The 121,896-nt window shown below is 40.5% G+C and overlaps 8 protein-coding genes across 22 annotated transcripts; 7 read left to right on the forward strand and 1 right to left on the reverse strand.

The window, feature by feature from the left end:
- The first annotated feature begins 45,548 nt into the window (after positions 1-45,548).
- frg1 (FSHD region gene 1) lies at positions 45,549-55,804 on the forward strand. Its single transcript, XM_046370556.1, has 9 exons — positions 45,549-45,750; positions 46,913-46,980; positions 47,491-47,613; positions 50,153-50,210; positions 50,515-50,629; positions 52,098-52,202; positions 52,387-52,478; positions 54,528-54,638; positions 55,629-55,804. Exons 1-9 carry the CDS (start codon positions 45,692-45,694, stop codon positions 55,663-55,665), a joined length of 768 nt encoding a protein of 255 aa, XP_046226512.1. The 5' UTR covers positions 45,549-45,691; the 3' UTR covers positions 55,666-55,804.
- Positions 55,805-56,915: 1,111 nt separating this feature from the next.
- On the forward strand, positions 56,916-61,415 carry asah1b (N-acylsphingosine amidohydrolase (acid ceramidase) 1b). Its single transcript, XM_046370536.1, has 14 exons — positions 56,916-57,073; positions 57,176-57,222; positions 57,997-58,087; positions 58,171-58,257; positions 58,345-58,423; positions 58,532-58,606; positions 58,695-58,740; positions 58,832-58,976; positions 59,115-59,169; positions 59,274-59,355; positions 59,761-59,892; positions 60,241-60,364; positions 60,706-60,762; positions 60,843-61,415. The coding sequence occupies exons 1-14, from the start codon at positions 57,005-57,007 to the stop codon at positions 60,930-60,932; spliced, it is 1,179 nt and encodes a 392-aa protein (XP_046226492.1). The 5' UTR covers positions 56,916-57,004; the 3' UTR covers positions 60,933-61,415.
- On the reverse strand, positions 61,122-80,660 carry pcm1 (pericentriolar material 1). Of its 9 annotated transcripts, none has more exons than XM_046418539.1 (40): positions 80,500-80,660; positions 79,071-79,185; positions 78,535-78,783; positions 77,334-77,660; positions 76,519-76,689; positions 76,002-76,121; positions 75,693-75,879; positions 75,330-75,439; positions 74,778-75,051; positions 74,525-74,675; positions 73,959-74,174; positions 73,323-73,489; positions 72,920-73,146; positions 72,441-72,583; positions 72,166-72,295; positions 71,760-71,927; positions 71,448-71,626; positions 70,998-71,204; positions 70,647-70,911; positions 70,240-70,385; positions 69,937-70,145; positions 69,205-69,385; positions 68,806-69,116; positions 68,522-68,683; positions 68,222-68,278; positions 67,840-68,027; positions 67,008-67,139; positions 66,158-66,287; positions 65,529-65,696; positions 65,293-65,390; positions 64,901-65,035; positions 64,601-64,804; positions 64,412-64,471; positions 64,159-64,309; positions 63,669-63,829; positions 63,524-63,584; positions 63,182-63,387; positions 62,902-62,994; positions 62,659-62,782; positions 61,122-62,488 (listed from the first exon to the last, which is right to left on the reverse strand). In XM_046418539.1, exons 2-40 carry the CDS (start codon positions 79,164-79,166, stop codon positions 62,463-62,465), a joined length of 6,390 nt encoding a protein of 2,129 aa, XP_046274495.1. In that variant the 5' UTR covers positions 79,167-79,185; positions 80,500-80,660; the 3' UTR covers positions 61,122-62,462. The 9 variants fall into 9 exon arrangements, with proteins under 9 accessions (XP_046274495.1, XP_046274463.1, XP_046274523.1 ...); XM_046418507.1 differs by having other exon boundaries at positions 71,448-71,629; XM_046418567.1 differs by having other exon boundaries at positions 67,840-68,012; positions 80,500-80,659.
- Positions 80,661-80,730: 70 nt separating this feature from the next.
- Positions 80,731-83,597, forward strand: sart1 (spliceosome associated factor 1, recruiter of U4/U6.U5 tri-snRNP). The gene has a single exon (XM_046418665.1). The coding sequence runs from the start codon at positions 81,095-81,097 to the stop codon at positions 83,423-83,425; it is 2,331 nt and encodes a 776-aa protein (XP_046274621.1). The 5' UTR covers positions 80,731-81,094; the 3' UTR covers positions 83,426-83,597.
- Positions 83,598-83,903: 306 nt separating this feature from the next.
- LOC124075197 (oxysterol-binding protein 1-like) lies at positions 83,904-95,311 on the forward strand. Of its 7 annotated transcripts, none has more exons than XM_046418703.1 (17): positions 83,904-84,497; positions 85,432-85,602; positions 85,934-86,142; positions 86,267-86,429; positions 86,597-86,708; positions 86,802-87,000; positions 87,241-87,355; positions 87,448-87,505; positions 87,625-87,792; positions 87,888-88,133; positions 88,486-88,606; positions 88,916-89,019; positions 89,156-89,251; positions 89,868-90,052; positions 90,610-90,839; positions 91,947-91,979; positions 92,421-95,311. In XM_046418703.1, exons 2-17 carry the CDS (start codon positions 85,469-85,471, stop codon positions 92,561-92,563), a joined length of 2,316 nt encoding a protein of 771 aa, XP_046274659.1. In that variant the 5' UTR covers positions 83,904-84,497; positions 85,432-85,468; the 3' UTR covers positions 92,564-95,311. The 7 variants fall into 7 exon arrangements, with proteins under 7 accessions (XP_046274659.1, XP_046274683.1, XP_046274630.1 ...); XM_046418727.1 differs by lacking the exons at positions 91,947-91,979; positions 92,421-95,311 and adding exons at positions 90,986-91,024; positions 91,202-91,940; XM_046418674.1 differs by having other exon boundaries at positions 83,905-84,497; positions 87,448-87,511.
- Positions 95,312-95,730: 419 nt separating this feature from the next.
- casp3a (caspase 3, apoptosis-related cysteine peptidase a) lies at positions 95,731-101,490 on the forward strand. Its single transcript, XM_046370549.1, has 6 exons — positions 95,731-96,101; positions 96,437-96,576; positions 99,255-99,383; positions 99,509-99,684; positions 99,782-99,890; positions 99,990-101,490. Exons 1-6 carry the CDS (start codon positions 96,037-96,039, stop codon positions 100,217-100,219), a joined length of 849 nt encoding a protein of 282 aa, XP_046226505.1. The 5' UTR covers positions 95,731-96,036; the 3' UTR covers positions 100,220-101,490.
- A 1,310-nt stretch (positions 101,491-102,800) lies between these two features.
- LOC124049224 (storkhead-box protein 1-like) lies at positions 102,801-106,501 on the forward strand. Its single transcript, XM_046370571.1, has 2 exons — positions 102,801-103,470; positions 104,299-106,501. The coding sequence occupies exons 1-2, from the start codon at positions 103,131-103,133 to the stop codon at positions 104,391-104,393; spliced, it is 435 nt and encodes a 144-aa protein (XP_046226527.1). The 5' UTR covers positions 102,801-103,130; the 3' UTR covers positions 104,394-106,501.
- Positions 106,502-110,360: 3,859 nt separating this feature from the next.
- On the forward strand, positions 110,361-121,685 carry stox2a (storkhead box 2a). Its single transcript, XM_046418657.1, has 4 exons — positions 110,361-112,259; positions 113,955-114,107; positions 116,238-118,779; positions 120,834-121,685. Exons 1-4 carry the CDS (start codon positions 112,082-112,084, stop codon positions 121,033-121,035), a joined length of 3,075 nt encoding a protein of 1,024 aa, XP_046274613.1. The 5' UTR covers positions 110,361-112,081; the 3' UTR covers positions 121,036-121,685.
- The last annotated feature ends 211 nt before the right edge of the window (positions 121,686-121,896 follow it).

Below are 121,896 nucleotides of genomic sequence, written 5' to 3' on the forward strand. Positions count from 1 at the left end.
GATTTGAAGGTGGGAAAGAACAGACATTTTGTGAGATGAAAATCATGTTGGATTTAGAAATCTCCCAACTCTTTAGTTGTTCTTTGGTGTAAACTTGACATGTCAGCTGGCAGACAAGAAACAAGCTGATGAAAGAAGAGGTGAAACTGGTGAGTACAGAAATTTGTTCATCCTGCTGTGCTGTGATGTGCTTATTTCGTTTTTAATGTAATTTATTCACTAATAAAGTTCTACAAACTTCAGCTGTGTAGTACAGCATAAAAAATGTCCTCTGTTACCCTAAAATCTCAAGTGATTTGTCAGTGTGTGATTTTGAACCCAGTTACCCTGATATAATACACTCTGCTGTATTATATTGCCGGGCAATGTCGGCTTTATTGTTGGCCTCTTTCCTGTGTAACACTATATTTGTGTCATTTAATTGACTGGTTTATTTTAAAAACGTAATGTTTGTTTTTAATTGCTTATCTAGATTATGCGCTGTTGAAGTCACAAAAGATAGCTGAACCCATCCGAGATGCATTTGCAACACGGATATTAGAAATTAGATTGATATTAGGGCCCCATATCAGACACTGAACCCTGGACAGACTTTACATTATAAACTTGCAGAAGCAAACGCAAGCAGTCCATGCTGACCAATCAGTTCTTGTGGTGGACAAGTGGTACTGTATCTCTTTGGCTACGACGGTTTAGACTTTTGAAGACATACAGTCAGGATGTAATCTCAAGTAATCCATCTTTTCTCTTGTTTTATTTACCTGGCAAGTAGCATTTATGACCATAACCAACCAACATGTTGGTTATAACTTTGTTATACACTCTTTGCTCTAGCAGCAGCAATTTCATTTATTCAGGTTATGAATTAATTGGATTTGCATTGTAAATCACAGAGTTGGTCTTCACTAACAAGAGAAATGTTGGTTTCTGGTTCCCATCTCTTCGTTCACCCTCTCAGTCATTAGTGACACAATGACCCTTAAGCTACCAGCCCCTCTAACCATTAAAAGCTCTGCGGTTTCACTCCAGCTTCTCTGTGGATTACTGCACACGACAGTGAATTATGCAGGAGCATGAAGCTCCTGTGTTTGGCTAAGAGGAGAGCTCGCCCGCCTCTCTGTGAAGTATTCCAGATAGCTATGGAAATGAATGCAAGGACATGAGCTACACTGTGAGCCTAGTCGTCAGAGAAGCCATTCTAGCAAACACAGTTTGAAGCCCGGACGAGTAAAGCTTTAATAATCTCAGCATTCATTCCTCTCCACTAGAATGACACCATTTCCTCTCCCTCAGTCTGTACTTTAATTTGCATTTTTCTCTTTGAAGACTTTTGTCGAGGATCATTCTGGCTCCAAATGGAGTTCTGTGATGAAGACTGAGGACTCAGCTCACCTGTTAACACACTTGTTGTTACTTTTGTTGTTCAGAGAAGTAGCCAGTATAACTGAAATTAAAAATGACCATTTGTGCTCCTGCCAGTGCTGCACAAGATTGCAAAATGTGATTTCATTTGCGTGATACGAGGACAAGGCCGACGGGTTATTAAAGACAGATGCTGAATAGATAAACCTGCTTGGAAGTCTTTATTTTCATATCCACATAAAAGAGATGAGAGTAAAAAATGAGTAAAGAAAAAGAAAAGGACTTTGTGTTTCTGAGAGGGCTGGGAATACATCAGATGTCTTCTCCCCAGCGTGCATCAGCCTCTGGAACCGGAGCAAAACGCCCATTACGTGTCTACACGCTGAACGAATCACATTACTGAAATCTCAGCAGCAAACGCCATCATAAGGCTGGACATGAATGAATGCACTGATTTAGGTGCATCCCACTTAACCTCCTCCAAAGATCAGAAACAGTGGCAACACATCTGGCAACTTCAAGCTCCATTTTGAATTCAACCGAAAAATCTGTTGCAGGAAAAACTGCTTCAGTCTGAATGTATAAACATTTTAAGTATGTTTGAGTGCCCTAACTGTCAAAATGTTGATCATTTGTGCTGTTGGATGATGGAGAGCATAGCATTGAGATGTCAGTCATTGTCAGCAGCAACATTAGCCAAAGTGATGAGATTCCTGGAACTTATATTTTTATGTTTTCATATGGATTATTAATTACCAGTCATCAGAGCTGGACGTTGAACTTTTGAGATTATTTATGAGATTATTTCTCTCACTTTAACATCAAAAAAATAAATGTGTAACTATGAAATAATACCACTCCAAGAATAACGCTACTCCAAAAAAAAAAAAAAAAAAACATAAATCAACAAGTAAATGACAGCAATGCAAAAAATGAGACAAAGAAAAATGTCTTCACCCTGAGGTTGGCCTGGCTTTGTTCAGGGACCTGCTCCCTCTCAGCGCCTCCAGCTGCTTTACGCTCCGATGTGTCCAATAAAGACTGATGTTAGCGGACCGAGTGATCTCCCTGCAGGCAGAGCGGCGCAGATGTAGCCATGTTTGTCCGGAGCAGCTCCTCCTCTGATGTCTGCTTAATATCTGACCCGGAGGCAGGGCATCCCCGGGGGGTGGGGAGGGTGGACTACTGGAAGGAGGCTGAGGGTTGAGCAGGACATTATAGGAAGGAGATCAGAGGACACCTGAGTGCGATAACGTCTTTGCTCTTCTCTCACAAGAAATGTGTCACGTTAAAATTTGACCGGTCCATATGCTGCCCAGCGTAAAGACTGTTTAGTAAAATACAGGGCGTATTCTTTGCAGCTGCAGGGTCAACTCTGCCCTGAATTCTATGAGAAATATGCTACAAATATGCTCCCTTCCTCTTTCAGGTGAGCCAGTCACTGCAGTCCACCAAGTCTAACCTAAAAGACAGGCAGGTTGCAGCAACATTTAGCAATATGACAGCATTATTAATAGCAAGGTGGTCCAGGCTATAATCTCGTAAACATTTTTTTATTGACCCAGACTTGGTGATCAAACTTTGAAGCTGCTCCAGGACATTTTTTTTTAATTGATATGTTCGATCAAACAGTGTATAATTCAGCCAATTTTAGCTCCTTTATTGTTCTCTCTTCGGGCTAAATCAGCCTCAGTGGGAAAAAAAAGCTAAAGATTGAAATGATGTGTACAAAAGAAATGAATGGAGACAAGCTCAGTCGTACACTCAAACATCAGCTATCAACAGTAAATTCACAAGTCAAATCTTCAGAACTTAAAGCATATTCATGATTCTTCACGTGCAAATTTTTATATTTTCTGGAGGCACACGAGGAGGGGCGGGGACAACTCCACACGGGACCTGCTGTCTGAAGCAGTGCTTCAAACTATGCCAGGAGGAATTTAAAGCCAAGTCTGTGTTTATCATGAATACAACCAGTCATCACCATGTCTGCTGCAGTGTAAACCTGCTTAAACAGCAGAAACTACACAAAGAAAGCAAGCGGAGAATCTTTGCCAGGGCAAAGTCCCAACAGGGTGCAGCAGAAAGAGAAATCCTGCTGCCAAACATTAGAAGTGTCTGTAATCACTTGGACTAACTCCTCACAGAATGCTGTCCTCCTTTATTTTTTATTCAAAGCAGCCGCTGCAATTCAGGATGCAGAATTATTAACCTGTAATTATGCTGCTAATCTCAGGCAGGCTGAACTCGCCAAGACACATTCAAAGACACAGAGAGGATGACTGTGGGGTTTTAAGCCTTTTCAGTATATATTAGCGCTGTCAACATCATCATCCTTGTCATCAGTTGTGACAAAAATGACTTTTGATTCGCTCTTGGCCATTCAAGATGAAGGTTAAAATAAAAACAAATCAATAGGCAGCAATTCAATTTGAAAATTATTCAACCAATATTTTGATGATTGACAAATTAAGTCATATATGAATCAAAATTGTTGGGAAAAAAATGCAACTTTTGTTCTTTTTTTTTTTAGTATTTACATTAAAGGAATAGATCATCTCTTTGGGCAAGTGGATTTTTTTTCAGAGACCGACATGAAGGAAAATGTTGAGGTACTGCCAGCAGCCACCTTAGCTTAGCTTAGCATTAAGATTTGAAAGAGGAGGACACAGCTAGACTAACGTCTAGGACTAGGGTGGTACTGCCCATCTCAAGCTTTTCATTTACATAGCCTTAGGTTTTTGACTGCAAACAAGCAATTTGTAGAAGCTATAATGGGCTCTGTGTGACCGTGACATTTCACAGACTACACTATGAATGAAATAATGACTGACGGATTAATAAGAACTCTTGTCTTGTCACACTAAACCACAACTAGAGCATTTTCATCTGCACTGTTTCTGTTTGAGAGGAGAGAGAAATCTAAGAAAAGCTCCCCTAATGCTCCAAGGGCGAAAATACTAGTGAGTAAGCCATTTAGCAGTCATGGTCCGGCACACAAACACACACACACACAGGGCAAAATGTGGGCACAGATTAGGGTCTCGGCAGGGCACGACCTTTGTCTTGTTAATTTGTCTAAGGGTGCTGACACAGCATACTCCAATAAGTTCAGTGAGACTGATCTGGACACTGTGACCTTGTTTACAGACTAACTTATCAACTTTCATGCAGAGAGGGCAATAAAATACTGAGTATTTTTCAAGTCAATGGACTAAATTTAGTATGCTAGAGCTGGTTGTAGCATGTCAACAATGTGCATTTGGAATCATATATTTTATATGTACCTCAGTCGATGGATTTCGTTTAAGATTTGTATTCGTATGCTGTGAAAACCGTATACTACAGGGAAACAAAGCCCGGCCTTTGTCCCACTGTACTGTTCTCTAACTGAGGATTACTTATAAAAAGCACTTTGTGAAAACCCCCTTAGAGCTGAAAGTCAACACTTTAACCTCACTGTTATGGTTTCAAATCCAATGTACTGTAGTAGAACAACCACAACAACAGAAAATGTGCCATTGTCCAAACAATCCCAGACTCTACAATGGCAATAATAATGTATAAAGGGTAATTTGCGTTTTGTTTTGTTTCGTTCTTTCTCGATTTCTCACAATGGCTGTAACATCTCGTCCCACCACCTGAGACACCTTCCCGATCCTTTTTTCTTGCGCTGTGTGGAACAACTGTGTTGAATTCAACCAATTTTCTCTCAAGAAACAGCATAAGACAGATGGAGTGCTTTCATCCAGTCTGCAAATCATGTTGGGTAAGATTGATGTTCTCTCGCTCACTTTCTTACACCCTCACACATTGGGTTTGTTTGTGTGTGTGTGTGTGTGTGTGCTCATGTGGTCACCAGCAGACTCACTAAATTGGCAATCCTGTGAGAACTCCGCCACTCCAGCTCAGAGCCTTCCTGTAACCATCACATTGTTACAAGACAAAAAACAAAGATTGACCAAATAAATAAAATACACTGGATGAAGGAAACCATCATTGCCCTGCATATTGTAATTGTGAATTATGCTGATGCTACTAAGGACCATTTCATGAACTGAATGAAAATGCATGAGGATACTGATTGCTGGAAAGGTGAATTAAAGCAGTGCCTGACTTAAAATACATCAGCTCTGATTTTGCAGTCAAAATAAGGACACTTCTGCATCACTTAAGCACTGTCCTGCCCTTTGTCTAAATATTAGTACAGCTGTCTGTGGATTTCAGAACAGATTCACAAGGATCCTGCTTTATCCATCCAGTTCAGTGATATAGCAGGTGCTCTAAGTAATTGGTGTAAAATCCTTCTTGTTCCATTGTTTTTTGGTGACAGCTTGTCGATGATCCCCGAGGCCGCCTCCTTTAGCTGCAGGCGTTTATGATCGGCGCTAGTCTTCCACATTGTGAGTTTGGCAGTGAATTCTGATGAGGTCAAAAATCTTCCGCCGTTAGTGGTGCGCTGGCCGTATTTTTTCTGGAAATGTAAGACTTAACAGTCCACGAAAAGTTTTAGACACAACACAGGAAGAGCGGCGGAAAAAGGCTGCTGGAGAAAAAAAGAGCTTTCAGCGTTTTCAGTGAGACAAGCGTCTACATGAAACACAGCTGCCACTTCTTCTTTATATCCAAACATGGATTATTAAACACACACTGCTCTGTGAAAAGAGAAGCCATAAAAACTGTGGTATTGTATTGTCTCCCACAGCTCAATCCAAACAATTAAACCAGCTATTTTCTGACCAACTGTGTCACGCAATAAAGATTATACTGCAGGGTCACCAGATGGCAGAGGACTGGTCTTAATAGGGTATGAAGTCGTGGTTTAAAGGAAATGTTGGAAAATATTTGTAGCTGTATCATTAATACCAATATGGATTTATTAGTAAAGCACATTTCAAATTCAAAGAGAGATCAACCCCCACGTGTAAATGATTTGGACTTATTGTGAACACTGTTGGTGACCCTTGCAGCTCACTCAAACTGCATCCACCTATTTGTTACTTTGCAAGATATCACTAGGATGTCACTCGCTTACATATACAGACACACAGGGAAAGAATTCAACAATTTAGAAAAAAAAAGGTAAGAGCCGAGTCTTTCCCTGAGGGAAACAATTAGCAGAAGCACAATCCTCTGTTTCATCTCCGAAGAATCTCCTCTTAATCTCTGCAGCATTTCCTACTTGCTCCTCTGCTGTGGCTTAATTCACATTCTGAGCAGTGCTGATCTATCGCCAGCTGGCTTTCTTGTGAAAACTTCAATATGGATCTGGAGTTTTGACTGACTTTGTACTTCAGAGGGTCACTAACAGGCTGAGGCCAGCAGTGTTTAGAAAAGAAAACCTCAGTTACCCTCCATTCATCATTACTCTGAGTTATTCTCAAGTAAAATCCCTGTGGCAGCTTTAACATGAGGATGTTTATTCTTTTAAGTTGACAGTCAGAACACAAAAGTACCATGAGACTAAACATTGGTGCTGCAAAGTTTCGACCTGGAACGGTGTGGCCAGTGGTGGAAAGTGGTACATTTACTCAAGTGCTCTACTAATTTTGAGTAGAGTCTTTAATTTCTGTTACTCTATAATTCCAGTCCATGTGCAACCAATAATTTAACTCTCTGAAAGGAGCTGTTTTACATTTTGAGTACTTTTACTTTAAATACCTTTGGTAAATTTTCCTGGTAACACATATACTCGAGTAACATAAGTCGAGTATTTTTAGACTGTACAGGATCTGAGTACTTCTTCCAGCACTGCTGAGGGCATCAGGTGCACAGAGATAAGAACTACACCCCTAGATTTGGTTCAAAGACCCCAATAGCTCCCCAAATCCCCAAACTTTCTCCCAGTTTACTGCTTATATTTTTGAACTCTGAACTGTGTCAAATTTCAGAACTTCATTTTGTCTTTTGGGGCCACTGCAACAAAACCAGAGAGTGGTATTTGTAAACAAGTGGATTATGAGGTCAGCCTCGATACTGACCTCCCATAATCCAATGCAGCATCACTCACCACTAACACTTGTATCTGACGGTCTTCTATAAATTTAGACGACCCACAGAGGCTTTGCAAAAAAAATTGGGTCTTGATTTAGGCTAATCTTTGGGCAAAGGAGCCAATATCTCTTTGATCTAAATCTCTGAGGGGAGAGATTGCCAATAGTCAGTGCCGATGCTTGCCAACACAGCATTAACCCTCAAGTTTTGAAAAATAAAGCACAGTGAAACAGCACAAATGATACTGGTGTCACGATGGGAAAAGCACCAGTGCTCAATTCCCCCAAGCTAAGGAGAAACAGATAAAGCCAGTGAAAAGGCTTTGTGTCAAGCTCTATTAATCCACGGCTGCGCTTAAGAGCTGGCTGCTAAATCATCTGTGAGGGTGCAGTAAGGTAGCTTAGTGCTGATGTTGCACCTCATTCCACAAATGGGAAAACACTGAACCACCACAAGTGAGGTTTCATTTCCCAGACTGAGCTTCGGAAACACAGACTCTGCAGCTTTTATTGCTTCAGTTTCGGCAACAAAATCGCAAACACAATTCCCTCCAGTTGCCTCAGCAACAAACAGATTTGTTTGATTTACTGGAGCCGGTAACACCTCACTGAGGTTTGAAAGTTCAATGTTATGTTCAATTAGTGTGCCATTAAAGTGTAAATAGGGCTGACGAAATAGCTGCAGCCTTCCGTGCTTTGGCTTTGATGTTGATGTTTGATTGACGCAAACAGTTTGTTGTACAGGAGAGTTACGTGCAAATAGATTCAACACAATAGAAACAGGAAAAGACAGGATTTATGTCTTTGTGGCCGTAGTCTTACGAGGCTTCTTCCTCTGTGCCATGTGTCTCCATTGGTGTCCAGAAAGTATTAAAATCTTGTCAATGAGCCGCACTGCTGCCCTGGGTGATACATTTCCTCATCCTGATGAACATATAGTTTAGTATTAGGGGCATTTCCACAGGAGTTTTTTCTTAACAAAAACCAAATATTTCTTGCCTTATTCCACATACATGTATTAACTGATTCTCATCCTTTAATTAAGGGTGGAATTTAAATTTAAATGCATGATTTATCTGTCAGAGAATAGGAGGATTAAACCTGCGGGCTGAATATCCTGTCAGGATTTGGTCCCCACTGCCGTTCTAGATGTCAGAAGTGAATTTCTTGTCTGAGGAGCCTTCAAGACAGATAAAGTACTCCAGACTTGTACCGCTTTATGGCTATTGCACAAGTGTGGTTGTTAAGAGAGAGGAGTGCCTCCAGGTTCTACACGCTTTATACAAATATGACGAGGGCAGAATTAGAATTTATAACCACCTGTCCATCATCTGTGAATTCACTTTCCACTCATTTGAAACAAAATTAATGTGTTTAAAAATCAATGCAAAATTCTCTCAGAGGTGCTTATTCTGCCCTCAGAATCTATGAATGTGTAATTTGGAGGAAACTGGCTTCCAGATGAAAAGATAAATTAGTTATATTGCAATGCGTTTGTGTGGTTTGAGAGAAGGATCTGTCCATGTTTGTCTGTCAAAAAAAAAACAATTCATGTCTCTATTTAAAACAAGATGAGCTGATATAAATAATTCATGGATTCAACAATAAAATATTGGCCCAGGTGACAATATGGTGATTATCACGCTCCATCTCAGAGGTATTTATGGTTGGCATGGCTAAGTAATTGAAAATTCTGCTACATATAATACATAAATTAATTTAACAGAAGCTGTGTGTCACACATATCAAAGTAATGTCAATGCAGCAGTCAAATGCACATATAAAGTACATGCAATGGAAAATATACACTAATAATTTACAGAGCATGTTCAGCTTTATATCTTACATCTTCTTTCTTACATCATAAAGGTGCCATGATTTTATTTTATTTCATTTTTTTTCAGTGAGGGCTTGTGTTAGTGCGAGTCACACTTTCCTCAACTCAGCAGTGAACTTTTAAGTTCAGGGCAGGCTGACCAAGCTGCTTTGAATCATCCAAATTCACAGGTTCACAGAAAAAACACCTCCAGCTCCCATGAGGGCACATAAGTGAATGCAGGAAAATGACCATCGCCTGCTGGTGCTAAATGTGGGCAGTGCAGGATGTGACACACACGTAAATCAGTTGGCTGGTTGGTGGTTAGTTTGTCAGTTTGTTGTCCATTGGAGATGTCACCCACACACATCTTTGCTGTCGTTTGAGCCTTCGGCAATATGGTGCAAAGAGGAAAAGCTTCCCATTTTTTCTGACGCTGATGTGCTATCATATTTTTTTTCCAAGATGGATACCCTCCCATTGCTTGTCTTGTAGTCCTAAAAAAAATTGAAATCAAGCCTCCTAAATGGTCTATTGTTCATGTGTTTTATTATCATTTGCTCTTTTCAAAGCTTTGGGCACATTGAGAATGGCACAGCACGCCAGACACTAAAAATAACAAAAAGATTGCACCATGTCAGTCTGTATGGTGATTTATAGTAGGCTGCATGACAGATGTGTTCATGCTATCATGCTAAACTCAGAAGACTCTAATAAAAATGACTGAACATTGAAGATACTGCATTTGATTTGAGAAATCCATAAATCTAAAAATAAATCTAAAAGGACTTTGAACTGACTACTTTTACATTGTGCAATTGCCAGTTTTGCTTCAGCAAGTGATCTGAACAGCCTTTTCCATTGCTGAAACCCTCCTGGAAGCTGAGACAGTGTAACCTTCACCAGCCAGTAATGCAAGGGTGATTTAGAGCTGGAAAAGGGTTGAAATGAGCAGGGGCTGTGTGTGCTGATGCAGCAAGAGACCAAATTAAAGCAACATTATGTAATTATTTCACCTTAAAACAATTTCAAAGTCATTTTGATAGTACTTTGACTTGCAATAGGGAGAATGGTGCCTCTGTCATTTCCACTTTTCCACCTTGAACGCCTCTTTTTGCATGTTTTCTAGGTAAGCGTGTTCAATCTCCTGTGTGTGTTTTAAGTGTGAAACACATTATGGCACCATATCACACATCAACAACTGAGTTGAAACCGGATCATATTTCATGGAGAAAATGGTTTTCCTAGTTGGTTGGTGGTTGATGATTTTCTAGTTTTCCCTCTGATGCCCTCTGGCTGCCCTGGCTCAACTCTCAGTCATTTTCTGTTTGAGTTTTCCGATGGAAAGAGAGCTTCATTTGTTGTTCGAGTAATTCCTTCCTGCTGATAGCTGTAGCTAGTTATTAGCTGTTATGTAATTAGCTCAGTTAGCCGTGCAGCTAGCTGACTCTGACAAGGCCGAAATTCATCAACATTTAATAAGTAATGACTCTTCCATTCACTTGGTTAGCTTCTAAGCAATCATAGTCAAAAGAGATTTTGATGGTCACTGGATATTCTGTGTGTGAAAAACTGATAATACATCTAAAAAACGTAAATAAAGTTTAAAGCCATTGCAACTAACAGACCATGAATGTCTGTACAAAAATTCAGGACCGTCCAATAGATATTTCAGTCTGGAGCGAAGTGGAGTTTCAAACAAGTCAAGTTAATTTTATTTATACCCTGTACTCTTAGTTCCTTGATTCAGATGGAAAAAAACTAAAAAAAAACAAACCCAGAAATGTTCCTTAATGCGGGGAAAAAAAATGGAAGAAACCTCAAATAACAAAGGGGCGATTGCTCTTCCAGGATGATCATGACTTAAGTCAGTGTCATGTGTGCATAGCCAGCTAAATGACTTGGAACAAATAGATATTGCACCACACTCTAAATTCAATTACGGACAGCTTTGCACACAAACAGAAATATCACCACACACACACACACACACAGAACACTTCAAGTGTTTTTTTTTGGGTTTTTTTTTTTTTCTTTTTTGGAGGCGAAGTGGTGTAATTACTGAACTGGTAAACTGTTCTTAAGTAGTTCTGTTCTGTTTCACTGTGCCTCAATGGCATACTGTTGATTCAAACACATCTTTAGTAAAATTATACCCTCTCAGAGATAGATGTTTGAACTCATGCATGAAGAACTATGTTCTGCTATAAGTGTGCACTCCAATATGTAGAGTAAAGGGGGTATAACAGTAAATATTTGAGATGGGAGTTTGATTTGACGTTGTTTCTTTGGAACAAAAGATGTTGGGGTTTTTTTCATTTTATTGAATAATTCATGACATACTGTACTTTGCGCAGACTGAGAGCACTTTACTCATACAAAGATAGAGGACACAGAAGACATACAAAGATCCGACAAGACCCGAGACGTTGACATGACAATGGAGAATATATTTAGTGAACTGGATTCACACAAGGAAATTGTCAATGTAGAGGCTGCAAGTGTTGTTAGTCACCAAGGGCTAATCACTATCATAATATTCTATCCCCTTTCTAAGCACGTCACAAATGTTCTCTGTCTATATGAGTTCAAGACAGTGACACACTGTAACCCGTTGTGGCTAATATCCAGCCACAGCGAGTGTCTGACTCCATCAACTCAGATCCGGACTGCCTGCTGTTAGCATCCTGCTCACAGTCCTCTGGGAGAGTCTCAGCAGCTAAGGCTATCACCTCTGCACTGACTGAGTACGTATTAAATATTCACAAGAGGAAGGATACATAATGAAACTAACATGTTTTGCTTGCCATCAGTCAAAGCGTCTGTAGTTGGAAACTGCTCGAAGACCGTCTCTAATGGTACATGAAAGTGCGTTGTTCTTTTCATAAACGGCCTACAGGTGACCGCAGGGCAAACACATGTGAAGCACAGCATCTTCATTCATACTCATTCATACTTTCTTTTCAGCTGTGTGGAAACAACCTGGCTCCCGGTACATGTGTCATTCATTCGTTATTCTGACTGATAAGCTTAAAGTTGTTTTTCATTTCCTATTATTCATTTCTTCTTCAGACTATAGACAGACTCCACAGATGTCTGTCTATAGTCTGAGGAGAAGCTGATATGGAAGCCAAGTCTTACAAAAAAGAATGATTGTCAGACAAGGTCAGATTTTATTTAATATACAAGCTGCATCTACTGAGCACACACTAAGAATAAGAAAAAAAACAAAGGGGAAAAAACTCTGCAGACACGCAAACTTTGGCAGCTTCATTTACAATGCATCAACTTTACAAACTTTAACAATTTCACAATACATTCAGGAAGACTGAAAACTCAATTGTGAAATTCAGAAGAATGGGGTGTCAATCAGCTTGGCGAGGAAACTTGTCCAAAACTATGGCCGTTGATGCTACAGTCTGAAGCTCCAGTGAACACAGTCAAAGCATCATGACTGACAGTTTCTCCAAGACTGACTTCATTTCAATGTCAAAACTCAATTAGAGTTTGGAGTTGTCACAATGATGATTCAAAAATTGCTAATTGCTAATAGGAGGGGTATTAGGAACAATTATTACCAACAAACTGAACGTTTATCAGAGATTTAAAATACATTATATAGACAAAAGTATTGGGACACCTGACCAATACGCCGATGGGAACTTACATCACATTCTAAGTGCATTGATGTTGGTTTTGAGTTGGTCCCTCTTTTGCAGCTATAACAGCTTCCACTCTTCTAGGAATGCTTTCTGTTGGATTTTGGTCTGTTTTTGGTTTTTGTCCATTGTCACACACACTGGGGTGGTACTGAGTTTAGGCACCGGTGTTGGACAGGGGAGCCTGGCTCACAGTCTCTGTTCCAGTTTGTCCTGGGATATCAATGGGGTTGAGGTCAGGGCTCTGTGCAGGCCAGGTGGGTTCTTCCACACCAGACTCATCCGACCATGTCTTTATGTAGCTTTGTGCGCTGGGGCACAGCCACACTGCATTTTCCAAAATGTCTTGGTATGCTGAAGCATTAGGATTTCCCCTCACTGGAAGCCCCTGAATTCAATAATAAAGAGGTGTGTCCCACTACGTTTGTCTCTATAGTGTAGGTGTTGAGCCAATTTTAAGTTCAGTTTTCTTTCAGGTTATCAAGGGACCTTGATTTTCTAAAGTCCTGGCTGTGGCCTTCATTATCTTCCTGTGCCAAAGCCAGGAATATAATAACAGGAAACTGTCAGAAAAACAGTGACAAGCATGGAAGAGATTGATGCAACTGCACAGGTTTTCTTTTTTAAACAGCATGAACAACATAAAAACTAAAGGCTCCTGGTTCCCGTGGATACATCACTCATTACAACACCTCACAAACAGGAAACGGCTGATATCATTTCAGTTAATCCATTAATTTATTTGTCAGTCAACAGAAAGGGAGATACCTACTACTGCTACTACTACTACTACTACTACTACCTAAACTACTTTGGTAATAAATTAAATGTTTAAATTAATCAGTCATTGTGAATGGGATTTCTTGAGATTTTAGACTGTTGGTCTGACAAACAATGAATCAATTATTAGGAAAAAATTATCAATAGTTTAATAAATTGTGCAAATTATTGTAACTTGACATGAGCATAATGTAAGACTGATGATTAAGTGAAATAAAATGGCTCTTTGCTCTGTTCATTAGACTACCAGTGTTTCAAAGGTATGAATCATGATCAAATTAAACGGTGACATAGCTACTATGAAGACTGTATCTGAGATTTAGACTTCAATAGCATCAAAGTTTTGCCACATAAAGTAACACACAAGTGTGTTTAAAAGCATTAAATTAAAAGAAAATAATAAATACCACATGACAAATCTTGAAACCAAGAACAAAGGCAAGCTGACAAAATGTATCACTCAATCAGAAGAGCATGTCATTATAATTACACACAAGAAAGACGCTACTGTCATGGCCTAAAGGGGATGATTATTTTCTCTTCATGCACAGTTGAGAGAAAAACACTTAATATTAATGTCACACTGGATGGCATAGCAACACCTACTTGTGATAAAATCTGAAAAAAAAACAAGATTTTATGTTGGAGGAATGATTCACAATTGAGTCTGGACAAGTGAATTGCTGTTAGTGTCATTTCAGAAGTTTGGGATTCTTGCACTTTCTGATTGAAAATGTCATGTGGACAGCATAAAGCAGCTCTGTTCATCTCTTCCCCTGAAATCCCAAGTCACATTCTCCTTTCAGTCTTCCCTGTGATAGCTCAGATTACTGTGGATATGGGCAGAGTCATGTGGGTCAAACTGCAACAGAATGAATAAGCAGAAGAGTACAATAGTTGACATCCAAAGTTTGTATTGTGAGTGATGTGTTTCTCAGGTGTCCGCCGAGACACGGTGGACTGCTGCAGTACTTTCTCTACAGAGCAGAACAGCAATAACAACCAGGAGATGAACCTCTATGATTAAGGAGGAGGAAGCAGCAGGCAGTCCCTACACCGATAATTCAAGTTTAATCTGAGCTCTGCAGGCCAATACGCACACAAAGAGGGAGCCATGCACTACCACAGATTTACTCCCAGTAGTCTAATGTTATCAACCCATAGCAAACAACTACACACACACACACACACACACACACAGAGCTCTGAGGGAACTCCGGATATAACCTGTATTACACTCATTGCCAAAGAAGTTATTCCTTGATAAGGAAGGAATTGCATCAAAATTGTGTTGACATGCTGGGAGCAGATACAAGAGACTATCTCAGTGCAACAGAGAGCATGATATGAATCACATTCAGCTACCAGCATGTTTGAAAGAAGTCCCAAAACATTCAACATTCACACAAAAAACGATACAAACACACAACTTAACTACTTCACTTTTTTGAAAGTGATTTGCTTTTTGCTAATTAGTGAGCAGATATGGTAAGTGTGTTGCTTGGACTAACTGGTGTAATGACATCCTGGTTGTTGATTACTTAATCATCGTCCTTGTGTATCTCCTCCAGACTCACAAACTCCCCCTTTGGCATCTGAGGCCAACGCACAAAGCTTTAACGCATGCTTAATATGAAACACCACTTTGTTTAAGCATAGGTGCAAAAGCTACTTGGTTAAGGTTAGGAAAATGGCGTGCGTTTCCTTTCACACAGGATGTGAAGCCCAACCTCCACTTCTCTTGGGACTTTCTCGCTTTGTACACTATGTTGCACTGCTGTTGCACTGACTGTCTGCTACTGACGTGGATGTGTTTGCATTGAAGGTACATTAAAGCCCAGGGTGTCTCATCCAGATGTACATGGGTACCTGCATCTGGAAGAGACGCCAAAGCATGTGCCAAAAAGGCGGCATTTGATGCCCTGAGAGTGAGGCTCGGTTCTGCTATCAGGGAGACTATGTTCACACTTACGTTATTTATTTATGTCCTCTCTCTCTCTCTCTCTCTCTCTCTCTACAAGCGTTGAACCAATCAGATTGTGCCACAACCTCTGTGAGCCAATTATCTCATTACTATCAAAGTTTAAAACTGTCAGCTGTCATGTTGATGTGTCAGTCTGATAAATGCCAAATGTGTGTAGATTCTGTGGCACTGACAGCAGATATTCTGAAGGACAAGTTTTTGTAAATGTAAATGTAAAGTGTCAACATATCAAACATAAAGGTTCAACATAATCCTCATCATCCTGGCGATGGGATTGGAAATTAAGACGTGTTTGCAACAATCTTTAAATGTCACCCCTACTGTCAGAAGGCACTAAACTACACTGTGTGCTAGACTGCTTTCAGCTATCAGGTCTTAATTGGTGGCTGTTACAACTCTAAGAGCTAATGTTAGTCTATTTGCCCTTGGGTAATGTCAAGTCTTTTGTCAACAGCGCTTGATGTACCTTGAGTTATGCCCTGTTGTGCTGATGTGTCACATTTGGCAAGATGAACGATCACAGCAATATATTCATCCTCACTGTAGCAATCCATCAGATATCAGCATTGTCAAAAGAGCAAAGCCTGCTGCATGAGTTGCAGCTTGCCCCTTCCAGTCCTAAAAACGGCACACGGATCAGGCATCGACAGGAATGAGCTGAGTTTCTCAAATACAACATAGATGAGACATTAAGAACGAGCGATAAATGTGATTGATGTTTGAAAAAAAAACTCAATTTTAGCTGCTGATCCTCAGTAGTTAAGTTGCACGTGTTGAATTTCCGTGTTGTGACGGATTATCACTCTCACCAAAACTGTGAGTAGCTATATTATGTGAAAACTCTTATAAAGCCTGTCCACTCTCTGCTGGTGCTACTCTGGAGCATTTTGCTTTTATTTATTCCTGAAAATTGGCTGGAGGCAGTGTAAAGTGTTGAAGAGAGTGGTGAAACAAACAGTGAAGGCCGTGTTTTCTCTGTTGAAAGAAAAGAGTGGGAGGCAGTGCGGTGTTTTTACAGGAATCAAGCACAACGGTCAAGAACCACAGCAGATGCACAATTCACAGGCTTTGATACGAAGTTGGAGGCTGAGGCATGTAACTGGAAGGAAACTCGTGCAAAAAGAAAACAAGAGAACAATGTGGTGTAATATATTAGGCAAATGGGGAGTGTTTGCCTTTAAAAATAATAATATTGTGTTAACAGCGGCCAATAAATGAGTCACTCTGAACCTCCCTTGTATTCACCAAAATACTGAAGTGGACTGAGATAATAGTGGATTATTAGGAGTCACTGACACTTCACTGAACAATTCAAGTATGGTGTGAAGAGTTGTGATAATGAGCTCTTTCACACAGTCACTCTGGAAAAATCTGTCTTTGTTTGTTTGCAGCATTCATTTATTTAATAAAGTGGGAGTGCAGATGTTAAAAAGGGCAAATTGTTCATTTCACTCAAATGACGTTTTCATTTTATTTCATTACTGAGGTCAGTTCAGTGAGCTATGCGGTTAATCTAAAAAACAGACCTGAAGCTGATCATTTTATTTGTTCTCGTGAGCAGAAATAAACTAAATAGCCTCACAGTTCTTTTGAAATAGTAATATTATTAGTACTATTTATAGAGTAAAATCAAAAGACAGGCGCCGACAGTTTAAGTTGCCCTGAGATTTGTAGGTCGCAGGTTTGTAAGTTACAAATTGGATTCACAGAACCTGCAAACAAGGTTTTATTATGCTCAGCTTTTGTATGAATCAGACATAAACACACGGTCAGAAATGGTCTTGAGACTAAGTATAAATGTAAGAACATTTTTATAAGTGAGGCCTCATGTAATTTGCCTCACCTGCTAAGACCACCATAACTTGTTGTTGCAGAGACTCCAAGAGAAAGCTTCACTCAGTTCTCCCTCCTTTTGAGACAGCTGTTCTAGTCTGTAGCTTGTTCAGTTAGCTTTAGTAGCCTTTGTTTTGTGTTGACTTCAATACATATCAATATCAACCTTGTGAATTCTGAAATTGGGATTTCTCTTGAACTCAGCCACTTTTATTTGCCCACATTCCTAACACGGCACCTTAAATATTGAACATTTGCCAGTGCAGCTTTTAAAAACTAGTACCGTAATTTCCAGACTGTTGAGCGCACCTGAATATAAGCCGCACACACTAAATTTGAAAAGAAAAAAAAAAACTTGTACATATATAGGCCGCAATTGTCTATAGGTGTCCACGCTGTCAGTCTCTCTTTCGTTGTCGCTCTCAACGTCACTTTCGTCTCGAGGCAAAATCCATAAACTAGCCGCATCATTGTTTAAACTGCAGGTTTCAAAGCGTGTGAAAAAAGTAGCGACTTATAGTCCAGAAATTACGGTAGTTAGGCGTCCACAAACACATTGTCTCATAATCCATCTTTGTGTACTGGGCCACCAGAGCGGCTTCGGCCACTTGTAATTTACATTAACATTAATTTAAGCTTTTCATTTGATTTGCTACACATCTGTACCTGTGAGTTGCAGTAGACGGGTGTGATTTTGCTGTGATTATGGTGATTCACAATGTAATGGGCAAAGCAGAGGACCAATCACACTGTACCATTGGACATTGGTGCAGTCAGGTAAATGTCTCCAGGCAACACTCAAAACCTTTGCCACCCACACAGGAGGTCTCAAACACTTTCTAAAATACAGAGACCAGGCAGAGGTCAAGCTGACCTAATGTGTCAACGTGGCAAAAAAGCAAATTAAGGACAATTTAGACAAATGCTTTGAAAAATAAAGTAATTCTGAGAAAACGATGAGTGCTAAAGTGGAGTCTTATATAAGCCTGTCCTACAAAAACTTGGTGGGACGTGGGAAATATAAGGCAGGGTATTAGTTTGAAACTTCTTAAATCCCACGGCAGGGAGCTCTGTGAGGACTCCATCAGGCAGCTTACTTCACAAAATGTCAGGCTTATTTTCTTCTAGTGTAGCTGATCACTTCACAGCTCAGGCTGTAAAACGGGCAAAGTGCTACTGTACTTTAGAGAGATTTTTGGAACATACATCTCAAGACTTACACAGAGTGTTTATTTCAGGGCCTTGCAATATTGCAGTCATTTATCAACTTAATTTATATTGTGTGCAGCTGGTGTGAATGATTAGCCCATAGTCATCAGTTAGATTACAAATGTAAGCCCCAAATACATCTCACAGAATGTCTAATTTGCTACTCAGTAGACATCATGCTGATATTTCATTCCTACCAGAATTTGGCCACCATCTGGCTGGACTGAGAGGCAAAAACATCCAACATGGCTGACTGTCTGCTTAAATGAAAGGAGGACTTGACAGTGATCCATACAACTTAACAAGAAAACACGGTCCAAGGACACTGACATGTGGCCAGCAATTTCTTACCTGATTTCCGGTTTAATCAGTTTTTACAGTAAATCACAGCTAATCAATTAATCAGCTTTTTCTTATTTTAGATGTGCTTTTTTCTGGTTTCAATGCTACCATTGCAGCCTTTGGTAAACATTAAAAATGGTCATGCTAGTTGATACCACAATGACTTCTGCATATTTTGACAGCACGTCCTTAGCCTCTGTAATAAGAAACTTCACAGGAAATGAGACGAAACACACCGTTTAATTAGACAACTGACATTCTCTCCCTTTGACTCTGGGAGTTTTATTTTCCAAGAGATTTTGTCTTCCTACGGAGATCAGTTGTGTCATAGTCACTTCAAGTCATTCATTCATCATGACAATAAAGTTGAGTAGTGGAAAGAATTGACATGAGGCTAAATTTCAGACAGAAATCTTGTACTTTAACTTTGTAACTTAAAAAAATCTTTCAGGTCAGTTTGTGACAAACACTTTTGACCATAGGGCGGCACGGTGGTGCAGTGGTTAGCACTGTCGCCTCATAGCAAGAGGGTTCCAGGTTCGAATCCCGGTCTGGGCCCTTCTATGTGGAGTTTGCATGTTCTCCCTGTGCCTGCGTGGGTTTTCTCCGGGTTCTCCGGCTTCCTCCCACAATACCAAAAACATGCACATTAGGTTAATTGGCTACTCTACATTGCCCCTAGGTGTGAGTGTGAGAGTGTGTGGTTGTTTGTCTTTGTGTGTTGGCCCTGCGATTGACTGGCGACCAGTCCAGGGTGAACCCCGCCTCTCGCCCGTAGTCAGCTGGGATAGGCTCCAGCTCCCCCGCGACCCTGACGGATAAGCAGTATAGAAAATGGATGGATGGACTTTTGACCATATTTAATAGAACTAATGACAAATAAAAAAAAAAAATCAGACACAAACAGGCATAACAGACATATAAAACACAAACAAATAATGGTAAACATTTTAACATACACAGGCAGAAAGATGTAAATTGTCCTCTTTTTAAGCTTTCAGTCCTTATTTCCTCCTCAGGAAGGATCACACTGGAATCTCTCGCAAGAATTTTACTGATCAGTGTGTGGATTGCACAAAATTTTCTTCACTTAAAAAGATATAAATGATATACAACTGAAATTCTGGCAAAGTTGCCCAAAGCACTGTGGGAGAGCGTGATTATACAACTGTAGTCTCCGATTTAGACTGCTGAATCTCCTGCTAAGAACTTTGGATTTGGCTTTAGTGGCAGCTTAACAACAACAAGTTTGTTTCCTGCTTGCAGAAACTAACAGTGTGATCATGCATGTTTGGGATTTGATGAGTCACCGTGACCTTCACTTCGCCAAAGTCAGAGGAGGAGAGCAGTGCTGAGTGTGTCAACAAAAAGCAGCACTTTTGAGCCCGAGGATTAGCATTGTTTGGGCTTATGTCACCACCTGCTCTGACCAGGTCAAAGGTGTTAAATTAAAGCCAGCTCAATCCTAAACATCATACAGCAGTAAAATGCAACATACATATTAATACAGAAGTAATATTTGTCTGAAAACATCAGATGTAATATTAAAACACTGACATGTAGGTAACATCTTACTGGCACTTTTGATTGTTTAAATAAATGTAATTGTTATGATTGTAATACTTAGGTGTGTCTACTGAAGTAAGGTTTTAAATACAGAACTTTTTTACCTGTAATGGAGCATTTCAGCCTATATAAGCAATATATTAGGAATGATATGGTAAAAATATTATCCAACAATCTATGCAAAAGGCCATTTAATTGTCACTGAACATGCGGCACTCAGAGTAGAGTTTGTGACAGTGTCTTTTAAAGATATTGAGATCTGACTGGTGGATGTCCCCATTCAACAGCCAACCCCTAAAGTTTCTGTTAGGGTCATTACCTGATAAAATGTCTCATACATTAACCAAGGATTCTCCGTGGACCAGAGCAAGAGGGTAACCAAACGTGTAATCCCTCTCAAAACTGATTTAATTTGAAGCACTACATATTCCCTCGTGGAAGATCTGCCCTGCCAATACAAGGACATCATATTTCATTCTGTAGACATTTTTTTGTGACGGGATTAAGACTGTTCCATCAAAAGAAAAAAGGGACTGATATGATTGGAAATGACTCTACCTTTAGAGACCCTTGCTGTTAGTTCACTTGCATTTAAAATTAAATGCTTCAAAACAAGGAGGCAGGTTGGGACATGATGTACTGATGTTTCTCCTAATCCGCCCTGTGGCTATGAACAGCATTGAAAACTGAACATTGTCCTCCACACATCATCATCCCTGCATCATGCTCCATTAACTGCACTTTTTGTGCTTTGTGTTTTGATTCACAAATCTGAGGCACGAGGCCCAATTCATTTCTCCCGACTCTCGATGAAAAGGACACTGAAAATGAAATCACCGAACGCTCTGTCTTGTTGGAACCAATAGAAATTATTGAGATCATTGTTGTGGAAACTCTGTAAGCACTACTATATCACATCCACATCGCCATTACTGGTTTCATGTTTTTAAGTTTAATGTTTAATGGAATGATGTATTAGGCTGCTACCTGCGTGAAGGTCTTGCCATTTGTCAAACTGAATTATCAAATCGATTTATCAACAGTTTGAAGTTTTAAGTGTCTTTTTATCCACAGGTACAAAATGGAGAATAAATGGTTGACGAACTAAATGGTGACTTAATCAGTTTCAAGAAGGTCATCTTTATTTCTCAGGCATTTTACAATCCTGCCAAACATTTCTGAAGTGGTAGCCAAGGTGTGTGGGAATTTTAGTCAAATAAATTGTTTTTGCAAGAGTTCACACAGTGTACTGTATCTTCAATAGGATCCTTCCAGTTGACAGATTGTATTATTTCTCTCTGCTGCATCACTTACTGTTCCAACCCGCTTGAAAATAATTTAGACAGACCCGGAAAAATATTTTTAAATATAGTGCAAGGTTGAAAAAACCAAACACATTTTTTGGGACGAATGTCACTATTGTCTCTTGAAGTAATTGCAGTTCCAGTCTCCAGTTAATAAGGAAATATGGAACATTTAACCAGCTATAAAATAAATCTCCCTTAGGAAAAGCCCTTCATTTTTTCCATCCCATGGTGACTGGTATTGGACTTCAAAGCAAAATCCAATTAAGAAGTGTTGGGCGAATTAAATACCATTGCTTTCTTCCTCTACCCCTCGCCCTTAATTCATACCTCTTCAGCCATGTTTTTGAAGTTTCTCTCATGCTATACTTAACTTACAGCTTAGTTTAAGCTCAACACCATGCTAAAGTTTTGCCAGTTTTTAGCGTGTCTGACTTTGGAGGGACTTTGGAATAACAATGGCACACTCAAACATGTTCACAGGAACTCTAACCAACTGTGCCACAAAGTTTAAAGGTAGCCATTAGACACCATGTAGAAATTTTGTAATGAAACACAGGAATCCAGCAGGAATGGACCATAGCCAAAATGTTTTGATATATCAAAGCCATTAATCCAAGTGCCCCGCAAAAACACAAACCTCCCCCATGCAAATGTTGACAGTACACAAAAATAAAGCCCCTGTTTTATTTATTTATTTATTCTATTGGTAACATTTCTTAATTCAGTTAACTCTTTAAGACCATCTTACAGTACACAGACAATTTTTTTTATTATTTTATATTATTCAGACACACCTTTTTATCATTGAATTCTGGTGTGGTATGAAGCTGTTTTTCAGCAGCTGGGCTAGGTCCCTTACTTCCAGTGGAAGGAAATCTTAATGCTTCAGCATACCAACACATTTTGGACATCAACCCCATCGAATACCCCCGGGACGAATGGGGGCGGAGACCATTAGCCAGGCCCCCCAGTCCAACACCAGTGCCTGACCACCACTGCATGAATGGGCAAAACCCACCACAGACACACTCCAAAATCTTGTGGAAAGCCTTCCCAGAAGAGCAGAAGCTGCCCCAGTTGCAAAGGAAGGACCAACTCCATACCAATGTCCTTGCATTTAGAATGCAATGTCACTAAAGTTCCCGTTGGTATAAAGTTCAGGTGTCTTAATACTTTTGTCTATACAGTGTAGGTACATTTTTTTGGACACAATTTGAACCAACAACAAATTGGCAGGGAAATATCAAATCCTATGTTGTTATTTTATGCATGTCATTCATTTATTTGAAACTCAACCTACCATTTATACAAGGGTTGAAGTTTTGGGGGGTTTTGCTTCTTCTTTACAGATCATTATGAAGTAAATGATGGCTGCATATTGTAATGGGTATAGTATAATGACACTATTTAGTTTGGTTCCCTCCAAACCTCACTTTCCCTATATAATTTTGTCTGCCACTGGCACAAAATCTCCTGGGAAGAATCCACTTCAGGATTTGTCTATTTCCACTTGTAATATTTGACAATTATCTCTTGGAATTAAAAATTCATACTTTATAAATGCAATAAGCCAGATGTTGTACTAAACAATGAGGTGAAGTTCTTATGCCCCACTGGATGTTCTGCTGCCCAGTCAGTAAACTGGCCATTTGTTGTCTTCTTAATGTAAACAAACAAAGAAAAAGAGAAAGCCATGCCTAAGGACACCAAAACATCTGAGAAATAATGCTAATAATTCATGTAAAAGATAGCATTAAGGTGTGATAAGGCTGCACGAGCCTCGTCACTTCTCTCTATTTTCTGACCTTCGCATCTAGTTAGCACCCTGTTACTCCGCTCTGAAGACTTTACAGCCTTTATAATTGAAAACAGTGACATTATTAAAGCTTTTCTTTGCCACAGGCAGACCCCCAGTTCCGGCTCATCTGTCCCAGACAGGTTTATAAAGATGGGATTAAGAAATGCTGGACAGCTGCTCAAGGAAGTGCAGTATAACCACTAAGGGATCCTACTTAAAACCTCTTGTCTACAGCATATCTCAGACAACAGTTTGTTAGCCTGTAAATGTATTACTGCACAGGTTAATGTGTCACAAGTCTTTGGAAAGTTTTTTTAATGTTAACACCATGAATTTAACCACTAATAAATTTCAAATAAATGAAGAGATTTACAAATGAAGCATAATGTACAGTCTTTACTCTCCAAACTTCCAAATTCCCTTGAAGACTTACTCACATTGTAGTTTTCGCACTTTTAGTCAGTAGTTTTAGACCTTTTAAACTCACAAGTTAAACACACAGCATAGATGTTAATTGTCTTTATCTATCAGACAAACCAGTATCTGTGGCAGTTATTAAAACTGTACATATCTTCACTTAGAACTTGGTTGATCACTGTGTTCTTTTACACACTGAAAGAAGAACAGAGGATTTTTTGCAGTCGTTTTCATTTGCACTGGCAGTGGGCTGCCACTCCGACGGGTCTGCATGACTCTCCCGGGAATCTCATGAATATATTTAGGACTATTAAACCATTTTTAAAAAGCTATTTTGCATGCATACAGTCTAATCATTATAATGCAAATGGGATCGGTGGAATGGTAAATAAGGTGTGAATGAGAAAATGGAAAATGGATAAGTAAAACCACTTGGATGCACATCTGTGGGGGCAGCCATATTAGTTTGGATGCCCATTACAGTCAACGTTTATTTGTGGTTTTGTTATTTTGATATGAAGCTGCAAATAGAGGCACTTATCACATGGCAATGTAATTTTCTATCATAACACAACTTACCTGTAAATATGTTCCTGTCACAAACTGAAGACTGTCTGTGACCAGATGTTCTGTATTTGCTATTAGCTCTATCTGAGGCTTTCATTTCGATATATTCCAGTGGTTTCATTTACAAAGTCAACAGCTGTGGGAACGAGTAACATCTTATTAGACATCCAGCGTGACATTTTTCACTGCAGCAGCCTGTGATAGTAATCTTCTGGGAGATAAGACAGGTCTCTGAAGCAATACCTGAACTTGTCATCTTTATAAACCATCAGGGGTCCTGCCACACAACCTACACACTCAAACAAAGATGAGGAGCTGTGGGCAAATCATCCAGTCATCCATCAGATTTTACAAACACGACTTACATATGTGTGGGAGGGTACTGTGGGAATATACAGTGCTGTTACAAAGAGGTGTGGGTGTTGTTTTATATATGTATGTGCTAATAAATTTGAATTATATTACTCACAAATAAACATCATGCAAAACATGTCTGGAATAAGCACAGGAAAACTTTGCTAGAAAGTTATTTCAGCATCCTGGTGGCACAAGTGGCTTTGACGTATACCATCTAACTGAAATGATTCAAATCCAGCCAGGACTGTAGTTACAGGATGAAGTTTTAGCGACCTGGAGGCGGGGGAATACAGTCCAATGCACTTGACATGCTGCTATCAGTATTTTATGTTGACATTAGATCATATGACTAAAGATGACCCCAATAACCCATTCTGAGAATTATCAGCCAAATCTACAGCAAAAAAGCTTCACTAAATGCTATCTGCCAAGCAGCAAACAACCAAGTGACAAATTGGCAACTAGTTGATGTACATAGTAGAGCACTGATTACAGATAAAGGTATTTCTCTCAGGGGTTGATGGAAACCAGGACAGCTGTAATGTTAATAAATCAAATATGATCCAATTTTTGCTGTGCTGTGTTATGTAATCCAGTGATAATCAACCAATGCCCTGTGACCCACATCCAGCAAACGTTTCCAATCCAACCCACAGAGTATTAATGAATTCAGGAAATGTGCAGCTCCAATGTTACTTATTATTGCTAGACCAATCTTCTGGGTAACCCATTCAGATTATTTTTTACTCCATCATCTCCACCCCATGGATCCATCATCAAACCAGCCAGCTCCCAGGCTGGACATTCCCTGGAGCAGAATACTGCAGCTGGACTGCAGGAACAAAGTGAGGAGTTGTCTGAGAATCATTCAGTTTGTCTCTTAGACACAAGAAGTGTCACATTAGTTTATTTCTGTTGGTCAACTGCTGATTCTCACACTAGTTTCTGTTCACTTTCTGAGATTTTTTGTTAAGATAAGGACTCTGTCATTAGCTGAACTTTGAGTTTATATCATTATATTAGTGTTACGTTGTCAGCATGTTTCACTGCCCCCAGGTGGTCAGAAATCAATTAATGCAGCTTTAAATGTGATTTCTGTTAGACCAAGAAGGTACACGAATAAAGAAATAAGGTAATAACCTATACAAAATGTTAATTTTGTTAATAGACATAATTGACCTGTATTATTCAATGGATGCATTTTCATCACTTCTCAGAATGTACTGAGGTTCTAACATTCTTAACGTTGGCAGATACAATTTGAAGTCTGTTTGAAGTACAACAAAATGATATTCCAGTGTGACAATGTATGTCTCTTGTTGTGTTTCATCCATCAACATAATCTTAAACTAAATGCTGAGTAGTATACGCATTTGACAGACCATAATTAAATCATCGTTCAAGCTCAGTCCTGTTTGGAATAAAGAATTGCATTGCTTGGTATCTACAGAAAAGACAGAAAGGTGTACTGTAAAATCCCTGATATATCATATATATCAAGGTGGAAACAGATTCTGACAATAAATCAGGTTGGCAAGCCTTCCCTGTTCCACACGCCCAGTATGTCCTTAATTAACTTTTGTCGGCATAACAAGCCAATGATAATTGCCATTTTTCACGAACACTTATTTTCTTTAAGCCAACATTCTGCTGTGTGTGAAGATCAGTCATTTCACTTCTCTAACCTCTTCCATCAATCTTACTCTAAACACTGGGAGTCATTACACTATATGTCTTGGTCCATTTGTTTTGATCATATTGTAAATGCCATCATCTCTCTTATACAGTCTCTACAAGACACGCCTGACTTCAAATGATGATCCACATAGAGACGTTTGTTTGTTGCGTTTGTTCATCTTTTAGTATGAGAAATGGATATCAGCCATGTACACATGATAAATACATTGTTCAATTTCATAAAATAAAACACAAGACAAATAACTCCAGGAAAGATTTAAAATCCTGTGAGTATATAACACCGTTACCCAGTGTTTTGGTGTCTGATTAGTCTGCAAGCTCATTAATCTTTTACTCAAGCTGGATTGCAATTCAGTTTTCCTTGGTATCTTAAACATTCCCCTACAACAAATACAAAGTCCTTCATTGTTTTTCACTGCAGGAAATAATCAGAGAGGTTTTGGTTTGTTTGTTTGTTTGTTTTCCTTTGTATTTTTATTATTATTATTGCAGACAGATCTCAGAGACATGTAAAATATAGAAATGAACCAAGCATGGAACAACACACAACACAAGACACACTCATCTGCTTTGTGTGAGCTTTGCAGGTTCTTTCAGTTTAGAAGATTATCCAGTGTATTTCTCTGTACTTTTCAGTCCTCTGTCACTCAGCCCTGATGGATGTTTTGAGCCCTGATGGATGTTTTGTAAGTGTGATCCAGTTATTCTCAGACTTTGGGCACAGCTCCGAAAGGCTCGCTGATTCCCTGAGTGCACTGGGGCTTGTTAGCCTGTATTAACACATCATGTCATGGAAAAATACAAAAACAGGCATTCACACATTCCTACACAAATAACCCACTACAGGCGGTGCTCACCTTCATCACCTCCTCGCTTTTCCCTCTCCCACACTCTGAAATGAGTCCTCATTTTCCCTCCTTGAGGTCCGGCCCTCTTTAGCATCTCTTCACAACCGGCAGAGCAAAAGTCCTGAGATGATTTGGCCCGATCAAAGAGTTAAAATTATTCTCTCTGCGTCTGTAGGATTGCTCTGCATACCAGATTCGCAGCGTGATTGAATTTTCCACCCACACACTCGCCTCTTCTCTAATGTCACTCACACCTCACTAAAGCAACCCTGTCATAGTCTGTTAGCCAGCTCAGTGTTCCCCTTTTGGCATTTTCTTTTCTGTACAGAACACGAATAAGAGTGAAAAAAGAGTATATTCTCCTTGTTATTTTCAGCCATCAAGGAAGAAAACAACAAAGCAAGTTTTGTTGTGTTGACAGAAGTACTGAGTGGTTGTTCTCTGCAGTGAGTCGACTGGCATAGCATTTTGATACAGATACAGTCGCGTTACAGAGCACCACAACAACCTGTTAGCAATCATCAATTATGTCGCATCTCTCAACAACACTGGAGGCTTATTCACTCTTCTGGGAACACTCAAAATGAAGTGCTTGTTCAGTTAGTGTTTTTCCCTAATGGATTTACCTGCAACACATAGTTTTCTCTCTGTGACTGTGGAGTGTCTTTAAGTGTGTCTGTCCGTGTGTGGGAGGGGGTAATTTGACACAACCTCAGTGTTTAGATAAGTTCAGAAAATAGTCCAAAGATCCAAACTTGTGTGGTTCACCAGTTCACATTCAGCCAAAAGCCCCAAGCGCTTGGATGTTTTGTTTATGTTTTGAGTCAAATGTCGAACCACATATATACATATGGTCTTGCATTTTATGACTATTAAAACACACAGGACTACACATCACTATCTTAAATCATTCCACGCCAGGTGATACATTAAGCAAAAAAACATTTTTCTCACTTAAAAAAGTGAGAAAAATTTGCAGAGCTTTAAGCCTCATTTAGCTCATTGTTTTGGTGTTTATCACCCTACATGTGTCTATAAGGTTCAGTCACTCCAGTTCTGATCAATAATATCAATAACATGACAACAACATCTATTTCTCCCTAAGAATCCCTGAAAAGCTGATCTGTTTAACTTAAAATTAAAAATCAACTTAAAATCTGATTTAAATTCCAAAAATGGTTTCACTGCCCTGATCTCCTGAGGCAGGTTCATTGCTAGTCAAATAGCACTTACAGCAAAGGCACGATCACATTTGTGACTGAAACTTAACCTTGAAAAGACCAGGTGGAAAACCTTTGTAGATTTCAAGGCGCAGGGCGAAACATAAAGTAGGGGTTAACAGCTCTCCAAGTTGTCAGTTAAAATCTTTAAAGTAATTCCAGAGACAGAGTTGGAAACCTGCAGGGACGTGAGGATTGGTGTTTGTTTGTTCACGATTCACAGCAAACCAGCTCAAAGAAGAACGAATATTACACCTGCATTCATGAGACGGCCAGCAACACAGTGGCAAGTAAATGACAGTGTTGCTCTGTGTCTGCTGGATCTGTAGATAGGCAGAGATTTAGTACTTGTGTCTGAAGAGATAGGGAAAGGAGCTCAAACATCAAGGAGGAGCTCCTTAATGTTGAAGGGAGGCAGTTGAGGTGGTTTGGATATCTGATAAGGATGCCTCCTAGTCACCTTCCTTGAGGTTTTTCAGGCACATCCATTTTGAAGGAGACCTCAGGCCAGACTCAGAACATGCTGGAGGGATTACATATCCCATGTGGCCTGGAAACACCTTGGGATCCCCCAGGAGGAGCTAGAGGACGTGTCTGAGGAGAATGAGGTCTGGGCTTACCTACTGTACACTGCTGCTACTGCCACACAGACCCAGAAAATGACTCAAAAATGGACAGTTGGATTATCTGTCATCTTGTTTTTTGGATTTCTTTGCCCCCTAGTGGCCAGAAATTGACCAATGCAGCTTTAAAGAAATCTGTGAAGCAGAATGCACACATCGCTGTATGCGTAAATTAATAATGAGGAAATTTAAGTAAAGCTATGATCCCAGTGCAAGCACATTCTGACAATCACATTCTGTTTGAGGATTATTTTTAATAAGACAGGGATTCACTGGCTCAGATGCACTGGTTTGAATTCTGAGCTTCCTGTTGTGCACAAGGGGACGCAGAGACCGTTCTCTACCTAACATGGGGCCGTTTGGATTTCCATCTGCACGTTCATCATATCTTCAAAAGGAAATTGCAGCACTGTCTTGTGTTGATAAAACACTGGTTGTGGTCTAACTGGCTCTTTGAAGGATAACACCAGGCAATGCAGAGGGCAGGAGAAATATTTCATACACACATGAGTGCACATGCACTTACTCTTTCACTTACTTATGTTAAACTTTCTTTTCTTATCTTCCTCTTCCTGACTCACTTGCCTCTCAGCCCTTTCTGTCCTTAACCATCCCTCTCTAGCGCTTTACTACAAACACATTTATGCTTTATCTCTGTCCCCTTTACTTATTCTCACCGTCACCGTTCCCTCTTTCTTCCCTCTCTCGTCTCTCATCCGTGTCTGTCTAATGTCTTGCCAATCCGAGCAGCACCATCAGCATACTGAGAGGGTGGGAGGAGGGAGACAAGAGAAGACAGATCCATGGAGACACAGAAGACACAAGAAGGCAGAGGACATCTGGAGCCTGGTTGCTAATTCATTCACAGATGATAAATGAACCACTTTGTGGTTGCTAATGGGAGGGAGAGGTGGAGACAAACAGTAAATGGATTTACTAAAATACATTTAGAGAGAAAGAGGGAAATCTTTCTCTGCCCTCTGAGACATTCGATCCCAAGATCGAGTTTAAAAATCACTAAGTGATTGAGGTGAATCAGAGAGTGATTCAGGCTGACTTACTCTGCTTTGATTTGGATGGCCTGTCTCATACCAGACAGGAAGAAAAGGGAATCAAGCTGCATCCCTGGCTATTAAAAGACAATCGTCTACCTCATAAACCTCAGCCGTATCTTACAAATTGCACTTAAAGTAATAGTTCCACATTTTGGAAAATACAGTATTTACTACCTCACCAAGGGTTAGCTGAGAAGATGGGAATCTGCACTCAGGAGGCTGTCTGAAGGCAACAAAATCCACCCACCAGCAGCACCTCCAAAGCTCAGTAATGTTCATTTTATAGCTTGTTTGTCTAATTTGTAGAAAAAATAAAGTGTGAAAATCACAGTTTGTGTTGTAGTTTGTGGTTTGGATACAGACAAGCTGTTTCTTCTCTGTTTCCAGTATTTATGATTAGTTGAGCATAGTGGCTGTTGGATGTACTGAATTGGCAGGAATGAAAGTGGAGTCAACTTTCTTTTCTGAATCTCAGACACAAAGCAAAAAAGTCGATTTGTTAAATGTTGAATTGTTTCTTAAATGAGAATGCCTGTCATGCTGTTCAATTCCCTTCTTGTGCCTAGAAAAATTAGAAAAAAAACCAATTTCAGTCGTGCATTCACACTCTATTTTTGGTCTGATGGAATTAAAAGAATTGGTTTAAAATCACTTATGCTGCAAAAATGTCCCCGTTTTCTAGCATAACCTGTTTCATTTCCGTGTAGGTTTTGATTTTCTACTCTGTAGTGAACTATCCCCTTTAAATGCAGCAGACTTGAAGTTGCAAAGAGCAAAAAGCTGTAAAGAATGACTAACCAACCTGTGGCCTGTGTCATGCTGTCTTGCCTCAGCGGATGGTAATGAAAATATGGCCTGCATCATAATCACCAGTGACCCTTGTGCTAAAGCTTGATTGGCTCCTCTGTGGCCCCCTGGGTGTCTTCTGAGCAAGGTCCTGACCGGCCACTGCTCCGGACCTGATGAGAATATTCATGACCGCGTATGTTTGAAAACTAGGAGGCTTACATTGATTCGTGTAAAATATCCCAGGGTGCTGCCAGGAGTGGAAGCAAGGATGAGGTGAAGCTGTCTGTAGAACGGCACAGGGAGTGTGTACAGTATGCATTTGTGGTGGCAATATTCAGAAGCTTTACTAAATATATAAGTGTAAAGTATAAAAATAAATATAAGTACTGATACTATTTACTTCTTACCAGTAAAGTATCATCAGGAAAATGTACTTAAAGTAAAAAGTATTCAATTCAGAAAAATGCCTTCTTTGACTCTGCTATGCCATTTGATTATTAGTATTGCAGCATTTCACTCTTGTAGTAGGGCTAATTTGCTAGTTATTTTTAAAACCTCCTGATTATTTTCTATATTAATGGATTTGATTGATTGATCGCCTTGTAAAATGTCAGAAAATACTGACATTTTGAAATGTTTATCCACCTAAGAGTCCAGAATCATTAAAAACTATTAAAATAATTATGAGGACAAGCAGCAAATCTTCACACTTGGAACAATAAAAACAATTGAAGGCAATTAATTTGCTGTCTTTTCTAATCATTTTAGCTGTACTAACTAAGATTTTTAGATACAGTAGCAATTGAAACAAATGATATTTTATTAGCTCTTCATATGTTTTCTATCTTTTCTATCTTCATTTGTAAATTAACTAGTTTAATAAAACTGTCAAGTTACTGTCCTGACATAAAAAGTTCAGTATTTTCCTCTGAAATTTAATGGAGAATCAGCATAAAGCAGCATGAAAAGAACAGACCCAATAAAGCAGAAGTATCTCAGATTTTTAAATACAGTAGAGTAAATGTACGCAGTTTCACTCCACCACTGACTGTACGAGTGTGCGCTTCAGTTCAGTCATGATGAACAGACTCGTATTTGTTTAACCTGCTGACACTGTAACACTGGGACGGGCAAATCGAGTTCACACATGAGGTGTGAGTGTAAAGCTGTTTCAGTGAAGATAACCTTCAAAGCGTCACGATGGTGGTGATATTCAGACGCCGTGCTGCTGAAGTGATTTGCGTAAACAGAGCCATATGGTTGTGCACACCTCTTCCCTCTGACAGCCTGTCAATGCCCATGTGAATCCACCCCTACTCATCTAATAAGCTTATGTTTTGCCGTTGCTCTGAATGGTGGCAAAATGACAAGCTCGTATGGTAATGTCCCACCACCTGTGTGATGGGAAGGTTAATTGTTTAGAGGAAAACACTCAGAGCTCGTTTCAGTCATTTTGTTTGCGTTATAATGTGTAACTGTTTATTGGTTGATTCAAGTATAATCATCGTATTTAGTTGTGCTGAAATATAAGTGTGTGTGTGTGTGTGTGTGTGTGTGCATAAAAGTGTTCCACTGTGTCACTGTATATTTATAATATCTATTAAATTGTTCATTAATACTTAATGTTGAATTTGGGTCATGATCATATATTAAAAATGCCAGTTATTCATCTCTCTTCTAATAAACATAATAGTGAGCCACATTATTCATATTTTGTGGACTTAAATGCAGCACAACTGTGCTGAAATCCCCATAACCATTACTGCATTTGTTGTAGTGTGATGAATACAAATGTGCTGTGTCTGATGCCCATGGAGATGCTGTGAACCATAGCATGAATCGCACATCCAAAACCATATTTGAATTTGTTAAGGCCAGTGAGCTTTGTGTAGCTCAGCTTTTTTCAATCAGCAGTCAAATTATATGCTGAGTTAGTGTGAAAACTGGCTTGATCCGTTTTACACGAGTCTTTAAAACAGCACCCAATTTTATTTTTATACCAATAGATGAAATGAATGTGTGTGATATGATAGAGGTTACCCACGGAGAATTAAACCACCTCAGCTGAAGATACTCCCTTCACAGCGCTGACGCACATCAGCTCTCAACTCATATTTGTTCTCCTGATCAGCACATCCCAGCTACTGTGATTTCCTGCTGCACTTACGTACTCGTACCACTTCCTCTGTCTGTATGGGAATCACATGCTACAATTTAAAGCTTATCATTATTTTTGTATTAACAATCAATCCAATTAACATGTATCATGTGAAAGAGGTCATTCGTGGTGAGAAGCTGAAAAAGAATGATCGCTTGAGTTCCTCTCAGCTCTGCCGAGTGATTTAGCATCTTTGTGCTGATTGTGTTGGTTCTGCAGCCCGCCCATTGACTCTTTTGGTTCACTCATCGCTGCACACAAGCAGTCCAGAAGAAGAAGAATCAGCTTTATTGACAGTATATATATTTTTACATACACACACTGAATTCATCTTCTGCATTTGACCCATCCTTAGTTGAACACACACATGCAACACCCAGTAAATTACATGCAGTGAAACACACACAGGAGCAGTGGGCAGCATCAAGCACCCGGGGAGCATATTGGGGGGGTTAGGTGCCTTGCTCAAGGGCACATCAACTGGCTAATGGAGGGGGGGGGGGGCATTTTTCGCATTAATCACTCCACCACACCCAAATTTTTCCTGCCCGTCCGGTGGGGGAATCGAACCGGTCACAAGCCGCTTCTCCAACCTCTAGGCCACGGCTGCCCCCCAAACTCATGCAGGCACAGGGAGAACAGGGAGGGCCCAGACCGGGATTCGAACCTGGAACCCTCTTGTTATGATGCTAACCACTGCACCACCGTGCCGCACCAACAGCAGATAGATAAGGTCTCTGAGTAGCTGGAGGGGGGAAAAAGCATGTTGTGGCTGGATTTGGTGGAGGTATAAAAAGGTGTGTATATTTCAGAATGCTGATAAATGAACGCTGAATTTCTGAGGAGGAGGAGTCCGTGGTGTCCAGTGCCATCACATATACTGTTGCCTGCTGGGGCGGCTGCATGAGGGTGAGGGACATTAACAGACTCAATAGAATCATTAATAAGGTCAGCCATGTTGTGGGAGAGGAACTGGACTCTCTGACAGTGGTGTCTGAGAAGAGGATATTGTCCAAAATAAGAGCTATACTGGACTTTCCCTTTCACCCTCTCCACAGTGTGCTGATCAGCTACAGGAGCTCGTTCAGTCAGAGACTCTTTCTCCCACGATGCACCACAGAGCGACACAGGAAATCATTTCTGCCTGTCGCCATCAAACTATTAAACTCTGCACTGTGACGGACACCTTTATATACAATGTATGTATGTACAGACACATGTAAATACCTATATTTTGGATTTATACTCATTTTAGTTTTTTATCCTATTTTATATCTTTCACTTTCTTTTCTTGGTCTGCAAGTGCAATGACCAAAATGTATAAAAAATGTACAAAAAAGAATTTCCACTCGGGGATAAATAAAGGAATTCTGATTCGGATTCTGATAAATTTGTAAGCAGGCACACGTCGGTTAACACTTTCATCATAACAAGTTTAAGGTGAGACTTCATCATCAATCAATCAACTCAGAGTCAGATGAATAGTTTGATGCTGTACTTTTCGTCATCCAGTTAGAAGGCAGTATTTTCCTTTTACACAGCTGGATGCATTTTATAATCCAAAAGAATGTAAACTGACAGATGTTATCTAAGTGAATGTGTTCAGCATCGAAATGATCAAAAAGGCTGTATTCACCCAAACTAACAAACTCTGTTTTTTCAGTAACTGCTGACTAATCCGTTTTTTTGTTGTTGTTTTTTTTAAATTTGGCCTCATCATTTCAGTTCTACTTAGAATAAAACCTTAGAAATTTGCTGTATACCAATAACAACCTAAACACAATTGCTGAGGTCTATCTCACACAAAGAAAATTATTCACAAATATTTAACAATTATTCCCAGTATGATTTTATTGCTTTGGCTACAAATGGGAAAACAGGACAAAAAAGTCAATCAGTGCTGCTTTAAATCAAAAACAGAACTTTATTTCTTTGCTAATTTAACCTCAGTGCCGCCGGTTAGGATTCACATTTACTTGCCACCATTGTTTCAGCAGTCAGGACTGTTCACTAGCACCACCACTGTATTACCAACGGTTGCATCAGATGTCAAACTCTATAATTTTGACCAGCATGTGTCATGCAAACTTCAGAATGGACAGAAAAATTGGATTAGCACAAAACAAGACAGACCAACCTTGTAACTTTAGATTCAGTGTTAAAGGGATCTGTGACTTTCACGAGCTCACAGCTGTGTCTTCCAGTGCATGAACAAAATGTGTTTAAACACCGAACCTTTGTTTTTGCAAGAAAACACGAACAAGTAAAAGATTCTGATGCTGATAAAGAGAGCTGATATTAACACATCATAATTTATATTCTCTTCCATATATTCTTGTAAATTGTATTTCAGATGTATTAAAAAACGCTTGGGTGTCACTAAGGGGTACAGGCATACAGAACATCACGCTTCACTCACTCAATTTTCTGAGCGCCTAAAATGCAAATGAGTGTATTTGATCTAGTGGATGTTGTTCAGAAGACACTGTAGAGGCAAGAAGATTCGCTACTGAGGTTGATAATTAAAAAAAAAAAAAAAGGAGACTCTTTCCTCTGCTTCCTACATATGTAAGTAACAGAACAAATTTCTCTCAGCAAGAAATTATCTGTGCTGGCAGACAGAGTAGCGTCTGGAAGATAAAAGGGAAAGCAACCATGCATTGGTTCAATGTGTGTGTCAGAGCACAGCTTTCTGCAAGTCTCCATTACAGGGCTTTACTAATCCAAACATGCAAATCTGTGTCTAAAAAGTGCCTTTTGTGCATAATCCTAACATAATTTCTATGGCATTAGGATGCAGAAAGAAGAAAAGGCCTGACTGCCAATACAGTATCAGTGAGTCAGCTGTGTATTTAAACATACTGTAGAAGACAATCCTAGCTTTCATTTAAAGTGTGTGTGGTGCTGACATACACTTTATAGACAAAAGTAGTGGGACACACCTCTTTACGGGTCTGTTTTTTGGGGGTTGGGCTCGGCCCCTGACTTCCAGTGAAGGGAAATCTTAATGCTTCACCATACCAAGACATTTTGGACAATGCTGTGCTTCCAACTTTGTGGCAACAGTTTGTTGAAGGCCCTTTTCTATTCCAGGATGACTGTGCCCGAGTGCACAAAGCAAAGCTCCATAAAGACATGGTTGGATGAGTTTGGTGTGGAAGAACTTGACTGGTCCACACAGAGTCCTGACCTCAACCCCATCCAACACCTTTGGGATGAGCTGGAATGGAGACTGGGAGTCAGGCTTTTTGGTCCCACATCAGCGTTTGACCTCACAAATGCTCTACTGCATGAATGGGCAAAAAAGTCCCACAGAAACACTCCGACATCTTGAGGAAAGACTTCCAGAAGAGTGTAGCTGCAAAGCTGTCTGTGTATTTAGAATGCATTAAATGTCATTAAAGTCCCTGTTGGTGTAATGGTCAGATGTCCTAATACTTTTGTCTACACTGTGCAAGATGAAAATTATGAGATGAGATAGCACGCTTACGTGTTTTTCTAAACATTAATACTTACTGAACATTATTATTAAATTGTGCTGAAAAGGTTCTAATCAGACAAAACACTCATTTTAGTATTGTGTTTTCACAGTGATTTAATTCTGTGCCATATTAAATCCTGAAACAACTGGCATGAAAAATGGTGGTTAATAAGTTCAAGAAATCTGCAAGGACTTCTGCATTGATTCCCCACTTGAACCGAGTCAGTGCTAATGATTATCTTCTAACAGCAGTGTGTCTGATTGCAGGGAACAATATGACATTGCTCACTCTCATCAATACTTCAGCCCTCTTTAACAAACATGCAGTAGCCCTGAGTTCAACAGGCATCAGTCAGGACTAAAATGAGAGTCTGTAAAGTCAGGCCAAGCTCACCAAGATAGCACATGTCATGCATAAAAGCAATTAAAATTGTTTACATGATGAAAAAATAAACTCTAGATGCAATGCGCTTTGCAGTTGTTCTCACATTTGTGATTATGTGAGATGACCTCAAAAACCCACAACACCAAACACAAGAAGCAACACATGCTTTTAAATCACCTTTTATGGCAGCTTGAATTCCTCAACCCCTCATCCTGAAAATTAAATTTGAAATTTGAAATGAAATGTGCAACTAGTTTACAACATCGATTTTTATTCACTGGTAGCGGTTACTGCCAGTGCAGGAAGAAGTGTGACATTAACATACAGAAGAGAGAACTTGAGGTCTGGTGGAGTGATTGATACCTTGGACAAAGTGCTTCAACATTGGGGGCCTGATCCCTAAACCTCAAGTCAATTTCAATATTTAACCATAACCATAATCACAATCAAACCAAATTTTACTTTGCTAAACATAACCATGAATGCTGCCTGTTTTGAAACCAATGAGTACACACAGCTGCACTGGTGATTCAACAAAAATGAACTCAGATTTTGATAAATGAGTGAGTCTTTATAAGCATTTGGAAAAAATGGCCTCAAATACGCTAATTGTGTTTACTTGCCACAAAGGGATACTGTGAGGTTAGGAAACTAATGTATTAGCAAGTAAATGTAGTAGTGAATGTATTAACAAAAATATTTTTCTGTGTGTCCAAAATGGATATTGTGAATATGCACCCCATCAAGCCTCCATCTTTGCTTTATCACGTGTGTTGAATGTGCTGCAGGAAGTAAACTGTACGATATTTGTTATCACTGACAAATTTTTTCAGTAAGGGTGACTTTTTCAAAGAGACGTAGGATATAAGCCAAAACCAGCACCCTTTTCTTTTTTGTGTGCATTCAGATCTTTTTCAGATCGTTTTTGTTTTACGCAATTCAGAACAATTTATTAAATCAATTATTGTACAGAAGATGTCTTTGTGTGAGTGTGTGTGTGTGTGTGTGTGCCACCACAGTATGAACAGACCCATTGCAATATGTTTGGGAGAATACCTTGCAGAGAGCACAACAGACAACAGTTCATTATTGCATGATTACCATATGCTTGTGGGACTGAGGGTTCAAACCTGGTTCAGATCCAGCTGGTGATTCATGTCCCACCTCATTCCTCATCCCATCTTCTCTTCTCTCCACCGTGTGCTGTGTACAGTACACTGCACGACAGTCACAGGTGCCTTTCGTTAAAGAGACACGGTCTTTAGATGTTTGGATTTGTTTAGGACGAATGGTGACGGGAAAATATCGTTTTTTGGGGGTTTTTTTTCACCGATCAGATTTGGAGCAGATTCAGAGCCGCTGATGGACTCCTGCCAGTTTGTAGCAGGTGATGTCATGTCGAGTAACATTCTTCCGTTAGAGAGAGGAGAGGAAAACAAGAGGCCATCTGTGCTCGTGGAGCTTTCAGAAGGAAATAAAACACAGGCTTACAAATCTTACTTTGTACAGATGTATGTGTGTGTTTGAATGTGTGTGAGTGTGAGAGCCACAGAGAGCATCCCATGTATTTACTAACTGGCAGTGATTCACAGATAAAAGCCTACAGAGATGTGCAGTCGCTAAAAGATTAACAGCATGTCAGTGTCATATGATTCAAATTTCTCTGCATTATAAATGTAAGGTTGAGTTTAAAAATACACAAGACTGTGAATTATTCAGCCGCTACCCTCACACTCTGAGAGGCTTTTATACTTGATGCTGCATAGCCACAGAGAACAATGTGGAAAATAAACGAGGAGACCATCAGTGTCATGAGATTCTGGAGATGAGCTGTTTGATGTCAAACAGCATTTATGTTATGTTTCAAAACCTTCAGTGCATTTTTTAATTCAAAACAGGAAGAGCTGCAATTAGTTTATTACGAGCGGTGGAATAATTAGGGGGAGAGAATATACCACCCATGGAGTGTGTAAATAAGGCAATTTATTTGCCTTTATGCAGCTAAACTCACTCTTGTGGCCATGCTGTCAATAATTAAAACAGCAGCGAGTGAGAATGTGTTAATATAGCAAACTCTAAAGCACACCCTCATGTATTCCATCTAAAAATTAATACCATTTTACATAAATCTTTGTGGATCCACTTCTTGTTCACTTAGCAGAAAAGAACCACTCTCCACAGGCAAAATAAAATCTTACAGGAAGTCGTCTCTGTTCATCTGAATAATACATATATGCACGACTAAAAAATAAACTAATCTGGATTGATTAGGATGCTGCCTAAAATTCACAGCGGCAAACTGTTATCCTCACTGAACATGTCATGCTGGGCTTTAGGTGGCCTGTGAGTGACATGCAGAGCCATGTGTGCATACTGCCACCCGGTGAAAATGTCCAAAACTACAAGCCTCGATGAGTCATCGTGCAGCCCGACTGCCTTCCTTGGCCCTGCAGCAGAGGGACCCGGGCTGGTTAATAAATTAGTCTCTTTTAACATTCACAACTGATGGAAGGCAGTCTCAAGATCTGTGAAGATGCGGCTGAAAAGACTGTGTGGATGGTGAGCGTCGAGTGAAAAGAAGGGAGGAAGGAATGAAAGAGACAAGAAGGGATCTGTGCTGCTCTGAGGCAAAAACAAGACTGCGTAAGCAAATGGAGCAGAGCCACAGACAGCAAGCACTAACCATTCAGAGAAAAAAAAAACACACAGCAATTGTGAATTGGACAGGGAGAGAGAGAGAGAGAGAGAGAGTTGTACACAGGTCATTTTGAACTTGGAAAAATACATGCCTGCAACAATCCTGCAATGTTATTTCAGGATGCAAAGAACGATTTGACCAAAAGAAGTTTATTTTCAGTGGCTCACAAAATTACTGGTTTCAGAAAGTTTATAATGAGACAGAAGCCAATGTGCTTTTTATAAAACTTGGCCCTGAACCCAGTCCTCAAGGGCATCAGGCAGTAAAAGGCTGTAAAAGTTTTCAGCATCTTTTATTTCCTCTATAACTTTGATGAGTAACATATGTTTGAAGGAGCCCATTGACTGCATGACATCTTATGTATTTAGATTATTTCAGTTTCATTATGCCTACTTAGAAGTACGCTACAGTGCATGTTTGTCATTTTAACACATTCTATTCACATTCTGCTTTAGCATTTAGCATATGTCATTTATGGCAAGGACTTTTAAGTTGATTCAAACCATATTATTGTGTGATATCACTAACCTGAGGTTCAATTATATCAATATTTACATTTTAAGTTAAGCTGGTGTCAAAAGCAATATGTCAGTCAGGTATGTAACACCCGGGACAAAGAGATTTTTCTCCTCAGAGGAGGAATTAAAAACCAAACCAAACCAAAGAGAGGCTGGCAAAAATGGTAGTGTGGGAACTGTTACCTTGAACATAGTGCTGAAAGGAAATGTCACAGGTGTTTATCCATTCGCTGAACTCCTCTCTTCCATAACCTGCAGCAAAATTGCCATAAGACCTCTAAATGACTGTAGACTGTAGTCAATTTCCAGACCCAGAGCCCCATGAAGTCAAGTAATACTGTAGTCCAGTCCACCATGAAACGTATTAAGGCAAGCACTCTATTCATCCAAGGATAAATAGCTTTCCTTGCACTTCCCATGTTAATCTTTTTACGTGCGTGTCTTTTGTTAATAAATGTGTTTTGTGTCCTTCATTTAATAATACGAAATATGCGCACTAGGCACTTTCTTGCTTGAAGAGCCTTCCTTTTCATGCTGCGTTCAATCACATCCTGAGATGCAGTATTCCAACAATATTCCAATTATCGTGTGACAGGTTATTTTAGTCAAGTGAAACCTGAATACATTGCAGAAAGCTTAACGATATTATTTATGAAGCTGTCATTAATAGATGATAAATATGATTTAATGACAGTCATTAATTAAATCCTTACATGGACCTTAATGTGCTGTGATTTATTTCACACCTACCTGCCAATTAAATATTGTCATCAATTTAAGTGAAATATGAAGCTAAAATTACTACATGTTACATATGCTGTATGCCTCACACCAATCAGCCACAACATTAACACCAGGTGAGGCCTCCCACCTGAAGGCTCCACCGTCAATGCACAGGACCCAAAGGATCCAACATTCTGATGCTGATGACCACAAAATACCTCCAGAGGTCCTTTGTCCTATTCCCTGACAGGTCAGAGCTGTTTTGGCAGCACAAGGGGGACCTACAAAATATCAAGCAGGTGATTTTAATGTTTGGTGCATATGGGTCATACATTTAAATTCTCAACCTGTACAACATCTCACTCTCCGCCTCTGTGATACTTCAAGAAAATGACATCATTACACCATTTTTAACCAAGAAGGCTCAGAGCACTGAGCTACTTGATCCATCTTCATCTGTCGCCCTCTTTCGGATGACGAACACATCATAAACTGCCGAAGTCTATACAAACACACACCGTGAAAGCAGAGGAAGCACATCGTGAAGGAGCGGTGACATTGACAAAGTGAGAGGGAGGCCATAGTGCAATGTAACAGCACGCTGCCATTTATGAAAACACCTGCTCCACACTGTCAGCAACTTAACCTTCTATCACCTAAATCCCCACTGGAGGATTATATGTGACAGATGTAGGACAGGATGGTGTCAGGGGGCGGGTGGGGTGACAGAAGTGACTTCATAAGTAAAAGTGTTTTTGGAAGAAGGATAAAAATAGAAAAACAACTGAAAAAGACACAGAGAGTTACAACAAACAAGTTTAAGAGAAAAAGTAATTAGAAAAGGTGTGAGGAGGGCGTTGAAATGAGACACTTCGTTAGCTTGTGCAATGTAACACAATGCCATTAAATGACCATTCATCTATTTGGAAACTTTTTCAACTGGTAAATCAAAAGCTTTACCTTGCAGTTGCTACAATGCCCACACTTCTGCTGACACTGCACCAATGTCAATTTTACACGACATTTTACTCTCACTCATCAGCAAGACTGACGGATTCTTGAACCTCTTCACTTGGGGCAGCAACTCTATGACAACCCACAGGAACAAATCTGCTATTTTCTAGCAGAGAATCATGGCTTCACACTTTGACTGCAAACAATCCAGGTGCATGCTAGAGGTCACCATCTGATGAAGCTAACAGAATTACATCATCTGCAAAGAGGAGAAACGCAAACCAGACACTCTCCTCCCCTACATGACTTACATGACAACCCTGCAGAACCCAGCCTCCTGTGAAAACATGTTTGACTTCCTGTTCAGGATAGGGACACAGCTCTTGCATACAGCTGGTCTGCCATTCAGCAGAAACCGTCCCTGAACTTCATGCAACATTGATATTCCATTAGGATACATTCACTGAAGACCATGGAAAATAATAATAATAATAATAATTACAGATAGATAGATAGATAGATAGATAGATAGATAGATAGACTATAAACCAAAAATGTCAACATGTTGGTGTAAACTAGAGGGCAAAGTTCAAATTACATAGCAATCTATCCTGTATTTTTCAAGATATTTTTAGCCTGATTCAAAGTGGTGGATAGTAAACTGACTGTGTCAGGTTTCACTGACCACATGGCTAAAGATGAGTGACCTCAAATAAATGAGAAAACTGTACTTATTTTATCATTTGTGATGCAGATTTAGGGACAAGAAACTGCCAAGAAGGTTTCAACTCAACAAGAAAGAGTTGATTCATTGTCAGCCCTGTTGTGGGTTTTGTACAGTGTACATAAAGGATGATAAATGTGCTTTTTCATAGTTGAAAGGCAGCTAATGGAGCAGGCAGACACTTTAGACAAAAAGCACTTTAACAAGGACATAGAAGACACAAAGGACATAGGAGAGTTCTTGAATTAACTCATCTTTCACCTGATGACAGATCGAACATTTAGTCTGCCAGAGGTGTCGTACTGTTTGATGATTTGCATAATTTGTGTAGTCCTCCGTGTTATGAAGGGTATTTGTAGTCACTCCATCCCGCTTGTCTTTATGATGGCAAAGCATTACCACTGATATTATGATGTATTGGTGAAGTAACAAATATTCAGATGACGAGGAGGGGATATAAGTAGCAGCTATTATTCATAACCAGTCAGAATATTTGTCTTACGGAGCTGTAATTTAGTTTGACTTAATTTTGAGTGTCAGTTTTATTGGTGCTATACGGTAATTTTAAATACTTGGGTCTCAGTCTTGTTCTATGTCATTTTTAGTTGGTTTACACTTTGGATTTGTTTGTATTTGCACCAAATTCAAGGCTTAATAGTTACAAATAGTTCATAAGTTAAAACCTGTATCTTTATTAATAATTAATAAATTATTTACTATTTTTTTCTATATAAGTAATAATCCATTAATAAGTACAACATTTGTGAAACATCTCTCTGGATGGTGGATGAGATCTCTGGCTCTCTAAGCACAAGGGACATTTTAAGCTAAAGCTCTTCAGAAGGAGTAATCTGAAGAAAAGTCTCAAGACATCAAAACAACAATGTGTGAATAAATCGAAGAGTGCAGACCTGTGTTTGTTTAAGTATTTTTCATGCTATCATCTTCTATTGGTCCTTAAACAGTGATAGGCTGTGTGTGCCCACTGTGCAGACTCCGCCACGAACAATGAAAAATACTCAGAGAAAACTGACACAGAGGTATTACAGAATACACACACTTTAAATCAATTTTGTTGCAAAATCGTCAGTCACAAATAATATAAAAAAAAGGTTTTATTTTTTTGAAATCTTAAGAATACAACAGAAGACGTGGTGTCCTATTGGAAACTATTTTTTTTTTAAATATATATATATATATAAAAAAATATTTATCAGTATATCTGAAACATTTATGACAAATAAACCAAATAGAAAGGATAAACACGAACAAAAAGGACTTCTCACAATCTGGCAACCCACATGTATCTGTATTAAAAGCTTATAACTGATAATTAGTGAATATTTTAAAGATGTATTCGGGCATCATTATGACCTATAATCCCTTCATAAATGCTGCTATATCAGAGAGTGGCACCTTTAAATAACCTGCAGAATAGTGTTAAAGTTTTGCTTGACACTTTCTTCCTTCAGCTCTTTTTCAGCACTTACAAGCTTAACTACTCAGCTTTCTCAGTACAAGTTTTGACTGTTTAATCCCATCAACAACAGGGACTACTGTCAAAGTATCACTGAATTTGACAAATGACAAATGAGGGAGTACAGCTGGAATTCGGTCCAGGCAGGGTAAAATGTGGTTTTGTGATTTCTGAAAACCCCACTAACTTCGTTAAAGCTTAAAGACTTTCCTGACCACATTAATCTTCATACTCTGATCCAACTTTTGCTCGCACACAACAGCAGACATCTAACAAAGTTATTACAGTTGTTTCTCTCCTGCATCAGTTAAGGCTACATTTGTGCTTATTTATGTTATTATGGTCAGTCTAGCTGATTTTAGGAAGTCCTCATCAGTTTTTCTCCAGTGTTGCCACTTTTTTTTTTTGTTAGATGATTGAGTTCTTACTAGTTGAGTTTTACTGCAGTGAGCAGATAACACAAGCCAGTGTCTAATTTATTTTACTTCTTGACAGTGTCCACAAATGATTTATTACCTGCTGTCACAGGCTCCTGATTGGGCCATTCCTGCTAAATGAGGAAACATTAGCATATACAGTTATATGAGGACACCTTCCTTGAGGTCAACCACCCTGCCTGCCTTAGCAGTTGATTGGTGAGCCTGTTTCCTGAGTTTGAGGTGAGGGTCTGGAGGGTTTGACTCAGAGAACATTTAGCATTTCTACTGTGTGTGTGTGTGTGTGTGTGTGTGTGTTGAGGTAGGGTTGGGTGGCTGCGGCTGGCAGGCTGGCAAGAAGATGCCACCTCGTCTGACCTCAATCCTGCTAAAATGTCTCTTATGATTTATGTTCTGCTATGATTAAATCTGATATATTAAAGAAACATTTAGTCCGTGTAATTAAGGTAGTATTGAATGACAGCAATGATTATTCTCAGCTTGACCAGGCATTAGGAAAGTATGGATATTCAGTTATCACTTGGTTGTGCACATTAGGACAAAACATGTAGAGCTGAGAGAAAATTGCATGTGTTTGACTATTGACTCAAGGTCTGTCAGGATACCTTCAGTCCACTTTAACTGGAGTTTCACTTTCTCTCCCATGGAGACATCCAAAGCAAACTCAGTTCAAACCCATCAAAGAAGCAGTTTGGATACATGACAATAACTCACAGATAGTGGATTTAAGCATCTCTTTAGGTTAAGTAAGTAGAAGGGTATTTCGGTGAGATGCATACCCTGCAGGTTAATGGTCGAATGCGCTTGGATTCGACTTTGAGTGTGCCTCCGCGGCCGCCGTACTTGTTGTCTTTGAAGTCGGAAACACGACTTGCAAACTGCTAAGTGGTTGTGCTAACCGCTAGGTAAAGCAATGGCTGAATATTCTCACGTAAAATCAACCAAGCTTGTTTTAAAAGGTCTTAACAAGGGGTAAGTGTCCCTGTTACTTAGGAAAACCGCCACTAATCGCTACCATCTGCCGTATTGTTGGTGGCTATCCACCTGAGTGTGTTTAACCTGTGCTAAAGCTAGCTGAGCCTTCAACGTCTTGTGATGTGAAAATTCTGCAGTCGCTAGCGTTAAATGTTGTGTTTTTGTTAAGGTTAACACTAGAGGCTCTTCTTTTGACCAGCCACCAGGTGCTTAACATACCAGCTGTGGTTCAGCGCTCATCAACTAATTCACTTTGTCCAAAAATAACTTTAGCTTTAGCCAAAATGTCGCATAACGTCAAGTGTTTTAAATATATTGACCTGACGTAACATATGAAGACAGTGAATTAATGAAGTCTAAGAAACTTTTCATTGATTGAACGTCCACAGATCTCGAGTGCAGTAATTGCATTGCATCATTTTGATTGGAACAATAATTAAACTACTTTGACTCTCACCACAGCAGTGTGTGAAAAGAAAACAGTGGAGAGGATAATTACCATAAGCCTTAGCCTTGTACAGTATACAAGGCTTTTATTTGAGTCATTTCTGCATTTCTTATTTACTAGTAATAATTTACAAATTATTAAGTGAACATTATTCACGTTGTTATGTTCAACTTGAATGTACTGTTAACAAAAGGTCCAAGTTTGTCTTAAGTTGATGTTGCAGCACAGACATTTATTGGAACAGTAATTTGTTTTTGCTGACCTCCAGTGCTTTGTTTTCTCACTGTACTGCAGTGATGGACCCTGTCACATGGCTGTTGGGTGTAGCTACAGGTGCAACAGACCACATTTCTGACCACGCTCAACTGTGATGCTAAAAACAGGCTTTAAAGTTCGAGTCAGAGAAGGCAGTGCAACACTGCTTTCAACCTGGTGTTTAGTTGCTCTGTAAGGTCAGCAGGGTTCAGTCCTTCCTGATGGTCCTGTAGCTCATTTCTTGGAACCGTAATTCATAATAACAACTTAATCAGCCAACTCAGCCATTTGTTATTGATTTCAAGAGCCTTGGGGTTGCATGAAAATGTATTCACTTTCCATAAATTAACTTCCCACCTGGGAGAGTTAATGTTTGGGTGTGCTTGCAAGGCTTGTGTAATTAAACATTTAGCGTGCTAATTACATTTTTTTGTTTGTTTTATTATGTTTTCCCAGGAAAAAGAAGAAAAACAAAGATAAAAAGAGAAAAGCGGCCGATGAAGAAGAAAAACCTGATGTTGTTGGTATGTTTATGTCCTGTATTTCTAAATTGTAGAAGCCATCAAAATCTAAAATATGTTGATATCCTGGTAATCTTCCCTTTAAGGAGTGAATATTATTATTATTATTATTACAGCGTGTAATGAATATGGCTGAGATAATTATTGTGAGAGAGCTTATTTTGTTATCCTCTTATGGGAGAAATATTTAGTTGCAATTTGTAGGATATGGCAAGAATTTTAGTTTAAAATATTTAAAACATTAACTAACATTGTCTTTCAGTTATCAATCAATCAGTTAACCAGCTAGCTGTGCTCACTGAGAAGCTGCGGAGCTCGATTAAGCTGATCCACTCTGCCCACAGCGGCTCCCCTCATGATCGGAGGTCACAATCCAGGCAGACTACACTCACCTGTAACGCCACTAGCTAACTGAACTAATGTTAGCAATAGTTAACTACTAAAACTATGGTGAGCAGCGGTTGTTGGGGTTTTTTTATGTTACGGCTTCTAACATGTGTTTCTGCTCACCAGGTGGTTGGTGGTGTGTCAGCAGCTTTGGGGAAATCACTGGAACAGTTGCCATAGAAATGCAGAACAACTCGTACATCCATGCCCTGGACAGTGGGCTCTTCACACTCGGTGCACCACACAACGGTAAGAAGACGCTTTGGATTGACTTCAGAATTTGACAGTCATTTCAGAGGAGACGGGTAATTCCCATGGCTCACTCTTATCCCTTTTCTCCTGTACAGCAGAAATGTTTTTGGATGGGTACCCTGCTTAACACACTGTATATTTTAAGTTTGTTAAAGTTTTCATTTTGTTGTAAGATGGCAACAGTTTTTACTGGTCATATTTCTCTCATTGCACTCAATAAAATTGCCAGAGACTCATTAACAGTAGCAGTAGATTCAGACTCAGATTTTCACAGGTATTTTACAGAGATTTTCAACCATTCATTTTTAATTCCATGAGAATTTCTTAGATGTTCAAGTGCATTTTTGCCCTTAATCCATAGACCTCTCTGAGCCAGAGATGAACACATTTTTGAAGTGTATTTTTTAGGTTATGTTTTGTATTAGTGAATAATGCTCTTAGCTGCCCAGGATTAAGACAGGGTTAGTGATGTTTCTGTTTTTGCAGTACGCTGTTGTGCAGTTAATGATACCGAACAAAGATGCTTATTAGGGTGTTTGTTTTATATGTTTAGAGGCAAGCTGTAGCAATTATTTTAATAATTAAGTCCATCAGGGAAAAAATTAATCAGTAGCTTTCTTGTTAATCGACTGTTTCCTTCTTCTCAAATGTGAGGAGTTGATGCTTTTGCTTGTCGTTTACATGCTGATAGATGTAGCACATAAGAATAGAATTGACTCTCACTGGGAGAAATTGCAAAGTAGGATTATAATGCACCAGTAGTACCATGTTGGATCTTAGCTGTTTTAACTGAAGTTGCCAATTCTGCATCCACTGACTTATCCCACAGTTGGACAAACTGAAGAACTTAAAACTCAATTTTGAGTTTTTGCTCACGTTAGGCTTCAGGCCTTCTGGGGATGAAGGAGGGTTTTGCCTTCAGTCCACAAAGCAGTAAGTATTTAAGTAGTAAATCCAGACACCAGACTGAAAAGGCTGAACAGGGGTTGAGTTGAGGGTAAGGACAGAGCTAACTCAGAGTTTTTGCTCACTTCTGCCTTCAGGCACTTCTGAGGGAGTGGTGCTCATTGAAACAGTCTGCCCGGAGCGAAACACTACTAACAATTAATTCAGCCCGCGTTTTTTGAGAACCAGTGAAAATGGCTGAGAGATTGAAGCATTCCAATTCCCTTAGTGGATCCTCATCCTCAGCATGCACAAAAGCTCATTTCTGGGAGATGAGAGAGGACAAGAGCTAGCAGTATGGAAACAGAGATTTTCCTCCTCCTGACTGGATTGTCTGCACAGGCGCCACTCTGCGGATGATGCAGCGTTTTAGAAAACTGCAAAAAGTGTTCGCATTCACCTGCAGGTCAGTGGAAACATGCAGATAGTGCCTTAGCCAACTCAGAGGGTCAGTATCTGATGTATTTGATAATCAGCCTTTTTGAAAAAGCAGCCCATGTCACATTTACCTACACTTTAATAATGTTTTTCTCGTTAATGCCTGGCAGGCTCTGTTCTCCCTTGACCTGAAGCCTGTATGACGCACTGCAAATTATGCGCAAGTGTGATTTACTGTGAGGGTCAGCCGGTGACCTAATCACAGGTAGATCAGTTGTATGAAATCACGAGGGACCTGGGACACTTCAACATTTAAATGCAACACATCTTATTCTGAATGTCTGAGTGCTGTTAAGCTGAACCCAGATCAGCATAACAGCACATATCCAGAGAGTTTGAATTATTAATTACAAGAATGCATAATTAGTAAACAGGAATAGATCTCGAGTAACTTGCTGTGAGAAGACATTTTAATAAGGGCATGTGATTGTTAATGCAGTAACTAATTCAATAGGCTACTACATTTTTGTTGTGTGTGTGGCAAAAAAGAGGCAGAATAAGGGGCTGTGTTGACAGAAACACACTGAAAAGATGATGAAAGATGAAAGTGACATATTTTGTCATTGGAGGGAACTCACTCCAACGAAATTCGTGCTCTGCATTTAACCCACCCAAGTGACGTGCACACACACACAGCAAACCCGGGGCAGTGGGCGACCGCATGCAGCGCCCGGGGAGCAGTGGGGGTTAGGTACCTTGCTCAAGGGTACCTCAGCCATGGACACCGGGACAGGGAATCGAACCAGCGATCCACCGGTTACGGGTCCGACACCCTAACCCTAACCGCTGATCCACGACTGCCACGACTGGCACGTTGCTGGGAAGCACCAGGATGTAAAGTGAGAGAAAAAAAAACCCACCACACATCAGTTTTGGGTGAAATTGGTTGTTAACAGATCAAATTGGTTGAGGGTTGCCCACACAGAACAAAAAGCTTACAACTTGTAGGGTGATGAAAGACCAACAAGCACCAGGCTTTTCTGTCTCTGTTGTGATTTTTTTCATGCCTGATAAAGTACAACAAAGCATTTCCTCCATCAACTCTGGTTACCAGGGTGACTGGTGAAAGGTCCAATCCAATCTTATAAATTAAAAAAAAAAAAAAGTGACAGTGAAGACAGTGAAAAGGTAAACACTGGTTTATGTGTTTCAGAGGATGAAGGACCTGACCCTCCAGAACAGTTTACTGCCATCAAACTGTCAGACACAAGGTGAGTAAGCAAAGGCAAACGGCACGTTGTATTTGCATCCACAAATGATCTTCACTCACTGATTTTATGCCGAGCTACTGCAGTGGCTTTTTACAGTGTCTAGTTGTGCAAGAGTAATTTACTCTTCCATTAGCCCATTCTGGAGCTGTTTCTGCACCTTTCAGGTCACAAATTAACTCTCCACTAATATTAATATTAACTTTCCCTGTAATTAAAGCAAAGCGTTTCTGTAAAACCACCGAAATAAAGACCAGACAGTGTGGTGCCATTGTAGAATTTCATTTGGTCATTTTTGCTGTTGCAGGATAGCCTTGAAGTCTGGATATGGCAAGTACCTTGGTGTCAACTCTGAGGGTTTGGTAGTGGGGCGCTCTGATGCTATTGGGTCCAGAGAACAATGGGAAGCAGTCTTCCAGGATGTGAGTGGATCTTCTGAAGTTTCTCCTAATCTTGGTGCATATGTACATTCAGCACTGTTCAATGAGGACTCCAGTAGAAGGCTATACTGATGACACTTTTTTCCCCCCATCTGGTACAACTCTTACACATTTCTTTTGTCCTGTCTTGGTCCGGTGACTTTTGTGTTAGCCGTACCCCTTTTTTTTGGAACTATGATAGGTTTAAGCCTTGACTACAGACTGGAGAAGGAGATGACAGGGAATTATGGGGAGAGAGGTGCAACAAATGTCCTCGGCTAGAGACAAACTGTCGGCATTTTAGTTGATGATTGATATTTTATTCCTTAAACAACGGGGCTCTTTAGTGGAGGCCTAAACAAGATGCACAGTATGTAAACGTTTAGACAGTCTTATGGACTTGTCTTTTTCCCTACTGATGAATTGATGTTTGAGCTGATCTTGATTCAGTTGTTTAACTCAGGCCCCTAACTGTATGTTTTATTTGTTTTTGGAATGGCTAAATTAATAGAGACCCATGTGCCCATTTCTCTGTAGCTCATAGTTTCAGACTGTCCTCTTTGAGCTGAGTTATTGGACATCTGACCATTTTTGGGGCACAGACACAGTATAGTCTTCATGGTGTGTCTCTTACATAATATATGGATAGACATACTAATGTTTGCTCTTTACTTTTTCTAATGACTTGCCTTTAGAAAGACAAGATGTGCTAAAAACTTTGGTTAAGCAGCAAAATTGCTGGGGCTCAGTATGTCATCTTCTCCATACAAGTAGAGCTGAAAGAAAGAATTGATCAGTGAGTTGATCAACGTAAAAGTAATTGGCAAATGTGACTCTTTAATGTTTTTCTTTTTCTTAAATGATTAGAAATATAATCATAACACATTTGAATATGTTGGTGTCTGTTTTTTATTGATAAAGCAGTAGAGGCTCCAGAAACTAATCAAAAGATTGGCTGATGGTGAAAATAAGTGTTTCAGATGTATGTACAAATAGTGCAAGACTGCATGAAAGTGCAAAGAATGCTGTAATAAATACTATATGGATAATAAGAACTATGCTTAAATTTAACTTGTCTAAGCAAGTCCTTTTTTTTTTTTTTTTTCAAAATAAATTAAGATTTTTTTTTTACAGTTGTTTCCTGTCACGTAAAAATGGATTTGGGAATTTTTTCTGCTACATTCCCCTGCCTTTCATGGCTCGCCTCATGGCTGATTGGAGTTTAGCCTGTGGGAGATAACACTTAGCTGTAGTCAGGAACTAATTCATTATGCAGAATGCATCTACCTTATCACTGTAGTGCACTGCTTGATGCTTTGTTGAACCTATAAACAACCTGCCCGGCACAACCTTGAGACGCTTTTACATCAAATATCAGGCAGCCTTTCATGTCTGTCACAACAACCAATCCCACTGCAGTTCTATCTAATCTACTGCCTCTTCTTCTGTTATTCTGTCTGTTCTGCCTCAGGGCAAAATGGCTCTCCTGGCAGCAAATAGCTGTTTCATCTCCTACAGTGACAGTGGGGACATTGTGGCCAAGAGCAAGACAGCAGGGGAGGACGAGATGGTGAAGGTGATGTGTAAATTGTGTTCTTCCACAAGGTCGCATGTTAATCCATTCATTTTAAGCATGCAACCTCTATGGGGTCCTGACTGTGGAGACGGAAGGGGAAAATGTTTGTGACCTCGCTTCAGGGATTCAAGGTATTGATATTCAGTGTAAAACATGTCTTTCTGCCCCCCCCTTTGCCGAACAGATCAGATCGAGTGTGGAACGAGTGGTCAAGCGTAAAGATGACATTGCAGAAGAGGACAGGGGCAACGTGAAGTCCTGCGAGGTCAATTATGTGTACGTAACCTCCACTGTGTGGAACTTCAGCTCTGACTCAATACACAAGCAGCCCACTCAACTGCAAAAGAAGAAAACCCATGTTGGCTTCTCCCTGCATATAACCTTCATATTAACCGTCTGTCATCCTCTGCTCCGGTCAATAGACCTTTTTCTGCTGCATAAATGCAGTTAAGGAGCCAATCAGAATCGTCCACACAAGTCTTTGAGCAGGTGGATGCTGTTATAGGTCACGTTAAATACAGAATGACCAAAAAAAAACAAACTAGAAACCCTTGTACACTGCAAAGCAGTCTATGGTAATTATGTTTTTGTACAACAGTACAGCCTCTGGTGTCAATAGGGATTTAAAGTTTAGCATAGTGTTTATTATTGGACTGTGTTTTAAGTGATTCTCACACGCATGCACTTTCATACTGTGAAAACTCGTCTCTCAGCTCTTCAGTGGACATACATACACAGTGTTACATACATACAGATTAGCGCTGTCACAGTATGAGATTTTCACCATGTCATCATGTTCAAAAGAATTCACAGTAATGGTATCATTGTGATATTTAAAACAGTCTAATTCGTCTTGCATTTAACTGGTAGCTGTGGATGTTGTTTGCGGCTAATCCACCCTACTTTGTGTTCCTGAAGTTTTCTTTTGGTCCATCTCAACTGATGAGTTGCTTGGTTGTCATGCAGACGATTTGTTGTTTAGAAATGATGTGTGTGCACGTTACGCACACGTAATGGATATAATTTATAGGTACTCGTCAGTGTAGCACAGACTGTATCTCTCGGTTGTCTTGTTCTTCTTATTTTAGATGTTGGAAGTAGTATTTTATGTGGCACTTGTCTTTAAGCTGTTGTCACATTGTATAAGTAATTATGCTTTTCGTTTCACAACAGCTTTACGTTCTGCGATTTAAACGGTTGACGTGGAAGGAAGTGTGATTTCCTTCCCATTATCTTCATATTGTGTCAAACTGTACTGACAAAATTTTGACAGCAAAATCACATCCCTGGATGTGAAATCACGCCTTTAAGCTACCACCTCATCAGTCCCGCGCCTTAAAGATGCAATTGATGATCTGCTATTGTGTGTGATGAGAAAGCAGGCAACGCCGCACTTCAGCTTCCGATGCTGCAAGTGTTTTATATATGACCCATCTGCAGCCTATTAAGTTCCAGGCAATATGTCTGAAGCTGTTTTTTTTTTTTTTTGCTTGGCATGTTTTGGCCTGTGCTCTGGCTCTGTTATTTGTTTTAGATGAATGCTGGGGAAATGGAATCATCATGTTGACATGTTGATAATGGCTGCCCTTGAGCCTGTGTCTTGATGTAGTGTTTAGCGTCTAGAATGCCTTTCAGGATGGAGTGCAGCATGGGAATCATAAAACACAGGCAGAGCGAAGAGAAACTAAATATCATAGAAGTTTGTGACTAGCTGCCTTGGTTGTTTATCCCACTGTTCCACAGATATTTGAATATATTGTTAAGATTTCTTACTTTAGAAGAGATTATTTTAAGCCCTCCATGCGCATTTATAAAGGAAAATGTTCATGAAGGAGGATAAAGTCCTCACAGCCCGTAACACAGTGACACCTTGCTAAATTTCTTGCAGAGCTTATTTATATACATGTACAATTTCGAGCTTAAATCCTCATTAATAAAAAGGATATTCCACTTTCATTAACAAATTCCACTGTTATCCCTGATAAAACTTCTAGTCTTAGCCGGATATTTAAATAATAATACTTTATATATTGATTTGCAGCAGCTGTTCGGCTCAGCCATCCAGACTGTTGCGATTTAGCCGCCACTGTCAACAGTTAGATACTCTGCTTTAGTTAATTCTTGGGCTCGTTATCTGGATTTTTTTTCTTTTAAAGCTGTAGCTTCTTAAAGCCTCAGTGTCAGCTGTCAGAAGAGGATAAGTTGAGAAAATGTCGCTAATGTTTAGGGTGAGTCTGTGTGTGTGTGTGTGAATGGAGAGGTGAGTAACTTGCCTTTGCACATTTCTTTTCTAACAGTTGTGAAATATTGCTGTGTGAATTACAGAAAGAAGTTTCAGAGTTTTCAAGATCGGCGACTCAGAGTTAATGAGGAAGACGCCACCGTGCTGAAGAAAGCAAGAACAGACGGGAAGTTCCATGAAGCTTTGCTTGACAGGTGTGAAAGTCAGCTCAGCAGAAGTTTATTTTCAAACACCTAATTTATCTTTTTTTTTTTTATCCTGTCACTCTCCCTTAAATGTCCCTTAAGGTATGAAGGAAATTTACACATGACTGGATAAAATCAAACTGCACAGATTCGTACAGATCCAGACAGCAATGCAACATAAAAGCAGTAAAACCCACACTGCAGTGGGACCAGTCCATGTTAATTGCGTGTTTACTTTGAAGCTCGTACGTAGGTACAATCCTGATTCCACACTGTGCAAAACGTACATAAAAACAGAACACATTTGCATGCAAGCAAGCAAGCTGTGTTTGCTGAAGACCGTTTTATCAGATGGTGAATGTCTCCTTGTCCTTACCTGTGAACGACCTCTCAGACCCAGTCGTGATGTGTCTGACTGTCCTGATGAAATAATACTGTTACTGATGAACCTGTTTACCTGTGGGAGGTGTTTTCTGACTAGTACACAGCTTTCCCAGTCTTATGCTGCTCTGTAACAACTTGTTTGAAAGGTGTCTCCGGCATCAGTTTGAGAATATATGTCAATTTACAAAAATGAATCAAGTTGATGAGGTACAACATTAAATATATTGTCTTTGGACTGTGTTCAGTTGAGTATATGTCAGGAAGGATTATCATCAGATTCTGTTTTGTTTGTTTTACAATTAACAATTGGGATTGGGTTCCAGTAACCTTAGCAGTTACTATAACAGACTGAGAAATCTGTTCACATCACCATCCTAGCAGTAGTAACAAGGAGGGTATGTGAAAATGTATGCATGTTGTCGTGTGTGTGTGTGTGTGTGTCAGCTGAAGTACTAAACACATCTGCACATCCATTGAATGTACAATGAGTTTAAAACACCTTCATCAGTTGCTTATGTGAATACAGTAACATGTTTAGCCATAAATGGTGTCACAGTTTGCACCGACATGCTGAAACACTGAACGTCACCTGTCGTCTTTTTGTCTTCGTTACAGGAGAAGCCAGATGAAAGCAGACAGGTACTGCAAGTGAAGACTCGACTTTTACCGCCATGTTTTTGTTAATGTCTTGATTTTATAGATTTGTCCATGTGACCTGACATTTAACATACTCTTTTGTTTGTTTGTTTGATATTATTAATATTTTGAATAAAATAACACGGTCAAATCAGCTTTGTTGATTCATCTTCTTGGTGACTTTATGGGATGACCTGTTTTAACTGTTCTGTGTAAATAATTTACCAGCACTTCACTTTATGATGGAGCCACTGTTTTTGCTTTCAGTTATGGGATGTCCCATGTTTCTGCAATGACTCCACAATATTTTGTCGTTGTATAAAGTGATTGAGTTGATGATACTCACTAGGAAAACAACGGCCAAAAATGATCTTTAAGTAACCTTTGATCAAAGGTCGGAATACATTATTTATATAAGCTGTGACTCCAGTCAGTATTTGGTGTGATACTCGGCATGAGTTGATTTAATGCTGATACCTAACACACTTTATGGCCAAAAGTATGTGGACAGTACAGCATTTGTGTTGTTGAGCATTTCATTTCGAAAACCATGGGCAGTAACATGCCACAGCATCTGCTTTTGCTGGGAGGCCTTCTTCAGACTGCTGCGCACTAAGTTACAAAGACAGAAGCATTATTGTGCTGTAGCGGAAAGTTTCCCTTGAATTAAGGAGCCGACTGTAACTGACAAAGAAAACATTTCCACCTCTATACTGTGTAGTATTAATCATTTTTCCTCACTCCCAAGTTTCCACTTCTCTCAGCTTATTAGCACTGACTTTTCTGTGTCTCATGTTGTCAAACGAATATCTTTGGGTTGTGGACTATTAATTGAATGGGACAGGCAGTTTAAGAATGTCACTTTAGTCATTTTTTTCTGCTTTCTGACATTTTACGTGCACAATAAATCGTTTAATAGAAAAAAATCATTAGTTGCCGTCCTGAATATGTACATTATGTTCCATATATATAGACTTGAAGGCGTCAGAGGAGGAAATAAATGGAAAACAATGATGGTCACGTCTTCTTGCCGCACTTCCGTGTGGAAACAACCACTGACCTGTTAGGGGTGTTCAGCTTCACCTTGCTAATCCTTTTCATCAAGGTTCTCGCCATATTTGCAAAGAAAAGAAAATAAGTCATTAATATCTGTAAGTTTTCGGTAACACATGCAGTATTTCTCGTTTGTTCTTAAAAAAAGCAGTTTTATGTCCCTTTGAGAGCTTCCGGTTTCCCCTCTCGTGCACGAACGTGAAGTCACAGTCACGAGATAAACAGAAACAACTTCCGCAGTAAACTTCATTTTAAAAACACCGATTCACGGCGAGGGGCGGTATAGGTGAAGTCTTCCAAACATGGGTCACTGCGTTTTTCTCATTTTAGCGGCTTTATTTACCGTCGCATCGACACAGTTTGTACCGCCGGTAAGCAACTTTCACGTCTAATCATTGTGCTGTTGTTGAGACAAAGTCTGTTGTCCAGTGTGGTCTGACCAGGTTGACCTACATTCATGCATTTATTTACAGTTCACAGAAGACTGTCGGACCGAAATGTATCCACCAAAGGGTCCCACGTAAGTAACATGAGTCTAGTAATCGTCAAAGAGAGAAACTAAGTGAGACTTGTCAGTTACGCAAAGTTGTCTAGCTGGTTAGCTATGTAAGTCATTGATATGTTTTGTAACTGAACTCTGCTACCTTCGCTTGCTCCTCGTAAACCTTAATAATGGAAACACACAAGTTGCAATCTGTCGGCTGCAAGCTACATCAGTGTTTCTTTTTCCTGTTGCCTAAAATGTACATTTCCAAATAGTACTTGAAGGCAACATATCTTTTATAAGCACACTGGTGCAATGAAGGTAATTTTTAAACAGCTGTACCAGGGCTGCACCATTTGTTTACTTAACTAAATCAGCCTCTTGATTATTTATGCTTTAATTGATCAGGCTATAAATTATCAAACAATTTAAGATGTATAAAAGTCAGTTGTTCTTTGACTATTAGTCAAAACCTCAAAGATGCTTTAAAATGCTTTTAAACAAAACAGAAAAGTATAAATTCTGCACATCTGAGATACTGAGAAGCCAGGAATTTTTTTTTGTGTTTGATGAAGGAATGAAAATCTAAATTGTTGGCAATAAATTTACTTTATTTAAAAAAAAAACAAAAAAATCTTTTGAGTGGAGATTAATCAGGGATTTACTGGTCAGAATTACAAGCTGAATTTCAACAAAGGTTAACACGCCAATTCAAAAGAGAACAATAAAAATCATGTCTAATCAGTGATATACTGAAGAGGATGTTATCACTGTGCTTCAGTAGTTGTGCAGCTTGTCCTTCCTAACCAGGTTCAGTGGAGCTGTCAGTTGGTACACGGTGGACCTCGACTTGCCGCCCAGCAAGAGATGGACCTCCGTGATTACCGCCAAAAAAACAGAAGTGAGAATGCTGTCATGTGCTTTAAACTAGTCTTCTTTTGTTTGTTTTTTTTAACTCATGATCTCTTTGTTTTTTTTTTTAAGTTGATCAGCATGATTCAGGCCATCAAAGACTTGGCCGATGCCTTTGTGCCCAGCGGGAGGCTGATAGAGCTGGTCGACATTACGCTGGTGAGTGTCATTTTTCCTCACAATAATCGACGTCTTTTTACTGTCACCAGAGTGCTTTGTGATTTCTGTGTGTTTTATGTTCTGCAGCCACTGATGGTGGACACACTCCCAGACCCTTTTGGTGATGAAATCAAAGGAATTGCAGCTGTCTCAGGGGCCCCTCTTGGTGAGAAAACCAAAATGTTCTCCGCTCCGTGTTTAGTAACCGTTTTTACAAATGTCCCATTGACCTCCACCTTGTTTTTTTTTTTATGTACACGTACGTGTAATGTAGGCGAAGTCGTCTTGTTCAACATCTTCTATGAGGTGTTCACTGTGTGCACGTCAGTTGTTGCAGAAGACGATAAGGGTGAGTCATCATCCAAGATAGGGCTGATTAATTAACTTTAAAATAATGCTTCATCTGAATTGCTTTTTCGAACTTTGTGCTCTCGCAGGCAACCTCATTCATGGAAGAAATCTGGATTTTGGATTATTTATGGGGTAAGAATCACCTCCAAAGTTTAGGCTTGATAGTCTTGACTCCCATCTGGTAAAATAACATCTCATGAGACGCACTGGTCCTTGTTCGCAGCTGGGATGTGAAAAACAAGTCATGGATCATTAGTGAGAAGCTGAAGCCTCTCGTGGTCAACCTCGACTTCAAGAGAAATAACCAGACCGTCTTCAAGTCTACAAACTTTGCTGGATATGTTGGCATGCTGACTGGCATCAAACCTGTGAGTCATTTAGTATAACAACTGAAGATTCAGTCAACATGAAACATGATTTAAAATCAATGACAGCTGCTGAGTTGTGTATATTTCTTACAAGGGAGATTAAATACATGATTCTACTGTCTTTCTTTTTTTTCTCAGCACATATTCACTCTGACTATGAACGAACGCTTCAGCCTCGATGGAGGATACATCGGTGCGTGTGAACGGTGTTTTGCTCAGTACAGTATCCACAGGCATTCAGAAGGGAGGTCTCTGTTTTGTGACAACTTTTCATCTTCCGAATCCGTTCACATGCAGGAATCCTGGAGTGGATCTTGGGGAAGAGAGATGGGATGTGGATGAGCTTTCTCACCCGCTCTGTCCTGGAAAATGCCCACAGGTATTTCTCTTTGATATTTAAAGGTACAGTGTGGAGTTTTTGGCCACCGACCTCGCTGTAAGTTCGTGTATTACTTGTGACAGGCAGGAGAAGGAAATGTGTTCAGCATCAAGATATAAGGGTTAGACGATGCAATTTGCTCCATAAGGTTCCTTTTTAGCGTCCTGAAAAATAAAATGCTATTCAAAAAAACTTGAAAGTTTATCTTGATAGCATTTTGCATAGTACAAAAAATTCAAATGCTTGCATGTAAAACAGTATTGAGACAATGTATAAAAAGAAAAACAAAAGGTAATTAAAATGCAGTTTATTCCTGATTTGTGGTGCATAATAACTGAACTTCCTCTCAGTGTTAAGTGATGATGTCTCTGTCTCAATAAATGAGTCTTGTCCCATTCTCACCAGCTATGAGGAAGCCAAAACTCGCCTGGCTCAGACCAAGCTGCTGGCTCCGGCCTACTTCATCCTCGGAGGAAACCGCACAGGCCAGGGCTGCATCATCACCAGGTCCAGACTGCTCAGTATTGACATCTTGGAGTAAGTTCTGGAGCTCAGCAGTGCAGTATGTTTGCATTCCTGAATATAGAGACATCTATGGGTTTAATTTTACAATATAACCTACAAAAATACAAAATAATGTAGCTTTGATTTACCTTGACTTGCACCTGATTGTGACCTTTATGTGTGTAACACTGGTGTGTAGTCTCATGTGCCAGTCTGAAAAGGCACAATGACGCATTTTTTCTTGTGAAACACCACATGCTCAACAAGGAACTGATGACCGCTTTGGTTTGAGGTCACCTGATTTTTTTTTTTAACTCTTTCACAAACCGGTTGCTTAACGTAGCTGCATGTTGAGGTTTTTATTTAATTACCGTATTTCAGGATTGACCTGAAGCTGGGCCGGTGGTACGTCCTGGAGACAAACTACGATCACTGGAAGGAGCCTTTGTTCCTGGATGATCGCAGAACTCCTGGCATGAAATGTATGAACCAGACCACACAGAAAGTGAGTACTGAAAATGCACACACTTCCTGTACAAACCTGGACAATTTTCTGTCTCTGTGACTCTGTGGTTAAAGCTCAGTCATATGATTTTTAGTTTACTATGAGCAGGATCATGTATTATTATTATCATTATTGTTGTTATTGCTGTTTCTACCTCTTGTTCTAACAGTAGTGGAGATGGTTATTCAGATCCTTTAGTTAAGTAAAACTGCTAACATCACACTGTAAAAATACAGTGTATGGTCAGGAAAATACTGCAAGGACTACAAGTTAAAGGTTGGTCATATGACTTTTAGGTCTGAAGTACAAATCTTACTTTTTTTTTTTTTTTTTTTTAAAAGAACATCTCACTGAAGACCTTGTATGATGTCCTCTCAACCAAGCCAGTGCTAAACAAGGTGAGTCTCGTAACGACGTTTGTATTTCTTAATTAAGGCTTCAGTGTGAATAACTTCATCTCACTGCGTTTGTATCACAGTTGACGACATACACGACACTGATGCAAGTGTCTGAGGGAAAACTGGAGACGTATATCCGCGACTGCCCAAACCCCTGCATGCCCTGGTAACAGTTCAGCCACTGAACCCTGAACCCACTAAACAAACCGCGATAGAGACGAGCTCGTCTCACCTCGTGACAGCAGTTGAAGCTGTTCCGTTAAATGTTTGCACAAGCGACCAATCACGTGAACCAAAGTTTGTCTCGACATCATTTTGACATTTGTGCGTTTTGTTTTGTTTGTTTTTTGCTGTAATTATGTAATTACTGTAATTATGTATGTATTATTTACAAGATGAGTCTATCAGTGGAGCTCAGTGCAGGGATACGAGGGACACCTGAGATGAATGCTTGTATCCAAGTTAATTCATTTAAAATCTCCAGCCCACACTCACCTTCTGGCCCCGCTCAGCCTGTTTTCTTTTTATTTAGCTGTTGACAACAGTTACAGGTACTGACTCGATTGACCATTTAACATAAAGATACTATTAAATGTACCGTCTAGGTGACCATTTTCTTATTTTTAACGATTGCTAATAAAAGGATTCCCATACTTTTGAGGTTCTACTTGTTCTATTTCTACCTTGTGAGCTTTTGAAGTAAGTTGGTTTAAATTCCTCATCTGAGGCTAAATCATAAATAATTTTGTCTACATAATGGTGGTAGTAGTATCAGTGGTAATGCTCGCCAGTTTCCTAGAGGACAAGGTGAGGTTTTAAATGTCCAGAAGATATTTGGCATTTTTGTTTGAAAAGTGACTCAATCCCTGACTGAAAAGGTTGCAGATCAGTTTATTAACACATTAATCAGCTCCTATTTCGTATTGTGCAGCGACAAACTACATTAAGCGCAGATTTTTAGATAAGACACACTGGACAAATAGTCAGCATTAACAAGGCTCTCAGTGTTAAGTACATGATGTACAAAACCAGTTGACACAAACATTTTCCAGCATTTTATTATTTAAAACTTATTACTGTAGTCAACATTTTAATTACATGGAAATCAATGAAGATTAACAGAACAAAACAGTTATATAAAGATGCATCTGAAGGGATAAAAGTCAAGTCTGAGCTTTGAGCTCTGATATAAAGAAAAAGTGTTCAAGCTGGAGAAACAAAGCGCTGAAGTCAGCCAAGCTACAGCTGAACCTCCATCCTACTGTAATCTCTTTATAATTATGAATCAAGCACAGACAAGCTGTACAGCAATAAGGCTGGGCAGAGACAAATAAAACATAAAAAAAAAACATCACAACTCATGTCAAACTGATCCCAAAACCAAGAAAGAGATTAAGGTGAATCCAAAGAGGAGTTTCAGTACAGTAGATTCAAACAAAGGCTTAACTGTTGGTAATCAGCAGCATTAGACCAACCCCTCCCCACAATTCCAATAAATCACTTTAAACATTCAGGAATAAAATAAACTAAGTGTTGAATATGTGCAGATTTTTATCTGTTGTGTAACAGAGTCACAGCTAACTTGTAACCAACATCATGAGCCTTTGCGCCTTGAAACTAGCAGATAAAGAATCAAGCAGATTAAGGGTGTGAGCATAGTGTTGCTAAAAACAGTAAATCTGAGACATCGGTCCAAATCTTCACACACTCTGGGCACCGACAGTGTCTGAAAAGATAAAACACATAATGAACTCTAAAAGGGTCGGACTTATAGCTGATGTCTAAACAAAAACAGCAGCTCATTCCAGCGCTGAAGTAAACATGGTAACAGCAGACTTTGTATTTGGCAACTCCACAAACAGCACTGTAAGACTACCTGAGGACTGCAATCCATACCTGGTTCCTTCAGTGCGTGTGCATTTCCCACCAGCCCGGTCAGCGATTCAGTGTTCCCATTGAGGATTTCTGCAGACAGGTTGTTATTCTGCTGCTCCTCCACGATTCTCTTTTGTAGTTCCTCCTTACGTTAGAGCACATCAGTATACGATTAGATGTTTTCACTGGGATTTTATACCTCGACTCCCCTTTAACTATCGTTAAATATAAACGTGAATATTTAACGTGTTAGCTGTTACACACCTCACACATGACTGTAAGCTGCAGTGGCAAGTCATCCACCTTCACAAAGTCTTCCTCATCAGACTTCTGACTTGTGTTACCCGAGCCCATCTCCTGCATCAATAGTATTGATAAAGTCAGTACACAACAGCACCAAGGAAGGGCAAAGTCTTCAGTGTTTCACTAGTGAGTAAATCCAGAAAAAAAAAGATTTCTGCTAAAAAAAAAAAGCAAACAAATAATTGGATCAATATCCTGAGCACATTTTTTACTGAACTGATATCTTCAGCCTTGGACTTACATCTACACTGATCATGACGGGTGAGTCAGTGTCAGGGCTGCTCGTGGTGATCGACTCCTTGGGGACATCGTGACCGCGAGAGGCTGCAGAGCTTCCTTCTGAGGCAGCAGCTTCCCCAGCTTTACTCTCCTCCTCAGGACTCTGGCAATCTGCTATGTCAGGCTCCTCTACAGTGGAGTCCACAGTCCTGACTGACTTGTTGATTGCTGCAAAACAAAAGGAAAAAAAAAAAACAGTAAGCAATGAAAGATGATGGAGTAACAGACACTGAAGTTTTTATTTATTATTCATTATTCAACATAATATTGTAAAATGAAATTACGGGAACAACAAAAGCCTCACCATCATTATTCTCTGAAATCTGTTCAGTTTTGGCTTCCTGGCTTTCGCTGAGTGCTGTCTCCTGTTTCATGACACAGTTAAACAGGTCAGACCAAGAAAAAATATGCTGAAAAATCTCCATTACGGCTGTTCATGGGTGACTTACTGTAACGCTGACCTCCCGCTCCACCTGTCCATCAGCAGACGCCTGCAGGGATGTTTGCACATCAACAGGTCCAGCTTCAAACTCCTCCATTTCCTCCTCCTCATTCTCATCCTCTCCACTGCCGTAGTTTGTCAGGGCCTGAGTCTCAGCTTTGGAAAGACCTGAAGGTAAAACGACATGCAAGAATCTGCAGGTCATATTTAACTTGGGAAAGAACATCACAGGCCACTTTTCATTAACAATGATGGATTACCACATGATCAAAGTCTTGAGCTGATTTTTTTTATGGCATTTAGCATTCAGCAGGAGTGATGAAGCATCAGACTTTCAAAGCACGAGTTGTCCTTACATGTTCAGGACAAACACACCAGAATGGATGTGAGAGGGAGGGAGAAGTAAAACCACAGATTACAATGTACTTTGGGTTCCTTTTGGAAGAGGTTTCTTCACTATATCATTAGGGACCCTTCCAAAAATGATTTTCGCTTACTGATTGACAGAGGTATTGCTTGTTCATTCCCTTCATCCTCGTCTTCCTCTTCGACCTCCGAAGCTCCACTGCTCCTGCTGTTCTTTGTCTCTGTCTGAAGGTAAAGCTCATGCAGAGTAGAATCACCTTGCTGCTCAGCCTCATCTTGGTCCTTGAGGACAAAAAAAAAAAAGGAAAAGACAATACAGCAACACAGATTACTGGTGTACTAAGTGGTATTGACAATTTCATTATCAGTATTACACAGACTGACCTTATCTTCATCTGTGTAGGCTGGAGAAACTAATTTATCATTAACATCGGTCGTATTTTCCTAAACAGAATACAAAGATTCAAATCAGTCTCATTTAGAAAAGTATTTGTGCTACAATGTTGATTGTTTTGTTCTTACATTTATAACATTGCCAAAAACATAAAGTGGGAAGAGAAAAATACAACTAACCTTCAGACTCGGCTTTGCTTTACTGGGTTGCACAGCCCTATTCTTATTTTTCTGTTTGGCTGCCAAGGAGAAGCTGCTGCTGTTGTCTAAATCCTGCATGAGCTTAAAGAAGGCGAGCTCATTGAAGAGGATCTCTGAGATCTCCACCAGAAGGTCTTCCCCACAGTCCTTCAGTGTACGGCCCACAAATTTACTAAGAGAGTCCTGGAGTGAGAGGAGATGGTAGAATGTCAGAGAGGCTGTTCTGTACTTGATCTGCTCTCCTGAACTTGAAGAATTCGGTGCTGGCTCTCGTCATACCTGCAGTATGCCTCCCAGCTGCCTGTGGAAAAAGCGGACGAACTCTTTGCTTTCATCATTCTGCTGGGTTAGAGTAAGAACCATGCGGCGCACAGATGTCAGCAGCTGGAGGGAACACACCTCATCCATGTTCTCCTGATAAAAGAAAACATTACACAACATGACAGAGTTATTCAACTCCTCAACAGCTGTTCACAATCACAGTGGTGAACCCAATGCGGACATTCAATTTCAGCCTTAAAATTTTTAACAATTAATTTCTAACAAGCACACTTTTTTGAATAGTTTCGTAAGTGTATAAGGAATTCATCTTTTTTCAACTTCAGCACATTCTCTGCTGGTACAAAGCTAATAACTATCCATCCAACAGCTCCATGTGCTGCTTTTCGTACCTTTAGGAAAGGAATGACTTCTGTCATGATGGCTTTGATCTGGCGATCCAGCTGCTGGGTGTCAATCTGAGGGCAGCGCACGTCACCAGCTGCACCTCCTGCTCACAGACAAACACAAATAACATCATCCTACTCAACAGTTCTGCAAAACTAAGCAGCAAAGTGAAAAGTAATTACTGTGTTGCAACAGGTCTTTGCACATGGTGTACTCATGCAGCCTTCAATGAATTCTGTACCTTCCACTTGGTCAGCAGGGTTAGCAGAAGGATGTTCAGCATTTGAGACTTCAGAGCCACCTGTACCTGCAGCGCTGGCATTGCAAGGGTTAAACTCAGCTTTAAGCTTCATGCGCTCATACTCCCTAATCCTGGCCAGAGCTTTGTCTAAATGAATCACCGTGTTGCCTATGAGAACAGCAAAGAAAGGAGAGCAGGGTAGTGAAGAAAAGATCCAAAAAGTTCATAATAAATGAAGCAAGAGAGAGAAACCTTTACTGGATATTAACACAACTGTAACCAGGTTTACACTCCAGGATCACGCCAAGAATGCCAGCCTCAATCCTAATATGTGTCACCAAAGTTCACAAAATGTAAAAGTTAATTTTAATTTAATGGCTCATTTCTGAAAGCTCACATTCTTTAGATTGGTCACACAGTATTGATCCTGAGGTGAGACCTGGTCAGTTTACCAAGACAAGACTAGAGTAGTCTTGCTGGGAAAAGTGGGAAAGGGGCTACACCTCAATTTGATAAAAGCAATAAGCAAAGCACTTCAGATGTGGAAAAGGTTTCATTTAGGTAAAAGTTTCACAAAGATCAGCTTCTTCTTTTTCAGAAGTAAATGGATTGTACATCTAAAACTATACCCAGGTCATCATTAGCAAATGGTTCCAGGTTGGAGGAAGTTGACATGGTGCTGTCATTGTCCGCAGATTCTGCATCATCCCTCTTCTTCATCGTGTCCTGTGTGAGCCTTAAGTTTTTCTCCACCACCTCCTGAAACAGGTAAAGATTCTGTTATGAGGCACTGACAGAATATATCTGATCTTTCCTAAACCAAAAAGGTTTAAATCCCAATCATTTGGCTTAGAAAAGAATGGATGATTCATCACATATCCACAGCCTAACATCTCCCTAAAGAATTCAGATGGGAGAGACATTTCCAGCATGTTCTATAAACAACAACAATGGTGGCTTCTCCCAACTAGAAAAATCAGACATTTCATCCATCATTCTTGAACAAAGGCATTATTTGGACAGACAAAAGGCCTGGCTTCCAATTAGCATAACTCTGGGGACCTTGGCCTAGAACAAAGAGCATATGTCTGATCTGGCAAAAGAGTCATGGACAGATGAGGGTCACTTTTTTTCTTTTTTTTTTTTTTTTTTAAACAGACAGGCTTCTGAAGTCTTGCTGTCAAGTTAAATTCAAAGACAATGAAGATGGGTGGAAGGAAAATTAAAATCAGAGAATAAAGAGAGACATGGATGGATTAAAAGAGACAAGGCAGGGAAGGATGAAAGGAGACAAGGCTGAGAAACTAATGAAAGATGTATTGAAATGTAGAAGAGGAAGCATGTAAAAATAATAAAAAAAAAGAAGTGGGGCCATGATGACAGGATGAAAAAAGGGATAGCAAGAAAGGCTTCAGGGCTGGTACAAAGACCAAAAATATGTGAGAATGCCATGCTGGGAAGCAATAATGTGCTTCTTACTGCATCACTGGTAGCCAGACTCTCACTGGGTGTGAGTTCAGACTGAGAGCCTGCAGCCCACGCCACAGAACCAAGAGGGGGTAACTGGTCCTCGGCTGCACTCTTCTCTGCCAGGTGCTTGGTCACTATGTCCTGGCAGAAACACAGCGAGAGACTAATATAATCATGCAAAGTTCTCAAGGGCATTTGTATCCGAGGTCAGGCTCAGATTACAGGAGTTCGAATATTTTGACAAACTTCTCTCTTGCACAGATGCATCTACCTCTCACTCAAATTCAAATAATCTTCACTGGCATTAATGTTAATGTTGCATTGTTGCCAAAGCCGAACCATGTAATACTGAATTATTATATTTTAACAAAAAAGATGACAAATACTTTAAACAATACAATCCATTAGAAGATAAACGCATTAACACAAAATGACTGAACAAAGTAGAATGTAGGAGGAGACCCACAGTCTCCAACATCCTTAGGACTGCCATTTCAGAAGTCCCTTTATAGCTCCTAAAATTGTCTCTCCTGCAGGTCTGGTCTTACCAGAAAGCAGACATTTGTTCAGACACTACCAAATATGAAGGTTTAGAATGATCTAAACAGCTCTAAATTGTGTTTGGAAATAATTTTAGACACTGTAATGTTATTTGTAACTGGTCCCTGGAACAGATATTCTGTAACCCTTCTGACCTAGAAAGTGAATAAGAACACACCAGGGGTATCAGCCTGCATATCCTGTAATCTGAGCCCGACATAAATGACATTTCCATACTGGATCCCAACAGCAGTTGAACACAGACTGTCAGTAAGCACCTACATGTGTTTACACTTCTTACCTGTAGGGAATACAATGCTCTCTGCCGCAAATAGTCTGTGTTGAGCAGCTGAAGCTCATGGAAGAGCTCGATGAGAAAATGAGGACGGGATTCATTCTGGGATATCAAAGTAGCCACCTCAGAGTAGATGGTCTCCCTCAGTGCCTCGAACAGTGAGAAGTCGCTGCTTGCATCTACAGGTTCAACATCTGATAGTATGAGATTTGGGTGGATGCTAACATAATTTCATCCATTAGTTAAAAAAAAAAAAAAAAGAAAAAAAAGGAAAAAAAAAAACAGTCTGCCTGTAGCAGCTTTAGTTTAGGTTACGGCAAAAACAGACCATGCATGGGATGTTAGGTGACATAAGAACAAAATGATGGATTTGGATTTGTGAGTTTACCTGGTGCTTCTGTGCATGCAATTCTGTTAGAGAGGAAGGGTGTTCTCCAAGCATAGGCTGTGAGTAAGATAAATTAAAGTAACAAAAAACGTAAATTAACCCCAAATGACAAATGTGCAAAGAAATGTGAATTAAAATTATAACAGAAGGACAAGCAGTTATAATTACAGGAAAGAAAAACATACAATAAGCCCAATGCAGATATTACATGTATACAAAAAAGAAACCAAAAAAAAGAACGTAGATACAAGAGGGGTGAGGTGGGAGCATAACCTTGACTACAAGTAGTTTGACTCGTACCAGAGGAAAGGTCATTTCTTTTGTTCCCCAGCTTAGTTTTGCTGTCAAGTTTCTCTTGAGTCAGCTTGTCCAACAGACTCTTATTCTGATCCTTTTGACGAGACAGGGGCGCCCTCTCCTGGGCAAAGTCTGCAGTGCTGCTAACACTGTCACTCTCATGGCCTGAGGACAACACAATTTAAAAGGAACATATTAGCTCAGGAATTCAGTGAGATTTTCCTCAGTGAGTCTTTGATAATTTGGCTACATCAAATAATACTGGGGATTCAAGACTATTTTGATACCTTCATTGTTCTTGTTGTGCCCTTTGCCCCTCTTGCGGCGACTTTTAGTATTGGGTGTCTTGCTTCGGGAGGCCAGGTTGGCTTGCGCAGAGGCCTTTCGCCCAGCCTTAAAAGTCTTTGTGACGGTTGTGGGATCAACGGGATCAGGTATGCTGCTGAAGCTTTCTTGTGATGCCCTGTCAAATTCTTGATGTCTGGAGTGACAGTTGACAAAAGTGGGGGAGAAGGAGGGAGACTCTTGAGACTCCGTTTTAGATTGGTGATGCTGGACAGCGTTGTTTGCGTAGGAAGCTTTCAGCCAGCCTGTCTGCCTAAAAGGGTCACGTAGACAATAAATAAATTAACAGTGATGTTCACACAAATATGAACATCTTTTTCAGGCAAAAGTAATGAACATACCCTCTCTCTGTCGCGGTGTTGAGAGGAGAGCGCTGCAGTGGAGGAGGGAAACTCATGTACTCCGTTTTTATCGAAGTGTTGGGGTCTAACTGCTGCTTATGGAGGTCAGGGGTTGCCTGACCTGCTGCACCCTGAGGGAAGTCACCCATGGGAGCAGGGAACAGTGGATATAAGTTAAAGCCTGCAGAGTGAAAGAAAGAAAAAATAATTCATTTCAAAGTCTAATGGTCTAAAAAAATCTATTCAATAATGAGTTTTTCACTGTACAACTGAGTCACTAAAATACTCACTTGCTTCAAATTCAAATGCACTACTTAAATAACGAGCTCTCATACCAGTAATGACAACAACATTATTTAGGCAGTATATGAGAACCAGAAGAAGAGAAAAACATTTCCCACATTTTCTATTTTTATACAGATATTTTTATCAAATACATGGAGATTTTTTTTTATATATTGAATTTCTTGCACTTTCTTGGAATTTCTTATTTGATGAGGCATTGCCACAATCTTCATAAATGCAATGACTGCACTTTTACTGATTTTAGAAGAGCTAAGAGGGTTTTAGGCAATATCCATCACATTACAACCAACAACTAAAATAAAATCACAGTAAACCTTGACTTTTGAGAATCACTTTGATACTTTGATGTTGCCTTTAGTGCACAGCCTTATCTACATATATTATGTGAAAATGAAGCTCAAAAATTAATAATTATGCAAGTCATACCGGGAGGGAATGGGGATGCGGTTGACATGTTGTTGGCTGAAGGATGCAGGGTAGAGGAGAAGGGGAGGAAAACACCAGGAGAGGCTGAGGGACCGGAGCTGGATTCCTGGCATGAGCCCTGCTTCTGTGTCTGCCAACCTGTTGTTGAGGACGAAGTCTGCTGCTGATGCTGTTGTTGGCGAAGGAGGTCATTCAGGACCTGCTTTAATCTGAAGGAAAGTTATGACAGATAATACACAATTTAAAAAGATCAACTAGTTGATAGAACTAAAATGTGGTCCTATTGCATACTACTCTTTTTACCTTTGTACGTTATTCTGCTGCCAAGCCAGCTGAGTGTAACACTGGTTGAGCTGGTGCATGACCAGGTGGACCTGTGGTGAGGACAGGTTGTTGGGTAACATGCTGTACTGACCTGTCAGCAGGGTTTGCAACATATAAGAGAGCGTCTGTGGGAGAAAGTGAAAGAGGAAAATTGACAATGTTCAAGAAGACAATGTAAAATCTAAACAAAGACTGGACAGAAAGCTATGAGCTATTTTGGTCAGGAATACTGCATGTGCAATGTCTGTAAGAACAAGAATTTCCCTTCAGGGATAAATAAAGGAATTCAGATTCTGACCACACCGACAATTGCACTACATTTTCAAATTAAGCCGTTATAAAGGTCAGTCTCCGTTTATGTGCATGTATTTGTTCAGTGCACCAACCTGCTGGTCCTGCAGAAGAGTCTGACACATGCTGGTGCTGAAGTCCAGCTGTCTCTGCAGCTGGCTGACCTGTTCGTGCCAGTGACACGAGCCCTCAGTGAAGGAGAGCTCAGAGGCCCAGCACAAGTTCTCCTGCCGTCGTGTACATCCATGCTGGTTTGCAGACTGGTTCAAACTTGTGGACTGCTGCTTGGCCTTAGTCTTGTTATGAAGAGGTGGATTTCCATTTCCTTCACCTGAAAAGGCTGGGGGAGGCTTCAGGTTGCTAAAGACACAAAAAACACATTATTAAAAAAAGACTGTAGCTATTAACTATCCAATACAGTTCATTCTCCCTTCAGTCAATCTGACCTTCCATGATTCTTCCTGTTACTATAGGAGCACTGGTTCCTGCTGGAAGAGTAGATGTGAATATCATCATCAGAGCTGCTCTCTGCACACTCTTCCCGCTGCTCTTCCTCCTCTGCACCCATCTCGGAGTGATATTCATCCTCATCATCATCATCATCATCATCGTCGTCAAGGTGGCAGGGAGTGGAACCCCATGTGGCCATTGTCCTAATAAAATGGGATGGAATAATAACTAGTTTTATTCTTGTGTTATGCAGAAAAAAACACAACAGGAATTAACTGCCATCCAATCACAAAAGCTCTCCCAATTTGCTTAAGAAAGGCAGAAGAGCTCATGTTGTTGGTTCTGCATTTCACGTACACCTTCTATTTTACTAATAAAATACGTAAAATAACTAATAGTTTACATATATCTTGGACCTTAGTGAGGCAGGCCTCTATGTCTCTGACCTTTCATCTCGACTGATAGGCTGTGAAGGTGTAGCAAGGCCTTCTTGGTCATCAGTCCGCTGTGGAGAGTCACTGACACCACTACGCCTCTGGTGTTCAGCCATCAAGGATTCCAGATGCTTTCGACGCTGCCGCAGTTCTTCCCGCAAAATCTGGTGGCGCCGCATCTCTGACCAAAGCTGCTGACAGTGCAAAAACAGAGGGGAACACAACTGTTACCTGCACCATTCTGTACCGAATGTACAATTTTCATTTTGACCTTTGTAGAAAAGAAGCCAAAAGCCTTTGTGCATGCAAGGTGGAGCCCATTACCTCATTGTCAGTGACTGAAGATGTAGCTGCTTCTGGAGCAGTGGCTTTAAGAACAGATGAGTTAGTTTTGGGTCCAGAGGAAGAGGAGGCCTGGACTGGAGTGGAAACTGCTGCAGCTGGAACCTTCCTCAGTAAGCCCTGCTGACTCACGGTGCTGGACACAGATGACTATAAAGGACACCACAAAGTTAAAAGGGTAAATACTGTCAGCTTATTAAATACACATGGCTAAAGCTAATGCAGCCTGATACAACAGCTGTGTAATAAATTATGCCTTTATGAAGGTTATAATGTTCAGTTTTTGTTGATTCTCTTTTGGCTGAAACTTAACTTCATGCATACTTTGGAGGTTGTAGTTTATGGTTTTGTGTGTATGTGTGTGTGTGTGTGTGTGTGTGTAAAATACCTGAAGGTCAGGGCAGGCCCACTGCAGGTCCTGGATCTTGCCTTGGATTTCAATGAGCCTCTGACGCTCTTCATGGAGCTGCTTCAGCTCCTGTTTCTGCTGGCGCAGCTTCTCCTCATACAGCTTCTCCCTGAGACCAGATGAGTTTTGATGCGATGCAAATGAATGCATATCAATGCACACACAAAAATCAAACATTTATACAATAAAAGTAATGTTTTGGGACATCTGTGCTGACCGGCATACAGTTTTTAAAGACTGATTACATAGTATACCTGGCTTTGCTGGAGAGACAGAGTTCTCTGGGATTCTGTTTAGATCCAGACGCCAGTGAACCAGCCACAGTAGCTCTGGTATTATTTGGCTGTTGGTGTAAAACTTCATCCTCATTAGCTGTTGTGCCATCAGTGTCGTCACTCTGGGTGCAGACAGAAAGACACAATTTACTCCACGTTCAGCTTAACATTTGGCCAGCGTTTCTATACCAGAAAACGTGTATTTATTTTTTTTAACAAAACAGGAACACTACTTTAACTTTACTGCTGTTATAGAATAACTTTTGCGGACGTTGCAGTCAATGACTCATTATTTGTTTTTAAGTGTTTTTCCTTTCCCTTATTCACAGCAGTCAGGCCAACAATATACATGTCAGGTTTAATGACAAAACTTTAAATGAGATTTCTTTTCATTCTGACAATGAAGAATTTAGACCTGTGTTCCCCTGTTGAATCTATTATTATGTCATCTTCCTCACCTGAACCATAGCCACCAGCTCCTGAAGCTGCCGGAATTTCTGCTTCGCTGACTGCCGATGAACCTTCTGGACAAAGCTTCCATCGTTCCCCAGGCTGCTTCTTCGACTAGACCCCGATGCCTCACTGGCAGCCACAGCCTGTGCACCTTCATCATTATCCAGACCATCTTCATCCTCATCGTCATCCTTCACTTCATTAAAGGGGGTGTCCCTATTGTACTGGCACTCTAAATAAGAAAAAATGTAAAGGCATATGTTTTAGATTCAGGTAAACAGACTCAGACTGATATTATGTCATTTCAATTTTCACTACTTTAAATTACATTAATGCTACTAATTGAAAAATGCAGTAATACACAATGACTACCCTGATGGATGGATCTGAAGAAGTATGAGAGTATACCTATGGCTGACGGGATGTTGAGGCTGCGGAGGTTGGCTGCTGACCGGTTGTTGATCTCACACTCAGTGTTGAGTCTGCCATCACGATTGTTTGTGGCACCACCCCTGACGCTGCGCCCGTTGGTCAGGCTGTTCAAGTCCGCCCAGTTCCCACGGCGCTGTGGGTTTCTAAAGGGATGAAGTGCAGCGACTGTTATGGATACATCACAAAGCCAGTAGTAGAACACACATACCATGTGCTAAACACCATGACACTTTAACTTGAGTCCAGCAACAATAAACCTTCCCCCTCCATTAGCAGTGTTTCAGTATACTTTCAACACAAGCTGAATCTGCAACTATATCTTTTTCTGCAAAAACAACAGTCTAAAGTATTCAAATTAACATGATGTGAGACCAGAAAAGCAGCAAATCTCACCTTTGAGAAGTTAAAACCATCACAAGGTTTGGTAATATTCCACTTGAAAACTGACTTACACTAAGAATGATTATTAAAATAATTACTTGATTGGTAGTTGCCAAGTCTTTCAATTGACAAACTGACCAATTGTTGCAGTTCTAGTATAATAATAAATCTCCCGATTTATTACTAAGAGTTAAAGTCCATCTAAATACCTATGTATAACAAGAAACACACCTGATGTTGGTTACAGGTTGGCGGTTCTCCTGCTCAGAGTCAAACATGGCCTCAAACATAGAACCGTCTTCTGTCTCATCTTCCTCCTCCTCTTCCTCATCATCATCATCTTTCACGTTCTCATTGACAGCATCGACCATCATATCAGAAGTCTGTTCGTAGTACTGAACCAGTTCCCGCAGCTCATTCAAACGCTTGTGGACCTCTTTTAGCTTCCTGCAGGGTAGAAAAGAACAACTGTGCAGGTGAACTGCAAATGCACACTAGGCTTAATAATTAAAAGGTTATGTGAGACGCCAGGAAAATGTCTTCATAATTCCCTCCTCTACTGCAGCACAAAGCACAGAATCGCCTACAGAAAAGCACCCCTATAAAAGGTGGTGGCTGATGACCTTGTTCAAGAAAACTGAAGCAAAGGCTGAAACTCTCCGACAAGAGGACAACAAAAGGTTTTGTGGCTTTTGTCAGTACACCTCCCTATATTACACCACACCCACTCTACACAACCTTCTGCTGATATGTGACCTGCCCATTCAGCTGCTTGAAGTTGTGGGTTTTGTATGTACCTGAGCTTGTCTGTGGAATTGGAGCTGTCCTGGTGCTGCGTGAGTGAAGGATGAAAGGAAGTGGAAGCCGAAGCCCCATTAGAGCAGAGAGCAAATGGACAATCAGAAGATCCTCCCACGCTCAGGCTGCACTGTGTTGACAAGCCACGACCTGAAGGGAACCACATGCAGTTCAAATACAAATAATTTTATCGAAAAGAAGACACAGAATCAGTGCAACGATTAAAAAAATAAGTCTGAGAAAGACCCTTACATGAGTTATTATTGAGTGTCTGGTCTCTAAGTGAATGCAGCTCCTGCAGGATCTTGTCCATGGTTTGTTTTTTGTCTTGGAGCTCTTGGAGCTTAGTGAGTTTGGCACTGGCAGCTGTTGCCCCCATGTCTAGGCCAGTGTGGGGACCAGAGGCAGAGTGGAGGAGAGGCCTATGTTGAGGTGGACCAACAGCCTGGGGAGTCCTAGACCAGCACACCTCTCTAGAGAGGGAAAGGCTCTCTGCCTGACGACGGTTGTCTGGCACTGCTTTAGTCTACAAGGTATAAATAACGAAAAACTTGAACCATAAATTAGCTATAAACAGTTAAGACACATTTGCTGATAAAACAAAATTTTGAAGAAGTTGACACTGCTTGTCAAATGAGAGGTAGACTGGATTACAGTCTCTTCAGCAAATTGAAATAAAAATCTTGAGATAATGATACTGATATGGTGATTATTAATAAATATTTTTTAAAAATGCAACAGTTCAATGTATGGAATGTTTTTAGATGACATAATGCTTAAAGAAAACTGCAAATTCTACTCTACCTGAGAGTCATGTAGCTGGTTGTGGAACCGCTGGATCAAATCATTCAACTCATCATTCAGTTCTGATGTGATGCTCAGGCCTGAAACGCTGCCCGTCGTTTCGGTGACAACTAATGAGAACAATGAATGTCAAAGGATTTAAACATACAAAACTGATCTCATTTATCATCAAATATGATGATGAATTCAGATGGAAGAAAATGTTTCAATATTTATTAGAAATAACTGATTCAGAAATATCCCCTCCATGATATTATTAGTTCATGCAATTACGCCATCATTAAGAAAGATTCCTCTCTACACAAACAACTTTTCTGCACTTCATAGTAAGTCTGCCTCTAAACGTGTTAGTGTGCATCTCACCAGTGTCTTCAATCACAGCAAGAGCCTGTTCTGCACTGTCCTGCATGGCCATTAGTGCTTCCTGTCGGCCCTGCAAGGCCCTGAGCTGCTCCTGCTGCTCCTGCATCTTCTTCAGCAGCTCATGTTGCTTACGCAGGTTCTCCAACTCTTCCTTCTGCTCAGCTCGCACTGTTTCCGGTCTACCTCCCTACAAAATTTACACCCACATTACGAAAAACAGCGACAGTGCTCAGAAAGGCTTATATCTTAATATTTTCTTGTGTCAGAATTTAAAGGCAAACAATAGCACTGATACACAAACATACACACCATTGCATTTGAGGCATCTGAAAAGCGGACCTCAGTGTTAAGAGAAGTGCTCTCTGCCAATGAACCTGAGCCCACTGCAGAGTCCAGGGTGCCTGCATCATCCTCCTCATTTTCCTGTGTCTATAGATATAAAAGGAACAGCCAATGAATCAATTATAAATTAACTGAACTGAACTGCATGATTTTTGTTCAAAGCAATCTGCTGTCCCAAATGCTCCTTATAGGGGAATGCCTGCACACAAGAGCTGAAGAAATTTGTGCAAATTTATAAATGTTCCTTGCATAGTACTATATATATGTCACAGAAATACTCAAGGCAAAATGTCACCACAGACACAACAAAGTCATAACACAGCAATGCAAGGCAGAATACTAATTTTATTGCCACATGAGAAAGGACCGTGAAAATACGACATCACATTTTACTCAAATGGTATAGTTTGTCTGAGATCATACCAAAATCAAACAACTAGATTAATTCTGAAATAGTTAAAGGAGAAGCAAATGAGAGACTGACCAGCATTTTCTGCAGGAAACGTAAGTAGGACTTCTCCTGCTCCTTGAGGTGGTCGATGAGATGGGAGAGACGCTCCACATTTGCCGGTACATCATTCTTCTCCACCAGGTCATCCCGCATGGAGCTGGCCTTACTGATGTACTCCCGGATCTGTACCAGTTTACTCACCACCTAAGACAACACAAAGAGAGGTGGGTGGTGTGTAAGTGAGGGTTTAAGAAAAGTAAATGAAAAGAAAACAGAGAAAGATGTAAGGAAAGGTGAGTAATCATCTGTAGCGACAGCTCCGACTGGGCGAAATAAGGGCAGAAAGGGGGTTGGGCTGAATACTCACTGGGCACCAAGGGTGGCATATTTATAAATTGCCCTAAATACAGCCTAGTTTCTGCTGCACCAACTCTCCCTCACTTTCATCCTGTGCACTGATACATAGACAATGTCTTGTGTAAAAATGAAAATAAACCTATTTAAATATTAATTAATAACATTTTTTTTTCCTCTTTTTGTGAAAGAAAACATCTGTTTATGTTACTGAAGTTTCACATGGCTTCTAAAAATGTTCATAAAGAGGCAAACCTCACTGACTGCACCTTTAACATTTGGTTAGACAGGGAAAACTTGTCTTTACAAAAAATTGGGCCTGGGCCCCAAGTGACGTCTTCAAATTGTCTCTTTTGTACATGCCAATATATCATTACTTGATTTGACAACAACCCGTTTAAGCGCAATAAAAACTTCCCAACAAGAGAAAAAGAAGGAAGTTATACAATAATAAGAGCTGACTAAACCTTAGCAACAACAAAACAAAATGTTACCTGGCTGCTGTCTATTCTTGGCTCTCCTCTCCCATACTGTCTGTGTGCTAAGGGCCCTCTCTCAGTGCTTCCACGGCTGAGCCTTGGAGTATCCTTGGCAGGAACCAAAGGGGTTGATGTTTCCCTCAGTCCTGGGCTCTGCTTCTTAGTTTCCTTGGTGATAGCTGGTGTGGCTGGGGCAGAAGAGGAGGGAGGGAGCAGCTCCTTGCTTTTGTTAGTGTTTACATGCAGAGGTAGGAAGTTGTAGGGCTTTTTGTTTTCTCCAGCTAACTGGCGCTGGTTGTTGGCAGCTGTGACACGACCCTGGGAGTCACTGCCAATGCTCCTCTGTGTAAGAAGAGAAGATATATATTTGTAATATACAATCAAGAGTCAAGATAGTGAATATCTTCTTTAAAAATCTAAGATACTGTTTTTTACTGGTTTTTAACTCTCCATTTTCTGCTTCAAAGCTCTACAGCTTGTTTAATAAATTGCATAGGTTTTTAAACTGTTTTGAAATATTTTTTGACGTCCCATGCACGAAGCTGAAAACACTGCTATGGCTAATTGGGCAACAAGCATGTAAGCATAAGCATAATTTATTAGCATTGTAAAAACAATGCCCCTGCTACACTGATACTAAATCCTCTCTCACACCTTTGTCTACCATACCTTAGACAAGTGCATATTTACATATGGGCTCTGGCATTCTGCCACCATCAGATCTACAGCAGAACAAGGTCAGCCAAACAACTCTGTATCAAACTATGAAAAATATTCCCCTAACACTTCCTCTACTCTCTGCCAATGCATTACAGCAATGCAGAGGCATTTTATCACTGAAGAAGAACTTTTGTCGTTTGACAGTATGGCGATCCTTAAAACTTTTATTCCATCTCCATGACATCCCACAACAGGCGCTAGTAAAATAGCTAAATGGTTATATGTTCTCAATTTACTTGAAATGCAAAGAAAAATGTACTCCGTTGTGGATGGTTCATTCCTTTTAAGTACAAGGTCTTGTCATAGAATGTTAATATTGGCATACCATCTGCTCATTGTGATATCTGTCCCTGGCTGAACTACTACCCACACATTCATATAACTACTAGTATGCTGCTCGAAAAACTATCTTCATATTATTGAGATATGAAATAAAAACAACATATTGATCACACTAAACAAAAAGAATTCTTGATGGAGTACAGTTGATTTTTACCTCATCCAAATCTGTGAAATTGATTCTCTGACGTAGCTTGTCCAGCTCAGCCTGGTCTGGAACAGACATCTGGGTAGAGTATTTAATGTGGGGAAAGGAATGGGGAGTCCGTGCTCTCCTGCGACCGGCCCCAGGGGTGGACTCTGGCGAAATATCGTTAGTGAGGCGGCTCTCCACCACCGCCGCGGACAGCTTCTTCTTGTTCTTCTCTGAAGATCGGTTAGCTTTCTTCTGCTGTACACCCCAGTCCTAATCAACAGCAAAACACTGTCACTCCCTTATTACGTTTGTTTGATTTTATCAGGACGGTATTAATAGAAAACAACAGTGATAAGAGAGTGCAATACATTGTATAAAACAATGCGTATTGTACAGTTTCAATTACAAAATTATGATGAAAATAGGTGTATAACACAGGTAAATAGTGTTGGGAAAGTTGGGGAAGAATTGGGGTAGTGTTCCCTTCCAATGTTAACATTATGTGGAAGTGAAAAAAAGAAACTTTTGTATTCCATAATGTTATGCCTATCCCTCACCATGTTGTTGAGTCTATCTTCCAGGCTGCTATTGGTTACAGTCCAGTTGTGCAGCTCTTCTGCACTGTCATCAAAAGGGGTGCCTCCAGTTGCCATGTCACGTATTTACTGCTTACTAGGATTCACAACAAAATGCATACTGATTACCACACAGAATCTGTTATATACGTCTGTATTAAAAACATTACAGGAACACACACAAAAAAAACATTTTACAGTTAGGGAAACTGGTTGCTAAGTGCTTGCTGAAATTCACAACAAAGAGGTAAAGTGATATTAACAAGCTAGTTAACCTGAATTCACGTTTATACAGTCACTGTAAGTTAACGTCAGCCCTATGTTTGTGTCTAAAAACTACACCGAAGTTGACATTTAACTGTAATTACACTTATTAAATTGGTTACTTAACAGTCGTTGACGTAGCTATTAATAAGAAAGCACTGCTCACCACAAGTCACAAATCGATATGACTATTAACGGCACTGTTGCCGTAGTACCAGGAACAGAAACGGGTTTTTGAGCCCAACTGTTATTCCTCAGCAGTTAATGTTAACTTACGTGAAGGCATCAAGTGCGTCATTTCTTACCAACAGCCGTTAGCGTTACATTCAGTGGACGTTAGCTCGAGCAGTACGTTGACCGTATGGCTGTCGTGCAGGCTCTCTATTGTGACCTGTCTGTTGACGCTAAACTATCTGCCGATGGTTATTGTGTGTGTAACCCGCTCGGATTCCCGGGGGAAAACAATGAGCCATTCCCTCCACCACGCAGCGAGTTAGCGCGAGCTTTCTGTCACTGCTTCCCGCACGAAGAAAGTGCCGCGATAACCAATAACTTCACGACTCTTGCAGTTAGCTTAAACAAACGTTTAACATGTGAGTGTGTGCAGCCTCCTTCTTTGTGGACCCTCCTAGCTGAACATTCGTGACCTCGTTCCGTTGCACAATCGTCATGGCAACATACAATAACCCCGATCTGCTCCAGCTTGCCCACTGGTTAACATGACTTCGATCCACTGTTGATCGAGTACCACGATATTTAGCGCTACCTGCGTCGAACAAAAACACAAACTCTTATTCTAACGTTTAACGAAAAATTGCCGAGCTTGAAGCGGAAGCTCTCTAATGCTACCTAGCTTGGTAACAGCTGCTCACCACTGAGCTAACTTTAAATGTCTCGATGAAAGTTGAAGCAAACAGCCATCACAGTTCATGTTGAGGTTAGCAAAGCTAATCTTCGGCAGTGCATTAGGTTAACCTAGTTATAACACTCCGCTTGGGTTAACAAACTGTCACGGCTAACCAGCATTAACATGAGCTAATGTTAAGGATACATGCAGTAGTTTAGCATACTGTTTTCGTCAGGTAGTTCAAAATTGCGCTTGCTAAGTTAGCTCACAATTTACCAGGATCTGGAAGGTGAATATTACCATTTAGAGTGAGAGTGGAGAAAATATCGTTGCCTGTCCCTTCATACGTTGCAGGAAAGGTATTACAAATTCTCTCGCAGTCAGGCAAAAGTCATTGATAAATGATAGTGTCTTTTCTGTCCTAAAACGGAGCAAGTCATGGATCTGATCCTGGCCTGATTACGTTATAAACACTCCCTTACAGTAGGTGGCAGTATACATTAGTCTCTAGCTCACGTTAACGACCGTCCACAGGAAGTGCATTTGCAGTGTATTAGCTGCTCGTTTGACGAAGTGTGAAGTTGCGTATCGAAACGTCGAGTGTAACGTTTCACGGTTCACCTGGCGTCAAGAAAGCATATAGCTGAGCCGTTTTTCTACATCCTCACTCATCGTCGATTACTTAATATCTGAGTTCGATTCCAAGATTTTTGTCCCGGCACTGAGTGAGTTGTGTTTTAGTTAGCCACTTAGCCTTTCCAGCTAATGTAGGCCAGCTAACTCGGCGAAGGAAATTGGCAAGAAAAATTCCTCCCATGATCCAAAATAGCGTGTAAGCGGTAGTACATAATTACCGTTGTTTGAGTTACAACCGCCGTGATCAGCAGAGGAAATCATGGGCTCTTCCAAGAAACACAAGGAAAAGAGCCGCGACAAAGACGCAGAAGAGCGCCGTCGCGAACATAAGAAACATCGTCACAAGGACCGAGACAGAGATGCTTCAGATCGGGATGGGGCTCGGGATAAAGATAAACGAAAACGCTCCAGGTCTAGGGACAGAAACGGACGGGAGAGCCGTAGCAAAGGTGAAAGGAGCAGCGGAGAGCCAAGGGTGAAGAAAGAGAAAGTTGATCTCGGATATGAAGAAAGCAGTTCAGAGGTGGCGCCTCAGTCTGCAAGCGGAGATGCGTCTCTCAGCATTGAGGAGACAAACAAACTCAGAGCTAAGTTGGGTCTGAAGCCTCTAGAGTTAAATGAGAACAAGAAGGAGCAAGGCACCAAAGAGGAGCCAATAGTGGCTGAGACCATCAATCCTGTTCTCATCCAGCAACAGAAAGAGATAAGAGAGAAGCTTGCAGCTTTAAAAGAAAAACGCATCCTGAATCAGAAACTGGGAAAAGTCAAGACCCTAGCAGGAGATGACTGGCTGGATGATACACGTGCTTGGGTTGAGAGAAGCAGAAAGCTGGCAAAAGAAAAAGAAATGGCTGAAAAAAGAGCCAAACTTCTGGAAGAGATGGATGAGGAGTTTGGTGTCAGCAGTCTAGTAGAGGAGGAGTTTGCACAGAGCAAAAAGGATACCTACTCATCTAAAGATCTCAAGGGACTCAAAGTGCAGCACAAAGTAGATTCCTTTACTGAGGGCCAGACTGTCATCCTGACCCTACAAGACAAAGGTGTCCTTGAAGAGGAGGAAGATGTGCTTGTAAATGTGGGACTGGTGGACAAGGAAAAAGCAGAAAAGAATGTGGAGTTAAAAAAGAAAAAGCCAGATTACAAGCCTTATGAAGAAGAGGAGAGCGTGGACGACATGGTGATGTTTAAGCCCCAGTCTGTACTCTCCAAGTACGATGAGGAAATTGAGGGTGAAAAGAAAAAGAGTTTCAGGTTGAATGTAGGTGGCTTTGCTGATGGGGAGCGAGAGCGGGAGCTTCAGGCCATGAGAGAGGCTCTGCACGCTCAGGCACAGTCGTTGGAAATGCCTGCTCTCACTATTGCCTCAGAGTACTACACGCCTCAGGAAATGGTGAGTTTTAAAAAGACAAAACGCCGTGTGAAGAAGATCAGAAAGAAGGAGAAGCAGACTGTCGCAGATGAACTTATGATGACACTTGCAGATGACACTCGCAGCTCTGACTTTGGCTCACGGACACGCGGCCGGGGCCGCAAGGAAGGAAATGAAGATGGCGAGGAAGTAAAGGAGGAGGAGAGCAGACTGCCAAATAATGTACCACAGATGTCTGATGACATCAGGACGGCAGAAATGGACATAAGCGACGAAGAAGACTATACACCTCCCGAACCAGCTGCACTTGAGGAGGATGAGGCAGAGCAGGAGCTGCAAAAACAACTGGAGAAGCAGCGGAAGCTGAAGCAAAAGCAGCTCCTTAAAGATTCTGGGGAGAAGGTGGCAGAGCAGATTAAATCTCTCAGTAAAGAGGACGATGACAATGATCCTGAGAAGAGGAACAACATCGTTTTCAATGCCACCTCAGAGTTCTGCAGAACTCTTGGTGATATTCCAACTTATGGACTGTCAGGCAACAGAGAGGACCAAGAAGAAATTATGGACTTTGAACAGGAGGAAGAGAAAGATGATGCTGGAGATTCAGACTCAGAGATGGATGAGAATGTTGGATGGAGCACAGTTAACCTGGATGAAGAGCAGAAACAACCAGATTTCTCCACAGCCTCTGCTACCATTTTAGATGAAGAGCCCATTGTCAACTCTGGCCTTGCTGCTGCCTTGATGTTGTGCAAAAACAAAGGTCTACTGGACACTCAAATGCAGAAGGTAGCCCGTGTCAGGGCACCAAAGGGCGCCTTGCCCAATGACAACTACTGTATTGAGGACAAGATGGGCTTTGATGACAAGTACAGTCGCAGAGAAGAATACAGAGGCTTCACTCAAGAGTTCAAGGAGAAGGATAGTTATAAGCCTGACGTCAAGATTGAGTATGTGGATGAATCGGGGCGGAAACTTACTCCAAAAGAAGCCTTCAGGCAGCTTTCCCATCGGTTCCATGGAAAAGGGTCTGGAAAGATGAAGACGGAGAAGAGGATGAAAAAGTTTGAGGAAGAGGCACTGCTGAAGAAGATGAGTAGCAGTGATACTCCTCTAGGGACGGTGGCTTTGCTTCAAGAGAAGCAGAAATCCCAGAAAACACCATATATTGTGCTTAGTGGGAGCGGGAAAAGTATGAATGCAAACACCATCACCAAATAAGTTTGGGGGAAGTGAATTATCTTAAACACGAACATTCACCGACACATGCACCCACATATACATACACACAGGATGTTTTAAGTAGAGTAACTGCTCTTTTTTCATGCTTAATTCAAACAATCTTAATTGTTGTAGTAAAGAATTGTTCAATAAAACCAATATCAATGAGAAATGTTTTGTTTGTTTTTCTGTGTTGCAAATGTTCAAAGTTAACTATCTTCAGGGTGATATTGTTTTAATCAGAACCTAAATTTATTCATGTGAATTGAAACAACTTGGGATGCCTTTGTTTATTTCCATGGCAACTTAGATGTTTTGTTGCATGAGGCTAGGAACACATTCAGTAATGAGCAAGGGGAAGAATTATTTAGCAAAAAAAAAAACATTAAACATTTGGGTTTCATGTAAATATGGTTTCCAGCAGATGAGAAATAAAAAATAAAAAAAATAAACGGTTTCATTCAGTGCAAGATAGTTCTTAACAGAAAGTGGGCTGCAAGATGTGCTTTTGAAGTTTTGACCTTTGAATATGGTCAACTGTTAGCAAATCATACAGACTATATCATGAGACCATGTTCAAAGCTAGTATTTCTCCATGTAATAGATGTCTTGTAACGGTTTGTCTAAAGACGCATAACAGTGGTTCTTTGCTTTATGAGTGTTCTCTCACTCAGTAGTAAAACTAGCTGTTAGATTGTAACTAAAACATACGCATTGATTTTCTCATACAATAGAAATGATGTTGTGATATAGTTTTCGAACATTCATGTTATCAAATATCCAAGACTGAAAATGTTATATATCATTCTTCGTTACATAGACCTGCAAGTTTGTTATTTTTCTTTACATTTTTAGCTCTGTTTCAGGAAGCTCTTGTCTCCTGTCCTCACCGGAACTGATATTGTTTGTTGTGGGTCCAAGGGACATCTTTTATGTTGCACAACCTGTGGCAAAGTAGTTCTCCTTAATACACCCGTGAAAGTAGTTAGCAAAGCTAACTCAATCGAGCTAACACGGCTTTCACGCAAAACGACATGCACACAGTCAGTAGCTAAAGTCTTGCATGGTAAAGGTAAGCGGTAAAAATGATCATGTCTCAACGTCACTTAAAATAAAGCACAGGGAAACTCAGAGATGCTCCGCTGACAAGTGATCGTTAGCATCATAGACATATGGTTAGCATCGTCTATGACGTGTCCCCGGCTGTTTGACAGCTTCCTGTTGTTTAGCTAGCAGCAAGCTTAGTGACGGACACTGTTTTAAGTAGCTTTGATGTGTGGAATTGGCGTCTTGTTTCTGGAAGTACATCGCAATGTGTAGGCTGAGTTTATAGGACTCATGTATGCCCTGCCGGCAGATTCCTGGTGGGTTAAGATAACTATTACCGCTGGCGAGCTGTGTTTTCTCAATCTTTGAGGATTTTCTTTATTATGCATTAACATTGAATGTTAGCTTAACAGATGATAATGGGAGTCATGTCAGCACTCCACCATTTGTTGTGTCGGAAGGGAAAGATTACACGTTAACGCTGAACCTACATCAGTGTGGAGCAGACACCATTCATTCATGTAGCAGTGGGGGTTAATGTCACTTCGACTAATTGCAGCCACCATTAAGACGTTAGTGTTAAGTGTCGATTTATTGTTTACCTTTAATACTGACTAAAACTAAGCAGCGGGCTGATATTTACTTGGTTCAGTAACGTTATATGTTAGTTTTGATAAATCGGTGTTGATATTAACTTTTTTTTTTAACTTAAGGAACCATTAAGTTAAACCGACACATCGTTATGCCTTTATATCTCTAATCTATGTCGTAGAATGTGAAAATAAAGATGTAAATCTAGTCAGAAATTGTTGACAAGCTAGTTTATTCTGTGATGCAAGTGTCTGTAGCAACGATGAGACCACTTTGGTCATACATTTGCTATATTAAACATGGGTTAAGCAGACAGCGTAACAGTGAAATATCAATGTAAATCTTGATTAGTCCTTTTTTTCCCACAGGCTCTAACTTTGCCCAGTGAAACCACAGGTTGTTGTGATGTCGGAGCCTAAACCCCCTACTCCAACCCCTGGAGACACGTACAAGGGCTGGCTCTTCAAATGGACTAACTACATTAAAGGTTACCAGAGGCGCTGGTTTGTTCTAAGCAATGGACTCCTGTCCTACTATAGGTAAGATATGTCTGTATTTGTATTGAATTCCAGTGTCTCCCCTTGTTTAACAGGAAATGAAGTGACTAACAGTGGGGGGCCTGGCACACAATATGTGCTGCCAACTTTCATTATGTGTGTTGAAAGTTTTACACAATTTTCTTGTGAAGTAACTGAGTGTCTCTGGTGTTGCATTTAAAAGACATTTAAATGAAAAGTACACTCAAATTAATACCTAAATAGCACTCCATATGTACATGTTTTAGCTAATACAACAAAACAGATTTCTTACTTGACAAAACAGAATGTAGAAACTCTGTATTTGATTGTCCATCGTCTTGTTTGTCTCCAGGACCCAGGCAGAAATGGGTCACACATGCAGAGGCACCATCAATTTGGCCACAGCCAATATTGCTGTGGAGGACTCGTGCAATTTTGTCATTTCCAATGGAGGGGCACAGACCTACCATTTGAAGGCCAACTCAGAAGTAGAGCGGCAGCGATGGATCACTGCTCTGGAGCTTGCCAAGGCAAAGGCTGTCCACATGCAGGCTGAATCTGGTGAGAATACAGGAGACAGAATATTAAAATTTGTAGAAAACTCAAAACCGCTTATACAGCAGAATATATTCCAGACACATTTTTTTTGTTTTGGTCATATTATCTTCCCTGTTCTCTCCCTCAGATGACTCGGGTGATGAATGTCCCTCAGTGCCCCCCACCTCAGGACAGGGTGGAGGCTGCCGTAACTCAGAAGTCCAGTCCACGCTACGCACACTAAACAGCAAGGTTGAGGACCTTGCCACTTGCAATGATCTCATTGTAAAGCATGGGTCTGCCCTCCAAAGGTATCAGTTATCAGATTGAGCTATTTCATTACTTTAGGGAAAAAAACAATACTGCTCAAAGAAGAAAAAGATGGAGGTCATTTCTTTCCTTTTCTTGCCTGTTGTGTTGTTCCTTCATTCATTTATTCCTTTATCCCACACAAACACACGATCACACACACACGCAGGTCTCTGTCAGAACTGGAGGGGATTCGTGTCGGGGTAGACATGGGGGAGAAGATCAGACAAGTAACAGAGAGAGCCACACTGTTCAGAATCACCTCTAATGCCATGATTAATGTAAGTCACCCTAAAAATTAATTGCTAAAGAATGCACAATACTGTTGACTCTCTTGCTGAAATGTTTCTCTTATTTTTTTCATGCACCCCAAGGCATGTAGAGACTTCCTCTCCCTGGCCCAGAGCCACAGTAAGCGCTGGCAGAAGGCCTTACAGGTTGAAAGAGACCAGAGGATACGGCTGGAGGAGACTCTGGAGCAGCTGGCCAAACAGCATAACCATTTGGAAAGAGCTTTCAGAGGAGCTACAGTTCTCCCGCCTTCATTCAGCAATCCTACCTTAGCTAACAAAGGTAAGGATGTCATCCCGAGCTAAACTTCTGTCTTGGAATCTTTGACGTTGCTTAAAGCACACCAGCCATATAGGGGTCCAAAAAATAATATCACAGTTCATTGAATCAAAATCATTATTCACAATCTCAATTGCGATGTCTCCAAAAAGTAAATTTTGCACCATTTCAAAATCATCAGATTGCCCATCCCCACCAACTTACCCTGTGTCAGAATTGTCAAACTGCTTCTCTTCGCTGCAGGTAGTGTTTCAGGGAAAGGTGATGCAAGTGATGAGGATGACGACAATGAGTTCTTTGATGCTATGGAAGACCCAGCAGAGTTTATTACTGTTCCTGCTGACCCCAAGTATCACAGGTTGATTTTTTTTAGTTACTTTCTCTTTTCAAGTACTTTTCAAGTACTGTTTTGGTTTAAATTATGTCTTTCCCTGATTATTTGTCCATCAGGAGATCTGGCAGCAACCTTAGTGGGATCAGCAGTGAGACTGGATTGGACGATCAGTCGGTAAATGTGTGTTAACTTTGTATTCATTTGTATTTGCTTGATTTGTCGTCTCTTCTGCTGGTCAGCACACCACAGTCACAGTCTGTTTTCAAGGCTGTTGTTTTTGTGTCTTCTTCCAGTTCGATGAACTTTCTTTGGCATCCAATCCAGAATCCCCACAGCCCCTTGAGCTTGAGCCAGTTAGACAAAGGCGGACTCGCATCCCTGACAAGCCCAACTATTACCTCAATCTGTGGAGTGTTATGAAGAACTGCATCGGAAAGGAGCTCTCAAAGATACCAATGCCTGTAAGAAACAAGTACTCTAGTTGGTATCTGAGTGGCTTCTGTTTGTTAGAGTAATTAAGAAGTAATCAGACTTCTCCTGTCTGTGGTACCCGCAGGTGAATTTTAACGAGCCCCTCTCAATGCTGCAACGTCTTTCTGAAGACCTGGAGTACTATGAGCTGCTAGATAAGGCTGCTAAATGTCAGAACTCTCTGGAGCAGATGTGTTATGTTGCCGCTTTCACAGTCTCTTCCTACTCCACCACTGTCCACCGCACAGGAAAACCCTTCAATCCTCTGTTGGGGGAAACCTTTGAGCTTGATCGTCTCAAAGAGTGTGGCTACCGCTCACTCTGTGAGCAGGTATGTGAAATACACACTGGAAATCGTTTAAGTTAAATTGTTTGGAGTAAAACAGCTGTCGTCCTGATAAATCCCAAGCTTCATCAGAGCTATCCACAGTTTAAAGTTTAATTCTGTTTCCTCTGAAGAGTTTTCTGTTTCTCTGTCAAGTTTATAATTACAGCTGTTAGTTTGGCTGCGTAAATGTCACAGGATATTTGCTATCATTAATGAGGACACTAATCGTTTACTATACTGATGTAATGAGAGGTGTTTGTATAGGCAGACATATTTGTTACCTTGAATGGTCTTAAGCCATTGTGTAATTGTGATGGTTTGCTTCTCTTTCTTCACTTCTTTCACCCCTTCTCAGGTGAGTCACCACCCACCTGCTGCAGCTCACCATGCAATCTCTGAAAAAGGCTGGACTCTGAGACAAGAAATTACACTGGCCAGCAAGTTTAGAGGAAAATATCTCTCCATCATGCCTTTGGGTGAGTGTGTCCAAACCAAATAGCATATCTGAAGAGTATACTTCTTATCATTACAATAGCGAAACTGATCATTTTCAAGTATCTCTGTTTGCATAGCTAAAAGAATAGGAGCAGGACAGAGGAGATATAGTGTGGCAAGGTGTTAGCGTGAGTTACTGGTTTTTTTACCTGTAAAATTATTACACAGTAGTTAGCCTGGAAATTTATTTTTTCACTGTTATACAATGGGTGTGGAATATAATGTTTGAGTTTTGGTGAATACATTAAACAGATCTAAAACCTCTAACAGTATTCCTCCTTTATCCCCAGGTTCCATCCAGTGTATATTTGACAAGAGCAACAATCACTACTCTTGGAAGAAAGTGACGACAACAGTACATAATATTATTGTTGGAAAATTATGGATTGACCAGGTAAAATGAAAGTGTAACACCACCACTAACTAGTTACAAATATACTATATACGTGACATAAATGCTTCTTGAACAATGTTTATCCTTGAAGTTTTCGACAGGAAACCTTTAGTCTCTTTTCTTTCTCCTCGTTCAGTCAGGGGAGATTGATGTGGTGAACCACAGGACAGGAGATCGCTGCCACCTCAAGTTTGCTCCCTACAGTTACTTCTCCAGAGATGTACCAAGAAAGGTGGCCATTTTTGTCCCCTTGTTTCTTATTATATAGCTCTTTCTGTATGTAAAGCCAGAGCTGATACATGAAGATGTATAATACAACGTTGCACAATACTGAATATAAAAAAAAGACAAACAAAGTTAAAGAATCACTCATAAATTTAGTCAGTTGCTTACTTACAAAATAGGACTGATTATCTTTGCCAAAGACGTTGATGTTTTCATCCCTGGTTATCAATTTGTTTATCTGTTATTGAGCAGGATAACTCAAAGGTATAGGTTCAGCTATAGAAATAATGCTGTTTGGGATTTATTTTCAGTGTAGTGGATAAGGCTTCCCACCTTTTAGTTCCACACCATATTCAGTGTCCACTTTGTTGGCTCTGATGCAATCCAGTACAAATGTTCTGCCATAAAGTCTCTTCCATTTTCATTAACTACAGCAAAAACTGAACATTATGAACTTTGTTTAAGTAGAATTTATGGCAGAGCTGTTGTATGTAATTGTATTAGATGTTACAGGTGTACCTAATGATCAGGTCATCCAGTTTAATTTGAATGTGAATCCCTGTACTACCTAAGGTAAGGCCCTCTGATTATACTCCTAAGTGAAAGCCTCATTTGTCTCTCAGGTTACAGGTGTTGTGACGGATAAGGATGGCAAGGCCCATTATGTGCTATCAGGAACCTGGGATGAGAAGATGGAGTTTTCCAGGGTAATGCAGAGCAGTAAAGGCGAGAACGGCACTGAAGGCAAACAGAGGACTGTCTATCAGACGCTCAAAGCCAAAGAAATCTGGACAAAGAACCCTTTACCGTAAGTTTCTGTTTCTGTTACCATAAGTATCTCTTCCACTTTTGCACAAGTCTCCACTCAAGGATAATCTGATTAGAATTTCACTTTCACTGTGACTTAACAAAGCATCTTTTCTAGCCTTATCTTAAGAATTCTTACCCTAATTATGACAAGATTTCACATAAATATCTAAGGTTAAAAAGAGGATATTTTATTTACAAAAGGTCAGCATCATAATACTCTGCAAAAAAACACTTTTCTGGTCATTGTTTGACACCATACCTCAGGAAGAGGGGGGAGATTATCACCCCATTTCACACTTGGTCAGATACTGAATTGCTGACACTTGAAACTGGAGTCCATCTTGAAACTGTGCTGATTGTAGCCAGTTTGAAGAAGTGGTTAAGCATCCACATTTTAGAATTTGTTCTATATGTGCGACTTTATGTGCCTTTTTGTTTCTCTATACGAGCTCACGCACTGACAGACATACAGCAGTAGTTTCCCCAACAACTCATGGGTTCTGCTGATATTGACCTTTCAAGGCAGTTATTCTGATATGCTGATTACATTTACAGAGAGGGAGCAGAGAACATGTACTTCTTCTCCTCACTGGCCTTGACGCTCAATGAACCTGAGGATGGAGTGGCGCCAACCGACAGTCGACGTCGCCCTGATCAGCGGTTAATGGAGGAGGGCCGCTGGGACGAGGCTAACGCAGAGAAACAGAGGCTAGAAGAGAAACAGCGCAACACGCGACGAGAGAGGGAAAGGGAGGCTGTTAAAGCAGCCAGCGCACTTGAGGAAGGTAAAAATGAAGAAGGAAATGAGCTTTGGTTTGAAGTTTATCTATTGTCTTGTGATTCTGTCCTATGTTTCTCTGTCCATTCATCTCTTTTTCCACTTTGTCTGTCTTGGAATACCTTGTCTGCTTGTCTCTGTCTCATCCCAAAGCTGTCACAGAGGATTCAATCAATGACTCACCCTTGAAATGCAAGTACTCTTCTCTTAGTCTCTCCCACCCTTGATCTAACTATAACTCTGGATGCAAAAGCAAATGTACAGTATAGTGTGTATAATGGGAAGGTGCTAAATGACTTCTGCTCTCATCGTCTTCCAAACACTGAATTCACCTTTTCACATCCCTTCGTCCATTTCTGTTCCGTTTAGCCGGTGCAGAGGAGACTGGCACAGAAGCAAATGAAATTTCTGACGAAAGCAAGTATCACTTCACAGATTTACAAAATATGTAGTTTCTTTTTGTAGCATTTTAACAGAGCAGTGAGGAAGACATTGCTCTTATTTATAGCTGTGGGCGGTCAATAGGCTTCTATACTAGTCACTGCAGTTACTCAGACAAGTGCTGCTACTTGTGGAGAAATAACAGAGGCAGAGCTACCCGTGTCTGAATTTGTCAACACCAATTTTACATCACTAAATTTTTACCATTTGCCATTAGATATAATGCACTGAGTCTTCTCACCAGCACTGAGAAGACGAAGATCTTATATCAGCCTCTGCACTGGGACGGGAAGAGGGCAGTTTAATGCAGACAGATATTGTAAGAAAAACTTGAACGTGAGAATGGGAGGCGCTCTTTATGACAGGACGTGATGTATGAATCAGAAATTGTTTCAACTGTCGCCCTTTGTTAAAATGCTACAGCACTTCTAAAATGGACATAAACAGGAGATTTGTGTGGATTTGCCTGAGTTGAGCTGAATTCACATCTTATTTTTCTCGTGCTGATGTTAAGCTGACACAGAGGACTCCTCCTCTCATACACCTGTTGCATGCAAGTACCCTCCCTATATTTCATTTTCATTCTCTGTTCTTTGTTTCTTCATCCTCAGATCATACCATGTCTTTTATATTTTAACTCTCAAAGATTCATCCTTAATTTTTCTATTTTCAGCCCCTTATGGACCATCGCTCTTCCCTTACCTAAGCAAGTATTCTGATCATAACAAAACGCATATAGTACAATTATTCAAAACATTCTAGTAGTTTAATTTAATCTAGATTAAGAACCCCTCTGTTCACCTTCCAACATTTTCTCTTTACATCCTTATTTGCTCTTAGTGGAAGGCAAGGAAGGCCCTTATGGAGCTCAGATCAAAAGCAAGTAACACCAGTGTTGTTCTTCATTGTCCCCTGTTTTATTTGGGGGTTTTTTTTGGTAGTCTTTAGGGAACCTTTTAGAAAACTCTAGTTGACTTTACAGTAGTATTTTGTCTTACATTGATCCAGTCTGTCATTGGGCCCAGGTTTAAAAACACCAGAATCCCCCTTTAAAGCACGACTGTGTTGTCATGGCTCAGTGGCTTCTTAACCATCATCCCAGGTCCTCTAAAACTGCGTCTTTGTAAAAGACTGTCTTTTCCTTCAGGCACTCATCAAGACAGCTACCAAGCACTGTGGTTTGAGAAGTTGGACGACCCCCTAACTGGAGAGACCTTACATGTCTACAAGGGCGGTTACTGGGAGGCAAAGGAACAAGGCAGCTGGGACGTGTGTCCTGACATCTTCTGATCCCAGCCCAGTCAGCCTGTTTATCTCTGTGCTGTACAAAGACTGTAAGAGGTGACTTACATTACATCAACTGAAGTGGGGAACCATGCCTGATCTGTCCTCAATGTCTCTAGTTTCATCTGCCCACCCCACTCAGCTCCCCTTTCCCAGCAGTAAGGATTAAGGGCATGTGGACTTCACCCACAGTATAGATAGAATGAGCATTGTAGCATTGTTGTAATATTGCTATAATATTATATAATATAATATTGCTGTAATATTGGGATTATGCTACCCCAGTTTCTGATTCTTGGATAGCACGCCAGCGTTCTGGAGGCTAAAGAGGCATAACGCGTAACACAACAGCATGTGTCCTGTCCTTCTGTTTCACTCTTCACACATACATGAATTTATTGCTGCTTCCCCAGCACAGCACTACTGCACTGTTAATCAACGCTTAATTATACCCAACTTTTTTTAATAGTTCAACAAGCCAGTTTCAGACAACATCAGATGTTTGGATGTATGGGCTTCGGTGGTTCTGACAAAAGAGACATAAATATGGTTTCATAGGGAAGTATTTGATTTGCGGTGCTACTTCATTCCCTGAAGTGAAGCAAAAACTGTATCTACATATTAGCCTTTTGTTTTTCATTTTTACACTCAGCTAGTCCATCCCCCTCCTTAAGATACATGATAATGGTGAAGACATGATTATACACTCCTCATCCTGGTTTGGTCATCTCAAGCATCCCTAATTCTGGGTTTACGTTCCTCCATATATAAACAGGGTCGTTGTTTTTTTAATCTTTTATTCCACTTTATAAGAATGACGTCTTTTTTTCTATTCATCTTTTATTCACGAATAATAATGAGGTTTCTGTGTGTTTCACACATAATTTTTAAATGAATATATGTCCTTTGTTTATTATGGCAACATATTGAAGACTATGTGAATTAAAATAGTGGTACCAAACAAATTTGTATGGTACCACTGAAAATGTGAAGTATGAAGATATCAGTGGCACTATTGCCACTCATGGGGAGAGGGATGTGGGGGGACATTCAAATCTCCATCTTTCTGTATGTTTTTTGTGTGTCTTTGTGTTTTTTCCTTTAACAGTTTAACAAATAACTTGGCAGTAAAACTTTTTTTGTTGTTTTTTTTTTTTTGGTAAAATCCATGTACGCAAACCTGTGACAGCAGGTTAAGTTAAGTTTCGTGACACGCCACACCCTAAAACTACAATCCGAGGACGTGTTCATCCCCCTAACATATAGGACGGGTGAGGGGGGGTGCATTTTTTAAATTTGTGAAGGGGGTGCGCTCAAAAGAATGCTGCTGTTGGTTGTTGAGAGCAAGAGCCTCCTACTGACTGATCCTTATGTTTAAGATGAAGTGTGTCTATTTTGATTCTCCACCCAAGTACACTAATTTCAGTCTTTTTGTTTTCATACCTAAAGTTTGTGCTCTTATTAATACTTGGGTCAGCCGAGTATTCAGTTCTGCTTTCAAGGTAATTTATGGAAGTTCACGCCCTGAACAGTTGAGATTTATGTAAGAGCTGCAGAGCTGCACTTCAGGTTGTCACTGAGCTGAGTGCTGATTTCTACTGGCGTGACGATTAGTGAAGCAAAGGGGAATGTGAGGCATTGTACTGATCAGAGCTTTAATCTCAGTTTAGGTTATTTTAATACTTGTGTGTGTTGTGCGTGTAAATTTTTAACAAACAGCAATAAGAGTGCCTCAGTGTGTACACATGTGGCACAAAATGAAATATACGAAGAGATAACTAAAACTGCGAGAACTGCATTCTGTCACGGTATTTGTCTCTTGTTGTTTGTCATGTGACTTGGAAGGACTGTGTGGGTGTTGAAAATCTAAATTTCATTTTATATTCAAGTGTACTTAAAAGGAGAACACTGAAAATGAAGATCACAAAACATAATGTTGCAAGCATTTTTGTGTAAATATAATATACAGTAGAGTAATTGTGATATTAACTTGTTGTATTGATAGAGAATCTAACAGCATTGATGCACCTTTTTTTTCCCCCCTCAGACCTGGATGCATTTTCACTGTCTGAGCTCACTGTACCATGTTACAATGTGCTCTACCAGCTAGGATAGCTTCATTTTAAATTATATTCAATCTCTTTTGATCTGAACCATTCTTTACAATGAATTACTGTTGCACTATGCTTCATTTCAGAATCAGAAATACTTTGTTGATCTCTGGGGGAAATTTAAACAGATGAAGAAGAGTATGTGAGGAAAGTATAACTTGCTCCCACACCACATCTCTGGAAAATAGTGAATCAGTTCACAGGTTTCTGTCTGCCCTGTCCTTTTCAGCATATGTGTATCATCTCTATTTTTTAGCCTCTGCTCTTATTTGTGTAGGCCCATCATTTCAACTTTAGTTTGTTAATTTTCTACCATTTTCAAAGCGCCACAATTCATAAAAATGGACTGAAATTGTTTTAGTACTTCCATATAAATCTATTATTTTTCATGCCCTACGTGATTTGATTGACCAAAGGTCTGCCTTTGTTGTTGATTGCCGAAGAGTTTATTTTGTGAGTTTGTTTCAAAAACTTCTCCTAAACCATGTTCAACAATAGCAAACATTTCCATTATTTAATATATACCTATGTATTAATTTCTGAGCATACTTTCTACCTTGTCTGTCTTTCAGTGCAGTTTTTTTTTTTAGCAGGATTGTGTTAGAGGTTGACGATATTAAAGTGTAAGTGCAAATGAAGTGCATATATGCGGTGTTTTTGATTTTTCTGAGCAAAGCATCACAAAATGGCGCATACTAGTTCGTGTTGCGCATTTATTCTCATCTGTTTATGGTAGTGAACCCAACCACAGAAACATTTTAGTAATACTTAATCCACGAACTCAAATAGTGATCTAATCTGACAAAAGTCATATTGTATTGAATATTCTCTTTACTGATTGAAATGTTTGGCTAAATCTATGAGGTGTAAGATGTATTTAGGAAATTTTAACGCGGCAATACAAGAAAAAAAAATCCTGGTATTTGATTGGGGCAATTGAGGCCTAACAATAAATGAGCCAGCAAGCACACCGCCAGTGGCCCCAGTCGGTAATATGAGGGGCGGGGCAATGTGGAGTCGTTGGAAAATGTGTTATTTTAGTTAATTTAATGAATACAATATAAAAACCCAAATAACTTCATTTTGTGTCTGTTCAGCATTTTTAAAAACCTTGATGCGGCCCCCATCAGGGGAGGTCGTACGTTGACTCGCCGCTCACACGGTATGCGACGGAGTATGAAACAAGCGCCTCTCCGCATGACATCAGCATCTTTGTTTACTGGCCTGGCGCAGCTAGCTGACTTACGTTCAGTGTCCGTACTCGTCTCTGCACATTAGCATTAGCTGCCAGCTTAGCTTGCTGTTTATCATACAGAGTGTGTAACTTCACTGTTTGCTGCGTGGTTCAGATTTACTTAAGCCACAAATATGTCGGCAAATTACCCTGGAGCTGGAGAAGACTCCACAGACGCAAGGAGAGGCGATGGACAAGAGTGAGTCACGGCTTATTTACCGGTAGCTACTAAGCGATCTCCATCTACAGCAGCTCATTGTTGTCCAGGCAGCGACGAGGAAGCTATTAATCTTAGTTCAAAGATCGCTGTCTTCCCTGTTACTAGCATATTTCACCCGCTAGCCATTATACATTAACGTTAGCTAGCAATTGTACTTCTGTAAACTGTTTTTAAGCACTGAGTTATTCGAAGCACTAATAAGCAGATCTGTAACTTCCAGGTTTACTTCCACCTCAACCTACAATAGCTCTTTCTACTTACATCGTTATCTCACATATGAATTACAAACCGAGTTGTGGTTTGTTGTCCCTCAGGTCGCAGGCGTCTGTGTCTGCGTCCACCCAGATGGACGTGGATGCCAAGTCCAACTCCTACAGCTTCCGATACAGCCTAAACTTCCCGAGCATCGGCCAGTGCATCATCATCAACAACAAGAACTTTGACAGAAGAACAGGTATTTATTATGGTCTTTTGGTCAATTAGTTTTGACCACGAGCATGTTAAGAGTGAAGCTGCTGTGAATACATTTTATCACAGGTTTAGATGTGATCGTTTTTGTTTTCGCAGTGCTGAAAGTCAAGAACACATTATTAGTCGGACATGTTTAAAATAACAAGCATCTACACAGTAATCTCATGGGAAGGCAAAAAGTAATTTATAGTGACTGTTATAAGATAAATAACATAATTACCTGTAGTACCCCTTTGATATATTCAGCTACTTTGTTGGGTTCAGGCTTATTTTCTGTCAGTCCAGAAAAAGGCACACTGGCACTCCAGAAAATGTCATTTTGAAATGGTTAGTTAATTTAGACTGAACCTACAAGTTAGTCCAAGGTTAAATGGACAGGTGGATCAGATGTCCACCCTTAAAACTTTTATAAAGAGGTTAGCTGGCTGGAGAGGTGCCTGCGGTATTCACATATAGTATCATACATATAGTGTATCCAGACCCTTGGCTTACACAAGTTTCTCTAATAGGCCCCCCACTGATGTTAAATTAATTTTGTGAGAGGACATTCCCGAGAGAAAAGCTGGAGGAGGGGATTCCTTCCTGGAATTGTAAAGGTAAAGGGCATTGTGATGCCTCTTCTGTGAAGGGTTGGGGTTTGCTCCAACGTGTTGTATACGGCAGAACCAATGATATTTGGTCTGGAGTTGTGTGAGCTCTATGAAGGGTCTTAATACCAAAACAGACATCTTGGTCTGGGAGAGCAAAAAGTTGCCGTTTTGTGGAGGTCACAGTAAAATTGGGGCTTTACTACCATCTCAGTGCACAACAAAGCAGGTCGGTCATCTTGCATCCACACATTCATTAGATCAGAGGTGTGCTAAGGGAGCCAATTTATACTTGTTGCTACGGATACCATCGAACAGCATCCCATGCCAGTTAATTAGATGTTGAAGTTAGCTCTGTGGCAGACCTTTATGTTGGCTTTAGAGAGAATGAGATAAATTATTGTTGCTTTTGATAATACAACGCGATTCAGTAACTGTTAGTGCTGTTAGTGCAAACTGTAGTGGTTGAAGTGCATGACTTGTCGTATGATTTGGCATACATCATATGGTTACTGTGGTTTGATTATTTCCTCTTACTCTGCATTAATTTAACGGCAGGAAGGAATGTCTCATAGTCTTGCTTTAGGGAGTCAGGATACATCAAAGGCAGCCATTACAGCCTCTGTCATGTCTGTCCTTTGGGTATTCATAATCATTTCGTGAAGCATGACCATATCTGGCCCTGAAGGATCTATGGGGGAATATTTATCCTGCACTGGCCTCTCTGAGGATATAAAGGCCTGATGTCTACAATGGGTGAAGAACTCTATGAAACTCGAAACCTTGAGTTGACCTTAGTCGTAGCCTACCCTTTAGGGACACTGTGCAATGTAAATCTGAAAATCTGAAGAGCAGTGTCTGCTGTTACTGAAAGAGCCTTTATTATCTGGCTGAGAAGGCCATGCTGCTTGCAGTCTGCTCTTACAGAGCACCAGAGCAGATGTATAATCATCTTATATTGCTGTCAGACTTGTGTTCGACAAACCTGTCTGGCAGGACTGAGTACACACGACTGACTGCTTGGTTCGCAAACAGCATAACGTTCCATGAGCAAGTACATCAAATGAGTGGTTAATCCCGCATTCCCAAGTAAGTTTGATTATTTACAGGTGTTCAACAATGAAAAGATTCCCATTGCACAATATTTGTGCACACTTAGATGCAACTCGGGGAAAAAAAACCCACAGTTTCAAGAAAATTGCAGCATTTTGGACAAGAGCCAATAAGATTTTCTAGAAAAGTCAGTAGGCTTGTTGTGGTCCACAGCCTCAGTTTTACGAGTAGAGCAGACAGCACTTACTGTAGCTAACAATCCACAGAGGGATTCATTCATGTTGTAGTCTGACAGCAGAAAACATAGTTGTGCCTGCTCAGTTTTGTTTAGAAGTAGCAACGTTATGCTGTAGTTAAAAGTGAGATCAAGACGCAGTACGATGAGGTGTACTAAACAGTCTTCAAAAGAGCAAACTTACCTGCTAATGGAATTTAGCCTTTAGTCATTTTATTATTTGCACCTGTGTAGGTGTTCTCACTTTTTCTGGCTGATTAGGATGAAGACATGTGGAAGATAAGTGAAGCTTATGTGAGGTAACCAGGCATCATTTACTGTTAAGAATGGGTGCGCTTGAATACCACACCTTCGCAGTATCGGTCTGTGCAGGTTGGGTGAGGTTTTCTCTTCACAATTCAGCACACAAAACGTCAAATGCTGCCTTATGTTGATCTGACTCTATGTGCCCCATCAGCATCATAAATAATGCAGGTTAATAATACATTTTACACCTTGCATGACATGACTGATAGAAAAGGTCTTGTTGTGTCTTTGCGAAAACTTACAAGCTGTAATGTTATAAAATTAAAGCTTATCACAGCATCTTTAACACTTGCTGCTGACAGAGATTCTACATCATACCTACTGCCTCATGTGCCACCTGTAGTCCATTTATCCCAACTGTTTTGATTATTGATTAACCATTTGTCAGATATTTGCCTGTTCCAGCTTCTTAAATGTAAGGATCTGCTTTTCTTTGCTCTTCGTGTAACCAGAACAAATTTGTTTGTGATGTTTTTAAAGGCATGAATCAACGAAATGGTACCGATGTGGATGCAGCCAACGCGATAAAAGTGTTTAAGAAGTTGGGTTATGAAGTGAAGATTTACAACGACCAGTCAGTCGAGCAGATGAAACGGGTTTTAACTTGTGGTAAGTTTGATTCTGACTTCATACTAAACTACCTCAAAAGCTACTCCAGAAAGTACCTCAACATGTGTGCTTCGTCCTTGTGCTGTCTTCTGTTTCATCGTGTACAAATTTGCCTATTTTTGCAGTGTCAAAGGAAGATCACAGCTGCTACGCCTCATTCGTCTGTGTTCTGTTGAGTCATGGAGATGAAGGTGTGTTCTTTGGTACGGATGGCTCAATAGAGCTTAAGTACCTAACAACACTTTTTCGAGGCGATCGCTGCAAAACACTGGTGGGAAAACCCAAACTCTTCTTCATCCAGGTATCATAACAGTTTGTCTTTTTTTTTTCTTTTTGCTCCCTCATGCGCTAACTTAGCATGCTGTAACCAGGTCTTGTTTTGTCTGTGTTTGTGTTAGGCTTGCAGAGGCACTGAACTGGATGCAGGCATTGAAACCGACAGTGGAGAAGAGACTACTAAGATTCCTGTGGAAGCTGACTTCCTCTATGCTTTCTCCACAGCCCCAGGTTAATACACAACCATGAGTTATTTTGTACACTTATTGTTCCTTTTTTAAATCATTCTGATGAGACATCCTTTTTTTTCTGTCACTCGTCTGTCTACAGGCTACTACTCTTGGAGGAATACTATGACCGGGTCCTGGTTCATCCAGTCCCTGTGTGATCTGCTGAGCAAATATGGAAAAGAATTGGAGCTTCAGCACATCTTGACACGAGTGAACCACAAGGTGGCAGTAGAGTTTGAGTCTGTCTCCAATTCACCAGGCTTTCATGCAAAGAAACAAATCCCATGCATTGTGTCAATGCTGACCAAAGAGATGTATTTCACCCGATGATGTCGTCTCTGCTGCAGAAGACCGCAGCCTTTGTCTGCAGGGTAAAGGCTGGAGGATGTGTACAAGGTGGTGTCTGTGAATTATTTTAGTTTACACTTTCTGACTGATCTCTTCAAACCACAACTAACATTTTTTTTAGGAGAGCACATGTGATAATAAGTTCACATTTCACAAGTTTGGCATTTTAAGGAAAACTATTTTGTGTTCAGAAACACAAAAATATGTATAAAAAAAATCATGATTCTAAAAAAAAATGCAGTCAGGTTTGTCACTCCACGGTCACAGTTTGGTAACGGTACATGCCTCTTTGCTGTGTACACTATGTACATTTCAGGGAAAAATATTGGGAGCCAGTTTAACCTTGTATACATCTTTAATCATGAAGCCATAGATGGTCTTCCCACAGGCCAGCGTCAACATTATTATGTGTCTGCTGTTTGTCTAAGCAAGACAAAAATATCGTGTGTGATTTCTGTGCCTCCTTTTTTCTAATCTTTCTTTTCTCTTTTTTTCTAACATCTTTTTCACTGTTGAGGGAGTGTAGTGACATCTGACATAATGAATGCCAGACTTTCACTCTGTAGGAATATTAAAGGACAATGTTGTGTTGCAAAGTTGGTGCATCCAGTAATGTATCTTATTTTTCTTGCTTTTCAAGCTGGGCATTTCTTGAAATGTTTACCTTTTCTAAATGTGTGTTTCTTTGAATGAGCTGTTGCCTGTCAATTAGTGAGGGGGTCAGGCCTCACTGCATGCATGACTAAAGCCAGCCCACTTGCGAGATGCTGTTATTAGAAACCTTTTAATGAGTAACTCTTTCAGAAACTAAGCTTTACATTTCACATTTGCCAGTAGTTTGTGTACTTTTAGTGGTTTTAAAGATAAAATGGCAAATTGGATGCCTGTTCACATTCATTTCATAGTTACAGTCTTTAACTTCTCTTTAAAAGTCACTTCCAGTCAACTGTAACAGAGTGGGACTTTTAAATGTAGCCACCAGCTTTGAGTGAATTATAACAAAGCACAATTGGATTGTGAACTAATCCAGGTCCCTGGTGGTGTGTGAGTAGCCTCTGTGCTGTATTTACAGCATATTGGCCAAAATCACCTGCTGTTAAAATATTTCATTGATATTTTATAATTCAGTTTTTAAATTCTAAAAATATACAACATTTTGCTGTGAATGTCACTTTTGGGCTTTTTTGTGGTATCGCTATTTTGTAAGCAAACACTGCGAGGTTGGTGTATAATAAAGACCACTTTTCATTGTTTTCTGTTGTAACACAGTGGAGTTTTTTGGGGTTTTTTTGTTTGTTTTTTGTTTTTGTGTTTTGGCTCTTATACTGCAACAGTAGTAAAGATCATCAGTCTCCACAGATATATTAATATAAAGTACTCACATTCTCATTAAGTATTGTCAGCTTTATTCCATTCTAACCTGTAGAAACCCAGTAAAGAATCATGTACACTTTCTTGAGCGTTAACAGACAGGATTACTTCAGATTTGGCACGCCTGGAGGTGAGAAGAACTGGGCCACCAGATCCTGAGGCCCTACGCCAAATAAAACTGGGCCTCGGGTTTTCTTGCTGCCAGCACAGGCGCACTTCACCTAAACTAACTTTCACAAACAACAGGCCACTTACAACCCGTCAGATGTACCGAATACAAATGCTCACGGCTATATGACCCCTACATACAGCAGGTGTCATATACCTCTAGATTAAATGTTGATTTATTAAATTTCACCTGCCACCTGAGGATACAAGCACAACATCTGCTTAAATATTCTTAACACTGGTTACTATGGTAATATATTTAACTATAGATTTTCCCACTATAACAACATTTTTCAGATTTAACTACCTCTAGCTTTCAAATTGTGCGATTTCTGCAAAACCCCGAAAAAATTACTTATCACAGGTTTGATAAATCACTCATTAATCATCAAAATAATTGGTGCTTCAATAAATTGCTATAGCACTAAAATGAAGTGTCCATTACACGGGAGATGATCTGCACAGCTCCAGTTGAAGGTGCTAATGAGCTCACACAGAACTGTGTGTATATTAAAACACCTTTATGCCCTTTTGACTTACACCAATTAATAATCAGCAAATACTTGAGATACCCTTGTACACTGCAATGTAATTAAGTGCAGCAGTCTGGCAATAAACACAAGTATTTTAAGGTCGCTACTTTCCTGGAATTTATTTGATGGTGTTGAATCAACAATGAAGCGGATAAAATATCAGCACCTCTAAATATATATATGATAAATAATACAAACACGCGGCCCTCATCTCAGGGTGAGGCATTTGATGGTCAGTGATCAGTCTTGATGGCAGCTGAATTCATATTCTATTGAATCCTTCAGGTGTTGCTTTTTCTCTGAATATTTTGGTGTCATATTATATTAGTAAGTTGTTGAGTCAGATCCTTTCCACACTTATTTTTGGCACTTGGAGGATTATACTTTACTTTACTAACTGGTAAGACTGGTAAACAATTTCAATGAGGGGGAGAAAAAAAAAACACTTTGGCGGAATTCCAAAGTGGAAAGCAGGAGTTTACGAGTAGCACTTGAACGCAGCACAAGTCCTCGCCTCTTTTGTGGCTGAAAATAGGCCCTAATACTCTTTGACAGTTGAGTGCGCGTCGTGTCAGGTTGCAGATTTGCCTGATTTTACATGGAGCACCTGCATTTTTCCAGCGTCGTCTTGCAGGCGACGAGATCGGCGCAGCGTGGTTTACTTTCACCCAGCACTTCATTCCTGCAGTATATTAAACACAGCTGAGATTATCAAGCACTTTTTGGACAGAAACGTAACACTACGTGGTCTGAACAGTTGATTAAACTACAGTTTTCTTTGATTTCTATGCGGCTCAAAGTTAAACTTGCCTGAAGCAGACATGGAGAAGTTCCTTCAGGTCGCTCCGCACTCTCTGGCTCTGGTCCTGTCGCAGGTTTGCCCAGAAGAAGATAAAGAGGATTCATCATCACCGGCCGTGCCTCCAGTGAAGTTACAGCATCACAGCGGCTACGAGGTGTTCGCTCATTTCAAAGCCGCAAACATGCAGCATTTCTGGAACAAGGCGCTGACGCACGCCCTGTCCGAGATCTTCTTCCTCGGCTGGATAGATGAGCGTGTGCTGCTGATCCAGGGGAAAGAAGTTCATCTTCAAGTCCTCAGGAACGGATGGACCAGGCGGACCCTAAAACCACCACAGGGCTTTGACATCGACTGCATAGGTGGGTTAGTAGTGGCAGAAAGCGTAAAGATACATGCACAGGTGTGAAATAGTGGTAGGTTTCTGCTCACTTCAGTTGCTGTCGTTCTTATTCATATTGTTTTGGAAACAATGTTTTCTCTTGTCCTTGTAAGGGGAAGGTGGGTTTGCAGCATGCCCCCCCCCCAAAAAAAAACAAGCAGCAGACTCACCCACCAGTTACCAAGAAGTATCTTTTTTTAAAAAAAATAATAATAATAGCACACCACAGCAATAAACGCAAGCATTTACAAGAGTGTTAACGAGCGGTGTAAGATGCAGTGGCAACACGTTGTGAAAACTGGCCTCCAACCAATTTAAACTTTTAACTCCTGTCTGCCGTATTTACTTGTATGCCACTTGGCAGTTTTTTTCCCTTATAGTGTGTATGTCTGCCTAGAGCTGCAGACCTCAGTCTTAAAGGGACATTTCACCCCTAAATCAAAAATACAGATTTCTTTTTCCTCCAACCTGTTGTGCTCTTTATGGTTTTGGTGTGACTTGCTGAGTTTTGAAGATGTTATTCTGAAAAAATACATAAGAAAAACTGTGAGCATCTACTCATGGATGAGGCAAGCTAAGTAAACTAGCTAACGTTACAGCTCAGCTGAGGAGGATTTAATGTTTACATCTCACGAGCTTCTCACCCTCGAGTTGCACGTTTTCTTCCATATGGTGACACTTCAGTTCTGACATGGAGCTGCTCACAGCAACGTCTGTGGGTTATCTTGAATAACCGGGTGATGATTTCTGGAAAAGAGATGTTGCTGTTGAGATTTTCAAATTTATTTATTTTTTTTGACACTTTAAGCATCGCAGGCAAAGTCTCATCTATTTCCATTGTTTATCGAGAGAGGGCAGGCATCTCAACAGCTGGCATCTTCAAAACTCGGCAGCTCACACTGAAACAGTCTAGAATGGACAGACACCACTTCAGGTAAGTAGTTGCAAATTTTGCAATGAATTGACCCCTTAAATCACAAAACTGACAAAACTGAATGAAACTGCATCAGGGAGGCCTTGCATAGCTGTGCACCTGGTTACAGGTATTCTGCACCTTCCTTCAAGAATGAACTGCTTGACAGACTCAAGTTAGAGGCACTAACGCCTTCTGTTTACTGACATTTTAGTAGTAATTGCGGACGTTTTAATTAAGTGACTGTATTAGTGATGACTATTGCCTTTAGCTCTGGGTTCTCATTTGTAAATCTTTATCTCCATCTTGATAAAGCTAAATGAGCTACCTGAATAGTTAAGGAAATTGCTGATGGTTAGATTGATGAAACTGTGTTTAGCGTTCAGCACTCAGAGATGGAAGTCTCGCAGCTTACTTACAAAGACTTGTGACTTGACTTGGGTGTGCCCTCAAGGACTTGAGACTTGTGTTGAGATTTGTTTTGTTGTCGTTACTCCACCAGCCAACCAACAAAGAACCAAAAGTAGAGAAAAGAGTTCCTCAATGCTAGCTCAACAATTGGACAATTCTTCTTCATTTCATCAGTGCCTTTCATTGCAGGGTCTTCGTGAGGGTGATAGGTACAGGATTTGTAAAAACATGTCCTACTCTACAAGATGGCAAAATCAGGGATTTAGATTTGGTTTTATAAGACTTGAGATGTGGACTTTTTCTTGATTGACTCAAGACTTTGGATGTGTCCCAAGAGACCCTGAAAGCAGTCTGTTACTCCCCTTTTGGTTAGTTTCCAATGTTTCTCTTTTTTCCCTGCCGCTTCTCAGTGCTTGTCATATGTTGACTGTTGTTACATTTGATCATATGAATTCCTATCTGACAGATTTACTTTGAATTTGCATCTCTTCAGAGCTCTGCTGATTTCAACACCTCTTTAATAACTGGCTAATGCTGCTGATTTGGTCCTTTTTTTGTAATTAGTAATTTTTTTTTTTAATTGAAATAGTTTTCCCTGAGGTTGCTATGTGCTGTTGTCTACTCCCTCTGTGACTCAACAGTTCCTCTGGCAGGTTGCATGAAACTAGTCGAAGCTAGTCTGATGAGAGCAGTTAAGGCAGCATCTCACCTTATAACCTCGGCCTGCTTCATATTATGTAGACTTACTCATTCACATAAAAGAGCCATGACTTAGTTTTTCTCCAGTTCAGCATTCCCACACTCATACTCATCTTCTTCTGACAAGGCTATAACTCATGTATGTGCTGGGACAGGTTCATATCACTTGCGGTATTGTTAACCGTTGCGCCCATCGTGCAGCCTTTACAACCTTGCCCTCAGCATGTCATAGATCACCTTATTTATGTCTTTTTCATAATAGAGCCTCAGTTTAGATTACCGAGTCCATCGGCGAGCAACATCAAACTGTGATAAATTTCTCATATTGATCATAGTTTGAAGCTGACAGACACCTTTTACATTACTAAATGCACCAGTAATATGAGCTTATGTGGTGCATCCTTCAGGCAGTTTGAAGGGATAAAAGTAAAATACTGTTTATTTTGTGTTTTATAAGAGGGGGAAATAGTAATACACTATTATACACAACATGAGCTGTCAGGAGAAAGAAGCAGTGGTGCTATCTCACTCAGCAAAGTCTGTATGTTTAAAGCTGCATTCATCAGTATTTTTACATTAATGGTGGGTCAAATGAGTACCTTGAAAGGTGTTACTGCCAGTGACAAACCAGACAATTGTCACCAAAATGTACCCTTCCTTTCATTTAAGCATCTTTCTGCTTGTCGTTTTGTTTTTAGAGCCCACAGCTTTACTGTTTCGGTTTGGCAGCTGTTTTCAGTGAAAAAGTTCTAATAAGCTGACTATATACTGCCTAGCTAGCAATAAAACATATAAAGTTAGCAGCTAGCAGGCAAACAATGGATCTGGTTTAGTGGAGCATGTACATAATATAGTCAAAAGTATCCAGACACAGCTTAAGGGGTTGGGCTCGGACCCTTACTTCCAGTGAAGGGAAGTCTTAATGCTTCAGCACACCAAGACATTTTGGACAATGCTATGCTTCCAACTTTGTGGCAGGTTGTTGAAGGCCCTTTTCTATTCCAGCATGACTGTGCCCCAGTGCACAAAGCAAAGCTCCATAAAGACATGGTTTAATGAGTTTGGTGTGGAAGAACTTGACTGACCCACACAGAGTCCTGACCTCAACCCCATCCAACACCTTTGGGATGAGGCCTGGCTCGCACACAAAAACTGTATCAGTATCTAATCTGCACATAGTGTAATGGAGATTGCTGTTTGGTGCTGTTTGATTGCTGTTTGGTAACAGTTTCCTAAAGAAATCCTTGTAGTGTGCGCTGGTGTTGAAGTACCTGCAAATTTTAGATATACCTTCAATTCAAAGGAAAACTGAACTTGTGACACCTTCTGTAGGGTAAAATTGCTGACCAGACGTTTGAAACTGTGGTGGTGGATGTTCAAACACTTCTGCAGCTCTTTGTGTTTAGCAACTCTTTCAGTGGTAAACATTCATTGAATTGAATCAGAAAGCTTCAATATATTCAGGTCTCTTATAGTTAATCTTAAGATAGGTTGTGATTTTGTGATGCTTTTGTGCATGTGTGTGCGACTGTCTGACTAAGTGACGTAGCTTCACTCGTAGCTTCACTGAGGCAAACACAGATAAGCTGTGGAATGTTTGCCTTATGGCTAATAACTCACCAGACTCCATAATGCCAAAATCAACAGAGCTTATATGCTGTTGGTCCTCATGCAGATTAGATACTGATATAGTTTTTGTGTGATATAGATATTTCACCAATGAAACTGTAGTCTAGGATATCAACTTGGAAATCAGCTCAGAATGGGACTGGACAGTGCAGGGGGTGGGGTGTAGCATTCTCACGGTCACTACTTTATCGGACAGCAATCGACGCTTAGTTTAATAGTAAACTGATGTGAATTCAACTCTTTGAGATCACCTCTAACGTGCAAAGCTTTTCTATAAGTCAGTTAGCTTTGGTGGACTTGAATCTTAATGTGTTGTTGTTAATTCTCATGGAGAATGTGCTGAATGAGTAACGGAAACAGTATACAGATGAAATCCACCGCAGTATTGATTTTCTAGTATGAGCTGCAAGTTTCTGTTTGACTTACTTTCTTAGCCGAATTGTCAAGACTTCAGTTTGTGAGACAAGTTCAAACAAAGTTCAGACAAAATGGGCTGTTCATTAACTACGTGTGTGGAAGGTCAACATTTTGAGTAGCGCGTACTAGACGATATTGTCTTTCATTAAGATGGCTATAAATAAATAGTAATCAAAAAGGAAAACGTGTTTTTTGTGTCCTTTTTTATGGACATGCCTGACACAAATGACACCACCTGTGGTATGTGTTTGTTCAAACATAATTATGGCTGCAGGGAAACATTAATGAATTAAAATGTCCCATCATTCAAAAAAATAATTAACAGACTGCACTACGTTGCTAAGCCTTAGAAGGCTGAAGGCTTTTTAAACATATAGTGCATTATGAGTGCTACATGTTCACATAATGCAGATTATCTCCCAAACTGCCTGGGAATGTTTGATTAGTCCCGAGAGCCGAAAAGTAGCTGATTAATACGTTTAGGCAAAAGTTGTGGATTTTCAGCTGTGTGGAAACAAAGTATTTAAAACTGACAATTCAATCTGATTAACGCAGGGACTTTGTATCCGTTAGCAGGCTGTAAACAATGGACTGGGAGGAGTGTGTCCCCTTAAGGAAGGAAAAGTGGAGCATTTGTTCAGGAAAGCACTATTGCACTGCTTTCCCTGCTACAGCCCAGGTCTCCACTGGAAGGAAAGGGAGGGTCCCAGTGGAGAATTGGGGGAAATGTTTAACGCAGCAGACCGATTTGTTGCCGTATATCTTAATGTCAGATCAGGATGTGTTATGTAGCCTGTTGCGGCAAAAAAACGTTTTTGTCTCTTTTACCAGTGTCGTGCCAAGAGAGCTTACTTTGAAGAGATGTGTGTTGTCATAAATGTTCCACTGGAGGGCAGACCACTGGCAGAAATGGTCTTGTTTGTGAGGAAGCTGGGTGAAGTTGTAACAGGTCACAAATTGCTGTCTGACAGCTTAGGACTTCTGTATAAACAGTCGGATAGTAATGACCCGTCGCTGATGTGTTCGTTTAAACACAATGCAACATCAGTACAGACATTAGTGGTTCAAAGAGGAATGTGTTGATACGTAATGGCTGGATTGTGGATGATCCATTTCACCACCATCAAGCTGTACAACCTCCACAAATTACAATTACAACCAAGCTGTAATTTGTTTAGTACTTTGGGTTTGACTGTATATCTGCATATCTCAATAACTCATCTGTCTTTAGTGCTAATTTAGCAAATGTCGACATGCTAACACATTAGCTAAGATGGTGAGCGTGATAAGCTTTATATGTGCTAAACATCAGCTTGCTACTATTGACATTTGGCAACCAGGGAACGAGACTCCTTACTTCCAGTGAAGGGTGAACAATCAATAATCTTTCTCCAGAATTACTGACACCCAGAAAAGTCCCGAACACAGCCGAATACTGAGAAAATAAGAAAATACCGGCAGAGGGCAGGCTCTCTGTAGATACTCACGCTTCTGGTGGGTCGTAAGTGATGATTGAGTTTATTTTTTATATGAGTCTGTAGTGTCTGTTTTTCACAGAAGTTCTTGCAAGTTATGCCTTTAACAGCTGTGTGACTTTAAAATTTCATGGTTAATTTTCACTAGCTTTCATGGACTCTAAGGCCGTGAACCTTCAAAGTCCTGCCTCAGTAACATTAACATTTAAGTCATCTCTTGGGTTGCAACTAAACACTATTTTCATCATCAGCTTATTTTCAGATTATTTTCTCAGTTAATCGATTCATCTTTTGATCTGCAAAATGTGAGAAAATAGTGAAAAAATGCATTTTGGTTTACAGTCTTTTGAAATTCAAGTTGTCTTCATATTGGCTCGATGAATGTTAAATATGAGGCATGTTTGCTTGAAAAATGACTAAAATGGAGCACCTTGGTAGCTCACCTGGTAGAGCACATACCTGAGTCGATTTTCCTGGGCTGTCCTTTTTCTCCATGTCTCTCTCTCTCCCTCTGCTGCTCTTTCCAGTGTCTTTTCAGCCGTCACTATATAAAATAAAGCAGAAACGCCCAAAAATAATCTTTAAAAAAAACTGACTTAAACAATTTTTGATTATCAGAATTTTTGCCTGATTTTCTGGGGGCGAATTAATCAACCAATCGATCCAATTCTAATTGTTTCGCATCAGGTGACAGCAGAAATTTCATTTGTATATCTAGCAAGAATTCAAGTCATTATACTCACTGTGGATACGCGTGTTTTCATCAGAACAACCTGCTAGTTTTTCCTGCCAACAAGTGTACACATGCCTGAGAGAGCAGAAAGTGCTGAAGGATCTCAGTAATTTCTGTTCCATATGACAGTCAGTCCTCATCTATGTAGCGTCTGTCTGCTTCTATCTTAAGTAACTGGCTCTTTAAGGGAACAGCACTCAATGGCAACAGCTATGAGATCATCGGCTTGCGTCGTCATGGCAACAAAGGCTGTTGCAGCACTACTGAGAAATAAAATGGCTGGCGTGGTGTCGCTCTCCCCCTCCTCCTCCTCCTCCTCACCCCTCCTTCCCTTACTCTCCTCTTTCTCTTTAGTGTCAGTGAACTGGAGCAGATTGGTTGTGACACTGCCCCCCCCCCTTTATATACACACACACACACACACACACACACACACACCCCTTCACCCATGCCCCATCCTGCCCTCTCACTTTGCCCCTTATTCTGTCCCTCCAACCGTCCATTCACACTCCACACATGTGAGTCAGCAGGAGTCTGCAACTAGCAGGAGCTGCCACTCTGGACATGATTAAAGCAATGCTTTTGGGTTTTTCTCTTCCACTGACAGCTCCACACAGTGTAGTTACTGAATCAACTGGTGGAAAGCAGTGATGATGGAGGGACAAATCAGCCCCTTCAAAATGATTCCCTTTGGTTGTGGGTTCTGTCAGGTCTGTAGCTTTGGTCTTACTGTCAGGTGAGCCCCAAAAACGAGCAAGGGCGGTGGTTTAAGGGGCTCTGCATCCTTCACCATGCAGAGTTAGTAAGACAGAGAGGGTGAGGGAGGAAGAGAGGGTGGAAATTCAGGCCTCAGACATCATCTGAAGGCTGAATATTTTTATTTTTTTCTTGTGTGTGTTTCAAGCTGTTGATATTTGCTCTCCTCTCTGCCTTATGCATGTCCCCTCTCACTCCCTCTCCCTCTCTCCCTCTTGCGCTCTCTTGCATCCTCTCCTCCCCTCCCCTCAGCCTCAATCACCCAGACACAGACGCATGCATGCTCACGCAGAATCGCGCGCAGCAGGCGGATGCGCGCATACACACTTTCTCTCGCCCTCTCTCTCTCTCTCTCTCTCACTCACTCACTCACTCACTCACTCAGTCACACACACACACACACACACACACACATGTACACTCACACACATACTCACACACCCTTCCTGGAGGTGCTGGGAGCAGCTGCAGCATTAGCGCTGAAAGAGATTTGCCGTTGACTGGAGTTTGCATCCCCCGTTAATGAATGGATGCTATGGCGATAGGCTCAGGAGCTTCTTCCGTTGGATCGCAGGACACGGTGGATATCTATTCTTGAATTTATTTATTTATTTCTATGCTCTCCATTTTTTTCTCCCCACCCTCTCCTGGTGTGCTGTTGTCGAAAGGACGATGGGGTCTTGTGCTTGATCGGATAAAGATGGAGGTGAACGTGGCGTCTCCGGTGCTTGGCATACTATTGAGGTTTCACTGCCCATTAGGGTGAATGGAGCTTTTATTTCTCTCTTTTTTTAAGCGGGCTCTTTTGTTTTCCGGGAATCGGCCGAGCACTCCTGTGGTGAATTGAGCTATTGTCGAAGACTGGGCCTCTTAAGCTTTGAATCTCTGACTATCCGTCCATCCCCTCCCCTCTTTCCCCTGTTGCCTTCCACTCAAACGGAACAAGCGGATCCTAAAACCTCCACTGAAATTTCTCCTCACCGTCCTCCTTGCTTCCAATGCCCCATTTCCCTCATCTCTACCCCTGCCCCCCCACCTCTCTCCTGCTCCCTCCTCCCACATCAGAGCGGCTACGTAATGTGCCTCCCTACGCATGCAAATGGGGATGCTACAAATGGTGGCTGGGACTGATGCCGATGAAAGGGTGATGCCTCGCGCAATCACCTGCACCTTCGCCACCGCTGCCATCGCTCCAGATCAGCCTGGGAGAACCCAGCAGCCGATGACAACCACCCACAGTGCGAACACAGCCGTTTGTAGCTTTCTCGTGGATGTAAATGAGACGTGTGTATGTGTGTGAAGGTGCACACTGGTTCCTGCCATGTCTGGTGTGTGATCGCTCTAGCGGGACGTTCTTACTGATGCGGGGGAGGCACTGAGCCTGAGGTTGGTTGACCTCCCCCTGCACATCCCTCCCCCCTCCCCTCCCTCCCCCCTCTCCCCCACCTCCCTCCTTCCTTTCCCTTCCCTCCATTCCAACCCTATCCCCCTCCCCACCCCCCCTTCAACTTATCCCAAAAGCCCCCGGGGGTGAAGGCCACCTGGTAAAGGGGTCACAATGAAGAAGAACCGCAGCAGCAATCTGCGGCGGGCCTGGCCCAGCTCGGAGTTTACAGAACGTCCGCTGGAGCACAATCTCTCCCGTAGCGAGAAAGACATCCGTGTGCAGAAGCAGCATCTTCCTCCCCCTCCTCCTCCTCATTTCTCTCCGTCCCCACCAAGTTATCGTGCACCAGGTGAGTCTGACACTCCCACCAACAGAAGCTCCACCCTCAGAGTTACTCGGAGTTACCAAACACACAGCTTGATTTGGGGGCAAAGGGCAGAGTTCAAAGTGGACAATATTTTTATGTTAACAAGAAGGAAAATGTTGATAATTTCCCCTTTTTAGTTCTCTAATGTATCGGTGGAAGTCGGATGGAAACAAAGAAAAAGATGAAATATTTTGAATTATTTAATGTAAAGCTTTCTCTCGTCTGTGGGCTCATTCATTTAGCTGTCTCTCAGTGGGTCCAAATCTTTGTACCCGTCTTACTTCCTGTCTTACATGTTTTCACATATTCACTGACCTATATTTAAACAAAAGAATGATAAAACACTATGAGAAAATGTGCATTACTCAGTTTTGTACCATTTTTGTTCGGAATGCAAAATATTTTTGCTAAATTGTAGTAAATTACATCAGCTACATCACCTCCATGGCACATTTTGTGACAGATTCATATTTTATTGTTTGAGCTTATTCGAGGGCTTCTGGGACATCACAAACTAACGTTCTTACCAAGAAACTCAGATCCAATCAGTCCCTTTTATTATAAATATGTGTATATTTTTCTGATGTCTTGTTGCGGATGTGAAATATAAATACTACAACCTCATTCCCACACCTCTCAGAGATTTGCTGTGTTTATGCCCAGCAAAAAATTCTATAAAAGCAGAGGATGGACAGGGCGATTTTTATTTATTCATTTATTTATTTATTTAGATATTTTTTCGTTCGACCAGTTCCCTGGCAGATCCGGCTTTTTTCGTGTTTACTAAAAACGGAGTAAAGCCTTGCAAAGCCACATAAAGCTTACGGGGCTGTGATACTAAGCAGAGATAACGTCATCGTGTTGCCTAACTGACCGTTCAGCAGAGTGTGGTGAGGAGGCAGGGCCCTGCACAGATTTCAGCTCGTCTAAAAGAAGTGTGGACAGCGAATGGTAGCAAAACTTCAAAACAGCGATCAATAAGGCTACATTGATTCTGTTGTTTGTCTGGATTCATAACGTTAGAGGACAGAAATGAAATGTAGAGGCTCTGATGATACATTTTGGACATCGCATTGTGTGATTTTCTATCAATTACCAGATTTAGGTCATGGGACAGGGTCAGCTACTGCACAGATGCTGCAGCGATGGATTCAGTGTGTTGCTTTACGGCGTTCCAGCATGGCAGATGTTTGCTCTCAGAGCGGCTTGAAAGCAGGCTGCCTGGTTGTAGGGTGATCTCACCACTCACTACTGCTGACAGCAAAGCCAGCTTAATTCAACAAAGGCGACCGAGAATTTCTGCGCGTAAGCTCTCAATGTGGTGCTGAAGTCAGTTATATTATGTTAGATTTCAATTACGCCTGGCTTGACATTCTCGAGTGTTGTGTAAGCTTCCCGTTCTGTTTGCGAGATTGAATTGAATAACGAGGTTGCAAAAGACTCAGGTGATCCCACACTACGGCTACGCTTTGCCAAGCTACAAAAAAACAGGAGGAATGAGAAAGAGAGAGAGGCTAAAGGAAGCACAGAGAGAGGAGGGGTGGAGCTGCTCCAGGCAGCATGCAAACTGCTGCTGCTGTTTGACCATTACATCATAGCTTCACACACTGCGCCCGCTGTTCATTCATGATCTAACAGTTGTGCTTGTGCCTCCTCCTCCGCCTCCTCCTCCTGCAGGTGACGTGTCTCCAATCAGTATGTCGCCTATCAGCCAGTCACAGTTCATCCCGCTGGGGGAGATATTGTGCCTGGCCATTTCTGCTATGAACTCTGCCCACAAGCCTGTCAACCAGGAGGCTCTGGTGGAGCACCTCACTGCCAGCTTCCCAGGTACGCTCCTCTTACCTTGTTTTTAAAATGGGACTCCACTAAAGCAAGCAGAGAGTGATTTTTATAAATACTGTAAATACTAAGGTGGAAATGGTCATTACATACATTTTGTTCATGTGTCACACCTTGGTTTGTTGTCCTCTGATCTGTTGCTTTATCAATATCCTCTCACTAATTTTCCACCAAAACGATTTACACACCTGAAGTGTCAGATTCAAAGCCAGATTCAAAGAGCAAAGTGATCTATGTAGGCGTTAAGCATCCACTGATCTCACCTCAACAGAGAGTTCATTGATTAACGGACAAATGAGATATGTCATCGTGGTAGATCTAGCAAACAAACTCATAATGTTTCAACAGGAGTAGATCTGAAACAATAAGACTATTGGATTGAAGACTAAAGGATCGACTAAAAATCAATCAGCAGCTATTTCAATAATTGTTTTGATAGTCATTTTTTGAGTAAAAATGCCACACATTCACTGGTGCCATGTATGATGGCTAACAGAATACTTTTGGCATTTGACAAAATGAGACATTTGAAGACATCATGTTGGGTTCTGGGAAATTATGGTGCACGTTTTATTCTTGACAAACTGAAATAATAAATCTACAGTTATTCTTAAAGCAAGCCTCAGATGTCCTGAAACACAACAAAGATCTCCAGCTCAGATCACCCTCTCCTATTTTTTTTTTACTCATAAGCCTATTTTCTTCACATACATACATATTGATTTATGTGATTTATTTGGATAGTATGTTAAAGTGATTTGGAAAAAACTAAACCAGTTTTTACTTAAAAAACAACAACACCATTATTAATCGATAAACTTGAATTCAGTAAAATGTGGAAGTAACAGATTTTATGTTGTTGAAAATCATCGTCTCCTTGAGAATCCAACATTTTCTAGTAATAAATTGTGGAAAGCAAAGATCTCTTTTTCAGGTTTTTTTAAAATTATCATCTGTTTTTCAGTGTTTTTCAATTATTCTGATGCTCCGACAAAATGTCCACATTGTTGTTTATTTTAATGGTCTGAATATGTGTAATGTTTTAATAGCTTAGTATTTTTAATTTTTACTTAAATATTGCCTGTAACACAATTAAATTCAGGATTACTCTTGATGTTGACAAAAAAAAAAAAGATTTAAGGTTTTAAATGTTGTAATGTTGTCAGTAAAATATAATGGGGAGCATGTCTTCCAAATTCATCTTTACTTCTATACAATGGAAATGAGTTGAACTTCCATGTTACATCATTTCTGTAAAAAGCTATCACAGGGCTGATGTAATGTCGGGCAACACAAGGCCTTGCTAGACAAAGGTTATGAATGTTGTTGTTCAATGTTGATTTGGTAATTTCTAAAAGGTAAGCTCCTGAGCTGATAGTGTTTTGCATCTTGATTAAAATACCCTCAGGAGTCATCTGGAAATGGAATTTTAAATACCATTTGTTTTTACTTACACATCTTCCATTGTATCATGTTATCACTATTATAGTAGTAAAATGCATGTGGATTTATTTGAGCTGAGGTCATGGTGGATTTGAGTAAAGAATGAACAGAAAGACTTGTGGTCATTTTCATCATTTTTTAAAGGATTTAAAAAATATAAATTTAATATTTAATTTCATTATTAAAAATGGTAAAAATACAAAAGGACATTCAAATATATAGCCACGAAAACTCTGATGTGTGAACCAGTGGGTCTTTTTGTGTTTTGAGCAAAATTCAGGCCAACATAATTTTAATTTCAATATAGTGAGATCCTAATGTTTCCAAAGATAATGAACATTTTAAGTTGACTTTTGGAGATATACATTACACAATACATCTACAATATCCATATTGTAATCATCTGTCCATAATAGCCTTTTTTTGGCGATCTCATCACGATTTTCTGATAGTATTCCTTACATTGTATAAAACAAAAGATCTCAGTTTTTATTTTTTTGTTTGTTTTAACTAGAATGTGTTCTTTGTGACTATCTTGCAGTCTCTACATTGTCCACATGCCCCAACAAGATCCTCAAAATGGCCTGTATTAAAAAAAATGTAATAACAATAACATTTTTGAAATGAAATTTACATAACCTTTCTTCAACATTGCCTGATCTGTGTTTCCTGCAGGTGTGCCTACACCCAGCTCAGAGGTTCTGCGACATACCTTAAACATGCTGGTGCGAGAGAGGAAAATCTACCCAACTCCAGAGGGCTACTTCATTGTCACCCCCCAGACCTACTTTATTACTCCTTCCCTCATCAGAACCAACAACAAGTGGTATCACCTGGATGATCGGCTGACAGAGCGCCAACCACAACAGTCACAGCAGCAGCTGCAACAACAGCAGCAGCAACCTCAGCAATGCACTTCGCCTCAGTCTGGCAACGTCACACCATCCACACCGGGCTGCCTGAGAGAGAGGCCTCCTCGTAAGAATCACAATGACTCATACAACTCCTATCGCGAAGACCTGTCCAGAGCTCACACCTCTGCGCTCCAGAGTAAGTCACCAAAGGAGCACAGGGGAGATTCTTATCAAAGTAAGCAGCCCAAGGATCACAGCAGCGGGGAACCCCCACCAAGCACCTCAGCCAAGGAGCACAGAGGAGAACCGCCATCATACCCTTATCCCCCTCTTCCCACTTCGCCTCCTGTCCAGCAGCCACCACCTCAAGATCCTGCTGATAAGAGCAAAAGCATCACTTCTTTCCCTTATAAAACTGACACTCTGACCAAAAAGAAAGAAGGAAGTGGTGGTGGCGGAAGTGGTGAGAAGCAATCCAAAAGGTTTGGTCTCAGGCTTTTCAGGCTGAGTTTCAAGAAGGACAAAATGAGGCAGCTCGCCACCTTCTCAGCCCAGTTCCCTCCAGAGGAGTGGCCCCTTCGTGACGAGGATGTGCCAACCACACCAATTCCTCGTGAGGTGGAGATGGAGATCATTCGCCGAATCAACCCTGACCTAACAGTGGAGAATGTGGCAAGGCACACGGCTGTGATGAAGAGGCTTGAGGAAGAGCGTTCACAGAAGAACAAGGCAGGATCTTCAGCCCAGCACAGTGCACGCAGCAGGAGGGGAAGGGGACACCGGAGGGCCCCACATGGTAAGTCCCGCTCACACAGCAAGCCCCGAACCTCCAGGGGAGACCCGTCTGAGGGTTCAAACTGGGACCTTTTGTTCATGGAAAGGGATTACCGCTTCTTTAGCCACTCGTTAGTTCGCTCCCCTCGGGAGGCCATGTACACCCTGGAACGCAGGCGAAGTGGAGGCGCAACATACCTGGTTCATAGCAACCCCAACATTACTGAATCGTACTGCCCAGTTACCCCTGAGTGGGACGTGTCTGGGGAGCTGGCTAAGAGACGGACAGAGATGCCCTTCCCTGAGCCATCACGCGGAACTTGCCAGTCCAGAGTGCAAAGAAGTCACAGTCACAATCAGGACAGGAAGTCACGTCATGAGAGGTCAGATCAAGCTAAAGAACGCTCTCGGTCCATGGACAACTCCCTCAAGGGCCCTTCGCTGGGGGCACCAGAAGATTTTGATCCTAGTCTGGAGGAGCGTAGTCATTACTACACTGATGACGGCACCCTGCGCGCCACACAGAAGTCCTCCCACTACTCAAGGATCATGTTCTCTGCTACTAAGTTCCACTCTGATTTCAATGTGCCTGATTTGGGGAAAGGGAGTTTGGATGAGTCAAGGATCCGGAATACAATGGAGAGGAACAAAAGCAGAGACAGCTTGCCAACATACAATGAGCTAATGGGACTTTCTCCTAAGCCCTCAACAGATGAGTACTTCCAGTGCAATACGTCAAATGAAACAATCCTAACTGCCCCTTCGCCTCAGGCAAAATCAGAATATGACACATTAACCTCATCAGGGGGACTCCGAAAGGGCTCTCCGGCTGACCGCCAAACTCCTCACCTCACCTCTCCTCACACGATGGAGTACAAGGAGGATTTGTCGGCAGCAAAGGGTCAGAATGGCTCAGTGCGACTGACACCAAGCCAGACGCCAGAGCCAGCGCAAAATGCCCGTTTGACACCACACCAACACAATGTAGATCCTGGAGGGGGAGGAGGTGGTATGGTGATAAAGAGGAAAGAGATCTTCAGCAAGGACACTTTGTTCAAACCTCCACACAATGCCTTGTCCACAGGCTATGTGGACAGCAGCTACACCAAGTCCGGCACATTGCGGAAAGCCTCACATGCCAAATCAACAGAGGCCCTAGACAATCCTGAGCCCCAGCAGCCTTCCAATTCAGCCAGTTCCTCAGCATCACCTGCAGTTTTACAGGGCTGCTTAGAGCCAACAGTCCCCTCTGCCTCGTTTGACTATTATAATGTATCAGATGATGAGGAAGAGGCAGAGGAGGACTCGCACAAAGAGTTGGCAAAGGCAGAGGACAACAAAGATCACGGTGAGGGGGGTGGTAAAGGTGGAGGCAGTGGTGGTGGTGGTGGTGGTGGGGAGGGAACCATGCAGTGGCTCCTGGAACGGGAGAAGGACCATGATCTGCAGCGGAAACTGGAGACCAATCTGACCTTACTCAGCCCCAAGGAGACGGAGAACAGCAGCAGCCAGAAATCGGCCCACTCTGCCCGTTTGGACAGCATGGACAGCAGCAGTGTCACAGTGGACAGTGGATTCAACTCTCCCAGGTATGTGCTAAAATGAACTGTGCTTGTGTGTTATCACCTAATACTACTCAGTCTTATTGTTCTTTTATTCTCCGATTGTTAAAGTGTGGGAGGTATACTCAAGTAGAACCCAGAGATAACGTCTGCATTAGTGTCAAACCACATATTGCCTTATGCGATCTTTGTGTATCATAATATAACCAAAACCTGAACGAGAGGTGGTGATATGGCGAATGATCTAAGGCCAAATAACCTTTTTTATTTTCACAAAACAGAAAGCTTTTTCTTTCTTTCTTTGTTTGGATCACTCAGTTGTATCTCACAGTTTTCCTCCATGGAGGAACTTTGTTCAGTTGTCAACACATGACAGTCTGGAACTTCATTCATATGATATATCCTGTTATTATCTTTTTTGTTATCATACGCTCTCTACGGTAGCAGGTTTTGCATCCAAACTGAGAAAAGGATGATAGAGAGGTGTCAGTGTCCACTTTATTAGGTACACATGTACAGTATAATTCAGTAATAATAATCATAATATTTCCAATACGACAGCTCTGTCACACAGTTCTGTTTTTGTGGTGACGTTGTCAGAAATGTGTAAATTCAATTGTGTGTTTATTATTGATTTTGGATCACACTGAACTGTACAATTGTACCCAAAAAGTGGACACTGACTGCATATCTATATGCTAGATTTATATTGACTATGTTTTTTTTGTTTTTGTTTGCTTTTTTCCTGATTTTGTGCTCCAGTGATGTGAGTAACAACAGCCTACAATGTAGTAACATTTATGAAAGTGGAATCCACCCAAGACTAAACAAAGCTTGTTGTCAATAAGGGGTGTGCAGTGGGGTTGTGCTCGCACTCACAATGTATGGTTAGTTGATCACGTGTAAAACACACATTTAACTTGTCAAGTTAAATGAATTTGATTCACAATTTCTGACATTTACATCTTACGTTACCAAAATGCAAGTCTGCATAATATGTACCACTACCACCAGTTTCACACTAAGCTATCAGTATCATTATAATGTTCCAGTAATGTATTAATTTTATTTAATTCTGTTGGCTGGTGTGTGAATAACTTTAATGGTATTTTAACTAACTTGGCAGTTCACAGGTTTGGATCACACAGATGTGACTCTGCAGTGTCACTGGAAGTACACAACTTCCGACCTTTGAAGCTGATTGTAATAGAAGATAATAACAGAGTGTGTTTCAGCTTCAGATGAGTCTGTAGTGGTTGTAACAAGCAACTAATTTATAAATACATGTTATGCATGTAAAAACAGCTCAAGTAAATGAAAAATGTATTAAAAAAAAGCACTAGCTTGAGATAGTTTCAACTTTATATAAACAACTGCAACGTCTTTTTATCAGACAAAGCAAATGTACCAGCTAGCAAACTACTTCTCCTGCTACAGTGCAGCAGTTTAATATTCATGAATCACTTGTGAACCATCTAGCAGTTACTTAATAGAAAGGTTATTCCACCAAGGTGAGAGATGGATTAAAAAAAAGAATAAAAAGCTAAGCAGCAGATATCATGACTTTTATTGCTCAGCATGGATTAAGCTAAGATCCTTCCCATAATGCAACGCGATACCATTTGTCATTAAACCCTCCTACCTGTTACAAACCCACCCAGTAAACCCACAGAAGAGGGAATAAATAGTGTAACATTACCAGTTATTTAATTTAATTATTGCCACATATTTATAATGTAATATATTAATATGAATTAATTAATTAGCAGCTATTAAAATGGTTAAGGTTTAAATTTAAACTCTTTTTTTTATACCCGCTTTAATATAGTTATGTTTTTTTTCTATGTATTTTTATGTATTTTCTTCGATGAATGACATTAAAAAAAAAGCTGTTGTGCTTTTTGAAATTTTTTACTCTCAGCTTTTTCTCCTCAGTCTGTAGTTTCAAATGTATTTCAGTAGTATCCCTCTTTCTAGCCAAGCACTTCTTACGCTATATCCAATGAGATTTTTTATTTAGTATTTTGATTCGTAGTGTGTTTTGAAACCAAGCACCTGATGTCATGTTGTCTCTTCTGCAGGACACGTGAAAGCCTTGCATCCAACACGTCCAGCATTGTGGAAAGCAATAGACGGCAGAATCCAGCGCTGAGCCCCGGCCACATTGGCACCAGTAGTATGGGACTGCCATTCAGCTTTCGCGCCATCCCAGAGCCCCCCACCACACAGCCTGAGAAACTCCAGAAGTCATCGAATTGCCTGGCCTCCATCACCAGCGTCTGACAGGCACAGACTGAGACCGTGGAGGTGGTGGAGGAGAGAGGAAGTGAGGTGTTTCACTATTTTGACCCTCAATTCCCTCAACCAATATACACAAACACCCCCCCCCCACACACACACACACCTTCAGACTCCTGAGAATCCATTTACTGGGACTGTTACACAAACAGGCATGGCTTCAAGAGACTGTTCCCACAGCTTCAAGAACTTTACTGCAAAAAAGAGAAGAAAAACTACAGAATATCACGACCACTGTAGGTGAAGAAACCTACAGGAAGTACTTTGATTTTGGTGACATGGACTCTAGTTTGGCTTATATAAAGATTCTTGACTATTGGTATTGGAAAGTAGTAGACTATAGGATTCAAGTTACATTTGGAAATATCGAAAACTTTTTATATTACTTAACAATACATGTCCAATTAAATGTTCTCCTTCCTGAAATAGCGTCAAGTTCTTCAGGACGATTCAATGTATCAGCACAATGTCGAGACAATAAAAGTTGATCCTGAGAACAAAGAATGAAAGATATAAAAAACATAAATCAGCTCAGATTTGTGTACCGCAATGCAAATGATGTATGTATACTCGATACTTTTGATATCCTAATTATTATAATGGTGGTATTAAAGATGCTATGTGACCAAAAAAAAGATGTTTGGACAAGATGAGCTGCACCTCACTCCTCACACCACAGATGCATCACAGAACAATTTCAGTTTTATTTAGTTTAAGATTTGGAGCTTTTCAATCAAGTCACAAGGTCTTCTTCAGCAGATGGAGTTTGCCAAGTTTGTCGGGGAATTGAGGATGTTGAAATTTTCATTTTTCGGAGCAATTTAAGGTCTTTTCGTTGTCCGTGTT

This window comes from Scatophagus argus, chromosome 2 (genome assembly GCF_020382885.2).
Source record: "Scatophagus argus isolate fScaArg1 chromosome 2, fScaArg1.pri, whole genome shotgun sequence".
Taxonomy (NCBI): domain Eukaryota; kingdom Metazoa; phylum Chordata; class Actinopteri; family Scatophagidae; genus Scatophagus; species Scatophagus argus.

What these genes read in the sequence shown, in the direction of transcription:
- LOC124049224 (XM_046370571.1), top strand. Translation starts at nt 103,131, where the DNA reads ATGGAGAAGTTCCTTCAGGTCGCTCCGCACTCTCTGGCTCTGGTCCTG. An exon ending in CTTTGACATCGACTGCATAG is followed by an intron (nt 103,471 to 104,298) that starts GTGGGTTAGTAG and finishes TGACACTTTAAG; the next exon opens with CATCGCAGGCAAAGTCTCAT.
- frg1 (XM_046370556.1), top strand. Translation starts at nt 45,692, where the DNA reads ATGGCTGAATATTCTCACGTAAAATCAACCAAGCTTGTTTTAAAAGGT. An exon ending in TTAAAAGGTCTTAACAAGGG is followed by an intron (nt 45,751 to 46,912) that starts GTAAGTGTCCCT and finishes ATGTTTTCCCAG; the next exon opens with GAAAAAGAAGAAAAACAAAG. An exon ending in TCCTGCGAGGTCAATTATGT is followed by an intron (nt 52,479 to 54,527) that starts GTACGTAACCTC and finishes TGTGAATTACAG; the next exon opens with AAAGAAGTTTCAGAGTTTTC.
- sart1 (XM_046418665.1), top strand. Translation starts at nt 81,095, where the DNA reads ATGGGCTCTTCCAAGAAACACAAGGAAAAGAGCCGCGACAAAGACGCA.
- stox2a (XM_046418657.1), top strand. Translation starts at nt 112,082, where the DNA reads ATGAAGAAGAACCGCAGCAGCAATCTGCGGCGGGCCTGGCCCAGCTCG. An exon ending in ACCAAGTTATCGTGCACCAG is followed by an intron (nt 112,260 to 113,954) that starts GTGAGTCTGACA and finishes CTCCTCCTGCAG; the next exon opens with GTGACGTGTCTCCAATCAGT. An exon ending in CCTCACTGCCAGCTTCCCAG is followed by an intron (nt 114,108 to 116,237) that starts GTACGCTCCTCT and finishes TGTTTCCTGCAG; the next exon opens with GTGTGCCTACACCCAGCTCA.
- casp3a (XM_046370549.1), top strand. Translation starts at nt 96,037, where the DNA reads ATGTCGGCAAATTACCCTGGAGCTGGAGAAGACTCCACAGACGCAAGG. An exon ending in GAAACGGGTTTTAACTTGTG is followed by an intron (nt 99,384 to 99,508) that starts GTAAGTTTGATT and finishes CTATTTTTGCAG; the next exon opens with TGTCAAAGGAAGATCACAGC. An exon ending in TGCTTTCTCCACAGCCCCAG is followed by an intron (nt 99,891 to 99,989) that starts GTTAATACACAA and finishes GTCTGTCTACAG; the next exon opens with GCTACTACTCTTGGAGGAAT.
- pcm1 (XM_046418507.1), bottom strand. Translation starts at nt 79,166, where the DNA reads ATGGCAACTGGAGGCACCCCTTTTGATGACAGTGCAGAAGAGCTGCAC. An exon ending in ATTTCACAGATTTGGATGAG is followed by an intron (nt 77,661 to 78,534) that starts GTAAAAATCAAC and finishes CTTCTTACACAG; the next exon opens with AGGAGCATTGGCAGTGACTC. An exon ending in CAGATGCCTCAAATGCAATG is followed by an intron (nt 75,880 to 76,001) that starts GTGTGTATGTTT and finishes TAAATTTTGTAG; the next exon opens with GGAGGTAGACCGGAAACAGT.
- asah1b (XM_046370536.1), top strand. Translation starts at nt 57,005, where the DNA reads ATGGGTCACTGCGTTTTTCTCATTTTAGCGGCTTTATTTACCGTCGCA. An exon ending in TATCCACCAAAGGGTCCCAC is followed by an intron (nt 57,223 to 57,996) that starts GTAAGTAACATG and finishes CTTCCTAACCAG; the next exon opens with GTTCAGTGGAGCTGTCAGTT. An exon ending in TGTTGCAGAAGACGATAAGG is followed by an intron (nt 58,607 to 58,694) that starts GTGAGTCATCAT and finishes GTGCTCTCGCAG; the next exon opens with GCAACCTCATTCATGGAAGA.
- LOC124075197 (XM_046418674.1), top strand. Translation starts at nt 85,469, where the DNA reads ATGTCGGAGCCTAAACCCCCTACTCCAACCCCTGGAGACACGTACAAG. An exon ending in ACCGCTCACTCTGTGAGCAG is followed by an intron (nt 88,134 to 88,485) that starts GTATGTGAAATA and finishes ACCCCTTCTCAG; the next exon opens with GTGAGTCACCACCCACCTGC. An exon ending in ATCGCTCTTCCCTTACCTAA is followed by an intron (nt 91,980 to 92,420) that starts GCAAGTATTCTG and finishes CTTTTCCTTCAG; the next exon opens with GCACTCATCAAGACAGCTAC.